Source organism: Furipterus horrens, unplaced genomic scaffold (assembly GCF_987537825.1).
Source record: "Furipterus horrens unplaced genomic scaffold, mFurHor1.1.pri manual_scaffold_6, whole genome shotgun sequence".
In the NCBI taxonomy this organism is placed as follows: domain Eukaryota; kingdom Metazoa; phylum Chordata; class Mammalia; order Chiroptera; family Furipteridae; genus Furipterus; species Furipterus horrens.
The window spans coordinates 193,454,131-193,594,873 of NW_028327176.1; the positions used below are offsets into that span (position 1 = coordinate 193,454,131).

Below are 140,743 nucleotides of genomic sequence, written 5' to 3' on the forward strand. Positions count from 1 at the left end.
ACTGGAGGGGGGAGGGAGGGGTGTTAATCCCCTTGGGGAGCAATGCTGGGGTCCCCTGGGATGTGAAGCGTAGCTTCCTGGTGAAGGAAACAGGCCCTCCCCCCAGTTTATTAAGCTCAGTGTCTAGTCCCCTCTGCCCCTTTCCCATCGATAATTAGCTAATACTGACGGTAACACTCTCATGACAAAGTGAGTTCCCTGAACTGCCAAACAATTAAATACAATAAAATCATTAAATGCTGAATGTCAGTTAAACCCATCTTTCCTGACTTGGCTGAGCGGGCAGGTACGCAGCAGCCCTCAGTGGAGGAAAGATGACGCTTCCGGGGGACGGAGGCAGGTGGCCTGGCCGGGGCCTCGTGCAGCTGGGGGCCCAGGCGCTCGCACCACGGCTGCCATCCCACTCCTCCCGGGGCCGCGAGCCTCGTGCAGCAGCGGCCAGGCCACCGGCCTCCCACACAGGACCTGTGGCCGCGGCAGGAGTCCTCCCGTGCGACGCCGGGCAGGTGGCTGTGCTTCGCCACCCCCCCAACTTCTCGCTGAAGGTCCCAGCGGTCACCAAGGGAGGAGCAGGGTCCTCGTTCTGGTTAGTTCTAGTTCTATTTTGAACTCAGTCAGGGTTTTTTCCTGTTACAGTACAGTTGTCCGCATTTTCCCCCAGAACTCAGTCGGGTCTGCGTCACGCGTCGGAAGGCCTGTCGGTGGGTGTCTGCACCTGCAGAGTATTTCGACCTCCTGGTGGGGGAAGAGCGTCTTCCCGGGCGTTCTCGGATCTGCAGAGAAAGGCGGTTCGTCAGCCCACGCGGCCTCCCTGAAAACTCAGCTGGGCAGATGCCCATGACGGCGCGGGCGTCTGCATGAGACCCGCTGGGAACGCGGGTGGGTTAGGGAGCAGGTGCCGGTGACACACACACACACGCAAGCCTCCGTGGCGGGGCCCCTGGGCCAGCCAATCACAGCAGCCGACATCAGGCGACCGCTGGAAGTAATTATGTCACCGTCATTTAAACAGCTTATCCCACTGATTGGAGTCATTTTAGGTAACGTTATCATTAAACCATGACTCTAAACTTAGCTGAAAAGGCTAACGTTCCATTTCGGAGAGACCCACCTAAAACAAAGCCATTCATGAAAGTTAAAGACAGAGGACACCCCTCACCAGTGCCTTAGGAAGCGCCATTCACAGCGCAGGCATGACACAGGCCGCCTGAGACCGACTCTGACCCGAGTGAGAGCCCCGGCGGCCCAGTCTGTGCCGGCAGAGGTGCTGACGCTCTTTTCCAACTGGCGGCAGGAGAGTCTCCCTCTGGCACCGATGGCGAGAACCTTCTAGTCCCGGGACCAGCGGCCGTCGGGTATGCTTCTGCCAGACCGCGGCAGGGTCTCGGCCTTCTCTGGCGTCCACCTTCCAAACTTAAAGCAAAAAAAAGGCTTCGATTATCAGACGCCGTGGATCGTTACCGTCTTAAAACGCACAAGGACGGCAGCCCGTGGGCCTTCGGGGCTCATCTGTCTCCTACCCCCCAGAAGCACGTGCAGACATGGTCAGCGGCACCCATGGGTGCTGTGTCCTGGGGCCTGGCTGCTGGTGGGGGTGGCATCGTGTGACAAGGACCCAGGGCCCAGGGACCCATCGGGGACCAGGGGCTGCTGCCCTTTGTTTCAGAGGCTGGAGAAGGCGGAGAATTTAGGATCTTTAAGAATGTGAACCCAAGCCCATCTGCCCCGCCGATGTAGAAAGCTGGCCCCAGGATCTTATAAAATGCTGACGGCTGTTTTGTTTGCAGCATATTTTTGGGCTTTTGTGGTTTTCCTTTCTATTTCCCTGGATGTTTTAACAGAAATTTGGAAGCAAACCTATAAGGAAACGAATACTAGCCAGATGCAGCCTTAAACTAAAAGTACTAATTAGTATTTCAAGAGCACTTGAGGGTCTTGGTCATTAAAGTGATGCCATGACAAATGGTCAGCGCAGCAAACAGCCAAGCCTTCCCCTCCATGTCCACCACGTCCCTGTCACATCCATGAGGCACTGGTCACCCCGGACGCTGAGGCGGACTTTGTGGGATTCAAAGGAGCTGAGGTTTATTTTGCCAGCGCCGCTGCACCCATGAGGGGCGCCACTGCGTGACGGGCTATCTGGGACGCGTGATGGCGTGGCGGCACGGGCGGGGGGCTCACACATCTGTGTCGCTTGGAGACAGTGCTCCCAGGTCAGCATGCGAGGCCGACACCCCTCCTATGTGGCGAGTCACCACCAGCAGCCAGAGGTGTGGCCGAGTCCTGCTGAGAGATAGCCGGCCAGCAGAGCCGCCCCGGTGCTGTGGGCACCAGACCAGGCACCGGGCCCACCGCCACAGGAGGGCAGCGAGAGTCCTGTGCGGGTGGCCTGAACCTGCTCCTGGGGGGCCGGTGGACAGAGGCGCCACCAGCCTCCAGGACAGCAGGCCCCCCTCGTCCAGCCGCTGCCTTCCCCTCCCAACACCAAGGTCAGGGTTGAAAATCGTTTCAAGGGTTGATAGCGGCCGGGCCAGGGTGGTCCTAGCAGGAGCGCCTGGGCCAAGAGCCGCGTGTCACCCAGGGTGTGGGTCGCGGTCCCCGGGGCCGGGGGCTGGCCGTGCCGCTCACATGACCGGTAGCAAGGCTGCGGCACGGAAGTCCCGGTGCATTCCAAACACTGCAGCCAGCTCGGGTGTAACAAGCAGAACAGCCAGCCGCCCAGGGCGGCCAGCGTGCGGAGGCTCCGGGCCCGGGCAGCGGGGCCCACGCCTCAGACCCGGGCTCCGTCCAGCCCTCGGGCCCCAGCTCCGGTCTCACCTCCTCCGCACGGCCACAGCCCCTCGCGCGGCACCTCCCACACACGTGAAGCACCAGCAGAAGTTGCAGGAGGAGGGAAGAACGGGTGCCCACAGGACACCGGCGCCCGGCGGAGCCTCTGCTCTGCCAGGCGTTCCAAAGGGGCCGGCGGAGCTTCCTCCCGTTTGGGAAAACGGTGTAAGTACTTGGCAGACACCCGCTTTGGGCCTTTTTATTTGACGACACGCTATGAAGCACAGGACCCGTGGTACTGCTATGCGCCCTCGCATGGCTTTTGGCGGAGGAATCGCCGCATTTCCCTGGCGTCCTGCTTAGGAGGAAGCGCGCAGCTTTCGCTCGGCCCTAGGGCAGCGGGTCCCCGGCGTCAGCCCCGGAGGTCTGGCCACAGCGGGGCTTATGCTCGTGGAAGACAGGCACCTACGTCTCAGCAGTGGAAACTCTGGGTTTTCAGCTTTGCACATATCTGGGCCCCGCAAAATGGTTCCGTTCCTGACGACCTCAGCCAAGTCTCTTAAGAGCAGTTCCTGCTCCTACACACATAAAACCGCCCACGAAGCTCACTGGGGCTTAGTAACCTGTGTTGTCGGTGGCTGTGAAAGTCCACGTCGGCTCTGCCTCGTTGCCGGCGCCATAACCCAGGAGAGGGGAGAGAACGCCACGTGTGCCCACCGCTGTACCCACAGCGCCTACACGGTGCCTGGAAAGGGGGATGCTCAGCGGTCCTGAAAACTAAGTGACAGCTGAGTAACTGTCCACAGCTCTGAATTCTCTCCTCTGATTAAAATAAGCATCAACAGACAAATATTACCTTCCGGGGGAAAAAGCCCGCAGCAGCTGAGCGCCCAGCTGACGGCACAGCTGGAGGTCTGCCCGCCCTGCCGCTGCCACGCGCTGAGGCCTGTGTGGGGGCGGGAACGTCAGCCCCGGCTCCAGCCGCTGCACTGCAGCCCCGGGGGTTTGCTCAGGAGCGAAGCTGATGTCAGGTCGCAGCGGCTCCGTCCGGCTGTGGCCACTGTCCACTCAGAGCTGCGCCGCAGGAGCGGCCAGAGCCTGCAGACCAGGCGGCCGCCGGGCATCCATCCATCCCTCGGGGTCTGCAGGGCTCCTGCTCTAAGAACCTGCAGTCAACCTCGGCATCTTTATTTTCAAAATCGTATTTTTCTTAGAATAGCTGGAGAATGCGTTTGCTTTCCTCGCAGTGAAATCACCGCCGAGGATGACACGGACCAGCAAAGGACACTGGAGCCCGGGCGGAGCCCCAGTGCGGTGGCCGTGCGGATGTGAGGCCTGCCCCGCAGCCCCCACCGCCAGTCTGAGCCCCAGCGGTTCTGCCACCAGGGGGCAAACCCCGATGACATGCTCCCGGGCGGCCACCGTGCACTCGGGACCCTGAACTGGACAAGATAGACCTCAGGTCTGCTGGAGAGAAAGTGCATAGGTCGCTGACAAGAGAGCTGGAGGGGGTTCCGCGGTGTCAGCCGGGAACCCCAAGTCCAGTCCCTGGGAACCGGGCTGACTGTCTACGGTCCAACAGTTGCCGACACGTGTCCCCGGGAGACCACTGGGTCATCACAAATTGTACCCACTTGTACTGGTACAAAAAGGTGGGACATTCACTGTAAGAATGAGACATGATCCGTGACACGCAGCAGAGCCGGGCCTCACCGCACGGGGCTGCTCCCGCCCCCCCTCCCAGGCCAGACACAGATGCGCCACAGCTCCAGCCTCAGGCCCCAACTTCCGGGGCAAAGGACCCCACAGGCCTCCTGAGGTCACATGTCCACGCTCACCCCACCAGCTGTGCCGGGGGGGGGGCTGTGCTGCGTCAGCAGGGACCCCCCATGATTCAGATGGGAGCACCGGGGCCGACTCAGCCCAGAGATGCTCCCGGAAACGGCGCCATGTGGGGAGAGGGCGAGACGGCATCTCCTGCTGCAGGGGGACCTTTACAATTGGGCTTTAAGTGTGTTTTTGCCTTTTTAATGGCCGTTTTCTTCCCCCCAGGAAGTCAGCGTGATCAGGACGGACACATCTAACAACAGGCGTGTATGGGAATCATTATCCAAAATAGTTAAAGCAGCCATTCCAAAAATGTTCTCTGTCCTTGACCCATATTGTCCACTTTTGTGCTTCGGTCCAGCCCATTCTGAACGATCAGAAGTTAAGCTGCTGTGAGACACGGATGCACTTGCTGAGGGGCGACTGGAGGCTGGCTGGGCCATCCAACGCCATAGCAGCTACGGCCCACGGCAGCCGGATTCTGGAATGTGCGGGCAGGTGCCATTGGGGTCCGCGACCCAAACAGAACGGAGAAGGAGCAGCTCATGTCCCCGGGGCGAGGGTGGCAGCCTGAGCCGCTCAGGTGCCCTGCAGAAACGGAGGCGCGTGCCAGCCAGCGGCCCCCGTCCAGCCCCAGGTGGCCCGAAGCCAGTGAGCAGTCACTGCAGCAGGCGAGGCGGGTGGAGATGGAGGTCAGGCCAGGGAGGAAGTAAAACAGGACAGTGGAGCGGCCACATCGAAAACCGTCAGGTCAGCAACGTGGGGAGGAACCACGCATCTGCGGAGCCCGGGCGGGGCCCTGAACTCGGGGCAGGTGTGTGGCTTCGGGGCCTGACCTTCGGCCCCGGCACGGTCAGGGTGGGCCTCCGGCTTCCGCCCCCACCTGCGGCCCCCGACTCTGTCGTCTGCTCCCCTCGGCACCGACGGCCTGGAGGCCCGAAAGGCTCTGCGCGGCGGCACCATGTTGTTGCTGCTACTTTGTTACAAAGCCACTTTCCGTTTACAGAAGAGAATACGGGGATCCCTCCCTTACCGCGGGCGTCACGTTCCAGACCCCGCCCGCCATCGGTGAGGATCCGCAAAGTGGGAGCCTTACACTTACTTTAGTATTTATATATATTTTAGGGCTTTATAAACCCTTCCCACACACTTATAAACCGTTCTCAGTCCCTTATTAACCGTTCCCACACTTTTATAAACACTACATTCTTAAACATACTTTACCCTCTTAAACCTACATACCTTTGACAACATACGTATACAGGACCGCAAAATCCCGCGACACAGCGAAAAATCTGCGATAAATAAATATATTTTTTTAAATCCCGCGATACAGTGGGGCTGCACTAAGTGACCCGCGCTACAGAGAGGGACGGCTGTGTTCACTTTTAAATTTAAACAAGCACTAGCAGTCCCCGCCTCGGACGAACAGCCGCCTGTCAGGGCGCAGCAGCCACGCCAGGCTGGCGGCCACTGTTGGGATGTGCAGGCGCAGGACAGGCGCGGCCCAGGGGGTGTCGGACGGGCAGCCAGGCCACGGGCTGGAGCCCGTCCCCGCGTGCCCAGGTGGAGCGGGTGGCCGGGTCTGCTGGCTGCTTGGAAGGGACACATCCTCCGGAGACGCTGCCAAAGGGGACACTCAAACACCCCCCCTGTCCTCTCACGGACAGAGCAGACCCCCCTTCCCCGTGCTGTCACCCCGGAATGTTCCGGCAGTTTGTCTCCGAGGCAAACTGTGCTTTCTACTCGAGGAGCTTGGCTGGGGACGCGAGCCACAGATGTTTTCTCTTGTTATTTGATTGCTATTCTTTTATTTCTTAGAATTTATTGTTGCAGAGGCCAGATTTTTGTGACCTGTTTTTAATTAGTTTTCTGTCACAATGCAAAAAAATTGTGTTCTCTTTAAATTTTTTGCTGGAATACATTTTACTCTAAATATTCTTGTATTAATTTTGGAGAATTTCCCCACTCACACATGGACAAGCACAGGCACATACAAACACACGATTGCACCCACGTGTACACATGCAAGAACAACACATGCTCACAGCATGCACACGTTCGCCCACATGGACACATTCACACATGTATGCACATGCACTGTTGCAAATGCAGCACACACATAAACACATCTATGCAAACATGTGTACACTCGTGCATGCACATACACACATGTAATATGCTCACAAGCATGCACACATGCACCCACATACACATATGCACCTTGAAAACGCAGTGCATGTTCTGAACCTGTGTGCACACATGTGAACACACATGTGCGCATACATGTGCGCGCTCGTGTGCATCGTGTGCATGCACACACCTCTCCTCTCTGGCACCGGCCCCCCGTCCGGCTTAGCACCGGCACCTGCCCCTCACACCCTCCCTGGCCGGTCCCTTCTGCCCGCCATCCCGTCTGCAAGAGCAGCACCAGCGGCACCGCGTCAGCCGCTGGCTTCCACGTGGCCACCCGGGGGTGCACGGCCCCCCGCTGGTGTTAGAAAACAGGGCAGTGTCAGTTTTATTTCTGACTTTCCTTTTATTATTTAGCCCCATTTACATCTGTGTATTTCTCTGTTTTTAGCAGACATATCTTATGTTTTTTTTAAGAATTTAAAGAGGTTTCTGAAAATAATTTTCCACATTTTGGAGAACATTGAAATCCTACTCTCCTTCTGACCTTAAATATTTCAGGGGTAAAAATACTTTACATTTTTATTATTTTATGATAGGCTCCAAATAACACAGTTTTTGTTCCCTCGTTTCTTCATAAACAGCACATTTTTTAAAAAACACATCATCACAGCAAGGACATGAGTTTCTGTCTGTCTCTGTCCGTTGCTATAACGATTAAAATCTTTGTTCAAACGTAAGAGGAGGGAGAGAAAGGTGCACACTGAGCCATCTTCACGACTCCTGGCTCACTTCCCACTCCGACCGCAGGACCCACCCCCCGTGTTGTCCCCCAGTCCACACCTCTCAGGACACGGTTCCCTGTGGTTTATATCAGCTTATTTCCTACTGTTTGTAGCAGTGTGTTAAGAAATTTTCAGAAGCCCTGGACGGGCGGCGCAGTGCGTGGGAGTCTCGGCCGATGCGCCAAGGCTGTGGTTCGATCCCCGGTGGGGGCACATACGAGGACCAGCCAGGGGAGCATCAGTAAGTGGAACAAGTCCACGCTCTGGCCTCTCTCCCTCCCTTCCTGTCTCTCAAGTTAGTAAATTTCAGAAGAAAGGGGCCCGAGGCTTCCAGCTCGGAGTGCCGCTGCCTCTGTGGGAAAACGTCCACCCAAGCCCGAGAGGCTTCCTGGCGCCATGGGTCTTTTCGTGTCTGTGTGGGACTCTGGGGTGTGGTGCCAGTCCTCCCGGGGCACCCCCAAGACACAGCCGGGCTTCCGTCTCCAGCCCTCACCCACAGCTGGGACGAGGGTGCCCGCCCCTGGCCAGGCCCTGCGGCCACTCCCTGACACCAGCCACATGGACTCCGCCGTCTCCCCGCCGCCCGGGCGCCTGAGTGGAGTGATAGCGATGGAGACCCCGGACGTTGAAAACAGCAGCGGTCACTTCTGCTACCGACCCTCCCGTCAGAATGCAAGACTGCGGGGAGGCAGGGACCCCCAGGGACAGCAGCCACCACCCAGCCCCGTGGCCGGGCCCAGCAGTGAGCACACGGGGCACAAGGCAGGAGCGCGCTTCCTGCCGTTTTTCGGATGCAACGGCTGGGAAATGAAACCGGGTCTCCCACGCCGGGGACCGAAGCCTCCTCGGGCTCTCCTCGGCTTCTCCCCACGCCCCCAGGCTCCATCACCAGCGGGGGGGTCATGCTGTCTGCTGGCTGAGGTCCTCGCCATCGAGCATTTGTCTTCATTTGCATTTGCTGTGACACTGGAAACCAAGGCTGCCCGGAGCCTGCGGTGCACGCCTGAGTGCACCTCCGAATTACATGTCTTTCTAAAGAATAAACATCATTGGAACTACATGTATAAATCGGGCACATGTTGGTTCTACGAAGAACTCAAAGCAACAGTGAGTCTTATTTCATTCATTCACACGTGCGCACAAACGTATAAAACTCCCAAGTGTGACGAGGGCGTATTTGCCTTCGGGCCCCTCAGACCCTCTGCTGGGTTACAAACAGGGAAGAGCATGCTTGGACTTCTCCTGAGACACAATCTGCACCACAATCACAACTGCCCCCTGCCCCCAAATTACAACCATATCACGGCACAGAGAGAAACATGTGTCTGAACTTGTGGCGACTGCACCGGACGGTGTCTCTGCTGCACACGTCCCTTGGCGTGAGCTTCAGCAGGAGTGGCTGTGAGGGACGCCCCCCTTCCCTGTGTTTTCCACCAGACAGTGCAGGCTGCGCGTCCACGACACACTGACCGCTGACGTCCCCCCACAAAGATGAGGAGACGATATTTAGAAACGTTCAGAGCACTTCCAAAGGTGGCCGGGCGGGGACATGGTGGACCTTAGACTTGATCCCAAGGGCCCCGACTCCAGAGCTTGCTCCTGGCTCGTGATGACCAGCTTCCTCTGTCGGGACCCTGGGAGCAGGTACCTGATCGGTACTTGTAGACTCAGCTAACATGTTCATGAAAGTTTAAATGAGTGCATGGGCCTAGATTTATTTAAAATCTTAAACTGTGGTGTGTTCTTTTCCTTCGGAAGGTTCTGATCCAAATCAATGGCACCCACAGAACAAGGCTGCTTTGTTCTTTGCCTCGGGGGCTGCAGGAAGGGCAGCCGCTGGGCGCGTACACGCTGATGTGCCCGGAGGCAGCCCTCAGCCCGTCCAGCTGCGAACTTGGCCGAGGACGAGGCTGCCCGTCACCTCCTAAGACTTCTGCGGCTGGAGCACGGCCAGCGCTTGCTGAATTATGGCCTGGAAAAATCTGCTCTTAGGCTTTTTCCATGTGGTTAGCTGAGGGGCTCTGGGCTCCAGCTTCAGGAAGGCCGGCCCGTCTCCCCTGGCGCTTTCAAAATGTGGATAAAGTGGAAAATTTTTTGCTGCCTTGGAACGTCTCAGCAGAGAGAATGGAAGACACGGCCCTTGTGCTGGGGCGCCGCGCACGGTCACCTCGGACCGCGGCGTGCAGTCGGGGGTTACGTCTGCCACCTGACCGTGTAAACACAGGAATGTCTGTCCATTTCTTCACTGATATTTTGGGTAAAATATCTGCCCCCCATTACTATCGTCATAGCCACGTCTCTGCATGTTGAGGAGAAATAAGTAGAAAAAGTGAATTAGATCTCCCCCTGCTGAGAAACAGAAGAGAGCTGGCCGTGGTTAAGGGGCTGTGACAGAGGCCATGACCGCCACCCCGGCCTTGGGACGGAGGCCGGTGGAGCCCTGGCAGCCCATGTCAGGCACGCGGCCCTCCCGCTGCTGCCTCGCAGCTCAGTGACGTCTGGAAGCCACGGATGAGATCCGAGGACCGTGGCCAACTGCTCTGTGAACAGTCAGGGTTGACACAGATTTCATCCTTTTCGTGGCTTTCCAGCCCCACGGAGACCTGGCAGGGCGGCTGGAAACGGTCCTTAAAGTCCCCACTTCGGCACCATTTTGCTTTGCTTCGCCTACCTTCTGGCCGCTGCAAGATAACTTTATTCCCCCGGAGGCCGCGGCAGCCTGTTTCGCCCACGGGACTGGAGAGGTGGGCGCGGGCGCCGGGCCGGCTCTGCCTCGGTTTTATCGTTAGCGCCTCGCCGAGACCCACGCTGCCCAGAGCTGCCGTCCGCGGCCGGTTCCCACGGTCGCCTCGCCAGACGTGGGGGCAGATGGGGAACCGTGAAGGTCGGCGCGGTGGGAAACGAACCTCTACCACATACTTACGTTTTTGCAAGAGACATGCTTCAAAACCAGAGCCTATTTTCTAGGGAACTTGGGAGCTAGGCTAGAGCCTGAGTGGGAGAGAACGTGAACTTGTACTTTCCCTCCACCCATCTTAGGACATTTTGTTCAAACTATATTTATTTTTATATCCCACGTGCTTTCTAGAAGCAGGCATGTTGGTCCCGGAAAGGTGAGCACCCATCACGGGAGACAGCTGGGCCCGTACAGGCAGCATTCGCCCCGAACTGACTGGCCACATGCACCAGCCAGGGACCGAGCTCCACGGGACCCGGCTTTTGAAGGGGTGTCCGCTTTGTTCGGGGGTCATGGACATGCGCTGTCGTTCCCCCAGAGAAGATGTGAGAAACACTCACAATAAAACACTGGGACACAGGACATGAGCAGCAAAGCGAGGCGTTTATTCTCGAGTCTGCAGAGCCGGGCGCACAGCCAGCCAGGGGCATGAGCACGGACAAAAAGGAGCTGGCTGTCTTTATCCTAAAGCAAGTAAACCACCCCTCCCTCCCCCTCCTTCTCCTTCCGTTTCTCCACGCTGGACACTCCGAAGGTACAATCTAACGCAATTAACTAAGTTAACTAACTGAGGGTGGTCTGGTTATAGGTCTGTCCCCAGCTCTTCTGTCTTGTTTGCTGGGCTGTCTGGCTACATGTTCCCATCTCCTGGAGTTTGGTGATGACCGTCTCCCCAACTCTGATCTCAGATGTCCTCTGTCCCCAGAAGCGTTTGTGCTGAGCTGGGGAACGCCCCGTCCTGACTTGTAAATATGCTGACACTGTTCACTCCGGCCCGGAGGCCCTCTGATCACATCTGTCCTTTGCTGCCGGTTACTTCCCGCCGGTTGGGGAGTCACCAGTGTCCCTGCCCCTGACAAAGGGAACTGGCTTCTAATATGATTCACCTCCAAGTACAAAGACGGTGCCAACATTTTAGAAGATATTCTTTAGTAAGTTTCCTTCTGTTCGTACTCTGCCGAGTAGCTTTACTGTGGTGGGCGCGGCTTCTTGCACATCAGTTCACCTAAACAAGATCTTGGAAACGCATTTGTTGCAGCTAAAAAGTAGGATGAGTAAAATTTATGCCTGTCACACCTCCATGTCGAGAAGCTAGAAAAGAAAATCTATCAAACTGAGGAAAAGACGAGGGAGCTGGTGAGCTGAAGAGCGGAAGCCGAGGCCCTGGACGTGCGCCCGGCGGTAGGTGCCGTGGTCAGCGATGACCCGAGGCCCTGCCGGGACTGACCACTGACGTGTCGATGACCCAACTGCGGACTTCGTGGCTAATCCCAGGATGTTTGTGCTCAAATCTAATAAAGAAACAGAAGGAAGGATTCCAGATATTGGGAAACCTTGTAAATGAGCACATGTTTTAGTGGCGCTATAACTCACGGCACATCAAAGTCTGGAAACAGAAGCAGTGACTGAAGAACCAGGGAAAAGGGAAACCGGATTAATAGCCCAGTCGCTGAAACAGGGAAAAGTGAAGACGGAACTGAAATCGGAAATGCAGGCTATGTGGCCTTTTTGACGGAAAGGAGGCTTTCCGCGCGGCTGTGAGTGTCGCCGTTAGCTGCTCTCTCAGCGCCCATTCCGCCCCGCGTCCTGTGCCCCTCGCGCAGGATCTGGTATTTCGTTTTATTCTTAAATCCTTCGAAGGGCCCCTGGAGGGGTGGCCAAGCGTCCAGCCACCCCTTCTGCAGTTTGGTGACCAATCTGAAGAAACCGTCCTTCCTTTCAGCACCTCTGACTTCTCCCCGTGTGAGCGAGGCCGATGGAATGTTAGTGGTCTTCAAAAGCATGAGTGACAGCCGGTGAGGTCAAGCCCTTAAGTGACACGCAGACCAGGCCACATCACCACTTTGTTCCAGGCTGCAAAGGACTTCGGCTTTGAGGACCTGCAGCAACTGCCCAGCCCGCTGTGCGTGCGTGAGCGTGCCGCACGTCAGGGTTTACAGGCACTGGCGCTGGTGACCGGTGCAGAGCTGTCCCCCGCGCAAAGGAAGGACGTACAGGGCTCTGCGTCACTGAGGAGCCACCCGGCCCCCGAGACGACAGTGGAGCCCGGGGACCTCACTGCTGCCGCTTCTCTCCCGCAGAGTCTGCCCCAGGGGTGTGTGGGAAAGGTTCCCATGGAAGCAGATACAGTGTGATTACCATTTATTAACGAAGATATAAAACATGCTCGGTGCTATTAATTCTCTTGGCTTGTCTCCACCTTTCACCTAACATAACCCTTTGATATAAATGATGGTCCCTCTTCACTTGTTTTTTATAAATGACATCTGGAAAATAAAGTTCATGAAACTGGAGTATCAGTACATGAATCATCCCACATTAATTAACATGGCGGTTTTCTGCCTGAAGCATTTTAGGTCATTTTTGTTCATGATAAGAAATACTCAGAGAAGTCACGCTTTCTAAAGAAAACTTAACCCCTGACCTCAGTGCAGCGATTGGCTGAAGTAGCTCAAAGGTGCCTGTCGTGCGTCTGCTGCCTCCGACACAGCAGGACGCGCCGGCGTGTGGCCTGCGGACAGACAGACGCCCCAGAGCGCCCCGCCAGCGGCAGCAGGGGCACCCGTGTCAGGCACGTGCCGACGCTCGCCGGGACAGACCGCCCCCCGGTCACAGATCAGGCCTCGACACACCTCAGGCTAAATCCCTCCAAGTGTCTTTTCCAACCTCAGGCGCACACCTAAAGGGAAATGGGGAAACTCACGAAAAGATAAAAATGCAACTCCACACTCCTGAACGACTATTTAACCAAAAAATTGAAAGGGAAATTACAAAATATCTTGAAACAAATAAAAATGAATATGAAACATACCACACCATATGAGATTCAGCAGCAGAAGCAGTTCTAAGATGGCATTTTATAATTATAAATGTCTGAATTAAAACCAAGAAATATCTCAAATAAATACCTAACTTTATACCTCAGGTCACTGGCACTAGGACACACTAAGTCCAAACTTAGCAGGAGGCAGGAAGCAAGAACGAGCAGAAACAGATGAAACAGATGGAAAAACATCAACACACAGTAACTAAGAGAGTTTTTTGAAAACATAAACAAAATTGACAATCCCTTAGCAAGGCTAACCAAGGAAAAAAGAGAGAAGTCTCAACTTTCAAAAAATCACAATTGAAAGAGGAGAAATTACAATCGATGCCACAGAAATAAAGAATATCTTAAGGGACATCATGAACAATTATGTTACCATGAATTACCCAACTGAGGAGCAACAGATATATTTCTGTAAACTTACAACCTACCAAGACTGGATCACACAGAAATAGAAACCCTGAAATGAGGAGAACAAATCAGCAATCAGAAACCTTCCAGGAAAGAAAAACCCAGAGCTACACGGCTTCACAGATGAACCCTATGAATATTTAAAGAACTAACAGCAATTCTTCTTAACCTTTTCCAAAAATAGAATAAGAGGACACAGTTCCAAACCCATATTACCCTGATACAAAAGCCAGACATGACTGCACCTGGAAAGAAAACACAGGCCACCGTCTCTCGTGAACGTGGAAGTAAGAGTTCTCAGCGAACGTCAGCAAACCAGGTTCAGCAGCACGTGAAAAGCATCCCACAGCGCGCCCGGGTGGAGCTCATTCTGGGATGCGAGGACAGGTCCACACTCACAGACCGATAAGAGGGATGTAACGTATACACAGAACGGAACCCCATTATCATCTCAGTCGCTGCAGAGAATGCATCTGACAAAATCCAATACCCTTTCACGATGGAAACCTTACCCCGACATCGTAAAGCCCACGTGTGAAAAAGCCACAGCCGACTTCACACTCAACAGTAGAAACTAAAGGTTTTTAAGATCCAGAGCAAGGCCAGGGTGCCCACCCTCATCTCTGCTATTAACGTGGTACCAGAAGTTGTCACCAGAGCAATTAGGCGTGAAAAAGAAATAAAAGGCATCCAGACCAGAAAGAAAGAAGTCAAATGATCTGTGTTTGCAAATGACATGATCATAACATAGAAAACTCTAAAACTCCACACAGAAATACACTCTTACGATAAATAAATTCAGTAAAGTCACAGGAAACAAAATCAACGTGAGAAAATCAGTTGCGTTTCTATACACCAATAACGAATTATCTGAAGAGGAAATTAAGAAAACAGTCCTGTTAATGATGGCTTCAAGAAGAACACAATACTCAGAATTCAGCTTAACCAAGGAGATGAAAGATTTGTACACCGGAACTGTAAAATGCTGACAGAAGAAATTAAAGCAGACACAAATAATGGACATGCATCCCATGTCTAAGAGTTTATATTATTAAAAATACCCATACAATCCAAAGTTACCACAGGTTGAATACAATGTCTACCAAAATTCCAGTTAGTATTTTTTTACAGAAAAAGAAAAAATAACCCTAAGATTCACAGAGACCCACAGGGCCCTGAGTAGCTACAGCAACGCTGAGCAGGTGGGACCAAGTGGAGGGCATCCAGCTTCCTGAGTTCAAAATACACGAGGAAGGTACAGTCCCCCGAAGAGTGCGGTCCTGTCAGGTCGTCCACCCTGGGGGCACGCAGCGGAAGCCCAGGAGCGACCCAGGCACGCGGGGCCCACGGGCGGTCAGCCAAGGTGCCAACGACACCCAGCGAGGGATCACTCTGCAATGAACGGCGTTGGGAAACGGGGTGTCCCCATGCAGAGGACCCAGATTTTGCACCACACACAAAACAACTCAGAGTAAGCCTTCCGTCTGACGTGTGCGCCGTGACTATTTCCCCCCGTTCTGCAGGCTGCTGACTGGTTCTCCTGATGCTGTTTTTGAAGCGTAAGATATATTTTTCTCCATTAGGAGATAAAAATAATCAACGTGGTCATTCTAAAGAAATTGTTAAGTATAGTATCTTTTAAAACAATCACAGCAAAATTCATGGATTTATTCTGCATCTTCAGAGGAAAAGTGTTGTTTTATTTATTTCTCAGTGGAAGAGAAAGCAATATGGTTTCACTTAGGATGGCTTCTATTTTCGTATTTCTCATCCATCAGAAATGTGTGCACGTCACCAGGGCTGACGCACCGCACACGGAATGGGATCTGACAGGCCTGGGCACTTCCGTCACACCATCGTGCGTGTGGGTCTCCAGGTTTGAGAGCAATGTTTCCAGTTTTTGGTGGAAAAGTTACAGTGTTTTCTTGTAAGTTACAGAAAAGGCACTTTCTGGAACCAGAAGACTGTGTGACATGCTGTGAAGGTCGTAGGTTGGGAGAAGGCAGCAGCCAGAGGGCAGCGTCTGCTCACCGAGGGCACGTGCTCAGGAGACGCCGGACGGGCCGGTGACAGCTTGGCTGGGCGCGTCCGGGAGCACGTGGTGCAAAGCCCCAGCCTGGAGGGCGAGGCCCGTCAGCCGAGGGTGAGGTCGGCGGTCCCAGAGTGGGCGCTGCCTTCCCCGCGCTGTGCACGTCAGAGAGAAAAGGCAAGGGGGCATCCTGCCTGCCTGGGAGGGCTCTTCCTGTCCTTCCTGCCAACAGCCACTCTGCTCCCCAGACAGCTCACGACCATTTTAATACAAAGTGACCCAACTCGGGGCTTCTCTCCACAAGCAGCTGCCAGTGCAGCTCAAACACTGGGTGGCAGCAGCCCTCTGAGGCCCCCAGCTCGCATCCCAGTCCTCCAGCACGGCTCCAGGCTGGTCTCCAAGTCCACCCAACACGCCTCGTCCAGAGGCGACAGTGGAGGAGCCGCTGGCTCTCGTGACGACGGGAGTGAGTTCAGCGCCAAGGGCGGAGCACGCCACCGATGGGAACCACACCAGGCTGCTGGGCTCCGGGAGCCCGGGTCCCACAGCACCCACTGAGGAAGGGTGTCGCTGACCCCATGGTCTGAGACCCAGCAGGGGTGAGTGTTCGCATGAAGGATGTAAATTCACTGTTAATGCAACTTCAGAAGTCTGTTGTGGCCAAGTTCCCTGTTGGCCATAAAAAGAAGTCTCCCTGACCTCCCTGGGGCACGTCCGTCCCCAGGGCTCCAGGTCGGGGACACACACCTCTGCTACCCTGGCCAGGGGTCCCTCTGCCCCCTTGGCCCATCCCCACTCTTCCCTTGGAAGCCCTCAGTTTTCTCGACATTAACGTCAAACCCGCCCGTGTGTCTGGTCATGCTCATCACGTGTCTCCGTGACACGAGCGGCTTCTCTCCACTAGGCCCTGGCTCTTTGTTTTCTTGTGAGCCTCACACGCCAGGAAAAGACGGGCACTGAACCGCAGCAGTTCGTGTTCTAAGCCCGTCGGAAAACTCCACTAAACCACACACATGAAGACGGATTTAGAGACGGGGGTCAGTCAGCGGGAAGACATTCATGGTTGAGGTCTCGCATCCCAGGTGACTCGGAACCTCACTACGGACAAGCCCACCCCCTCAGCTGCTCAACGGAGGGGCGTCCCCACGGGACCTGGGCTGGGACCGTCTCCACCACGCCCGCACACCCACGGACCCGCTCCTCTGTGTCCACAGCCTCGGCACGCGCGGGGACATGTCCCAGACCCCCAGGGGGTGCCTGAGTCCACGGAGCACACAGTCCCTACACGTGCGCGTTTCCCCACACACGCATGTCGACGGTACAGTTCAGTCTATCAGGCACGGTGAGAAGCAATCACTAATAGTGAAACAGAGCAACGACAGCGATGTCCTGTGATAAAAGCTTTGTGAATGTGCCCCCCACCCCAGTATCTTTTATATTTTTCAGCCCAAAACTGCTCCCGAGTCTGTGTCACTCGCCTGTTTCAGGGGCCCCGTGGCAAAGGCCGTCGCCGGGGCTGTGGTGCCTGCACGGAACGCCACTGCCAACCAAAGCCACCCCTCTCCGCGTCTCCCACCCGAAAGGCCGTGCGCTTCCCTCCTGACTCAGCACTTGTTACGCGCGGCGGCGGCGGTGACTTCTGCGGTGTGACGTGCGATAGCAACCCTGGCACCAAATGCTTTTCCTTCTTCAGATTTCACGGGTGGAGGATGCGTCCCGACCACAGACCTCCGCAGCCTCGGCGCATGACTCTTTCTTTCCTTCAGGAGTCAAGGATGTTCTCCTCCTTCAAGGAAGCACCTCCTGGCCTCTCTCCGTCCCGTCTGCTCTGCAGCATCACCACCATGAGCTCCGGGGCCATGAGGGCAGCTGGGACTCAAGTACCGCGACCCCACGGCAGGCCATCTAATAATTCAGACACTTACCAGGTGCCTCACAGGCCAGGAGAGTCTGCCGTGTGGGGACGCTGGACAAGGGAGGAGCCCCGGCCCAGGGAGGCACCCTGAGGTCGCACCACACTGTCCAGAATGGCGTGCGATTCAAACTTACGAACTGCCCATTCCTGGAGTTTTCCACTTGGTGCCTCTGGGACACGGCCGCCCGAGAGTCACTGAGGCCGCAGGACATGAAACTGTAGGTGAGGGTCACCTGCCACACCATGACACTGTCAACAGAAGCAAATTAAAACCCAGTGGGAGCAACAGAGACATAAGTTATGGGATAAGTTATTTTTAATGAGGGTATCAGACAAAGTAGGTGCTGAAGACAAGAGTCGAGAGTGGAAAGACAGGAGGGAGGGGAGGCAGGATTTTATATATATATATCGGCGGCGGCGGCGGCGGCAGCCGTCCGTCTCGAGAGACGATGGTGTAGCTTCTTAAGAGTCTATCTGCACCGCCAAGAATGGCTGTGCAGTCCGACTCGGGAGTGACACGGTATCTGTCTCCTCCCGTGTTGAATCGACATCTTGCGATGACGCTGGAGTGTCCTCTCCAGTGAAGCTGAAGCTACAGAGCCTGGGCAGGGTGATATGGAGGGTCTGCTGTTGCCCATGCAGCAGACCCCCCCTCTCTTCGCAGCTGAAGGGTCCAAGGGAAAGACGGAGTCAATACAGCTTGGCTTCAGGTGCGCCGCAGGAGTTGCCGGTGTTGACTACAACGTCAAACCGGCTTAGGGACTCCAGCTCCGGATTTTCTGTCGGGGTTTACTCCCTTAGCCTTTCCCCTGAAGAGGTATGCCGCAAGGCAGCGGAGGTTTTTTGGAGTCAGAGTTTTCCTTCTCTGATGTGCCCTGACTGGAAGATCGAACCAGCGACACTTAGCTCGCAGGCCGACGCTCAATCCACTGAGCCAAACCAGCCAGGGTAGGAATTGATTATATTCATGTAAAAAACAGAGAGGTGGGAGCCTACTAAGTTACATTAAAAAGAAAGAAAGAAAGAGAGAAAGAAAAAACTTACGAAGGGCCATTGTGAATTAAATGTATCTAACCAATTGTTTTCTATCAAAGTTTATATTTTCCCATCTCTCTTTACAGTTTGCACTTGTTTATTTTCATTAAAATTCTTACAGTGCTTTTTAAATTAATTTGAGAGAGTGTAATCACTGAAAAATTCAGTGGAATAATTAAGGCAATTTTAATACATCAACATTTGCTATTTGGCAAGTGCAGCAGGGGAAAGTAAAATACTTATATATATATATATGTAACATCTATACTCCTCATATACGTGTGTGTGTATATAATATATATATTCCTCTTTGGAAAACTATATTTTGCCATTTTAGTAAGTCAAACACAGTTGAACATTGGTGATTTTATATGGTTCAATCTAATAATATCGACACCAAGATACCCGCCCGATATCTAAGAAAGACGGCCAGTCCGTCCCGCACGGTCCGCTCCCAGGTGGGCGGGTCTGCAGGAGTCTGCAGGCTGCACAAACTGCGTCCTTCTCCACGTGACGATCATTGGCAAACCACTGATAAAAGCACCTTGCCTGTCCCAGAGCCCGAAACATGGAGTCACTTCCACTTAAGCTACCGAATAGGAAGGAGCTCCACCTCTGAAAAGAACGCCTTTAAGCAGGGTGTCCAAGACACACATGAATCGCTGGACCCAGAAGTCGCTCAGGCGCCCGCAGCGAGGCGTGGGTGGACCGCGACAGCAGTCCTGCTTTGCTGTCTGCAGAGTGCCGTGTGCTGAGGCTGGGCAGGCCCAGGACACGTGCCACGGAGTATGAGTCACGGTGTCGGCCCAGTGCCCAGCAGGATCCGACGGGCCGTCTAACTGGACACGCCGCGGCGGCTGCAGAGCTGGGTCTCCCCGCTTTTCCCACGGGCAGCCCGGCCTCCGGCACTCACTCGGCCTCCGCTCGCTGCCCGCGGCAGGTGGCCGACCTGAAGCTGGCCCCTCGCAGGAGGCTGCACCGAGCCCCTGTCTGCCCACCTGTAAAATGGAGGCTGTGCACCCACACGCTTACAGGGGATCAGGAAGAGGACCTGGGTGGCCTCAGTCACAGACTGAACGGCGGTTTTGAAGCCCCTGGTGGTGGTCGGCACGTTTTCCCACAGTCCTCCCTGCCCAGACTCTCCGTCCGCCTCGCCTCCCCACCCCCGGCTTTCCCCAGCCCGGCCTCCTCACGCACCCCATGGGGTCCTTGTTCTCTCACCGAGGGGGCCCCTACCCCTGCAGTCCCTGCACGCACACCAGGGCGTGCGGCCTTCCTCTGTCTGACCTGCGCCCTCATGAGCACCGTGCCGCCCGGGTCCCCACACCGCCAGCAGGCCCGGCAGGCCCAGGGCCCAGCTCGCTCTCCCCTCCGCGCCTCTGTCCCGGGCCAAGGACTGTCGGGAAGCCGGGGGCAGAGTTCCCTCCCATGTGCCCTGAGAGGCTGGGTCCTGCAGCCCGGCTACGTCCGTGAATTCTGTATGTGAGGAGAGTGCCTTGACATGGGTGTCCCCAGGTGAGGGTTTGTCACCACGCTGCCTGTGACACAGCCTTGTCTCGTACTTGGAAAGTGAATATCATAATAAACACACCAAACTCATGGAATTATTACAGAAACAAGACAATGAAGTGAAAAAAAAGTGAAAATGATAAGTTCTACATAAATACACTTATATTCCTTGTATTTAATGAAAGTAAAAACTGATTTTTTACATGATAGTACACCTGCTCATTGCATGAAAACATGTAACAGCCTTAAAACGCTGATAACACGTGAGCCTCGCCCATCATCCCTGCAGCACACAGACCACTGTGGACCCCATGACACCGACACCCGTGCCACGTGGGCCTGTGCGGAGCGTCCCATCGCTGCGCACCCACCCAAGCGCGGCTCCACCCGGAACTGTGTGCCCTCAGCGGCAGGAGCCCCGAGCCTGCCGCCCGCCCCACCGGCCCCTTCTCCCCGCCCGTCCGTCCACTGCTTCTCAGCGACTCCTCGTGGGTGGGCTTGGCACAGCTTTCGTGCGAACTCAGCAGCTTTTCCGAATGTATTTTGTCCTCCGTGTTCCCTGGTGAAGCCCTCTGGTATTTATATATAGGAGGTTTTTAAAGATATCACTTCGCTATTATTATTTACATTAAATATATATGTGTCTCTAAGATATTAGCTATTGTCCCTTACATTAAATAATATTTAATTTTTTTATGAAAGCCATATTTAACATAACTGGAATTGTGACTTACTTTGGAGAAAACCTATATGAAAATAAAGGCAATATACACAGAAGAAACATTCATCATGAAAGCCGTCACAGGCCCGGCATACTAAGACCAACACAGCGCTGGCACACCGCCGGGAAGAAGTAAAACCGTGCAGCCACGGTGGGAAACGGCACGGGGGCTCCTCGGAACTAGAAAACCACCTCGGGTCACACAGCAGCCCCACGCGGGTCCGCGTCTGAACGACGGGGAGCAGGGCAGAAGCGGCAGCCGCCCTCCCACGGTCACAGCAGCGGCGTCACCGAGCGCCCACGGAGGGAGTGACGCGCAAACAGCGAGCGTGAGTCAGCCCGGAAGAGGAAGGCAGCGCCGACCCCGCCGCGGCCCGGGCGAAGCTGAGGGCCCTGCACCAGGGGAGGCGAGCCCTCACGGGGGACTGTCTGGGGCCAGCCTGGGGGAGGGGCGCGGGCTTCCTGGGGACGGGAGGGTCCCCGAGAGGGCGGCGGCTGCACGGCAGGTGAGTGGAGTTAACGTGATCAGGTGGTAACTGTGTTACGTGTGTTTTGCTGCTATTGAGAATTACATTTTAAAATAAAAAATTAAATGATGTAACTGAAATTAAGAACGTTAAATAAGCATCTATGGGATTCCTTGCCCTAAACCTGCTCTATTTACCCATTTTAACTAGTTTAAAGTAGTATAGTTCCTATACTGGGTAAAAACGTTTGGCTAACTCTGAATCTTATAAAAATGAGAATGAACTGTTCTAAGTTTTGCTTCCGACAAAGTGTAAGAAGCGCACTTACGGTCAACACGTGAAGATTCCAGTGAGAAACCCAGGGACCCAGTCTGATGTCTCTCAGGGGTGGGGAGACCGCAGGCTGCGTCCTGAGAGATGGGAGTGGAGAGTGGGGGGCGGGGGGACGGAAGCCCCCATCCCAGTTTCCCAGATGGAACGGACACCCCTGGGTCTCCCTGGGTGACCCCAGGCTCCCCTCAGAGGCCCCGACACAGTGGAACCCAGGCCAGGCTGTTGGGCAGGATCAGGAATTGTTCTGAGAGCATCCCTACCCCCCAGGACCCTGGAAAGACACTGGGTGCTGGGACCTCCCAAGGCAGAGGCACAGGGGGGTCCCTGGCATCTGAACAGGCAGCCAGCACCACGGGGGACAGAGGCCCCAGGCAGAGCCGCGCGCACAGGCAGGGCCCCCCACCGTGCGCCCACTGCAGGGGCTTCAGTCATTCCTTGTAAGGAATTCCAGTCGTCCCCTAAGGGCCCCACTAAGGCCTGTAAACATTTGCCAATGTCTGCTGCTGGCATTAAGTACCTGGCTCTTCGAGGCTCTTCTCTTGCAGAGGACCTGGCCTTTTTGCAGAGCTGTCTGTCCTGCAGAGAATCCGGCTAAGCAGCCGACTACGACTGAAGATAACCCCGTAAACCTCGTTCCTGTTGCTGCCAGATGTCACAGACACACCCACCTGCAGCTGCCCCACCCCCACTTCCTGCCGGGGTCATTTTCCCGCCGAAGGAGAAGACCCTATGTAAACCCTGCCCTGAACCCCATCCGGGGTCGGCGCCATTTTGGAGACTCGGTCTCGGCCCGGCTGCCAGCAATAAAGCCTTTGCTCTCCTCAGCCTCTGTCCCCGGGGGGTTTACTCTCGCTGCACCTGCCATGACACCCCGCCCCCGAGGGAGCCTCTCACAGTCCCAGGCGTGCACCAAGCACGAGGTTACTTTTATCGAAGCACATCCTGCTTGACATTCACCACGTCCACATGAGGCTGCTGCCAGGGGTCCCCTCAAGGTGCAGGACACAGACACGTGTGGCACAGATGCCGTGACGCCTCAGGAGACGGACCCCGAGCCCCGCGGCCCCGCCGTCCTCGTGCCGGTGGCCCAGGCTCCGCACAGGTCGGCGGTCACTTGGCTACGAACAGCTGCAGTTTGCCATCCAAGGTGGCCGTGGCGAGCTGGGGGAGAAACGACGCAGGCGTGAGCTCCCGGGCGCCGCCGGTGCTGGGACGCCAGCAGGAGCGCGAGCTGCCGGGCCCACTGTCCTGGTCGGCCGTTTTCTAGGACACTGAGCAGAGCGCAAGAACAGCCTGCAGGGAGTGTCAGGCTCAGCTGACCTGAGCCGCACCCCCAGGGAGCTGAGGGGCAAATCCCAGCACCCAGGCTGGTCCTCGGTGCTGGGCCTCCACGGGCCTACGTCCCCGCTCCGCCCACCTGCCCACCCGGCTGCCCAGGACACCCCGCCACCATGGCTTCCCATCCTCCCACTCCCTGCTGGGGCCACGCAGAGCAGACCCCTGGTCTACCACCAGCCCGTCATCCCAGTGAGGCAGGAGGACCAAGTTCAGGGCCAGCGAGCCCTTTGCCCCAGGCCCTCAGGAGCTCAGGGCCACAACCTCAGTTAGGGCTCCACGAGGACGGGGGCGGGGACACTACTCAGTCACGGCACCAGGAGGGAAGCCAGTCTGCCCTCTGCACCTCCTCAGAGGCACCGTCCAACTCCAATCAGCCTCTGACCTTGGCCAGGGGACTCGAGTGCCCGGCACGGACCCCAGACCAGCATGCGGGGACTTGGCCAAGAGCCTCGAGGAGCCTGGAGACCGGACTGTGCCCGGGGCCGAGATGCAGAGTCAGTACCCTGGAAGGGGCCCGCGGGGAGCCTGGGCTCTGCCGGGCGCGGCAGTTTGTCGTGCTTTGTCCTGGACCAGGCTTCTCAGCAGCATCGGGATCTGGGAGCTGAACTGTGAGTCCCAGCCCCCGGCCGAGTCTGAGCAGGGTCCTGGCTGCACACCTGCTCTGTCGGCATGGGTACAGATGCACCAGTATTGACACAGACACACAGACATAGACACAGAAAGACAGACACAGACGGGCACAGACACAGACACAGACGCAGACAGACAGACACACAGGCACAGACAGACACGGACAGATGGACACACATAGAGAGGGAAACAGACACAGACACACAGGCACACAGACACAGACAGACGGACACACAGACATAAAGACAGAAACAGAGACACAGAGACACAGAGACAGAGACACAGGCCCAGAGAGTGCTGTGTAGAGGCAGATGCCGACACGGATGCATCTGTCCTACACTAGATGAGACCTGTCGGACCATTAAAAGCAGCGCAGAGAAGCATCTAGAACTTCTACCACCCGGTGACAATTTTAAACGCTGATGTATTTCAGAGGGGGCACCATGAATCCAGACTGGAGCGCAGGCCTGGTTCTAGTCTGGTCTGCTGTACAATGTGGGGACGTCACTTAAGGTGCGGGTCTTCTTCCTCAGTGTGGGCAAAACTGCCTAACAAACCGGGGTAAAATCACCTGTCAGGAGCTGCAAGGGCTGTCAGAACCATTCACAGGAAGCTCCCCGCAAACGTGGGCTCATGATGGAACCAAGGGGGACAGGTGGGTGCAGCTACACGGGGTGTGTGCGGCTTCAGACAGAGCCACAGCCCCCATAACCCCGAGAGGGGCCACGTGATGTTCACAGCGTGTTTCAGAACAGAGACTATTTGCGGGGCGGGGGTGGGGGGGCGGGAGGAGGGGCTGAGGTCTCATTTCAAAGAAAAGGCTGAAGAAAACAAAGCCAGACTTCACGCTGGAGCAAAGCTGTGCTCATCTGCAAGGCCAAACGTGATTTTACACCCACGGACCTGTCGCTCTCAGCTCAGTATGTCCTTCCTTGGACGGGACCAGGGACGGCAGTGACACAGGACGTGCATCCGGGGTGTGAACAAGCGAGGCCGGTGTTGCTGCTCTAAGTCCCTCGGTCTGCAGGACACAGTACAGCCCTCCCACCTAGGACACTAATGACCTTCCTCAGAGCAAGTCTTAGAACAGCACAAGACGGCACTCAGACAGCCGTGGCTCTACTTCCAACTCCTGAACCAGTGAGAAAGGGAAAACCAGCTGTCAGGAGAACGGACACCTCAGCCCTCAGTCCCAGGCACTGTGTCAGGACTGGCCCAGGAGCCTGACCTTGACCATCAGCTTCCCGGCCCGCAGAATAGACGCCGCGCGTCCCGGGTGTGTGTCTGGCCATGGAGGGAAGGCAGCAGGGGTGGGCGGCCAGCGTGGCATGACCCACGGGGCCACAGGAAGACAGTGAAAGAGCTTTAAGTGAGACTTTTTTAGAAAGAGAGGGACTTGAAACAAGTCCTTTGGAGCCTGGGGATGAGACACAAGCCGGCACGGGGCAAGGGTGTGCTGGCAAACTCTCTGCAGGGAGGACGGACGAGGGGCTGGGGAGGCTCAGCAAAGGCCCACGCAGAGCTGCTTGGACCCGCGGGGCAGAGGGGCGTCTTAGCACATGGCCGCTGGGCCACTGGGGCGCAGAGGAGCAAACGCGGACCTGGGAGTCCCAAAGCCAAAGCCAGAGGCGTGGCTGTCACGAGGATGTGCTTGTCAGCGCCCGTGAAGTATGTTTTCCTTATTCTCCTTTCTCTTTAGAGACCATGTGGTTCTAATTCTCTGGTCCAGATGGTCAGAAAAAAAAACAAAACAAACAAAACAAACAGCAAGCAGAGCTCTTCGACCACTCAGGCCGCGAGGCTTCAGCTTCAGCCACGGCTTCCTCCGTTTCCGTTTCCAGGCGCGGCCCAAGGGAGTAAAGGTTCCGTTTCCTGATGCTCCTGTGGTCCCCATGCAGTGGGAGGTCCCCAGCGAGACCAGAGGCTCAGACAAGCCGAGGAGCAGAAACGGTCCCGCTCCCATCAGAGTGAACGTCCACGCCAGCCGGAGCAGCTGCAGCGCAGGGCGGTGGGGCACGCCAGGCCCGCAACCCGGGGCTCTGCAGGGCGCGTCGCTAGGGGCAGGGCGCGGGCCAGGACAGGAGGCCGGGGATGCACCGGGAGCAGGGAGGGGAGCGGTGAGACCCCCCTCGCTCTGCCTGGAGCACGGCCCTGCTTCCTGTTTCTCAGGAGGGCGGGGAGGGGGTGGCTTCCCTGGCCACAGAGACACAGAAGATGGGGCCTGGGGCCTCGCAGGGACGGGGGTCGGGCCAAGGAACCTGAAGACCACGGCAGAGTCACATGTGCGAGCCCCGATGCCCAGGGAGACAGGGCTATCTCAGCTGGGGGTGAGGAAGTGACGCCCAGGTCCCTGCTCAGAGGCTGTGTGTCAAATCCCGTCACGTGATGCAAGCGTGCAAGTCACACAGCGAACAACGGGAAACGTGGTCTCGGCTGACGACGCCCCCGGAGCGCCCAGCAGCGTGAGCCTCAGCCACCAGGGCACAGACCCAGGCCTGACCAGACCGGCTGGAACAGGCAGAGACAGGACAGGAGAGGACAGCGCCCCAGGGAAGAACGGGAGGAGCGGAAGGAGCCAACACGAGACCGGAAATGAGGAGTCAGTCCTCACGGCCGTGCGGTCGGTCAGCGACGAGCTGACCAGGAGCGGAAAACGGGCAGGAGGACACCGCCCAGAACTCAAGAGTGGAAGGAGGCAGAAGGTGAAGGGCAGGTCAGACAGCAGAGCCAAACCCTGACGCGACGGTTCTAGAAGCAGAGAACAGTGAGACGGGGGCAGAGGGAGCACGTGGAGCAGTGAGAGCTCGTGGCCTTTGAGGGGCAGAGTGGGTCCCAGGGAGAGAAGCAGGGGACCCACGCCCAGCCTTCCAGGGCGTGTCCAGAACCACACACACGGGAGCCCCGCGCCCTTGGGGAGCCTTCGGAGTCCCTGCCACCTCGGAGGGGTCCCAGGTAAACACGGTGCCAGCCCCGCTCTGAGATCTGGGGTCAGGGCTGCGGGCGGAGACCCTGAACAGGTGACTGAGGGGCAGCAGCAAGACGGTCCAGCGCTGCAAGGGACTCATTTTTCAGGTTTAAGATTTCCTGTGAGTTACTGACCATTAACTTTGTCACAGAGGCCTTGGTGGAAAATAAACCTTTAATTCTGGTGAAAATAAACGGACCGCATCTTTGTTTCCTGTCTTATACTTCTCAGGTTTTGTTTGCGAGGCCTTCCCAAAGCACAGATCACGACTCTATTCTTCTATCATTTTTTCCTACTTCTGGTTTTACCTTTGTGTTCACAGGCAGATCATCAGATACGAGCATGCTTAAACAGAGACACGGTTCGATTTTCCCTCAGTACAGAAAGCCGCTTCTCCTACACACTGCAGCAAATGGCCCCCCTTTCCCCACTGTTTTGTGTGCCGTGTTTAATGCGTGTTAAGTCCCAAATACACGCTGGTCCTCTCTGCCTTCTCTAGCGTGTTCCTCAGGCTCTATTTTAGCTCTTTAATCAATGCCACATAATTTTTATTCCTTCGATTTTGAAGTATTTATTTAACAGAGGAGCTATGAAGTTACATTAGCCCTTCTACCAATCTTTCTCTTTTTTCAACATAGGTTTTTTGGAATAAGTTTATTGAGCCTTACGAGAATTTTGACTGAACGCACGAAGTTTGTAGTTAGTGAAGACTCGTCACCCTTGTCAGGCTGCGGCAGACTCCTCGGCTCCTGCTCGGGGCCGCTCACTCCGGCTCGAATGTTTTCTCCACGTTCTGTTTTTCTCAGTTAAGCTCCTAGATACTTTCAAGTCTTGTTTGCCACTATGAACTAAATCTTATTTTTATTTTAACTTCAGTTAGTTATTATTGGTGTGTTTATTATCGAACTGGATTTTGCCTTCCAGTGAAATGAATCATACCATCTGCAAACAATGAGTTTTTTCTCTTCCAATGAACCTTAAGTTTAAAAAAATAATATTTTCCACCACACTGGACAAAGGGATTGCGGATAATCGGAGTTGGCAAAAGATTATTCAAAATGAGTCAGGTCCAAAATCCTGTTTGGGACAAAATAAGACTTTCTGAGCCATTAAGAACTGCGAGCAATGGGGTTCACATCTCAGGTTAAGGGAGACGGACTTGAACATAATGCTGCCCTTGAATAATTAAGAACATGTGTCACGCACCAGCTATTATAAAACTCGAGGGGTCTGAAGGCCCCACGCATGGAGAAGGCTGCTGTTGGAGATCCCACCCCTTATCTGGCTAGGATGCAGCAATTCTGAAACACAATTAATAACCATCTGTGGGTAACAACTCGGCTCCCAGCTCTAACGGTGATGAAGGCCACACGCAAAATCAGCCACGTGTTTATTCTGGGCTGGAAACCCCAGAACCTACTCTCGTTTCCCACGCCTGTCGCCTGGGAGCTCTGACGACACAGAGGGCCAAGTTGGCGAGGACCGTCCTGGGGGCCACCCTCCCCCCCATGGGCACGGAGCCCCTCTCTTTTCATGGAGCGCACCTCCCCAGGGACGGGGCGGACAGCTCTGCCAATGGCCACTTCCTCTCAGGTGAAGACTGTTCGGGGCTTCACACGCCCCTTCCTTCTGTGAGGGGCGGCTGAGCTCTCAGGCCCAGGGCCACAGAGCCCAAAGGGCGCCCAGGCTGCTGCGTGCGGCCAGCCCCATCTTCCAGCTGTGTCGGCTCAGCAACTGTCCCGACTCACCTGCCTCGACGTCCGCACCCATTCCATGGGGCGAACAGTAGCACCCACACCTGGGCACGGGTCTGTGAACTAAGGTGGGTCAAACAGACCAGCTGTGAGAACGGGGCCTGGCAGATCGTAACCACTGTCCTGTGATAACATAGATACCACCATCCGCTACGACTGGGAATATGCCCCCTGTCCCGTGATTTGAATGTGAAATCGGGAGCCCCAGACCCACCTGTAGGCTCCATGGGCACACGACAGGCCAGGAAAGGAAGCGTGTCCGCGCACGGAGCAGGGACAGCGGCCACGGGTGAGGTGGCACCGCACTCCCTGGGGCTTTAGCCCTGCATCCCCCTGGTCTGACCTCTCGGCTCCACCTACGTGGACACCCCGCTCAGGGCCTGCGTCTGCCTGAGTCCTGGGGGGGCGATGGAGCCACGGGAGTGGGAGGCCCAGAGCAGCTAACAGGCAAGCAGACGGCGCCGTAACTGTCGCTCCGTGAAGCCCCACTTTTCCTGCCCAGATCTGGCCTAAGACGCGACGCCTGCGTTTCGGCCGCGGGGCCATCCCCAGGCCTCGTCACCCAGCTCTGCAGGGGCTGCCGCAGTGGGACCTGGTCCTGCAGCTAAAGGGGAGTCGGGGGCTGGGAGGCGTCTCGGTGCCGGTAGCACTTCCTGCATCTCCCTTGGTCAAATCCTTCACAGCGTCTCAGTGTCCGCTTCTGTGGACACGTGACATGCAGTTAGGCCCCATGACATCAGAGGCGAGGGCAGCCTCAGGAGAAGCCCGGCTGGTGCTGTGCCCTGGTGCAGGGCAGGACGGGGCTAAGATGCGTCAGTGCCGCCAAGGAGGCACCTGTGTTCACCGCACGCGCCGCGGAGCGATGGCCGGGGGGGGGTGGGGGTGGGGCGCCATGTTGCATCGTTCCCCTGGCTGGAGGCCGGGGCCTGGGAGCAGACCGCTGAGGGGCCGACCCTGCTCCGGCTGGATCTGAGGCGCCGCAGACTCCGCCCTGCAAGACGCTGCCCAGCTGCCTTCCTGACCCAGACGTGACCCAGACTCTGGGGACCCGGGTCCATTGTCCCCGATGCTGTTGTGTGACGCTACTGCTGATGGTTCCCGAGCGGCAGTGAGGTCGCTGCGCTGTCGTAGACTCGGACTGCACCAGCGTCACCGAAGCCGAGCGAGCGCAGAGGCACGTCTGCCGGCTCCTGCTCTTCCTCGGTGCCGGCGTCAGTTGTCGGGCTGGTGGCTGTCCGGGCGGGCTGGCGTCTGTGACAAAGGGGGGCTCAGGGGAAGCCTACAGAGCAGACACTCACAAGGCGAGAGCGTCGCCCGCGAAGGTCCTGACCCTCCCACGGAGGCAGAGATGCCGGGCCGGCGTGAAGGCGCAGAGCTGGACGAGGGCCCGCAGCGCCTCCTATGTGGGCGTCCGTGCTGACTCCCCGGGACTGGGCTGCGTGGAGGCCCCTCCGCTGCAGACCCTCAGCAGGGCCTCAGGCTGACAGAGGCGGAGAGGAAAAGGTTTACTTTGGAGGAAAAGCCTGAAACTGATTCACATTTGGAAACGGTCGCTTCGTGGGCCAACGTGGCCAAGAGGCAGGAGACCACGCCGCCATTTCCCGTTTCGGCCGGACAGCCCCCACCTGGTTGCCCGGGTTCTGGAAGAGAAACGTGGCGTTGACGGTGATGGGCCTCCTCGGAGCCCGGGCGTCTCCAGCCTCGATCTGAGCACCAGGCCTCCACGTTGGCCGCACCCGACCCTCGCCCCCTGAAGCGGAGCCGTGGCGGGCCCCACTCCACGGGGCTGGCCCAGAGTTTCCAGGCCGGGCTGAGCAGCAGAGCTGAAATCGCTCCAGATGGTTCCAGCATGCAGCCAAGGCTGAGCGCGCCAAGGATCTCAATTCTATAATTTCATTACTCCTCAAAGCTCTCTAATCCAGGATAAATATTTCCACTTCGTTGAAAGTTGCTGATCCAACATGTGGAAGCGTTTTGTGGTCGGGCTCTGGCTTCTCCCGCCAGGGCTTCCAGTAATTCAACGTCACCCGCTCCGTCCTCACGGTGTTTCTGTCCAGGTGGACGTCCCGGTGACTCAGAGCCGACTGACCTGGAGACCCAGGATGTGCTCCCCACGGAACGTTCCGTGCGCAGGAGCTGGAGGACGTTCCAGAGCACGTGTCACCAACAGAATCCAGCAACAGCGGCCTCCCTGCCGAGTGAAACCAGAACTGGCCGCTCTGCCCTTGAGAACTGACCACTGAGGCACAGTGGGGGCACGGGACGAACTCCACAGGCCACAGCCCAGTGCGCCAGGGGCGGTGCTCGCTGTCAGAGGCGGGTGCGGGTGCGTGGGAATGCCGGGCTGGGGGGCTCGGCCTCCGTGGTCCCGCAGCAGCTTCTGCCCTAGAAGGACGGACTCGCCTGCCCAGCCAGTTGACCACCAGAGCCCCAGCCGCCCCTGGTCCTGAGCCAGGAGGGCACGGCGATGGGTGCCTGAGGGAGCACATCCCTCCCTGGGTGGCGGCAGGACCGCCCCCCAGGACCTGGCTGTACGAGTGGAGGAGACAGACGGCAGGCAAGACCCCCGAGGCACACGTCCAGTGGCACTTACTCCTGTGACCACTGAGTCCTGAAATGGAGGCTCACACCACGCCCGGGACTGGGGCCCATTGCCACACACCTCCCTGGGCACCTGCTGCTTCCTGTCGCTGCCACGACTCATGTTCCCAAACTGAGGGGCTCGAAACACCAGCTCATCCCTGCCAGTCAGTCCAGGGGTCTCACTGCACCACAACATGGCATCAGGAGGGCTACTTCCCGCCTTAGACTGACCTCAATCCCAGGCCGTGGTCCCTCCTCCACCTGATGCCCCCGGATGCCTCTGGATCCCCCACCACCACCACCCCGAGGACCCTTGTGAGTCTACTGGGCCACCTGCACGATGCAGAATCATCTCTGTCCAAGATCCAGCGACGAGGACCTTCACCCTATCTGCCCCGACCCCTGTGCCCTGTGAGGTCATGTGTTCACGGACACCTGTGCGGCCACGGTCAGGCCCGTTCTCGGGGAGGAGCTACGGATGGAGTAGAAAGAGGTGACTTGGGTCAAACCATCAATACCTGGGCTATAGGCAGCAAAACCCCACTTCTGGCAGGTACCCCCGAAATACTGTGAACACAGCGTAGGCCCATCAACAATCAGACCCAATGATCATCACATGCCCTGGGCTTCCTGAGAACACAGGGGCTAACCCACTGCCCCGCTAGTCAAAGGTCTGGAGCCCCAAGAGGCAACCTGGTGCTCAGAGCAACAGGCTCACTCTGCCGGGGATGTAGCTGGTGTGGTGGAGGCTGCGATGCTGCCACTGCAGAGGCTGTCCTCGGAGCGGCCCGACGTCCGTGTTCTCTGTGTTAACTGCACCATAGAGGCTGTCCTCGGAGCACCCCAACGTCCGTGTTCTCTGCGTTAACTGCACCGTAGAGGCTGTCCTCGGAGCGCCCCGACGTCCGTGTTCTCTGCGTCAACCGTGCACCGCAGAGGCTGTCCTCGGAGCGCCCCGACGTCCGTGTTCTCTGTGTTAACTGCACCGCAGAGGCTGTCCTCGGAGCGCCCCGACGTCCGTGTTCTCTGCGTCAACCGTGCACCGCAGAGACTGTCCTCGGAGCACCCCAACGTCCGTGTTCTCTGCGTCAACCGTGCACCGCAGAGGCTGTCCTCAGAGCGGCCCGACGTCCGTGTTCTCTGCGTCAACCGTGCACCGCAGAGGCTGTCCTCGGAGCGCCCCGACGTCCATGTTCTCTGCGTCAACCGTGCACCGCAGAGGCTGTCCTCGGAGCGCCCCGACGTCCGTGTTCTCTGTGTTAACTGCACCGTAGAGGCTGTCCTCGGAGCGCCCCGACGTCCGTGTTCTCTGCGTCAACCGTGCACCGCAGAGGCTGTCCTCGGAGCACCCCAACGTCCGTGTTCTCTGCGTCAACCGTGCACCGCAGAGGCTGTCCTCAGAGCGGCCCGACGTCCGTGTTCTCTGTGTTAACTGCACCGCAGAGGCTGTCCTCAGAGCGGCCCGACGTCCGTGTTCTCTGCATCAACCGTGCACCGCAGAGGCTGTCCTCGGAGCGCCCCGACGTCCGTGTTCTCTGTGTTAACTGCACCGCAGAGGCTGTCCTCGGAGCGCCCCGACGTCCGTGTTCTCTGCGTCAACCGTGCACCGCAGAGGCTGTCCTCGGAGCACCCCAACGTCCGTGTTCTCTGCGTCAACCGTGCACCGCAGAGGCTGTCCTCGGAGCGCCCCGACGTCCATGTTCTTTGCGTCAACCGTGCACCGCAGAGGCTGTCCTCGGAGCGCCCCGACGTCCGTGTTCTCTGTGTTAACTGCACCGCAGAGGCTGTCCTCAGAGCGGCCCGACGTCCGTGTTCTCTGTTCTAACCGCGCTTTCCCTTTAGCAGAGCAAACAGCACCCGTCAGAGTCCGTGGAAACTTCCGGGAGGCAGAGCCGGGGTTCGCACGAGTAATAATCACAAACCAGGCTGCCAAGCACCTGCGCATGCCACCCATCCACACGCCCTCAGTGCTGGGAGGGGTCAGAAAACAAAGTCCGGGTTCTTGTGGGTACAACGTCCCATGACATCTGGATTCAGTCTCCAAATCCTGCCAAGGGCCCAAGAAACTGAAACGTTGGCCAAATGAGCAGCCGTGACCGGTCAGGAAAGAAAGGTCGTGGTTCCAGGATTAAAGAGCAGCAGGCCCACTGATGCATCTCAACGAATGAAAACGTGGTCCTTTAGGCAAAACAAGTTAAAATGGGGTAGTTCAGGCGAAAGAGGAGCAAATGCGGCAGCACAGGTTAGCTGGACGCCTACAGTCACTGTCTTCCGCGTGTGGTGCTCACACACGCCCCAGCACGCGTGCCAGCAGTCATGTCGTCAGCGCGCACACTTTGGACCAGGAGCCAGACAGGGCGCCGCGCGGGTCTCTCTGCACCCCCCCTGCGTGATCAGGACTCCACCCGTGAACTGGGTGTGATGAAAACTATCTTTTTCACTAAGGAGCGTGGACTTTACAATGTTACTATGTAGCATAGTATCGTCGTCGGCAGCCGTCTGTCTCGAGAGACGATGGTGTAGCTTCTTAAGAGTCTATCTGCACCGCCGAGAATGGCTGTGCAGTCCGACTCGGGAGTGACACGGTATCTGTCTCCTCCCGTGTTGAATCGACATCTTGCGATGACGCTGGAGTGTCCTCTCCAGTGAAGCTGAAGCTACAGAGCCTGGGCAGGGTGATATGGAGGGTCTGCTGTTGCCCATGCAGCAGACCCCCCCTCTCTTCGCAGCTGAAGGGTCCAAGGGAAAGACGGAGTCGATACAGCTTGGCTTCAGGTGCGCTGCAGGGATTGCCGGTGTTGACTACAACGTCAAACCGCCTTAGGGACTCCGGCTCCGGATTTTCTGTCGGGGTTTACTCCCTTAGCCTTTCCCCTGAAGAGGTATGCCGCAAGGCAGCGGAGGTTTTTTGGAGTCAGAGTTTTCCTTCTCTGATGTGCCCTGACTGGAAGATCGAACCAGCGACACTTAGCTCGCAGGCCGACGCTCAATCCACTGAGCTAAACCAGCCAGGGCAATATGTAGCATAGTAACTGTGCGGTAAGAGCATCTATGTACCAATCAGAGTTATTCAAACAACACTGTGGACATTCTAACGATACGAAATACCACCTGACTGAACATTAAATCTAGGATTTTAAAGAGAAAATCAAAATATTATAAGTTCTGCAAATACGATTCTTTCCATTTCACGGTTGATTTTCCAAATTCTTCTCTGGGTCTCCGACTTGTATCCGTAACGACTTATTTCAGGATAAGATGAGCACAATGCGGACACGTGGCTTCCAACCGCAGCCTCTTCCCCACTCCTGTCCTTTCCGACCCAATCACTGGAAGGGGGAGGTGGGCAGGGGGCAGGGTGTGTCTCACAGTGGGGGAGGGGGCGGGAGCACCACACCGCTGTATCAGCAGGTGCATGGCCTCTGTGGGCAGCGGAGAGCAAGCCCCTCGGGGAGACCGGCCCCGCAGGCCGCCCACACGCCCCGTCTGGGTGGGTGACTGCCTGGAGAACCGTGGGCGGCCAGTAGAGGCTCCCACGTCCCTCTCCCAGCACGGGCGTCCCATCCTCCTCCGGGGCCGACAGCAAAGCCCACCCGCAGTCTCTGTGCCACCCCTCCAGAGCCTGCCACCCACCGCGTGAGCGCGTCGGCTCAGCACCGCCCCCAAACCGCAGGAGCTGCTGGTGACCGTCAGTTCCTAATGGTTGGAAAAGCTGGGAAATACTGTGTGAACTGCGAAAATGACACGAAGTTCAGGCCCAACGCTCACGGGACAGTTGTCACAGAGCACAATCAAGGCCAGGCCGCACGCCCACACAGTACGGGGCTGGAGGGGGGGGTGCCGGCCGGCTGTGACCGGGTCACAGGGGGCGCCCTCACGGCATCCCATGGCGCCAGCCAAAAGCACTGCAGCCTCTTGTTGTCTGCACACCAGAGACGTGGGGAGCAGGGGAGCCACAGTGTGTCTATCGCAGGCCCAAACTGCGCAGCGCGTCACTAACACTCTGAGGACCAAGAGCTCTAATTCTTCAGTCTCCCACAATTAAAATTCATTTTTACAAAAACTAGTCATGGCATGTGGCTTCTGCCTCTCCAGTTGCACCGTGTCCCTGGAATAAAGTCAGCAGGGGCCTCCCTCTGCACCTGCCAGCCACAGGGGGTCAGAGCTCCCACCTCGCCCCTGCGGGAGGGAGAGGCCGGCACTGGCTGCTGGGTTTCCGTGAGCATCATCTTCAGCGAGGCGGCAAGTTCAGAGACAGGCACTGCCCAGCAGCGGGCATGTGCAGCCGGGACATGTTCCCTGCCCCCCGCACGTCCCCTCCAGCCAGCACCCAGCCTGGGCCAGGGCCCGGCACCCCAGCCACCACAGAAGGCAGGGTGAGCACACAGCCTGGGAAAAATGACCTGAAGGATCATGGCTGATCTCTGCAAGCGCCTGTTCAAATCCAGGGGCGTCACCTGCAATTCACGACATAAGGGAAACTAATAAGCCAGTGAGGAAGCGGGTGGTATGAAATCTGCCGGATTCAGAGAAATCCAGGTCCATCCTCCCGCTGCTCTGCCAAGTGTGCCTTTCAGCCAAGGAAGCAGAGCTAGGGTGTCACCTGTTTTGCCTGCTCTGATGCAGAGAAGAGGGTGGGGGAAGGGGCCCCACTAAGAGGGGAGCACCGCCTCTCCAGGCCCAGAAACCTCACTGCCAGGGACCCACCTGTGCCTCCTTCCTGTGGGCGAGGGTCCGACCCAGCCCCGCAGCTCGCGATGCCCGTTCTTCCCGGCGCACACAGCCGCCCGAGACGCCAAAGCAGCGCACTCTCAATGCTGACGTGCCTGGGCTGGAACGCGGAGGCTCGCCCTCTACACGTGAAAACCCCCAGTTACGGCCCTGATGTCCTGCGCGCCAGGTTTTTACGATACAGAAGCTTGAGTTGGGCATTTTGTTCTGTAGACACAACGGTGGACACCAGGTATCAGGTGCCTGAGTGACCTAACAGGACAGGAAATGCCAAACAGGAAGGCGCACATTCTCAGGTTTACTCCTGTTTCAGAAACGTTAGTGAAAGGGTCACATCTCTCTCCCACTCACACAAATACGGCCCTAAATCAGAGACTTTTAATCATATGGGGAGCACCTTATTGAGGAAGTACTGCTGTTACCCAGAGACCTTTCTGATAACCACTATCAGACAAAAGGCAAAACTCCTGGACGCTCAGCATGGGATTAATGTGTCACCACACCTCAGGCTCAGGCTCGTATCACCCAAAGGGTGAAACAAGGACTCGCTGGACTGCCCACCCACAGAGGACCGAGGAGCTACATCGGTCAACACCGATGGGAGCCCCGTGTAAACGACGGGACAAGCTTCACGCGTTCTTTCAGCTGCCAGGATAAGAGGAAGGAAAATTGTGTGCCGGGCACGAGAACATGCCGTGCAATTCAATAGCCCAGTCTTAGCCAGAAAGCGCTGCTCACACAACAGCGTCACGGGTCCCTTAGTCTGACCTGCGCGGCGGCAGCGGCAGACAGACATGCGATGACAGCGTTCTCTGAATCCCAGCTACAGGCTTAAAGGAACAAAATGAAATCAATGTTCCCAAATCCTCATTATTTAACATTTTTATACCTTCTATAAAAAAGTCTTCCTCTGCATTTTAATACAAGACCACTCGCTTTCTGCACGATCGCTCTGTGGCCCATGTCAGGTTCTCTTACTCTCCTCTAATAGAAGTTTCTTTAAATTCCTGGTCCTTCTCCGCACAAATTCTTTCCATGAGAACGTGCAAGTCCTCCCCTTACTTTGCACGTGTTTCCTCACTTTCGTCCCTCGGTGTTAACTAGCGTTTGTTAGTCCCACCTGTTTGTTCACAGATAGTTCCAGTTTCCTGTAGTTCAGCTGAGCAAACGTACACCCGCGCGGAGTGACAAGTGCTGCCACCGTAAAAGAAACAGTCAGGACTTTCCTTTCTCCCCAAGAGCTATTTCCTAGGTTTGTGTCCCCGCACAATGAAAACGGGCACGAACCTTAAATACTACGAAGCTTCCCCCAAACGAAGTCTGACACACACAGTATCAGACTTACGGGGACAGAGGGGCCCCACTGACGCGGGGAGACTGGACCCGAGGGGCAGACGGGTTGACGGCCCCCCGGCGACGGTGTCCGTGTGTCCTGAGTCTGAGGGCCACCCCGGCGACGGTGTCCGTGTGTCCTGAGTCTGTGGGAGGCGGCGCCGGAGCCCGTCTCATGCACGCAAGCCTGGAAGACAGAACCGACAGGTGTTCTGTGTCGGAGAACCACGAGCTGGCGACCTGCTCTGCAACGACGACGTCTACCCAGCGCCGATCGGGTGTCACAGCCGCACCCCAATGCCGCACAAAACACGCGAGTCGCGGGAGTGGATTTACGCTTTTCCTCTTAGACCTTCTGTTAATGAACTTGTGTTAATACAAGAGCTGTCAGCACCTGCTCGCGTCTGACGACTAAGGAGGGAGCACAGGTCTGTATGCCCCCCGCTTGGGGGACCGTCACCGGCGCCGCGTCAACGCCCATCGGAGCCCCCGCGTCAGAGCGCCGTGAGGAAGTGTTTTCCTCAGTGCGAACAGCGCGACTGCGCCGCGGCGCCAGCGGGAGACGGCCGGGCTCGGCCACAGCCCCTCACCTGGGACCGCCCGGCTTCAGGCGGAAGGAAACAAGGGCTCACAGCGCCCGGGGAGCGGGCTTATATGCACAGCAGTCCCCACCCCCCGCCCCTGATTGGCCCGTCCTCATGCAAATGAGGGTGCCAAATCCCCACAGTTCGATTGGCCCAAAAGGCACTGTCCTGATTGGTCAAAATAGGGCCACTGGGATTGGTCAGAGCCGCACAGCTCTGATTGGACGGGAAAGCCCCAGCCCTATTGGCCGGAATAGGATCCCGGTGACTCCTCTGTAAGGGCTCCGCCGGCGGGACCGCTGCAGACAGTCAGCTCGGTGCGGGCTGCTCCCTGAGTGCAGGTTGTATGAGGCGCCCAGAGCACCGACAGGTGCTAGGCTTTGTGTTTTGTTCGGTTATTTTTTAATTTTGTGTCTCAATTAGCCACCAAGAGCCCTTCTTTGTAGGTATTTTCTTTCTTGGGCTTGACAGACCTCCCTGGAAGTCCTAAACTGAGTGGGAAAGTGATACAGTGTCCTGCACTTACCGCAGGTATGACATTCCAGCCCCGCTGCCCCCGCGACAGGTGAGAGTCCGCGAAGTGGGAGCCTTACACTTACTTTAGTATTTACATATATTCTAAGGCTTTATAAACCCTTCCCGCACGCTTATAAACCGTTCCCAGTCCCTTATTAACCTCTCCCACTCCCTTATTAACCTTTTCACACTTTTATAAACACTACTTATGTTCTCAAACATATTCTACACTTTTAAACCTACGTAACTTTAACATACGTGTACAGTACCGCAAAATCCTGTGATATAGCGAAAAATCCGCAATAAATAATTAAGTATAATATTTTTTTAAATCCCACGATACAGTGAGGCCGCGCTAAGTGACCCGCGCTATAGAGACGGACTGCTGTAGTATATTGTCCTTTCCATAAACCTGCAAGAGAACTTCCTAGTGATCAGCTTGAAATTTGAGCAATTTAAATATTTAAAATTTTTATTTAACTATTAATTAAGTTTTAAAAAGACACACATTCATCCTAGCTGGTGTGGCTCAGTGGATTGAGCACCAGCCTGTGAACCAAAGAGTCCCTGGTTCGATTCCCAGTCGGGGCTCAGGCCTGGGTTGCAGCCAGGTCCCCAGCTGGGGGCGCACCAGAGGCAACACGTCGATGTTTCTCTCCCTCTCTTTCCCCCTCTCTTCCCCTCTGTCTAAAATAAATAAAATATTTAAAAATAAATTAAAATTTTAAGTCTATTTCATTTTGTTTTATATCTTTAAACCAATAAATTAATAGAATTTTTCTATCTATGTGGAGAATGCTTTTTGGTTTTTATTTTATTACCAATTTATTATCTCATAATGGAGAGAGAATACTGTTTTTTTGTTCTTATTTTAATCTACGGAGCTTTTCTCTGACCTCGTGTTCGATGTGCATGAGAAAGGAAGGTAAAGGATACGTTACTGATTACGTGACCCAGGCTTTTAGGGGTTGAACTTTGCCCCGTCTGACCTCAGGATCACATAGTCTCGCTCTGCGGTCATCTCCCTGACGAACACTCGCCCACCTCTCTCTAACCCTCCCCAGCACCCCGGCCCAGGCCGCCTCCTGCATCCGACAGAGACTCGGACTTCGTGCCTGTAAAACGCACTGTGAGAGTCTCGTCCCCACAGGTGAGCGCGTCCTGCCTGCACCAGCGGGTGTGACAGAGCTGTGGGCCTCAGTCCCAGCCATCGGTTCACTTCTGATTCCACAGAACAGAAACCGAGAAGCTTCCATTGTATGGTCTGGGTCAGTCCCGCTTGCTTATGTATTTCTTTGGCACTTAAAAAGCACTGCATTCGTGTTTCAGTAACCACCTTTTACTAAAATCTTTATATAAAACTCTTAACCCGAGACACTGTGTCTGCTCCCTACTCCGCCCAATACTGAGATTTTCTCATCTATTTCCTTTCCTCTACCATCCAGTCTGTCATTACAGTCATCTTAATAATGATATTCTTGAATAAATCTGAGTTTCCAATTCAGACGTCAGCTGCACGTGACAGCTTCCATGATTCTCTACGAGAAAGTCCAGGGACTCACTCTGCTTTCTGGAAAACAGTAACAGACACAACGTTCACAAAGGGTGTGGGTGCCACCAACCCCGCCTTTTAGTTTGTCGACAGTTGAATGTATTTGTTGCTCGCCTTGAACCTTTTGTTAAAACTTCTTCAATCTCACCTGGGTTTTCAAGTGTTTTTCTTCAAGAATGAACCAAGGCCACGCTATTCATTCGGTTTGGGCGTGTTCAGCATAGGGTGCCTGGTTTTATACTTAAAGGGCAACATCTGGATATGAAAGTCGTTGACAGAGATGTTCTCTTTCAGAATATGTTAAATATGTTCCTCTCGATGTCTTCTAACATGAAACAATGGTTTAGAGAGACTGAACGCTAACTGACAGCCCTTCCTTTATAAGTGCTTGAAGATTTGAACAAAAAGTTGCTTTGTTGGCATTGGGGTTTTTTTTAATGATTATAGTCAAATAGATCTGTTAACCTATTTACTATGTTTTGGTGCTGACCAGTGTGTGTGAATTCTCCTAGGTGCCTTTTCAATATAAAGATTTAAGCAATTTCTGAAAAACTATTTTTGAATTACAAATTTAAATATTACTTATGTTCTTGCTTTAAAAAACAGTCTTCAGGGACTCCGTACGCACAGCCGAGCCTCTCCTGCCAGGCCCCGTGGGCTGCCCCGTCATCGCTCTGTCCGTGCGGGGGTGCATTTACTGGTTGGTCCCTGCTCTGCTGCACTCGCTCACATCTGCTCTGTGTTCTGAAACCCGTTTTCTCACGCTCTCCTAACTTGGCCAGTTTTCACCCCACAGAGCCTGCTGTCCAGCAATTTCGTTTCTGAGCTCGTGTTTCTGCCTCAGCTGCTCTGTCCAAGTCTGTTTTCTTAATTTAGTTCAGCTCATTTGTAAACACATCGTGAGTTTCCATCTGCCTAGAAAACACACGTTCCTGGTGAGGTCTCATCTTCCGCGAGGATGTTTCTTGGGCACCCTCATCCTCTTGAACGACAGAAAAGACTGTCACACACACAGTCTGTGTGACACCATGGACTGGAAATGGGACACACAGGAGAAGAGATGGGGCTAGACGGCAAGTTGGAGACGCGTTGTGAAGATTCTCGGACGCCACACAAAAGGCGCGCGGTTCCCATTCCACGTCGTGTTGCAGAACCAGCAGGTGTTCTGGGCAGAAAAGCAGCGTCATCAGCCGCGGTGAGTTCCCGCCACTGGGGAGATCTTCCCTGTGACTGAGCACGTCGCTCTCATCGTCGACTTCGTCACAACACTTTTGCTTTAGAGAAGCCGCTGCTGGGAGCAGACGGGGTCCGAGTCACGACAGTTTCTGCACAGACTGCGCTGCTGTTATTAGCGGCCCCCCCTCATCCGTGGGGATGCTTCAGGCCCTCGAGTCCACGCACAGCCACGTGTTCCCACGTCAGCTTCACCTGCCGTCTTCCTGCTTCTCATGGTTTTGTATCTTAATTTTAATTATATTTTCAAGTTGCACTCACATATGTTGACTTAAAAAATGGGGATCAAAAATTTCAAGAAAATTCAGTGTCCGCAGTTGACTTCCACTGGCCCCTGCGAGGACAAACCCACACTCCAGCTGTCCCGTGTGCGGGTAGCATTCAAGCCTTCGAGCACATACGGATTTTATATGCTACCTGAAAACCAGGAAGTTATTGTACATGATAAGACGTAACAAAAGACAAGTTAATTGGATACATGGGTGGATTTAAACTGGCAAGAGAGTTTGGGGCACAGTGGTGCCAGCACACTTTTTATTCAAAATTGCAAAAATAAAATAAAAAGTGTATCCAATATGGTGGCAAGTAGTTCATATTGTCAAATAAATGTTACTTATTTTAATATTTTTAGTTGCTTTAATAAATTCACAAATTATTAATTAGCTGCATGGTAATCAACTTTTAGAATAATGTAATTGTTTTCTTTGAAAACACCGCAACTACCTCATTTAGCGACGAACTCAAGTATTATCGAGCAGAGGACTAAGATGTCCGTGGAACACAGCTGGTTATGAACTAGTAAAATTTTGAATAACTTTTCCTATTTAAGAGTTTCATAAAATAGTTTTCAATATTCTCAAATTCAATTCTTTCCAGTTAAACTGAGTAAGAAAGATATTTTAGAAAGTAAAACTGACTCTCAATTAAATTGTAAAGTGATTATTTCCAAGTGAACATCACGATTTCCTCGAATTTCTGGAAACTTCTGTATGTCTTTTTTGCTGCTATAATAACCCATGTAGACTGGCAGTGAGTTGCAGGGTCTCCCCCGAAGTGATGCACCCAAGTCCTACCCCCAGCACCCGCCAGGGCACCCCTATTTGGAAACAGCATCTCTGCAGGTTCAGTTATGTTGAGGGTCCAAGGATCATCGTGGCTGCGGGTGTCCAGAGAGCAGGGTCCTCATCACAGAAAGAAGAGAGAGACCGAGACCCGTGTGGGGACAGAGAGGAGCCTGCAGGGGAAGCCCCACGCCCAGGACGCCGGGACCCGCTGCCACCAGCAGGAGTGGAAGAGGTGGGGGCCGGGCCCCCCCCAAACCCTGGAGGGGCCCATCCCCCCGGCACCTGGACATCAGACTCCAGCCTCCGGCGGCGGGAGGATCCATTTCTGTTGTTCACGCTGCCAGGGTCGTGGTCCCTTGGGACAGCAGCCCGAGGGACATGTTAAGGACAGGTGGACAAAATAAATCAGCCCCGGCTCCAAACCTGCCCCCGCTGCGTGTTGTTTCACCCGCTATGTCGCTGCCTGAGCAGCACGGAGCACTCAGGGGACAGCCTGTGCGACAGCGCGGGGAACGGACGGCAGGGGGAACGGACGACGGGCGTGGCAAGTCCCGAGCGTCACGGAAAACACCCGACGGCCCCTCATGGCCCGCACGCTCCTGCGGGGGAAACACTACTTGTGTGTGTGACTTACTCCTGAGCTCTAGTGAACGTGCACCCACGTCACACAGCCCCCCGGGGGCACATCTGGGGTCACCTACGTGTCTGTCCTCGGCCCCGCTGGCCACAAACTGCCCGCAAGGGCTGAAGGCCACGCCACACGGGTAGCAGCGGCTGGGGTGGCCCTCGAATCGGCGCTCACACCTGCGAGAAAAGACAGGAGACATCAGGGGGTAAAGGAATTCTTTCATTTTTAACACGTGTTCGGATAAAGACACAGACCTGCTGCTTTCCTTCACACGTTCGGACAAACCAGTAAGAACATCTTCAGTGAGGACGGCAAACCCTCAGCAGGGCGCTTCATTTCTCAGACGGGACCAAACTAACACTAATGACGCTTTTCCTAGATGAAGACTGCTAAGTGACAAACACATTCTGGAGATCGTTGGAAATACAAAAACCCTTTAAAATGAAATCATTTAAATCAATGACTCAAAACCTTTTGGGAGATTCAACACTCCGTTGAGGCAGGGTAAGTTTTTCAGTCAACTATTTATCAAGTGCTGTAGAAGATTAGTTTATTGTTTAAAAAAAAAACCTGCCAGGGAATTAATGCTGGTTTTATTGAGAAAAATTGCCACCACCCTTGGGGACAGCCGGAGTCTTCCCAGCCTGCCCCAGCCCCAGCGGTGCTCCCCGGGCCGACGGTGCTGCCCAAGGTGCCCTGGGGTGGCTGTGTCCCCTCCACCCAGAACAGGGTGTTGTCTGAGGGTACAGCACCCGACTGCCCCTCTGGCCCTTGACGCTTGGGCCACAGCCCCACGCAGGGCGGAGGAAAGGCCAGCAGCGGTCATTTACCACCCCCCACGCACGTGGCCTTTTCTGTGTGTGCATCAGACTCTTCTCAGACAGGCCAGTGTGGACCGACTCACCCCCGCCTTGTCGTGTCTGGAAAAGGAGCTCAGACGCGTCCGCTGCCTATGAGAACGCGGGGCTCCGTGCACACAGTCAGGAACGGGTTTCCGGGGCCCCAGCCCCGCCCCCAGCTGCCGCAGGCCAGGCCGGCCAGGCCTCACCTCAGGGTCCGCAGGTCCCACGGGCGGATCCCGTCCCCAAAGGCTGTCGTTACAAAAGGATTGTAAGCCGGAGGCTGCGGGGTCATAAATGCCGACCCCTGTAACGCAGAGGAAGAAGCCGCGGTGTGAGCCCCAAAGGCCGTATTAACGGTCACTGTGCTGCTGCTGCAGCAGAAGCTTCTCTTCCTATTTATAACAATTTCATAACTGGGCTCAAAACCTCCTCCCTATGAATAATCACTAACGGTACATTCTGACCCTGAGGCTTAGCGATGTCTTTTTCTCTGTATGCAAAGCCACAGAATGTTACAAAAGTACAAACGGAAAAAGATCACAAGGCTCAGATGTTAGTACTTCAAATTGATTTTCAAAGTACAGCGCATGACCCATATTCGATGACCTGCTGACCGCCAGGCCCTGAGACCCCGCGGGTCACCCTGAGCACTGACCCCGGGCATTCCTCCGACCGGTCCCCTGGCCTCGGGCAGGCTCTCGCCCTATGCCACTGTCTCAGATGCACGACGTGACCTGAACTGAACGGCAATCCGTCTGCAGAGCCGTGTGGCTAAAACCCGATTTAACTGTCTTACGCGTCATGACGATGCCCTTCTTTCCTCTGTGTCAAGAATTTCTGAAATTGTAGGGTAAACGGAATGAAGCCTCTCCATGGCACTTACGCCTAAATGCACCCCTGCCCAGAAGGGACTCTCCTTCACAGACAGGAAGCAAAGGCTTCCCTGAACTCAGCAGCAGTGACAACCTCACACACACGTGGGACCCTAACTCTGCGGCAGACGGCACCCTGCACACTGGCTTCTCGCCCTCCGCTCAGGCCTGCGGCGTACACACAGCTTCACGCCCATTTTCAGGTGAGAAGCATTGTGCACGCCACTGAGGCGGGCACAGCCTGCTGGTCCCAGCTGGGACCGTCTGCGATGGCCCGGTGACCCCTGAGGTGACACACAGCACGCAGACAGGGTCCACGATGTCGGAGACCAGGCCCTGAGTACAGGAAGGATGAGACAGGGACCTTGTTCAGCGGACAGATGGACGGGGGGAGCCGTGGCCTCGCCCGACAGCAGGGCGCGTCTCTGGAAGCTGAACCGGAACCTGAACAGCGCGGAGCGACGCCCACGGCCAGAGCCTTCCCTGGGCTCCGACAGTCTTAGCCTCGACCGAGTCTTTACGGCTTTGGCGTGAACACCAAAAGGACAGAAAGAACAGAACAAGCTAAAGGGAAATAAAATCAGTACTTACACAGCAGTGCTCACAGGTCAGTTTCCACACAGAAAAATGATGGCAGCAAAGACGAAGGGACTGAGCAAAACGAACACATGTGTACATAACACCCAGACACGGACACAGGGCGGGGAGGCCAGAGGAAGGCCGCGGGGCGGGCGGCAGCGGGCGGCGCAGGAAACGGGGACCGAAGGAGACTCTGCCCGGGCGGCGGCGCGCGGTGCCCATGCAGGGGACGCACTGTTGGCTTGTGCGCGTGAAGCCTGTGTGGTTTTGCAAACCAACGTGACCCAGTAAGTTCAATGAAAGACAAGAAAAATGACAACGGGGAGGGGGACGGCTGTCTGACAGGGGGCACCTCGAAAAGAGCCAGGCGCCCTGAATGCAGAAATCAGGAGACCAAAGGGATCTGTCCTCACCACTCATCACACATTAGAGACCAGAGGTGACAGGTGGCAGAAGCGTGGTAGGGAATGTGTTGAAACGTAACATTTATCTTCGTGACAGAGCTCTTTTCACCTGAGAACAACGTCCGGGCTTCTCAGTGACCTCTCGCTGCCGTGCACTCACCACAGACTCCGACTCTGGAAGAACTGATCAGACACCCGACGACAGAACGTCTCACGATGGCTGGGTGTGGGGAAGCTGTATCTCTGCATAGCTTATACGTGGCATTTTGAGAGCACGTTAAACACTTCCAAATGCCATTTGTCGCACTTTTACACCCCAAACCCATGTGCTGACTCGTCGCCCCCAAAACTCCATGCCCTGTGAGTTTATACCCGATTTCCTACACCAATGCCTGCGTCCTTTCTCTCTGTGGCGACGGGGTGGGGGGCGTGGCTCAAACCAGCAACACCGACGGAGCGGGTCCCTGGCACAGACCACCGTTCTGCGGCCCCGAGGCGCTGACACCCCAAATGCACCGGTGCCCGCCGGCCAGGCGAGCCTGCCGGGTCCTCCGTCAGAGCACCAGCCGCAGTGAAGAGAGCCGGGGTCAGTTGTGCGGAGACGGAGGGGCTGGGCTGCGGGTGGTGAGCGCGGACCGTGATACACAGAATGTGCACCTGAAACCCCCGTGTTATTAACCTCCGTCACCCCAACGCATTCAGCAAAAAGGCTGCTGATCCGCACCTTATGGAGGTATACTTGAATTTTTAAAAAATCATAATACCTAAAAAATAAGAGGGGCATTAGGCTAATAATCATTTTAAGTATTAGACTCAATTTTCAAATTCATTTAAAACCTAGAAACATGTAAGGTCTGACTGATAATCTCCACCCCAGTCCCAACGGGTCTCGCTGTGAAACCCACCGCAGGAGACCCAGCTCTCGAATTCGGAGCAGAGGGCCCGTTCCTGCCGCAAGCGCCGGCTGAGTCTGCGCCTTCCCCGCCTCCCGGGGACAGGTCCCGTGGCCTGACCCACGCTGTGTTCCCGAAGGCTGCTTCTAGGGGCCTCGTGAAGAAGTTACAACATGCTTCAAAGAGATTCCTTCACTCATCTGGGGACCTACCGCACAGTGTTTAAAATATCCGTGTTCTGTTTTTATACAAGACGATTCCTTATAAATAAAGCAAGCAAAATAATCTTTTCTTCAACAACTCTCTCCAAACTGATAGTTTCTGTATATAAACCAGAAAAACCTTCCCGTATCAGAGTCTGAAATGTCCTCATTCACGAGCCTCCGAGCGTATAAGGACGAGGAAGAGCCAAGACCCCATCCAAGACCACAGAGGCCCCGCCGGGGCGTGGACGACACCCGCCCCACAGCTTCCCCGGCCCCGTCCCAGCCTCCATCCCAGGCCAGACCCCGGCCTGGGCTGACTCACCCCCTCCCCATGACGGTCTGCACAGCCGTCCCACCCGACGGCCCACAGGGACCTGAACCCGCAGCCCCAGGCCTGCTCCCGCCGCGCCTGAGAAGGCCCCTCGGCCAGTGCCTGCACGCCCCCTCCCGTGCCCACCCTCGCTTCCCCGCCCACACAGGTGACCCAACAGGCACGTCAGGGACACCCGGAACAACGCACTCAAGCTGCGGAGAGCAGTCTTTTCACCAACATAGTGAGACTTCACTTTAAAAAATGAGACCCTTGAATCGCAACAAGATCTCAGAAGGCATTAGAAAGTAAACCCCGAATCTGGAAAGCCATCCCAAATATATCACAATTCAAAACTGTAGCTGCAGTCCAACCGCAGGTTTGCTCAGTCTCTGGAAAGCCGTTTTGAATAACAAAGTATCTTTGGAACTAACCTGTGAGACCATGAATTCATCTAAATACTCTTCTCCTCCAACCCTGAGCCTTAACCTCTGCCGCGGGTAACTGCAAACCGTTTCTCTACGAAAACGGGGTGCTATACCGGACGCACAGAAGCTGCGGACGCACGGAGGCCGCTCCGCACCCGAGGCCCGTGGGCCGGCGCCCCCGTCCGGTCAGTGTGAGACACCCAGGCCCTCGTCAGGATCCAAGCGGGAACATGTGCCTAGTGAAGTCGAAACGGGCCCTTAGAGTAATCAAAGACCAAGAGAGAAACACGAACACCCAGCACACTGTGCAGGTATCTTCTCAGGTCAGACAGCGAGGCGGGAATAACCTAACGACCAACAAGAATTCACATTCCAGTCGGTGGCAAACGTGTACGATTGCATCGCACGTTTGTATCAGTTAAACGCTACAAACTTTACAAACGGTGCGCAGTCCCAAACACTCACTGTATTCTGACAGATTTGGTGGACAGGCCGGGAGTGGGCTCCGGCGATCACGGCCGCACTGTGGCCAGCGTTGAGGTCGAAGACTTCCACGGCGCGGTTGCGGCTGCCAGCCAGCGTGAGGTCTGCGGGCTCGTCAGGGAACGTTCTCAAGCCCCGTGCACTCGGGGGGCAGCGGCCACAGCCTCGGAAGCACCCAGAGGTCCCGGCCCCCGGGCCCCACGCCCCAGGCCAGCCCTGCACCTCCGGCAGCCGATGGGAGGCTGGGGGGCCGCCCAGGACAGTGGGGAGCCCCCGGGGTCGAGCGGACTCCCGCTGACAGCTAAGTGGGTGTGAGAGGCGCAGCAGACACACCGCGGGCGGGCGTGAGCGTGGGCAAGTGGGCGCCAGGCTCCAAGGCGGGCCTGAGACAGGCGTCGATGGCAGAGCCGCGCGGCCCAGGGCCCCACTGCACGAGCGAGCAGAGGACATGTCACCAGTGCGTGTGATCAACTGCAGGGACTTGGTACAAGGGCAATTCACGAACTTAGGGTCATGTCCCACCAGAACTACCCAACGGCCAACCTTTAGCCCAAAACACTAAAAAGCATACACGGCAGAAGAAATACACCAAAGTACTAAAAGTCCACCTTGCGGACAGCGTCCTGGGCTTGGTGACAAACCAACACTAACACCGAACGAGGCAGAAACCGCCCTTCAAGGTTACGATGACCAGAGTGACACGTTCCTGCTGGGTGGTTGTTCGTTCCGTTTTTAGCAGAAGGTTCTAGAATAGAAACACATATCTAATAGAAGATACTGGAACCTTCTAGCCCTCACGCCAGTGCTTATGAAATTTCAACAGCAGAACTCTTCAAAGGAACATGAATTAGGCCTTTGAATACATTAGATTGTTATAAAATAAACTCCTGAAGATTAATTCTTGCCTCTAAGTATATTTAAATCAAGGCTTTTTAACTAAAAGGGATGCTGTTGGCCATCAAAACTCAAAAAATTAAGGTTTTGGACTCGGTCTGAGACTCCCCGAGCAGCAGCTGCCCCGAGCCTTCCCCGCCGGCGGGTGGGGGGCAGGCGACGGCTCAGGCTGGGGCAGGGGCCGAGCAGGCCACTGCACAAGGCTCCGCGTCACTCTGTGCGGTTCCCGAAGCGACGGAGCAGCCACGGCAGGTTAGGCCACCCGCTTGCCACACGTCAGAGGCTCTGTGGCATCGGTCTCTCCCTTTGAGAACTGCTCACTGCTCAGATGCATTGGGGACGTTCATCAGAATTAACTAATCAGAGCCTGCGAGTGCCCAGCGCCCGGCGACGCCCGGCTGGAGCTCAGGCCGGAAGGATACAGGAGTAAAAGCCGTTGGCGGCCGACAGGCTGGTGACCGCCGCGGCGTCCGCCGTGGGGAGCCTGAGGACGGGGCGGCACCGGCTCCTCTGCTTGTATCTGGAAAAAAGGCGCAGACAGTCAGCGTCTCCGCTTTTGTCACGGGAGCGAAGCTTCGACCTGTAAAACATTCCCATCAAAGTCGCTTTCATTTCACCGAATAACCCTGTTCTATAACTGTGGGCGAGTGTGAGCTCCCTTAACCTCACTTCACAAAACTTCATGAAAAGATGTCGCTATTTACAGCCAAAAATCTTCTCTGCTGTCCATGAGAAAGCAGACTTTTCTCCTAATTCTAAAGTCATCGTGTATACGTAAGGAGACATCCAATCAGTAATAAATGATTTGCATTTCCACTTACACATAATTTCTTAATATTTCCTAAAGGTTTAATAAACACGTGGTCTTAACCCTGACAATGACCACACAGAGCGCGAGAAGTCAGCCATCCGTGAGGGCGTGGCGGGGGGTGGGGGGGGCGCAGTTGGGGGAAGGCCCACGGGGGTGCGCTCTGGGCGCTAGCAGGTGACAGCAGGTGAGGGCAGAGCCGCTGGGCGCTCCGTGAGGATGAGCCAGGCCGTCACCTGCACCTTCCACGGGCAGGACATGCAGCACGGGCAGCAGGCGGGGCCCGCAAGGAGCTACAGCAGCAAACACGAAACAGCTCTGAGGGCCAGGGAGGGGAGGGGACACTGCTTAAGTCACGATTTCAACCAGTTGCAGCTGAATTCATTCCAGCGCAACACCAAGTATGGAGCAGGTTGTGGGCCGGAGCACCTGGCCGTGAGTGGGGCTGCGGGCCGTGGGCCCCCACAGTGGGTCTGCTGATGGCCAGAGGTGAGCGGAGCCACGGAGAACGGGAGGGCTCATAGCGGCGCACCTTCAGTAAAATGCCACAGGGAAGGACAAAGGCAGACCGAGGCCACCAGTCCCGCCCCCACCTGGGGGAAGGGCGGCCGGGGGGTAGGTGCCTGTGGCCTGCTTGGTGGTGGGGACAGTCCTGCACGGGGAGCCTCAGGGTTTGAGAAGCTAGTGGTCGCTCCCAGCCGAGGCCAGTACTGGGGGGTGAAGAGGCTGCGGACACCGCGCCCAGCCCTGCCGGGACTGCAAAGGACACTGACTCGGCGCCCGCCAGCCCCTCGGGGTCGAGAGGCCTTGCCGACATGGTCACACGTAGCTCGCTGGTGAGACGCCACTTCCTGCAACTACGGAAAAAAGAGGCTCAGGGGACAGGCCAGCGACCTCGTCATCTCGTCCCTGCGCGCATCCACGTGGTGCTTGAGTAGCAGCAGCTCCGGGCCGGCCGCCGACAGCAGGAAGGAGTCGAGGTAGTAAAACTGGCCGGCCCGCACGGGCGTCGCGAACACGTCCTTGCCCTGCAGTGGGGGGATGTGGCAGCATCACCATCCTGTGACCGAGCCTCGTGCAGGGGACCCGCTGCTCTAACAGGGACACCGCGTCAGGGCACCAAGCATCAGCTTGCACTACAGGGGCTCCTGGTCAACCAAGTCACGGCTTCCGCTCCTGCTTCCTGACTGCGCCTGAGACGCTACAGGGTTCCACTCTCCTGCCGTGAGTGCTGGCAGGTCTGGGCATCGAAAACGTGAAAATGAAAGACACTTAAACTTGGCAGCAAAGACACAAACTACCAAGGATTTCATTAAAGCCAAAATCCTAAACAGGTTTAAACAGTCGGTGTGAGGCGCCCACGCTCACGCCGCTCAGCCCACACGTGTGGTGTTAACACCCCTAAACAAGGTCCCCTCGTAGCTGCTGCCCCCCAACCCTGGAGCCTGAGCCCGCCCTGTGCCCCCGGGCTCGTTCCCCGGCGTCCGACCCCTTACAGTGAGACGCACACGCACAAGAAGGTGGCGCGTGGGGGCCCGGGTCCCAGTATACCCGCCCCCACAGTCATCTCCCGCCTCTCGTTCCCCAGACGCTCCCCAGTGACCTCCTCTACGTGCCCTGAAACGAAGGCCACTTCCTCCTCGTGACACGCCCTGGGCCATTATTGTTACCTCTCATACATCCATCTGTTCCAGTATCTTAGTGTTAAGTTTTGCCACTTGGAGACCATAACGAATGCAAGGCATAGCTGACTACACGTGTGTGCATGTTACATACGTGTGCCCCTCACGCATGGACACACATGCACATGTACGCTGGGGAACGCCTGCATCACTAACTTCCAGTGCATTGAAGCAGACGCCTGGCGGCCCCATTTCCTGGCCTCCCAGCTGCAGAGCAAGCCCGGTCACAGCCACAGCCACCCGACTATCCCGGGGTCACAGGACTGGTCCCGGGGGGGTTGGCAGAAGTTACCAGACACAGGACGGGCTCTCTCCTGCGAACAGACCACAGCCTCAGGGTCCCGTCCTGGGAGGCAGACAGCAGCCACCGGCCATCGTGGCTCCAGTCCAAGGTGCTCACAGCCCCGTCATGACCTGGTGGGGGAAAGGCGGGATGGAGGGACAGGGGTCACAGTGACGGTGACGCCCGTGGGACCAAGGCCCACAGAGGCGATAACTCCGCTGTGAGGCTCCATGTGGTTTCTGAAGAACATGTTTCCAAAATCCACATTTTTAAAAAATATGACATTAAAAATCATGTGTGCATCTGAGAGTGTGTTTTAAAAGAATCTTATAAAATGTAGAAAATTATAAAACGTCACTTTAAAGAACTGTTTTCTTGGGACGTTGAAGGAAGCGTCAGCAGGACTGACTGAGCGTGTTCACGTGAGACCTGGTGGCCGCGAAGAGTGTGATGCGCTTTACCCAGGACGTCAGTCCCCAGGCGCCCAGGCACGCCGGCACGCGTCACACCGTGGGACCCCCACGCCAGCCGGAAGTTTCCTGCACAGACCCCACAGCTTCCAGACACACAGGAGCACAGGCGGAGCGGTCAGGGGACGGGGAGAGGGTGGCGAGCTCCGTCTCCCTCTGCTGGCTTCTCGCTCCCCATCGACACGCTGTAAGAGGCTCCTGTGACCATGTGGGACTCGCTTTCCTGGCCACCACACCAGCCAACTGCGTGTGAGGGTGTCCAGTGACGGGAAGGCCGTGCCCCTTAAACATACAGAGGCGGCCCAGCCACGGAAACAGCGCGTCCTGACGGGGACGACGGCAGCACCAGCCCCAGCACCCGGCTCCGAGCCCTTTGTGATGGCAGCTGCGGCGAAAGAGCCACTGTGGCGGCACGTGCACTGCCCTGACCCGTGCGGCGGCCACGTGCCCATCACATACACACTCACCGACGACGGTGCAGTGCTTCACACCGTCTCCCACCCACACGTGTCCAGGAGCCAGAAGGACCGACGGAACACGCAGCTCTGTAAGAAGGGCCGCGTGGCAGCTCTGGGACCCGCAGGGGACACGGAGGCCCTCGGTGTGGCTCTGCTGCCCTCTGCTGGCCGTGTCCCAGAATGTGGGTCATCGCGGCGGCTGATATGACTGCCCTGCACTTGTCCTTGCCTGAGGCCCTGCGACCCAGGCCGAGGTGCCCAGAGGTCCCAGTGCTGCTGCCCGCGTGGCCCACGGCAGCAAAGCACCCGCCGTCCAGCGGCCGGAGCCCCTCCGCCCCGGGCTCGGGTCCCAGCAGCCTGCGGCAAGAGGACAGCAGGCAGGGTGAGAGGCAGAGTCCCGACCAGGGACTGAGGACCAGGAAGCAAGCCACTCCGAGCTTCACTTCCCCCTTTCACGAGCATTAGTTTTTCTGTAATTCCATAATCTTTCCTGAAACTTTAACTAGATGGGCCGCAGCCCTGTCCCTGTGCGGGGACCCAGGCCTGCCGCAGACAGCGGCACTCGGGGGAGAAGGGGCTGAACTCCGAGCAGAAACAGAAGGCCCGTTACTGAGCTGGTGGCTCTCAAACCGCACAGCTGTGCCCTCAGGCGCTGAGCTAGGGAGGGAATTTTAATTTAGCATCTGGTTTTCACCACTATCAAAACACCCAAAAGATATGTATTTGCCTTCGATCGTGACAGATAAAAGCAGCTCTTCGTCTGCTTTCTGGGAGTTGAGAAGCACCAGACACATTTCCAAGGTTGCAACTCGCGACTGTGATTTTCCCAAAACAGGTGGGTAGTGAGGACTCTTCCCCAAAACAGAAACCGGGCCCGTGTCTCACAGCTGGGTTTCAGCGTCACTGTGTTCCCTAAGTTCCGCAGAAGCTCTTCTCCCAACGATCAGATTCCTCAAGAAATGCCCAGAGCGCGCGGTTACCCGCCGTGCCGACGGCTGAGCAGCAGAGCAAGGCGCACGGAGCCCCGGCGTCCAGGGGCTCAGCCAGGGCACCACGACCGGCCCAGAACCAGGACGCTGTGCACTGTGCGCGGACACCGAGCGAGGGCGGCACTGGGCCACCTTCCGAGGACGTCCCCCTGGACAGGGAGCCGCAGGCCTGGGAAAGCCAGTGCGGGCGCCTGGGGACACACTGGGGCACTTGTCCCCATGGGTGTGGCCCCCAGCCCCCCTAGGCGCACGGCCCCTGCTCCTCCCCAGCACCCCCTCCCTAGCCCAAGACCCCGTGGGCTGTCGCCGCTGGTCCCAGTATCTACCACAGGGGCTTGGGAGCAGCGTTGGGAACTGGAGGCAGAGGGCAGAGGGCATGGGCAGGGCAGAGTCCATTCTGGGCAGGAAGCTGGTGCAGCAACCGGCAGACGTGGCCACCCTGGTCACAGACCCACCAAGTGACGGCAATGAGCCAGCTGCGCTACAGGAGCGTCTGCGGGCCGGCCCTGCGCCTCTCACGGCGCATTTCAATTGCACGTCCACAGACTCCCCCTCACTCCGCACCCCCAGCCCAGCCTGCAGCACTTCCGCCTGACCAGAGGCGCCAGGGACGCCCTCTCCCGGGAGCAGGGCTCCGCAGGGTCCGCTTTGTTCAATCTCCCTGTTGTGACTTACTGATAGATTAGATGTGAAGAATGAGCAAGAAAGAAAGGATCAAGTCTGGCTACTCAGTTTTGGGTTTGAGCAATTTAGGTGATGGGGGAAGAGTGGGAGAGGAACATATTTGGGTATTTATACTCTTTTTTAGAACTCCAGACTCCCAGGAAAGTGAATCTCTTTGGTCCAAAATGTGATATTAGGTGGTTCTCTTAGAAGAGGAAGTAGGTAGGGAGGAAATGATGAGCACTGACTTTTTTTACCCTCTTGTGTTCACTGCCTAAGACTGGAGGACGGGAAACATACCAAGCCTTTGTTAGGTGTTGAAATGTTCAGGTGTCCTGGTAACTGGTGTTAAAATAAAATATTTTCATTGCAAAATAGAACATCAGTGAAAGAGTGTATGGCTTGATGAAATGCTGTAAGGTAGACACCGTTGTAATCACCAATCAGGTTAAGAAATAGAACTTTGCCACCATCCGTAGCAGGCCCTTCTGAGTTCTCCATCCCAGTCACAGTCGTCTTTTCCCATAAGGAACCATTATCCCAGCTGACTCTTATAGTAATAACCTAAATGTGCATTACTACGCACTCTAGATTAGTCTTGCTGATTAAAAAGTAGTCTCTATATGAGTTGTCACCGTTAATCTTTAGGCTAGTCCTCTATTCCTTTTCTTGTTGAAGAACCCTGGCTGTTTGAATTGTTTCCCAGTTTCCCACTGCCTGGACTTGACTCATTGCTTACTCAAGACGTAGTTCAACATGTTCCTTTCTCCTCTGTAATTCTTGCAGATGCCTAGTGGATCCAGAGAATAGATCAGACTCAAGTTTGATCCCTTGGGCATTGTTATAGGTGGTGTTTGGCAAGACTATACAAGCTACTTTGTGTCTAGTTGTCTCTCTTTTTAGGGATGTTGGTAACTCTTCGTGGTTAGTGCTTATTTTTTGCCATTTCATTGGATTTTGCTAAATGGTGGATTCTAAATACATTGTTTTGTTTTTATTTATTAGTTAGAATGTTTATATAAAGAGTGACTTCCTCATCTTGTTTGGTTACCCAGTGAAGGAAAAAACTCGATAAATGTTTGATTCTTTCCCTTTACCCATTTTCAAGATAATGAATCAGTTTCCTATTTTCTTCCAAAGGGGACCAATTTTTTTTTTTTTAATGCCATTATGAGCTGTTGGATTTAAATGCATTTGATGGATTTTAATCCATTGCAGATACTGTTGCTGAAACTCAGAGTGTCCCATCTTTGGTCAGTGGGAGTCTCTTGAGAAGACAACATGACTAGTGGTAGCTTCCTTGCTGTCTTCTGTGATAAGATAGGCAGGGCTCATCTTGTCCATTTTCTGCCCCAGATCTGGAATGCACTATTTCTCTTAAGAAGTCCTACTTTCTTTTAGTGAGAAATGGTATTTCAAGACCCTAACCTGGGCACTAACGTTGTGTTCACCATTTTTATTTTTTAAAAGTATTTTTATTTTATTTTATTTTTTTCATCACCATTTATCCCTTCATATCCTCTTCCACCTCCACCTACCCCCACTTCCTTGTGTTATTTTTAAATAGCATTTTATTCATAGATAGGGGAACGGACTCTTTTTTTTTTTCAAATTATAGACTATTTTATCAAAAAATGGGATGGCACTGGCAGTTTTGAGTTTCTTTCCCTGGATAACACCTCCACATAAATTTATGATTCTTAAGTTTGAGTCAGACATATGGGCAAGTTTTGTGGTAGAGACTATTTAGTGTTGACTGTTATCTTCAAGTTCTCCCTCTCTTACTCTGGTTACGTTTGCTGTTATCCTAATATCCAGCCTCACTTCTTTCTCACTGCTAAATGTTTCAGGTGACCTAGTTTCTTCGTTTCTTAAATGAAAAAAGATATAGAAAATAAAAGAATCTAAGACAAATGACACCACTAGTGATAAGATCAGATTTCAGGCCCACCCCCCCTGCACTTTTTTTTTTTAAGGTAGAATTCTTAGCCTGCTTGTCTTGCATAGATAAAAATATTTGTTATCTGTGGCTCTGACTGGTTTGGCTCAGCGGGTTGGGCATTGTCCTGCAGACCGAAAGGATTCCCAGTCAGGGCACATGCCTGGGTTGCAGACCAGGTCCCTGGTTGGGGGCATGGGAGAGGCAACAGTCGATGCTTTTCTTGCACATGGATGTTTCTCTCCCTCTCTTTCTCCCTCATTTACCCTCTCTGTAAAAATAAATAAATAAGATCTTAAAAATATATATATATATATCTACAAATAATTCAAGAGCATCTTGAGGCTGCTTTATAAATTTAACTCTGACTATAGTATGATGAATTGCAAAATGAAGCACATCTATATTAAATGCTATATGTTAGCCTTTTTTGTTAAATTTTATTGTGCTTTAAATAAATAAAATGAGGCATTTGTCTCTGTGACCTAGTTGGTAATTTACATTTGTCAGTGAGTCACATAACTTTTCTTTTTAGAATTAGTTTTGGTATAATTACTTACTGTATTAAAAGACCTTAGTCTGCACTGCTAAGTTTAGTCTGTCATTTTGCATTGAAATAGCAACCAGTAACCATTTTTCAACGATCATCTATTCAAACACTTCTAATAATTAGTGAAATGTTGATCATAGAAAGTGGTTGGAGAGAAATGATTGCTGTGAATAAAATTTGTAGTTTATGTAATTCCTAAGAATTATAAGAAACCAATGTCCAACTGAGCAGAATTCCATAAAATTCCAGTGGAAATAATGAACTCTTGAGAAGAAAGTATTTTAGTGATTCTTCTTTTCCTGGTTGATTGAGGTTTCCATTTATGCTCTTGATTCTCATTATATACTTTTAAGATTATTTTCTCTCTTTTTTTTTTTTCTAGTAGAAAAGAATTCAAGTACCCAGATCTCAGAACTTTATTAGTCAGCTTTAATTAATATTCTGCGAGCTAAGTGTGGTTCAATCTTCCAGTCAGGGCACATCAGAGAAGGAAAACTCTGACTCCAAAAAACCTCCGCTGCCTTGCGGCATACCTCTTCAGGGGAAAGGCTAGGGGAGTAAACCCCGACAGAAAATCCGGAGCCGGAGTCCCTAAGGCGGTTTGACGTTGTAGTCAACACCGGCAACTCCTGCGGCGCACCTGAACCCAAGCTGTATTGACTCCGTCTTTCCCTTGGACCCTTCAGCTGCGAAGAGAGGGGGGGTCTGCTGCATGGGCAACAGCAGACCCTCCATATCACCCTGCCCAGGCTCTGTAGCTTCAGCTTCACTGGAGAGGACACTCCAGCGTCATCGCAAGATGTCGATTCAACACGGGAGGAGACAGATACCGTGTCACTCCCGAGTCGGACTGCACAGCCATTCTCGGCGGTGCAGATAGACTCTTAAGAAGCTACACCATCGTCTCTCGAGACGGACGGCTGCCAACGACGATATGTGCATGTGTGCCATGGATATGTATGCCATATGCATGTGTGAGCGTGTGTGGGTGTACTGTGTGTGTGCTCCATACCCTTTTGCATGTTTATGTAGTGTAGATTGCTATATGTGCATTCCCATGTGTGCATGTGTGCTATATGTGAGAATTGTGTTGTGCGCACATGTGTGTGCAGGTGTGTGGACGCACAGCATGCATAGGTATGCATGCACTGTGAGTGTACATGTGTGTGTAGGTTGCCACTGACTTTCCATGGCCACCTGACACCAGCCCCCTCAACCGCACGACCTGCTCCTGGCTCCTTAGATAGGCTGCGCTCTTCACGCCCAGGCCCAAGTGCCCCAGACCCATCTACCTAAAACACGCCCCAGCCCAGCGCCATGCCCCCCCAGCTCCTGTCAGCCCAGCTCCAGGGACACTTCCGGGACTGCCCCGCGTGGATGTGGCTGCCGTGGCCCCCATCACCACCCGCTCTCCACTGTGCCCCCCATGGTGCCCAACCACTGATCAACCGTGTGGCCCCCCGTCTGTAAGGAGAGAACATTTCAACTTGCCCACATGTTTTCAGAGTCCCACAGAAACCACAGGTTTCCCAGTAAGACAATGCAGAAGGTGAAACCCACTGAGCGTGAAATACCAAGTTCGCACACGGCCACAGTCCGTGGCCAGAACAGCCTGGTACGGCTCCCACGCAGGACGCCCGGCTCTGCAGTTGGTCTCCAGGTCACAGGTCAAACGGGATCCCAGACCCCTTATGCTACCAAGTGCGTCCAAGGGTCAGCGGCGGCCTTTGTCCAGTTTTCACATCTGTTCCCAGCTCACGCTTACCTTGGAGCATGCGCTGCCTGCACTCATCCAGCTGCCACATGACAACACGGTCTTGGGACGCAGAGCAGACCAGAGGCGGGTGCCCGGTGCTGCCGAACGCCACGGCGGTGACTGGCTCAAGGTGTCCTCGCAGGACCAGGAGCTACAAACCCACAGCAGTGTCACAGAGCGGAGGGGACAAACACAATAAAGGAACAACAACAACATAACCTCAAACCCAAGGAGTTAAATGGGGCGAGTTCCTCCAACACGTCGCTGTCACATGCTCGTGTTACAGCCCCGTGCGCCACTCCGTGACGCCCGCCCTGCGCTCACACCGCAGGTGACGCACACCAGCGACACAATCCGCGCCCCTCGGCCCCGCATCCACTCGTCAACTACACAGACGCCCCCACCCCACCCCCCTCGAGCCAGGAGAAGCAGCAACAGCTGCATGAACACCGGGGCCCAGGAAGGGCGCGACCCCCGAGCCCGGCCTCGGGTCTGCCCGACCCTCAGGTTCCTATTTCTGGAGACGCGGTTTTTTCTCTCTGATTCTGGCATCTCCCATTGTGTTTGCACAGTTCTATTGTACGTACTTATTTTAATATTTCCCTGTTAGAAAACCCCTTAGATTAGTAGATTAATTTGTAACTGGCTAGAAGCACTAGCCGGAGCCGCAGCAGCAGTGGGGACGCGTGGCCTCTCCTCCAGGACCCGTGTCTGTCTGCAGGTCTGGGACTGCCGCGCGGGGTCCTCCGTGTACAGCTCGCCGCTGCTCACAGGTAACCGTTCCCGTCCGCTCCACAGATCGGGAGATGATATTTGCAAACACATGTCTGATAGAGGCCTACCTCCCAAAGTATATAAAGCACTCCTAACAGAACAAGGAGACAACAACCTGGACCAAAGACCGTAACAGCCACCTCGTCAAAGACAATAAGAACACACAGTAGCGGCCAGTAAGCACAGAAGGGGATGCTCTGCCCACATCGCACTGTCAGGAAAACGCAGGCGGAAGCAGCAGCGAGACGCCTCTGCGCACCTGTGGGACGGCCTGCACCGGGAGCCCGGCGGCGCCGCAGGCCGCAGTGGGTGGGCAGCAGCAGGGCCCCCGTCCGCTGCCAGGGGAGCAAGGCCTGGCACGGCCCCTCGGGGAGACCGTTGCCGGTTTCTTAGACAACGACACACTCTTCCCGTGCGACCCAGCAATCACGCGCTGCAGGATTCACCCGAAGGAGCTGGAATTTGTCTACACAAAGCCTCACACACTGGTGTTTACAGCAACTGTATTCACGCCCAAACTTGCAAACAATAAGGTAATCTCCTTGGACAGATGGATGAACCCTGTACATCCAGAAAATAGGGTACTATTCGGCACTGAAAAGAAATGAACTATCAAGCCATGGAAAGACACAGAGGAGCCTCCCGTGCAGGTGACTAAGTGAGAGAAGCCCGTCTGGAAAGATGCCATATTGTAAGGTTCCGGCTCCGGGACATCCTGGAAAAGGCAAAGCCACGGCGACGGGGGAAGACCAGCAGGTGCCCGGATGGTTCAGGGCTATGGAGGGGTGACGAGGAGCTTCAGGGCAGCGAGCGTGCTCTCCGCGGCGCTGCAATGGGGGACACAGGGCGTTCCGCACTTGTCCAGACCCACAGGGCGGCCACCACCAAGAGGAACCGAAGGCGACCTGAGGACTACGGGCGACGGTGGCCGTCAGTGCGGGTTCCTCACCAGTGGGGGCAGGGACCATGGGCAGCTGTGTTCACGTGGGAGCGAGGGGTGCGTGAGAAATCTCTGTGCCGCCTCTCCGTTGTGCTGTAAGCCTAAAACTGCTCTTCAAAAAAAATACAAAAAAAGGTAAAAAGTAGACAAAAAGAAGAAAAGAGGAGCCAGAATTTCAAAGCAACGAATACTGTCAGGTATAAAGAACGTCACTTCACGATATTAGTGAAGACATTGCATCAAGAGGACATAAAACACTAGACATCTCCATGCTCCCTAATGCAGTTTCGTAACACAAGGACCCACAGTGACGAGAGGGACACCGACAAGGTCACGTTCAGTCACAGGTGGAGCGTGTCTCCCTCCTCTGCGGCTGGAACAAGCGGACATGAAGCCAGCGAGAGGGCCCCAGACGTGGAGAGCAGGACAGACCGACCTGACCGACAGACACTAAGAAGCCGAGGCCCGCGGGTGTCTGTGGCACCTGCACTTGCAGCAGCGCAGAAGGAACCTGGTGTCCTCCAGCAGAACAACAAGGAAGCCCTTGCGGTGTGTTCCTGCAATGCAGTGTTACTCGGTGATAAAAAAGAATAAACTTCTGACAGAGGCAACAATATAAATGTGTCAAAACAACGATTCTGAATGAAAGAAGCCAGACAGAAAGAGTCAATACTGTCTGATTCCATTTACATAAAATCTAGAAAATGCTAACCAATGCAAAAGCTTTTACGTAGAATACATAAAAAAGGCCTTCAAATCAACAGGAAAAAGGTATTCCAGTAGAAAATGGTCATTAAATGGACAAGGAGGTGTTAAATGTCGTTCATCAGCCGGAAGTTATAAATCACAATTAAGTGGCACCAGGCCCTCCAGAAGGGCTGAACTTGAAAGGACCGCGTTGGGTGAGGCTGTGGCCGGGCTGGACACCCACGCGCCACTGGGGGGCAGACTGGAGCCCCGCCGGGGAAGCCTCCGCAGCGTTGCTTGGTGAACGAAATGTGTGGGCCCGTGACTCGCAGCTGGGCGCACATGTGACAGCCATCAAGCTGTGGGACCGGGACAGACGTGGCGACAGCAGAGTGGGTGCAGTGGGGTCACTGCATACGAGGGACCGCTGCGTGCAGTGAGGACGCATGTGGGAGGATCTCGTGAGCACAGCGGCGCACACGGGAGCTAGCACGCAAGAACACGTAACGCGTGTCCCACACACACAGAGTGCGAGCACGAGCAGCTCTGACCTCCGGGGCTACGAGTCAGCAGTGGCCCCTTTGGGGAGGAGAGACGGGGACCCCGAGCGACAGATGGTGGCCACCCAGCTGAGGGCACCTGGCATCCAGGACACAGTGTCCCGAGCGTTACCGGTCCTCCACAGAGGCGAGAGAGACCAGGCTGAAGACCTGAACACGGGCCTGAGCCCCAGGAGAGCAGCCACAACGCACACCTGCCTCGTGAACGGCGAACAGTCTCCACTGTGAGCAAAGTGACGGCCAGTAAGACCGAAGGGTCCAGAAAGATGCCACAGTGAGCAGTCCGGGCTCCTACGGGCTAGACTCATCATCGTCAAACTCCTGAAGCCCAGAGTGAACACAGAAGTTATTCAAATACCAAAACGTGTTGTAGAATTTACTTTTTTGTTTTATAAAATGAAATGTTTTTATTGAGTATGCAAATAATTGGTCATGAGCCATTCTAAAAAGTTAACGTCTTTAAAACTCTGCTTACTGTAAAAGATTCTGCAATAAACATAATGAACTTCCTTCAACGTGTTAATATTAAAAATTATATAATTTCAATTTGTGTTAAGATGAACCTATTCTTGCTCGTGTTCTTACTGAAGAGTTTTGTTAATGAAGTGGTTCCCGACAGTTCACTTTATAAAAATCGAGTTAATATAACGCTCCTGTGTTCCTGTTTCCCTCGTTGTTGGCCGAATCCACGGAGGGTGCGTCATCCCCACGGCCCCGGGGGGACGCAGAGGGACGCGGCTCTCCGGTCACCCGTGTACCTGGCCAGGAGGGTCCACGTGGCTCCAGACGCAGAGGTCGCGGCCGTGCACGGGGAAGGCGCAGAGCGGGGCCCGGCAGGCCAGCGGCACCGGCTGGGCACAGGGCGAGGATGCCGCCAGGCGCTTCTCCGTCACTATGTCACTCGCGGAGAAAGGCTGCGGTTCTTCCATCTCAATCTGAAAACACAGGACAGGACAAGACAATGGCCACAGGGGTGACGGTCTGTTCCGCCTGGGCACTTACTAAAGGGAGGCACACGGGGCGCACGGACCCTCCTCCTCCCCCCCTCCCAAAAGAAGGAAAAGCCGTGGACCCACGGGAGGTCCCCGGTCACCGCGCACCTGGGCGGCCTGCGCAGACCTGCCCACGTGGGTGCTCGCACGGTCCCCACCACTGCTGGGAGACAGGGCGCAGCCGGCAGGGTGCACGGGACAGGAGTGGGCCCCACTCCCTGGGTCCCCTCACAAGGACGCTCCGCACACCATACACGCAACGACAGCCCAGCCCTGGTCCGGGCTCCGCTGGCCGCGCTGCGCCTCTGCGGCCCCTGAGCGCGGAGCCGGGAGCGTGAACAGTAGGAGGTGAGCAGGGGCCTGTGAGTCCACCGGGCGGGCGGGGCAGCTGCAGTCACAGAGCCTAAGCCTGTGCCCAGGCCGGTCAAACAAAGACACAATAAAAGCATGTGCGGAACATGTGAAAGCACATTCTTCTCCAGCGTGGTGTTCCCAGTTTTTTTTCACAATTGCCATGACCGAGCGGTGAGCATCACATTTTAAAAGAGATGGTTTCAAAGCTCCTACGATTTGCTTTACAGGTTCCCATCTCAGGGACGGGCGACAGGGTCCCGGGCGCAGGCGCCGGTTCGCTGTGGCCCTTCCCACTGCCTCATGGAAGCACCAGGCGCCTTGGCACATGAAGGGCCACATCCAAATCCTATTGTCTTCCACGGTTTTAGGAATCCACACATCAACTTGTGAGTAAATATTGTCTTATTTCTTTAACATACACCATCTTAACCACTCTGCAATTCCTATGGAATTTAGCACAATAATTTGAAAACAATAGTGCATTATTTCTGTACCAACTTACAGTTTACAGGTCACTTCCACAGATATTAACACTTCTGAAAATCAATAAACATATCATATCCTTTCATGCTCACAGTGCACCTTTAACATTGCTACTTTTTCTGTTTAACAGGTGACAACAGAGCCACAGGTCCGTCAGTGACCACAGTGGTCAGTGGCATCACCCGCCCAGACTCACACCCCTGCCTCTGCCTCGGGCACCCCACAGCTGCACAGGACAGGGGTCCCTGCGTCGCCCTGGCTCCTGGGCTCTAAGGCAGCACCCCCCACAAGGGCAGCATGCTGCGGGGGAGGGCAAGGGTCACAGTCACAGATGCGCTGGCATCACTGCCCTGCCACCCGCTGCCGGCGTGGTGCCCGGCCACCATGCCAGAGCAGCCCCAGGAGGGAAGCCACCACAAAATTCAGGGAGAGGGCTCTGCCACCACCTGGCCCTGCTCCCTGGCCCCAGCTGCAACCCCTTTACCTCCTGGTGTGTTAAAATCAAGCTACTTCTGTGGGCAGAAGTTCTGCAGGCCCTTACACACCTGGCCCACAGAACCCTCCCATATGTGATCCTGTCTTCTCCCCCACCCATTGGCTAAATGTGAAGGATCCACAGGGCCTAAGGAAGAGGGAACCACAAGATGAAGAGCCTCCACGTCCCAGCTCGGGAAACCTGCCTCCGCTGTGTCTGACTTCAGCAGCCACAGGGACTGACTGTGGGAGAGACAACACGCCGCTCCCGTCGGGGGTCTGCTGCAGCACTGGCCCAGCCTCGCTGCTGTGAACGGTTTAGCTTTATTACTGACAAAACGGCACAGCGCAGAACATTTACAGATGCAGAGGGGAGAATTAGCCTGGCCCTGTAGGCCTCCTCTTCTGGCTGTGCCTCTCCAGGGTCAGCCAGGCAAGAGGCCAGTGCGCACGTGCAGAGGAGCAGGCCTGAGCGGCAGCACTCGGGTCAGGTTTCAGTGAGATGCTCGTGCGGCGAGGACCACGTAAGTACGACAGGAAGAGGCGGCAGCGAGCAGCTGCCAGAGAGCACTGGCTCACAGCTGCGTCAGAAAGCAGGACCAGACAGCGGTCCCAGGTGACTGCAGACTGTCCACTGAAGACCCTTCTACTGATACAGAAGCAGCACATGGAAACTACAAATTTAGAACATCCGAACTAGGAAAAACCAGTTATTCTCTACTGTTCAAGTGCTGCCACTGGCAAAGACTGTGCAGCGCCTTCTAAGCTTTCCCTGTGTAGATATGTGTGCATGCACACAAATTAGTTATGCACATACATGTTTGGTGTGTGCACACAAGTTAAGTGTGTTTTAGGTGCATGTGCATGTTATGTGTGTGCATGTGTGTGTTGGATGTATGTGTGCATGTTATGTGTGGGTGTGTGCATGTGTTAGATATGTGTGCGTGTTAGATTTGTGTTGTTGGGTGTTGCATGTGTTGTGTTGTGTGCATGTGCTAGATGTTAGATGTATGTGCATGTACTAGATATGCATGCGTTGTGTTGTGTGCATATTAGATCTTTGCATGTGTGTTGGGTGTGTGTGTGCATGCCTGTTAGGTGTTGCCAGGTGTGTATACATGCATGTTTGTTTTTAGGAAGAGAACATTGCTCCCGTCTGATTAGAGTCAAATCTTCCTCTTTCAGTAGCTAAGCAAGCCAGAAATGTGGGTCTCACTCTTGAGTTAGGAAACAATAAGGCTGTTCCCCAACGTGTTGAACTTCTATAGTAAAATGATAAATGACACCATAATTAAAGTATCCTCGACAATTTACTTTGTAGCAAAAGAATGTATAAAGTTCTCCACATTTGCCAGAACAGGTCAGAGGTTCCACTTCCAGCTACGCTGGGGACAGAGCTCCTGATGACAGCGACGTGGAAACGGTGCCAAGTCATACTCAGCAGTCATGTCTTCGAGTCCTTCCCCAAATTATTGCATATTTTAAAAGATACCACTACTCTTTATATTTTGCTGCTTTAATTTTTAAAAAATCAAGACCCTCTTTCTGTTGGTTTGGCTGAGGAAAGCCTGACTTTACAGCCTCAGTCCTCAAACCACGAGTTCTGCACTTTCGTGCCCCGTGGCTTGTCAGGGGAGCATAAGTCGTGAGCTACGGACGAGAGTCACGACGCTGACGTTGCACGTTCAGTTCTTTTCTCGGTGATGTTCCAGGCGGATGTGCTCCGTTAACAGGGGAGTGAGGGGCCGTCACACTCCGGGGCGCAGGTTCAGGGGGCACACACCTGCGACCACATCCTTCCTGCAGGAGCCACCTCCACCGTTAGCCGAAGGCCAGCGTCCCCGGATACAGCTTCTCCCAACTTCAGGCAATCAACCCTCCTAAGGCCGCCATGCCACCTTCACACCCGCCACGAGTGACTGCAAAGGGCCGTGGTTCAGTGTTCAGCCCCGCGCACCGCCTCCCTAGCGTCGCGACCAAGCCGCCCGTTCTATCGCCCTGGGGTCACCGCACGTCTTGTATTCACACTCCACCCGTGTCCACCAAAGGGACTGCGCGGGTCCTGAGCCAGACACAGGAACTGAAACCAGCACAATCGGGTGACAATCGCACGTCAGCTTCCATCGGGGAGTCTCGTTCGGTGGCCAGTAGAGGTCCCTGAACACCAATTCCACATAAACCCAGTAAGTCCTGACCGTAAACACACCACCAGTCGGAAGACGCTCTGGAAGCGCCGTACCGTGTTCCTGAGAACACAGACCCGGTGACAGGTGCCCGGAGGACGGCGCCTCAGCGCACCTGTCGCTCGCTGCCCTGGGGACCCGCCTGGCCCGGCGCGGAGTCCGCGGCATGGACGCTCAGTCGCGGTGCGCACGGGACAGGTGTCAGGTGTCCGTACCACGGGCCCTCGGCACCCCCGTCTCTCACCTGGGGAGCCGCACCTGGGACGCTGAATCCAGCGGAGCCCTCCAAGAGCACCGGGCTCGCGCCCCGCCCCCTGCCCGTTGCCTCGGTTACAACGCGCGCCGCGTGGCGACACGCCCCTTTCCTTATTCTCGCGAGAGCCCGGGTACGCATCACTTCCGGAGGGCCTTCACTGCCGAGCCTTCACCCTACTTCCGGTTGTCTCATTTCCAGGCACCGCCTCACTTCCGGCTACCCCGGCTGCGGACCCAGCACGGAACGGCGGTGCATCCCGGGCAGAAGCCGACCCGCCCCCCGGCCGCCCGCGCCCCCGCCTGCCTCGCCGTCGCGCCCGCGCTGGGCCGGCCCCTCCGCCCCTCCCGCGTCCGCCGAGGTCTCCCGGGAACGCCGCCGCCGCCGAGGCTTCGACGGGCGGCCGGGCGCCCCCGATGTGGCTTCTCTGCAGGGCGAGCGGTTGAGGCCCCGCGCCGTGCGCCGCCCGCCATGACCGCCGCCCGGCAGGGCGCCCTCCTGCTGCTGCTGCTGCTGCTGCTGCCGGCGGCGCGCGCGGAGGCCTGGGGCGGCGCCGCGGAGGACGAGGACGTGCCGGCCGAGTGGGTGCTGCTGCACGCGGTGCAGGGCCGGGTGCGCGCCGGCAACTACAGCTACCTGCGGCTGAGCCACGAGGGCCGCGTCGTGCTGGCCGTGCGCAGCGTGCGCGGGGACGCGGACCTGTACGTGTCGGACCGCACGCTGCACCCGAGCTTCGACGACTACGAGCTGCAGGCCGCCTCGTGCGGCCGCGACGTGGTGGCGGTGCCCGCGCACTTCCAGCGCCCCGTGGGCATCGGCGTCTACGGGCACCCGTCGCACCGCGACAGCGAGTTCGAGATGAAGGTGTACCTGGACCCCGCGGCGCCGCGGCCCCCGCTCGGCGACGGCGACCCCTCAGACTCGGACCCCGCGCGCGCGGCCGGCCCCGAGGAGGCGGCGCAGGAGGAGGAGTCCGTGCTCTGGACCGTGCTCATCGGCCTCCTGAAGCTGGTCCTCGAGATCCTCTTCTGACGGGCGGACGGCGACCGTGACCCCGTGCGGGACCCGCCGGACACGCGCCTCCCCTCGTCGGGGGCGGGAAATGAAGCCATGCAGCGTTGTTACCTCAGTTTCCCGGGGCGGAGGAGCGCAGGCTCGGCGCTCGGCTCCCGGCGCAGACCGCACTTCCTGTCCAAGGGGTGCGTCCAATAAAGTGTCTGAACCCCTTTCTGATTAGCTTGTCGGTGACTAGAAAGAACGGTCGCAGCGACTTGGGTTTGCAGCAAAGGAGCCTGCCCTGCGGGCGCACCGATCGGACGGGGACGCCGTCCCTTCCCCCGTTGGTGAGGCCACGGGGAGCCGGGGACGCCGCTGCCCCCACCCCTGCAGGGCCGGCCCAGGGCGGGGACCCGCGTCCCCTGGCTCCCTAGTTACTAAATGCAGCTGTTAGGGCGCCGCCGGAGGCCGGAAACGAGAGATTGGGGACATAATGAGGCCGGGGGGCGGCTATTTCACACGGAGTTGTGTGACCCTTCCACTGCACCTCTGAGCCCAGGTACAAAGATCAAAACCTTCTGGAAGATGCACTGTTCCTGCTTCTCTGCCTGAAATTGGTTCCAAAGGTCAGTAAGTAGCTTGTTACAAAAATAAGTCACGTTGCAGATGCTAATAAGCACATAGGTATTTCAAAAATCTTTTATTGGCACAAAAATGAGAATTGCAAATAAGCTGGCACCAAGTAATTCACTGAAATGCACATTACGGCCCTGGGGTCATAAACTACTTTATCCCTCTTTGCTGCTTTTCCCCCTTCGGCCCCCTTTCCGGGGCGTGGGGGGGGCTCGCTGACAACAGTCACAAATCCAGCGACCTAGGAGAGAAACCGTTAGTTACTACGCGGTGAGGCTTATTTAGGACTGAATTCCACCCGTCCAGCTCTCCTTCCCTGTTACCGCTAATGACAGTCCTCCGGACTGGTGGTGGGCAGGGCAAGACCGAGACCCTTCATTTAAGGAGGAAAACACAAGCGGGAGGTGGTCTGCGTCACCAGGGCCACGTGAGACCCTGGCGGGGGCACCGAACAAAACAATGCTATGCAAGGCCTCGGACCTTGAAAAATTACCGCCCTTCCTGAAACTCAAACACTGCCACGCTCACAGGGATCAGTGACCCAGAGGGTAACATAAACCCTGTTTCCAGCCCTCTGCTCTGCTCTCTGGCAGGGTGTCAGCATCCTCTCCTGGGCCACACCCCGCGCAGCAGGTGACCTGCTGCCCCGGACCGGACCTGCAGGACTGCAGACCTTCCGACTTTACGCTGCTTGCTTCCTAGTGGTTCCCAGGAAATGCAGTTCTAGGCATTATTTTATAAAGCGTTATATACAGTGTTAACTGTGCAAGTAAGTTCTGAAATCACACAACTACATGTGTAATTTTCCGTCCAGCTACGGCTCTATTCCTCCATTTTGTGTTCACTCTACAGCTGCCTGACTTGCCGGCTGCCTCAATGGGCAGAGGTCCGGTTTAGGGCGCACACAGGCACAGCCCTCACTTTGTTAAGCTGTGTGTGAGCTGGATGCTGTTGCTGGAGCTATTTCAGCAGAAGAACAGCTGTAGAGCTGAGCTCTACTTCCAAACTCAGACTAGGCAGCCGGCCCGGCCCAGCCCTACAGTCAGGAGGCAGAGGCTGAAGAGCAGGTGGACGTGGCGCAAGCGACCGCAGCACAGGTCCCGCGCGTCCCTCTCCCCTCGGAGGAGCGGCCCTCGGCCTGTGGTCTTTACCTGGTGGGAGAGCCCCGAGGCCCACACAGAAGGTGTGGTAGCCCCTGTCACACACATCACAGAACATCATCTCCTCTTCGTGGTGGGGCTGGCCACACACGATGCAGGTCTTACACTCCATGCATTGCCATGGGTAGGTCTTAATCATGGCAACGAGCTCCATGGTCATGTCCAGGCAAGACGGGTGGCCTAAACCAAAACCAGCGTTAGTAGGAGGCACCAAGTCACACGGGCACTTGCAACTTAGCATGGCACACTAGCTTTCATTTCTCAAGGACGGCCACAACGCTGAACCGCCAGAGAGAAAAACGGAGTCGAGGAAACCGCATGGCCTCAATCCACGCCTTACCGGCTGCCCTATACACTCGGGAGCTCCTCGGCGCACGCCGAGCTGAGCGCCGACAGAGGGCAGTTAGAGCGGCAGGGGCCGCGTGGGTACTCACCGCTGCGGCCGCACTGGGCGCAGTGTATCAGTGCCTCGGCCTTCCCTCTCCTGTTGGACTCCTTACCCTTCAGACAGATCCCACAGAGGGCACTGGGAACGGCCTTGGGCTGGAAGGGCAGAAGAGGGCTATAAATTGGTGCCAGAAGAACTTACTGCGGAGTCAGGGGGACTTGTTACTGTACTGCCCGATCTTTACTTTGGGGAAGTGGCTCGTGAGGACCTTCTCACAGGATATAACTTGGTTCTGCTTTCAACGTACAGCGGCCTGTAAGCCTTAGGTTGCATTTTAACGTTCTTTCAGCAGTTACCCCGTGTCGGGGTTCCGGGCCAGCACCCCCACACCCCACACGGAGTGAGATCTGTGTAAGGAACAGAGGGCGCCTAAGCACAACACCAAGCGCACTGATTGGAAGAGACCCCAATTAGGCTCATTAAGAAAGAGGACAGTCGTAAGCAGCTTATATCCTGGTTTTGTTTAAACTGTGATGTTCTGCAAAGTTGTAAAACTAGATCCACCAACTCTACGTTACGAAATCAAAGCTTCGACATTCTTAACTGAAAGATGGCCTTGTGCAGAGACCGTCACGTGCATAAACATTTGTGGGGAACCGAGGTGGGAAGCTGTCCCCTTTGTCACAAGTAACGGGGAGAAAACAGGAAGCAGGAGGAGTGTGAGTGGGGCCAGGGCTCGTATGCGCATACGGAGAGAGCCTTCCAGACAGAATTCCCCCATTTGTGTCCTGCTCCAGCCTGGCCAGACGCCCTTTATCCCCTTCCTGAGTGACTGAGCCAGAGAGGCCTGGGGCAGCGCGGCCGTGAAACGTCTCACTGCCGCCTCCGACACCCCTGGGCCTAAACGATTTGTTCTTAATTCCTTAAGCGTCTTTACTTTTTAAATCGTCTTTCTTTGCAAAAGATGACAGAGGCATTCAAAAATAATTTTTGGCTTATTTATTTTAAAAAGTCAACCTTTTACATAAATATAATAAAAACAGTAACTCTAAACAATCACAAATGTCTCTACAAAATAATAAATATCATGGAAGTCAAAAACATACATGTAAAACTGATGTGGACTAACCTATGTCTCCTGTGTGTGCATCTTTCTACCCTGCTCCCCAGCAAGAGGCCGGGTCACGTGCTCAGCCTCTGGGTCTGGAGCACAGCCACCTCCGCTGTCACCGCGACACTAGGCGTGCGCCTCCCTCTGTCTCCTCTACCACAGTAAGAACAGCCTGGAAGTGCACGTCGAGGACCCGAGTCCTGGCTAAGGTACAGCAGATCCGCAAATGCCTTCCTACGCAGCAGAAAGCCACCCCCAATCCACTAAGCTAAGAAATACCTTTTGGTGACATCGCCTGTCTCAGAAGTGAAAGGTGTTTATGTAACACGTGTAGTTTAAGTCAGACTCTGGCGTACTACGTGCTCTTGTGTCTCCCACTGAGATCAGGAAAGCAACCACACGATACTAAACTCTAAGAACTCATAGGAGACCCTTTATGAAAGTCAAAAGGAATAAAACACAAGGCTAGTCCTTCACATTCTAGATCAATTCAAGTTCCACAATCGTCAAAATATACAGGAAACACCTGTGATAAAAGGGACACCAAGAAAATTCTGGGTTTAACTTCTAAACTTAAAATCATGTTTCGTTAAACCACCTACAATTTTCCTGACCCAATATTCTTCATCTTGATGAAAACGGAGCAGCAGGGGCGGAGGGACAGGGAGAAAGGGGGAGGGGGAGGCGGAGGGGGGGGGAGCACACAACCGCGCATCCAGCACCTACTGCTAGATAAAAATGCTTTGTTCCTTCACGTCTCAGCGCCCAGCAAGAAGAAGCCCCTGTCCACGCCAGGACTCCACCCGGCGAAAGCCAGCCTCAGGTACTGCGGACCTGGGGGGTGGGGGGACAGGAAGTGTGTGCAGAGCCCGAGGCGTGTCTCACGGGGACAGTCGAGTCTGCTTTAGTGGCCGGAACGACGCCGTTCCGCTGCAGACAAGAAGTGAAGTACTCACCCCAGCAGTTCTCAGCATCTCAAACAGAAGCTCACAGCACACTTACTGCCCCGCTCACAAAGCCACCGAAGATACGTGAGACTCTCGTGGCAGCGCAAACGCAGCACAGACCGTAACCGCGCGCCTGCCGCGCGGGCCTGGGCCCCAGGTCGGGTTCATGTAACCCGAGCACTGACCGCGAGTCACAGGCGAGCGCGGGTGAGTCCCACTCAGTGAGACGTCAGATACGCTACCGCGCACCTCCCGACTTTGAAACATTTCTACCTACGACCTTCAGCTTCAGGCTCCCTAACGTGCAGGCACATCTCGGCATAGTAATACTCTTCATAGAGGTCGGCTGTGAATAACACGTCCCCGCTTACGCATCCAGCCTAAGCCCCGGCCGCCCCAGACTGAGCGGGAGCGACCGCGTTCAGCACAGAGACTGGGACCGTCTGCGGGACACCAGGGCCCCGCGAGTCGCCTGCGGGGCCTTCCTTCCGCAGCGAGCCCGCGACAGGACAGAAGTCCTCCCCCTCTGGCCGCCACCACGGCCCCCACCTCCGCACCCCCTCCCGTCCACAGCGGCCGTCTCACCCCGGCCACAGCCAGCGCGCGCAGCCAGGCCCCGGTCAGACCTGCAGCCCACGTGCAACACACCAGGCAAACTTCCCAGAATTTAATCTTTGGAGTTCATCTGCTTTTAATTATTAAGCATGAACATAAATCTTTAGTTAAAAAATTGGATAAGCTACGTATGCGAAAGCAGAACGAACCACAGCCGCAGCCCTAACGCCCCGGAAGCCAGCCTGAGTGACACTTCAGGCGGAAGACGTGAGCATTTCGGTCACATGCGCGAGGGCGTTTTCTAAGCATGGACGCACCGAGGCGCCCTGTCACTTCGGGGACGGGAAGGGGGCGTGCACTGCTGGAAGGGCCCCTGGCCCTCCCTTACCCACGGCACCAGCTCCCGCACCAACACGCGTGCGCGGTGCCGCCCTCACACACGTCCGTGACCACAACAGAAAGCACGCCCGACACCTGCCAGACCCCACACCGTCTCCTCTGCTATTTTCAGCCAAAACATACAGGTGGGCAGCCACTGCCACCCCATGTGATGGCCCTCAACCATCCCTGGGGGGGGGCGGGGGGGGGGACACCGGGAGGAAACCGTGACGATGACGATGCTGCTGCGGAGCACCCCTGGACTCCGAGAGCCGCCCGACCAAAAGCTCAGATCGCCGACCGAGCCAGCACCTCACGCAGCGGGGAGCCGCCGGCCATCTGCAGAGGCTCGGCCACAGAATCCCACAGCGGGATCGGACGGGTGACCAGTTCCAACCAGATTTAGCCGAATTTGGCAAGCGGATCACAGACCCCGAGACTAAGCCCAGACCCTCCTTCCTCGGCGAGGGGCCCCCAGCGGCACAGCCTGACCTCCAGCACATCCAGCGTGTTCAGAATGCCCGGTAACTGGGACCTTTCCTCCAGGGAAACAAAGTACCAAGTTCTGCCTATAAAATGACTTTTAAAAAGCCCATACTTGCCTGGTTATTAATTAAAAGAAAAAGATTCGCTTATAAAATGTACACGTACAGAAAACAGAGGTCGACCGCAGCCACAGTGACAGAGCCACCAGGAGACAGAGCCAGCGGGAAGAAGCTGCCAGGGCACAGCCAGAGGAGCGGGGGCGCGGCAGGCGGGAGCTCCGCGGCTCGGAAACTCAAAGGCAAACGTTTCGGGGAGAGAGCTGGTCAGGAAGGAAGCTCGGTCAGGGGCTTTTTTCTTCTACCTTGTACCCAGGAACTGACTTGGACAGTACAGAGCGCTTGGCAGCGTCCTTCCTGGGCGTGGCGGCTTTTTCCTTGGACCTCTGTCTCCCCTGGAAGGGCTCCTCCGGGCCCTCGGGAAGGCCGTCGCCCTCGGACACGTTGCCGGAGGAGCTGTCCTGCGGGTCAAAGGCACAAACAGTCCTGGGAATTCATGCAGGTTTCGGCCTGAACTGTGAAAACTACAGACAATATTCAAAAACACCTTTAAAGTTCCATCAGCTTACAAATAAGAAGGTAATTCTAAACATAAGATAACTGCTTCTAGTGGAGGCTGGACAGATGAAGGAAAACCCTGCACCTGTCCCACGGCACGTGACAGCGCGGTCCTCTGACCGGGTCTGCGGGAGCCGCACAGCCTCCCCGGGACACAGGACCACACAGCGATGCTGTGTCACACGGGACGGGCTTGCTTTACACAGGAACAGTGCTTGAAAGTGAGCTTTTAGATGCACACGGGTATCCTGCTGAGGAACACGGGTCACTGAACAAACCTGCCCAGCACACGCTCGGGTCTTCCTGCAGGTGATGCAGGGCCTGCCCGGGTTGTGGAGCAGAGGACCCGTTTCACACGCTCAAAACGCAGGCGCTCACAATCGGATCACTGGAGTCTCTTTTTAACTTAAACTCTTCTAATTAAAGCGAGAAGTGCAATGTTCGTGTAAGTGATGAAGACTGTACATTAAAGCACCGGGTTATCCACAACCCCCCGGTCAGCACTCTGAGACAGCTGCCGGGAACGCCAGGGTGCCCGTTTCTTCTTGCAGTGCACATGTGCACACGTGCTGACACGGGATTCAGCCCCCGTGCATGTGTGTGCACGTGCAGTCAGCCCCAGTGCACATCTGCACACGTGTAGACACCAGATTTGCCCGCAGTGCACATGTGCACACGCAGACACCGGATTCACCCGCAGTGCACATGTGCACACATGCAGACACTGGCTCACCTGCTGGGCACATCTGCACACATGCAGACACCAGATTCACCAGATTCACCCCACCCACCCATGTACCCTCACTTCTAAAGCACAAAAACGAATTACGTTGTGTGCATGTTTTGAATGTTTTAATATTTTTGAGTGTTATGTGCATTTTATCAGTTAAACATTTTTGAACTGAGTTCCTACCACGTAAGTATAATACACCCCCCACTGTGGGCATCAGACTTATTTCCAGTTTCGACCAAGGAAAAGTACTGCTAACGTTCCAAAGAACACTGTTTTCTAGGTGAATTCTGTCAGCACCCAACAGGCCCTTGGCCCAGCTGTCGGCGGATCTGCGAGGCCCGTCGGGGGAAGTCCTAAGTCTCGGCTTCAGCTGTGGAGCACCCCCTGGAAATGCTGGGTCACCGATCCCCCGCCAGTCGCCTGCGTCAGCCCCCACCGGACGACAGCGCCCGTTACCAGCATGACAGCGTCCCATTTAAGACGACACGTACTGTCATTAACTATGTCCTAGAAGCTGCGGACGGCCCAGCAGTGGCTGCACACAGTCAGGGTCAGGCCACCGTGGAGAAGCGCCGAGCGAGGGCCCGTTGCCGGGTGCGCAGAGCTGACAGAACCAGGGCCACCACGGCCACCGTCTGCCCCCTTCCCCCCACCAAGCACAGCGGCCCCGAATGACCCGCCCCTGCGTGCTGCCGCCAACAAGTCACCAGGAAAACCGACCAGCACCGCACGTGACCGAGGGTGCCTGGAATCTGGCTCAGGCGGCGGGGCCCGTGAAGGTGCCCCCGCACGAGGGGCCGCGTGCTAGCTGTGGGCCCGCGCTCGGCCCGGCTGAGTGGCCCGTGGCGACAACAGGGGCGGCTCTAGGTGTGAGTGCGGCGAGGTCACGCGCAGCCCGTCCGCACCAACGCACCCCGCCAACCCCCTTCTCAGTGAGAGCTTCCCGGGAAGGCACGCAGGAAAGCAGCAAGCAGGGCCCGAAGGGAGGGGGACGAGGCTCTTACCGACGTGCCTTTGCTTCTCCTTTTCTCGTCGCCGCGACTGTCATCGGCATCATCCGAGTCGCCGTCGCTGTCGAGGGCGGGCAGCTCGGGGTCCAGCGGGGGCTCGTACAGCGCCGTGTTCAGCGGCAGGTACCGCAGCTCGTCCGGGGAGTACCTGCGGCCAGAGTCACGCTCAGCCCCCATGTCGGCCAGCGTGGACGGCCGGCCTTTCGGCCACGAGAACAGCCTCCACCTCAGTGAACCCTGGACCCTTGTGATAAGGACCAGAGGCAACACAGCACTTCCTTCTGAGACCGGATAAGAAGCCTAGACATTCGTGCACCAGACTGGAAAGGGTAGAACACGCATACGACTCTTCACTGGCAAGGGAGGACGGCTCTCTCGCCTTTGCCCTCAACCAAATAACACAAACAAAATGAAAGTGTCGGCAACGAGCCCCGCCCGTGGCCCACGGCGCTCTCACCGCTGCGCACCCAATGGCGGCGGGGGATGCAACCGACCAGCCAGCACGGGTGGGGCCCGGCGGGGCCGGAACTGGACGTCAGTTCAGAAACAACCTTCAGCACCACGTCACGTGAGCCGCCCTGGGAAGCACGTGTTCTAGGAGACGGACGCGGGGCTGAGCCCGCAGCAGCCGCTGACCTTAGGCCCACAGGGCCCTGGGGCCTTCGCCGGGGCAGGGGCTGGCCCGGCGGCTCACTCCACACAGACGTCACTGCCAGAGCAGCCGGGGTCGGTGCACTGGCACCTCGCGTTTAATTAGCAAACCCAAAAATTAGAAAAATTAAAACTTACTGACCCATGATTTAAATTTGACTTTCTAATAGTATATCCTACAGTCTATTTTAAATAGTCTGGAAAACAAATTCTCTCTGCTCGCCGCTGGTGGTGTGGGGAGAGGGCGCAGCCGGGTGACAGGCCCTGCAGGAGCCCCTGCTCCCCCCAACTTGCTCTGCACGGGACTCAGGGGGCGTCTGTAGGGACACGGACTGGAGCCCGCAGGTCTGGGGCTGCACCCGCCAACCCAGGGCCGCGGGCGGGGACCACACTCTGGGTCACGAGGTGCTAGAACCTCCGCCACCCGCTTGCAGACACACAAAGGCTGGGCAGGAAGACAGGCAGTTGGGACTCGGTCAGCATATTCTCCATCAGTGAGGTCCATGCCCTGCCCTGGCTGGCGTGGCTCAGTGGACTGAGCGCTGGTGTGCAAGCGGAGAGGTTGCTGGTTTGATTCCCAGTCAGGGCACATGCCTGGGCTGTGGGCCAGGTCCCCGGGTGGAGGCGCGCAAGAGGCAACCACATGGAAGTTTCTCTCCCTCTCTTCCTCACTCCCTTTCCCTCTCTCTAAATAAAACCTTTAAAAAATAAAATCTTTAAAAAAACATTGTCCATGTCCTGGCTGAAGGGAGCTCCTCTCTGCAGCCCCCAGGAGAGAGTCCTGGCTCAAACCCCTGCCTCTCACAGAGACATCTGCGGAGCCAGAACCTTCCAGAAGGCCGCCACAGAGGGCCCTGAGGTCCCCCTGCCCCAGCCAACGTGAAAACCCAGTGAAGCCACTGCATACCTTTTGTAATATTCCTGGAACTGTCCGGGGATGAGGGCCACCGGGTAGGAACTGACCTTGGTCCGCTCGGTCGGTAACACTTTGTACTTCCCTTGAGGCACCTGAATGACCTGGGTGGACACGCAGAGGAACACAGACTGACCCCACGCGAGGAATCGGGGCTTTAGGAGAATCATCTCACCACACTCCTCCCCGAAGACACTAAAACCAGGAGAGCCACGCAGAGCCACCACCCAAGGGCCCAAGGAAAGGCAGTGTCCTCCCACTTAAAGACTGTGACCTCTGACATCGGCAAGTCACACTTAACGCCTCTGCAGCTCAGCTTCCCTCTGTGCACCCGACTCAGGGCTCATCTCAAACGCACACGGCGGTGAGGTTGGTGACCCGGCGTGGACGTCCCTTACAACCACCCTCGCACCCAGAGGCGTCAGTCACACACACACGTCAGCTGAGCACGGTCAGGCCCTCCTTAGTAGCAGCATCTCAGGTCCCAGGGGGAAAGGGCCCCGGCAGGCAGCAGCGCACGCCAGCGGCGGCATCCCTACGTGCGTCTGCAGGTCGAAGTACGCTCTCCTCTCCTCCATGCGCTCCCGGTTTAAGTTGCTGTTGAACTCGGCGGCTTTCTTCGCGGCTTTCTTGATGTACTCGGGCACTTTGCTGGCTTCCACCTTCTGCGTGTTCTGTTGCTGCATTTGCTGAAACCAAAGCATCCCGGCTGTAAGTCCCACACACCGTCACAAAATGCTGCCATCCCCGTGCCTGAGGAAAGATGCTCTCCGCCTCCACACTCACAGAATACTCTTTGTAGTGGTCTGTGATTCGCTGGCGCTCTTTCTCTTGTAGAATAACAGAATACTCAGCGTGTTTGGCTGGATACTCTTTAATCATTAAGTCAATCACTTCATCACTGCGCAGCGCTGTTAAACCTGTTTCAGACCCAAGAAAAGGTAAAGGAAACTAATTAAGGCTAAACAAACAAACCCACTTTTTAAAATTTGCTTTGCCTTCAGACTACTCTGCACTTACCCTAACCCTAACTATTTTCCATCAATCAAAGCAAAATGTTTTAATACATTTGAAAGTAATAAAAAGAAATTCACAATATAAAGTCAAACAAAAAACAAGTTATCAAAGTTGCAAAGGCAGAGAAATCAATTTCTCAACCAAATGTTTCTCTTATAAGATTGTATGTCCTACAAACATAGATCCCGTTACCAGAAACAACTGCTAATGACTAAGCCTAGTAACTGGTGGAAATAACATCAAATAGCAGATAAAAAAAAAAAGCTTCAATATCTCAGTTATTATCATCACACTGGACATACTGAGCTCCACCAAAGCCTTAGCACATAAACACCAGTCACACAGGCAGTTTCTGAAACTCACAGTAGCAGGGTCTTCACAACTGCTGAAATACATCCCCAGGGTTTATATTAAAAAGTAGCCATGCTGCATTAAAATCTTTGTGAAAGGGGAGTTACAGATAAAGCACGCTATTCGGAACTAAAAACGGAACAAACTTTGCCTTTTAAGAGAAAAGGCCCGCTGCCTTTAACAAGCCCTGTACACACATGGCACAGACACACACGCCGGGCCAGCACAGGGCGCAGACACACACACCGGGCCAGCACGGGGCGCAGACACACACGCCGGGCCAGCACGGGGCGCAGACACACACGCCGGGTCAGCACGGGGCACAGACACACACGCCGGGCCAACACGTGGCCGTCACTGGGAAGTGGGGGCGTTGTACCCTTCTTTGTATGATAACAGTAATCAAAGATAAAGTGCACACTTGAGCATTAAAATAAGTCAATCTATTCTGTTCATTCTGGAAGAAGACCCCCTCCAGGGCCACCTCCCAGGCGCCTGGCCGCCTTACCCAGGGTGCACTGGGTCTCCGTGATGACATTGAGCTCCCTCAGGTAGAGCTTCTCCTTGTGAGACAGGTCCCGGCGTTCTAAATCTCCAAAGGGAAACAACGCAGGGCTGTTCAAAACAGTCGTTTGCATCTGTGACACGATGTCTTTTAAAACTTTCCAAAGCTAAAATAACTTTGTTATTAAAAAGTTAACACCTTCAAGGACTTTAAAAAGTACTTCATGTTACATATGCCAAGTATTATTAAATAATATACAAAAGATCTTACAAATTCAAGAAATAAAAGTTAAAACGAACTTAAAAAGAGTAATTCCCAGCAAGAAAGTAACAGAGCGGAAGACGGCAAAGCAACTGAAGGGCAGCCTCTCCTGAATGCAGATCCGGCCGGCGCAGCCACCCCGCCGCTCAGGGCGCGGATCAGTGGGAGAGAATCCACGTCCCTGGTTCTGTCGCTATAAAATGATTTTTTCTAAAAGTCTCCCCAGGATATGTATCGTCCTCATTTTGCTTTTAAATGTTTGAGGCAAAAGAACAAACTGACGGAGAGAGAGAGACGCTGGCTGACAGAAGCGCGCGAACCAGCCACCAGAGAGGGTGACGTGTAAACAGTCCACATGCAAACATCCACAGGTGGACAAGCCGCACAAAAGGAGACAGTCACGCGCGAGACCTCGCCTGTCACACGCGCTGAGACTCGGTACCTGGATACTTCCGTTTGAAGGAGGTCACGCCCAGGTACTCGCTGACTTGCTCCTGAAGCATGTAGTACTCTCCCGTCTCATCCGGGGGCCACTTGTACTCGATCAGGTTTTCTGCCGGGTAGTAGCTAAAGCTGGACACAGAAGGACACGTCAGGCCTTGCATGTGGCTTCTACTGAACGGGAACATTTTTAAGGGCTCTGGAAAATGGTTTCACTTATTTGAGTTCTCAGTCAGTCTCGGGTCACTTTGCAACACAATGACGCTCCCCAGATCTCCTGTGCTGCCCGAGGGAAGCACAGAGCAGGTCCACGCAGAGGAGCAACCAGCGGGAAGCCCCCGCGCAAAGGACGACGGAAATGCCATTTTCCATGTACCGTGAAGAACCAGGAATCACAAGTGTGGAAACAAAGGCATTTCTAAGCTTAAGGGACCTTTAAGGCCCAAACAGGGTGGTGACACTGGTTTTCAATTCTTTCTCGTGGGCGTGACACCGACAGCCGCTGTTTCATCCACCCAAGGTGTCGAGTGGACCACAAGCGGCTGAGAAAGCAGAACTCGGACAACCTGTTTCTCACGCCCTAACTGTTGGTGCTCACGGATTCCATAAACCCAGAAACAGAGAGCGGGCCTGGCGCGAGGGCCGCAGAGCGTCGTCGGCCGTGCCGTCCTGGACAGCAGACCACAGGTTTCTGGACCCGGGCAGAGTCAACCTCTAAATGTCATCAAGGGTGATAGAGGCATCTGCCCAATGAAAATAACGAACCAAAACCCAGTTTTCTGAGAGATAGGGCTGGGAAACTGGACATTCAAAGGCAAAACTATGAGACTGGACCCTTCCACCTCATATCACATACAAAAATTAATTCAAAAATGGACCAAAAACCTAAATATAACAACTAAAACTAGCAAAGTCTTAGAAGTACACGTAGGAGGTAAACCTGCATGACCTCAGATACGGCAATGGATTTTAAATAACACTAAAAACACAAGCCAACAAAAAGAAAACAGAACGAGGAATTCAGCAAAATTTTAAAACTTGTGCATGAAAGGACATAATCAACAGAATGAAATGACAACCCACAGAATGAGAAAATATTTGCAAATCATGCATCTATAAGGGATTAATGCCCAGCATATATTTTTTAAAAATTCCTACAACTCAAAAACAAAAAAAAATAAGCAACCCAATTTGAAAATGGGCAAAAATCTTGAGTAAACATTTCTCCGATGAAAATACACAAGTGGCCAATAAGCACGTGAAAAGATGCCCAGCATCCGTAGGCATTATGAAAGTTCAAACCAAAATCACAAGATTGGCTATTAGAGGGGAAAAACACAACACAGGAAGTCACTCTGCGCCCTGAGGAAGAAGATGCCTACTAAGCGGAGGCTCCTGGTGGCTAACAGCACTGACGTAAAAAGCAAACACACACAGAGCCTGGCAGGCATTTCACGCGAACTGCTGTTCGGGGCCCGGCTGCCCCAAACTGCCGCCTGCACCTGTTCCTGCCCGCGGAGCCCTTACAGAGGAGTCACTGGAATCCTAGTTCAGCCAATAGGGTTGAGGCTTTCTGCACCCAATCAGACCTGCCCACCTATTAGTCCCTGCTAGAGCAGCTCCATTTTGACCAATCAGGACAGTGCCTTTTGAACCAATCAAACTGAGAGGATTGGCGTCCTTATTTGCATGACGGACCAATCAGGGACTAGGGGCGGGGACTTCTGTCTAAGTAAGCCCGCCCCCCCAGGGGAGGAATGCACTTGCCCTTTGCACTGAAGACTTGCCCTGCGGAGTGTTTCCCCAACTGATGTTTCCGCAGACGACAGTGGAGAGAGGGGCCTGGCCCTGCCACGCAGGAGCTGAGTGTCCTTCACCGAATCACAAATTGACACCAACAACCTTTGGCTGACAGACTGACGGCGGGCGGCTGGAAACTGTACACTTAGTGGGGATGTAGAATTACCATCTCTGACAATTCCACGCCTAGGTGTGTACCCAACGGAATATAAGACAGGAGAGCTCTGGACAGACATGTATGTGCCGAGATTCACAGCAGCATGACTTACACCGCCCGGAAGGGGAAACAACCCAAGTGTCCATCGGCAGGTGAGCGGACCAGCAAAACACGCACCGCCATACAACGGAGTACAGTCCGGCCTTAGAGACCCTAATACACGCTACTACCTGGATGGGCTTTGAAGAAGCACAACAAATGTGTCTAATTCCACGGGTACGAGCCGCCTGACACAGGCACCTCTGAAGGACAGCAGGGTGGCGGCTGCCAGGGGCTGGGGAGGGGAAGCGGGACTTCTCCGTGCGCGACGGCTGTGGCGTGTCTCGTCAGCAGTGGGAACGCTCTGGGCGTGGGTGGTGGTGATGGTTCTGCAACACTATGAATGTAATTAATGCCGCGGAACTAGACCCTCAAACTTCGGTAAAATGGTGAGTTTTAAGTGTAGTTTACCAATTTTTTTTCAAATTTTAATTGCAGTGGGAAGAAAAGCAACTTTGGTGTCATACACGTTTGGTGTAAAACATGACAAAACTATTCTACAGTTTCTGTAACACCCTTGCCAGGGTTGGGGGGAAGGGAGGGGAGAACTGACGCAGAGAAAAGCAGCACAAAAACGTCCTTCAGCCATAAAGCGACGGCACCTGAGATCCTGACTGGATGTCTCACAGCTCCTGGAACTGTCTCCCGAGCCCATGCGCCTCCTTTTGGGTGGCTGGGTCCCATCATTGGAATTATCTTCATTATCATCCTGTGCGTTTGAAAGATTTAAAAAACAGTAAGAGAATACTAAGGAAAGAAGGTATGTTCCCAGACTTGTTAAAAGGCTCATCATAAACACTTTCTAAGGGCTACTGTTTGTACACAGGTTAACTTTCTATTGTAATTTTAAATAAGGACCAAGAATGTGGCATAGGAAAATGTGGAAAAAACTAAAAACTGATTTTCAATAAAATTAAAGTTAAAAATAAACTTTCAATTAACTTATAAATCTTTTAGTTTCTTACCAATCAAGGTTACAACTGAGGTTAAATGCTTTCTACTTTAAAGAAACACATAAAATTGCTGTAACACTGCAATTTTAAAAGTTAAAGCAAACCTTCCCCAGCTAAGAAAAAAAAATATGTAGATCATTTAGCGTTTAACTAAAAGAGAAGCTTAAAAAATAAAATTAGGTGACATTATCCATTGTGACCATAATATCATGGCTGTAAGTTGGACCATCACATTAAGAGCATAAATGAGGAATCAAACGTTAGGAAATCCATTTATTCACATATTAGCTAAGGATTAATGAGTGGAAGGATTAAAAAATACTTCTAAAAAAATAAATCAAGTTAATGTAGCTTTCTGAGACTAATTATTTTGTGAAATACCATGGTCCTCTTGCTACATTTTAAAAGTAAAGGAACCCTGTAGGAGAACACGGAGCACTAGTAAGGTGTCCGGGCAGGGTCGCCAGAGCTGCTGCCAGGACCTTCCTGGGCACGGGCCTCCGCCAGCCGCATGCTCATCCTGTGAGCCATTCCTTATCTGTAAAACTGAGACCCTCCTAGTGCCTGTATTATGTAGCCTGTGCAAGGGTTACATCAGTTAATACGTGGGAAGCACTTGAAAGCAAGGTCTAACAAAAAATCCATGCCCGTTGGAAAGTCAGTTAATATGATTATGATAATAATTCGAGTCTCAAATGGCTCCAGCTATAAAGACTTGACTCAGATTCTTTCCTGAACAGTAAAACATACAGAATATTCTCCTTTTCAGTTCCTATAAAACAAGAATTCGGTTAGAGCTCTGAATATTCCTATTAAGGCAAGCAACCAGGTAGATGAAGAACAATCTAAATCTATTCTTCAAAAACTTACATTTAACACTATCACAATTGAAACATTTCATATTGAGTACTTAAAACATAACTCCTTTTAAGCCTTCAAATATCACTTTTTGTTTTACTTGTTTCTGGGATTTTAAGGACTTTTGTCAATTTGCTTATATTTCCATTGACTAAAAAATGGACACTCAAAAAAACAAAAGTTAAATGTGCAATGTCCTCAAAAAGCTGAAACCACAAATGTGTACGTAGCGCTTTGAACTCGCTATAACAGAGTCTAGACAAGTGCATTCTGACATCAGCTATAACGACTTTCCCTGCTATTTGGCGGAATATGACTAAATTACAACAATTTGCTCATAACCTTGACGCTGGCACTGAAGCCCGCCTGTCAGGGCTACCACCTCCGTATCAGACGGGAGTCGGGGGCCCCCACCTTCGGACTCAGGGGGTCCGGGCGCATCTCAAGCTGCCCGCGAGGCTCTGCGCGTGCACAGCGCGCGCGCCGGGCCGGGGTCACCGCGAGCCCCTGACCTTCAGGAACGGACCTCGCCCGCAGCTCGGGACACAAGAGCTCCCGCGGGGGCGCCTGGCTCCACGGCAACGAAAGCCGCCCCCGCGGTCCCCGCTGCCACCAGACTTCCGGGCGGAGACGCTCCCCGAGGGTTCCGGTCCCGTCGCCTCCCGATCCGCTCCAGCGCCGACCTCCCGGCCCCCGGCACAACCAGCCTGAACGCCAGACGCGCTGCTCACCCGCACTTCCCTCCGCTCGCCTCTGACTTAGAAAACTACTCCCGGGCCCCTCCCGAAAGCAGCACGAACTGCAGTACGTAAGGGCCGCTGACAGGACCGGACGGCTGCGGGGCGTCGGGACTGAGCCCCTCACTGCACCCCATCTCCCCGCACTTGGGCACAAGGTTCAGGAGGGGCGCAGACGCCGCAGAAACGCAGTCGGACCCGCAGGCGAGTCCGCGCGCGGGCGCGTCCCGAGTCCGCGCGCCCGCGGCCTCCGGAAATGAGCTCCGGATCCGTTCCGACGCACACGGCGCCGGAAAACGGGGGCCCGCGACGCTTCAGGTCTGCGGTCCGCCCCCGGCGGCGGCGGCGGAGGGCGGGCGGCAGGTGGCGGGGCCGGGGTCCCCTCCGTCCGCTTCCGCCCCCCCCCCCCCCACGCGCCGACCCCTCGCCTCGAGCGCGGCCCCTCCCGAGCCCCCACCGGCCGCCGTTGGCCGCCTCCTCACCTTCGGGGACTGCGCTCCGGGGGTGGCCGGGTCGCTGTCGCAGGGCCGCGGGGATAGCGCCGTCCCGGGCCCGGCCGCCGCCGCCATCAATCCGAGCGCCCCGCGCCGCCGCCTCCGCCGTCGCCGCCGCCTCGTCCCGGCTGCCGCCGCCGCCGCCGCCACCGCCGCGCGGGCCGCCCGCCGCCCCGGCCCCGCCCCCTCCGCCCGCCCGCCGCCGCCCGGGGGCCGGCCCCTCCCGCCGCGCGCCCCGCGGGCCGCCAGCGCCGCCGCCGCCACCGCCATGGCCGCCGCCAGCGCCGCCCGCCGCCCGCAGCCCGCCGGGCCGGCTCCGCTCCGCTCCCGCTCGGCCCCGCTCGGCCCGCGCTCCCCGCGCCGCCCCTCCGGCCGCCCGGCAGCCGCTCCGCCCAGGGCTGCCGCCGCCCGCCGCTCCCGCAGCCCGCGCTCCTGCGCAGCGCACACCCCGCCGCCGGCCGCGCTCCCCGCGACGCGCCGCCCCACCTCCCGCCGCGCCCCCCGCCCGGCCCCGCCCCCGCCCCGCGCCCCCGGCCCGGCCCCGCCGCACGTCAGCCCCGGGGTCTCCTCCCCTCCCGCCCCCCGCCCGCCCTCCCCTCGGCTCTGGGCCGGGCGCCTCCTGCGCTGGCCCTCGTGGCCCCGGTTCTCACGGCCGCCCCCGGCCCGCCTTTGTTCTCCCCTGGCGGGCCGGCCCGCTGCCCCGAAGCCCCTGCCCTGCAGTGTGGACGCGCCGCATCCGCCGCAGCGGGTGCGCAAACCGGACGTGTCTGCAGCTGAAATGCGCTCGTCTCCTGCGAGTCGGGGCTGCAGCGTGGTCTGTGCAGCAGCTGCCGGGACAGGGACCGCCGGCCAGCGGGACAGGACAGGCAGCAGCCCGGGGGCGCTGCGGGGGCCTCCTGAGCCGATCAGCCTGGGGGACACAGCAGAGGGCACAGGACTCTGGGGGCCCACGCTGATGTGTGGGTTCTGGCTCCACGCTTCCCCCAGCCTTGACAAATCATTGACCCTCTTCTCTCATCTGCAAAGTGGGCAAAGTCCCTGCATCTTCAGGATCGCTGTAGCGGGCAGCGTCCATGGTTGGCCCATGAAAGGCATCAAGAAAATGGGAGCTGTTTTATTGGACCTGAATTTGTTATGAATCCAACTTTTTAGGCTGCACTTAGTCACTTCTGGGGCTTCATTAAAGAAAAACAGCTCAGGACCTGAGCCTCAACCGTGGCACACGGCTGTGGTGACAAGGGTGCCAGGAATCCGATCAGGCCGTCCTTGCAGCACACATGTCGTCACACTAGAATGTCCACGGCTCGTCCCGGGACAACCTAAGACTTCAGTACGACTTCCCTTCCATGCATTATGTTTGCTTACACTCTGCAGAAAAGTCTGGAAGCACAGAATAAAGGGACAGCTGCCAGCCCGTGACGCTAGTGCCAATGGCCCATCCGACCCTTTCTGACCGCCACCCGAACCGGGTTGGATGCAGCATCGCCGAGGACTTAAGGCTCACACGCCGCGCCGAGTGGAGGCTGCTTTCTCCGTCAGACCGGACCCCCGTTTCCCTGCCACGACCCTGCCGTTGGTACCCATTCAGCACCAGCAGGACCCCGATCCGGGGCGCAGCGGCACCGCTCAGTCACCGCACGGCGCTGTGGGGAGCGACTAACACTAAGCAGCCACTGTGACCCCGGCGTCACGAGGCTCCGCTTCCTGGTCACAGGGTGCCTGGGGTGTTTCGTCTTGGGGGTTTCAGCCCCTGCCAGGAGCACTGTCTTCCGCGGAGAGAGTGCCCAGAGCCTGACGAGCCTCCGCCAGGCCCCTCCTGGGTCTGTCCTCATGCAGACGAGGACCCCAATCCTCGGTTTGCTTGGCTTGTTGTTATTTTTTCTAGACCAAGGTAGCGACTGATGGCTCCTGCTTTGAAGACTCTGGGCCACAACTGTCACATCTACGCTGTGTCATGTGGGCCTGTTGGTCTTGGGTCACCCAAGTCACTATTACACCAGTGAAAAGGAAACCCCCCCTTCCCACCATCCCGTCTACACACTGTCCAGCTCACAGGCGTCTTCACGGCAGGAGTCTGACGCCACGTTTCAAGTTCTGAATCGGGCGCCCCTCCCTCTACTGCACTCGGCCCCACTGGGCTTTGCAGATGCAGTTTTCTTCCACAGTGAGCACGACCTGCCCCCAGCAACAGGACGAAGGCTTGCTGAAGGCGCAGGTGATGGTCGGCATTTTTTAGCAATAAAGCATTTCTTAATTAAGGTCAGTACATTGGTTGGTTGTTTTTTGGACATAATGCTATTGCACAGTTAATAGACTTGAGTGTAAATATAACTTTTCTATGCACTGAGAAGCCAAAAATGCATGGGCCTTGCTTAACTGCCATTGCAGCACCTGCTTTATTGCGGTGGTCTGCGGCCAGACCTGCAGTATCTCCGAGGTCTGCCTGTACAGTGAGTGCTGCTTAAAGATGGGGACACGTTCTGAGAAACACGTCATTAGGCAGCTTTACTGTACACACATCAGCGTGCACGGGGTGTGGCCCACTGCACACCAGGCGACGTGGTGCAGCCCAGGGCTCCTAGTCTACATGCCAGGACCACATGGGACTGTGCTGACTACTGAGGGTAGCTGCCATGTGACACTGCCTACCACATCGTGGGCTGACGACCGGCGCTTCTGGCCCCCCTGTAGCCTTTTGGGACCCAAAGCACTGTCAGGCAGGGCACGACTGTGTAACCATGAAAGTCACATGTGTGAGTGTCACAGGCATTATTGGTCATCTCCCCCAAGCCTACCCCTTGCTTCTCAGTGACAGTGTGTCCACTCCCTCCATATGGCTGAGTGCTGCGGGGAAGGCTCCGGCTCCAGCCCGGGGGTGAATGTCCAGTCTAGTTATGGGGGCGCAACTGCAGCCTGTCAACTCACACAAGTGTGCACACAGCCTGTGGGGAGTCGAGGACAGAAAGAACCTGGGTCCTCAACCAAACGCCTGGGAAAGACAGTTCCTCTTTAAGAAAAACAATTATACTAGGTTTTTGGATCTGGCATCTAAAAAGAGCCTGACAAACACAAAGGCCACACATCTGTGAGCACGGCTGGGGAATGGGGCATTCGTTAGGCAAGTGTTACCCATATTAACATTTTCTTTAGAGCTTGGTCATTCCTTTCTAAAGAATGCATGCAATATATTAAAATATCACTCAAAAGACATATGGCTTTAGACGTTTTCCAAAATTTATCTTCACATTTGAGACTTTATAAGGTTGTGTCATAATTTCCTATAGTCAACTCTAATTTTCTTAAATCTAAATAATTTTCCCATATTATAACCAACTATAAACATTCATATATTCACATATCAATATACCTTTTATATTTTGAGGTAATAAGAATATTAATAAATATTATAACTGGAGGTATGAAGGTAAAAATACCCAGCTTTTGCTTGTTAAAAGAATACAATATACAATTAAGACACTTCAATTGGAGATAAAAAAATACGGCTAATCAGAACTACGGAGACTTACAAATCTATAAGTCCCATGTATTTGAGAAGCTGAGAAGGGAACATCATTTAGAACACGTTATTCACAATAGAGAGCAAATACCAAGGCCAACGCCACATAGGTTTCCGTTTCATGTTTCGCTGCCACCCAGCTGTCCCACGCAACGTCCCAGATCCATCGGCTGGCAACCTGGAGACATTTTTAAAAATTAAGCTTAGCTTAAATGTGTTAGGAAGTAATTTTCGAGCCTAGATAAGTTTGATTATTTTAAAGATGCATCAATATGTTGGAAAGCTGCATTTAGCAAGTGCTCTGTCCTGAAGAGACTTGGTAGTGACGCTTCCCGGGTCCAGCTGGCCGCTGTCTGACACAGACGTCTGGGGATGGGGCAGGGCGTCTGTAATTTGGGTCTAGCAGCTCTGCACGCGGTGCTGCTCTGCTGTGGTCCAGTCCATCCTAAGGAGTCCCCCTTCCCACCCGGAGAAGTGCTGACTGAAAACCTGTCAGGACCTTGTCTGGCAACGAAGCAGCAGCACTGAGGACGTCCTGACGCCTGTGCTCTGCTCATGGAGCGGCCGTGGTCTGACTGCAGCCAGTGTCTGTGGTGGGTCTACAACAGCCACAGGTCACTTCTGGCCTCTCCCATCAGGAGGTGGGATCTGGTTCCCGCTTTGGACATCGGCCGGCATTGGGACTTGCTCTGAGCAAGAGTGTGGCACTGTGCAGCTGCCAAGCCAGGCCTCTGAGGTCTTCTGCTCGCACCCTGCAGGAACGCGGTAAGGAGACCCCCATGTGCCGAAGGCCATCTGTCCACAGGGCGGTGGCTCCCGTGCAGGGCAGCCCAGTGCCCAGCCAGCAGCCAGCAACACCCACCAGACACATGGCTGCAGCCACCTAGGACCTCCGGGCCCAGCTGTCACACGATGGCTGCAAGCGCCTTCAGCGAGTCCCTCAGAAAAGACAAAGTGCTCCCCCAGGCTGAGCTGACCCCCCGAGTGACAAGCTCCTGAACCCGGGGGCCTGCTGCTCTGTGACCTTGCCCCCCACTGCCTGCCCTCCCTGGGCATCCATGCACACCCTGCTCAGCCCTGCCCCGCCACTGTGTCCCCGTTTCCTCTCCCAGGAGCTCCCCCAGCTCCCTGCACAGCTGGTTTCTCCTTGCCCTCCGGTCACCAGGGGCCTCCACAGCCTCCGCAGTCCCATTGGGTCGCTCTGTCCTGGTGCTCACATTGCCACCTTAATGTCCTCTGCAGAGCACTAATCGTCATCTGAATGGGACTCTGCTCCCTGCTGGGGGGCCAGCAGCCCCCTGCCTGCCCAGGCCCCTCCCCCAGGACTTCCGCTGCAGCCCTCTCCTCAGGGAGCCTCGGCAGGCTGGCCCCAACTGGACATAGTCACCATAAGCTCATTAGAAATGTGCACAGCCTCGTGGGCTTCCATTTTTATCGGTAAATAGTAATAATCCTGCTGTTCACTGGGGACTCGGTGCTGGAGAAGATGTGAAAGACGTTAATACAGGTAGTCTCGCTTCGTCCTCCGCATCGCACGAGCAGGCAGGCTTGATCAGCCCGGCTACGGGTGGAAAACTGCAGACCGCAGCGGCCTGCTGCCGCCGAGACCTCGGCCAAGCCAGCCGGACGCCCAAGCCTGGGCTCCTGCACGTCGGCACTGCTCCCTTTCCTCACTCCAGGCTGCGCCGCTTCATCCCCCTGCTGGAGTGAGAACCCTGAGAATCGCGGTCCACGCCTGCAATTCTCTGCCGTCTCCTTAGTGATACCTAACACCCATTAATGCCTAAAATAGTTACTGCTTAATTACTAAATGGCATTAGATCGTCAAAACAGTGAGGACTAAGAAGCAGGCTATCTATGGCCTCAAAGACGTCATAGCCCATGTGACAAGACTGAGACACGCCACGTCACCTACAGGCTGGACCTTATCATTCTAATCAATAGATGTGGATCAATGGGGTACTTACATTTATTGCCTGGCCAGTCTTTTGAATAAATAATATCTTTGTAATGAACTTATAACGCTGATACCCAAATTCTTTGACCGCTAACAAGATGCAGTCTGCTAATTCAAGCGACAGATGAGAGAAGGCTTTATCATCATATTTGACATCTTTAAGACTTTCCTTTAAAAAAAGTTTTCAAAAATTAATTTTATAACCAAATATTTTCTAAATATTCAAGTAAAAAACATGTATCTAAGTAATACATATAACTCTTTAGCCAAATAATATTAAATGGATGTTATGCTTACCAATTTATTTCAGTAACAATTTTGAAAAACACTTTATTTTGGTTTTTAACTATGTTCCATTATTCTTCATTAAACTGTAAGTTTCCCTTCATTAGATTACTCTTATCTAACAACTGGGGAGACACAGGGAATTTTAAAAGAAAGCTTCTGGGAATTCTTAGGTAGATGAAATAAATCATTAAAAATATATTTATTTATTAAAATTCAGATTGGGATTTTCCTGACGCAGGGATTCTTAGACCCAAAGCCGCATTTGGTTATTCTTGCCTTGCTCGGTCTCCTCAAATTCAAGTCCACTTCTGTCCAGCCTCTCCCGGTGGCTTCCCACTCAACTGATCTTTCTGTGGCCTCCAAGAGAACCCCAAGGAAACCAAGGTTTCTCCCCGCAGGTGCTGATGGCGGCTGTGCGGCCAGGGCACACAGGTGTGGGCAGAGCACAGCAGACCTGGGCCACCTAGCAAGCAGACCACATGTGACTCTGAACAAGTGACATGTACCAATGAAAATCCATCAATGTTCTGGCTTCTGAGTGACAACAGATGGACTCCTAGCTAATTCTACTGGCGTGTAAAACCTAAGAAATAGCGCTTTTTTGTTTTCGTTCCCTTCTAGAGTGCTACAGGATCTAGAAGCACTAATGTCCCTCAGGCACTTGGCTGTGGCTCTGTTTTGAACACTTAGCAATACCCACTCTTCTGAATCTGCCTAACATATCCCAGGCTTTATCTACCTAAGGGCTCTTTAAAAAAAAAAAAAGGTTTAAATATGTTTATTGGTTTTAGAGAGGGAGGGAAACATTGATGCGAGAGAGAAAATGAGCTGGTTGCCTCCCACATGTACCTTACTGGGGACTGAGCCCACAACCTAGGAATGTGCCCTGACCAGGAATCAAACCCCCAGCTTTTTGGTGTCCAGGTCGACAGTCCCTGCAAGCGGCCCTAGCCAGGGTCCTAAGGGTTCATTTTTAAATAAGTAGTGAGCATTTCCTAGAGGAAAACGCCCACAAGCTCCACCAGTATGTACTATTTCTGTGTCTAGAATGACGTTCAGTGCTCCCTGAACTCAAGGGGAAAGCCCTTGGCCTCTCTAAGACCCCTGGCCACCCACCTGCATACCCAGTAAACTGCCCCAGGGCCTGTCATGCCCAGCAAAATTCTGTAAATTATCATCTGTAAGTACAATGTGAAGTCCTGCTATGTGCAGTAAGTTTGAAATCAGGCTACATGGTAGGGCTGAGGGGGAGACACACCCAATGTACCATCTCACACATGTGCTTGCAATTAATATTTAGATCAGAGAAGACAGTATTTTATTGGATTAAATTGAGTTGAATTTCTTTATTTCCTGAGGCCATAAGCCGTAATACCCTTGCCAAATATCATCTGACAGTTACTAGTTCAGTTTAGAGATGCATCTATGTCTCTGAGAGTGAAGGGAAATTGGAGGGTCACCTAACTGCCCCTCTTTATTAATAAGTTAACTCCTTTAAAGAATTAAAGAGCTATTCATCATGTATACAAACTAAACTCACCCAGGCTCTGTCTGCAATAAGTAGCTCACAGCAGTCGTTACTGAAGGAGTGCATCTTGTAGATCGGAGGGGTGATTTTAAAGCAAGGGCCACTTCCACAGTGGGACTAGGCTGGGTGGTGGGCCAAAGGGAGTTTGGTTGTCAGAAATTTCCGGGTGGCTGGTACCCCCAGCTGGAGACCACAGATGAAGAGGGGATTCAGAAAAGGTGGCCCCTCAAGCAAACTTCCCGTGATTAAAAAACTGTAACTTGGTCCTTTATCAGGAAAGATGGTGAAGGGAATTCTTTCCATCTGAACAATGTCGCCTTCAAATACCCAAACGAGTGTACTTAACATTGGTATTAACATTAGGACTGCAGTGTGTTTAGTAAAACTGAGCTTTTTGAATGAGCGTGGAATCACATGCTTGAGTGTCAAATCACTGTCTTAAGTGAACACTATACCCCAGTCAGTTTAAAGAGCCCCCGATGGCCAGGCGGGGCCGGGCCTGTTCTGAGGATGGCTCAGCACCGTCAGGGACCAATTCTCACTCACACACAGTCAACATGTTCTTTGTTACTCATTCCTCCAGTTACCGGAGAAACGTGGAACCAGAGGGATAATTTATGGATCATTAAGAGCTAAATTAAATCACAAAAGCCTGTTCCATTTAATGTACTTCACAGCATCAACGTGAAGATTATCGACTACAAAGTCCTTCCCTGTGTTCAGAGATAAGTGCTATGAAGAGCCAGCCTGGACAGCTGTACTGCCGCACAGCGGGATGTGGTTTGTCGGCCCCCAAAGCTAAGATTCTGCTTCCCTATCTGTCTGTCAACCTACCTTTAGGATCTGCTGGACTTTAGTTTCTACTGACTGAGCCTGGAACTTTCTCAAGGGCTCCATTCTGTACGAGTTAGCAAACTTCAGCTTGGCCAGGGCGCTCTTCCACTCCTTGCCCAGGTCAGCGAGGGAGTCGTCGAATGGAGGCTCAACGTACTGCACCTCATGAGACGATTCTCTCAGCCTTTCTCTTAAAATCTGTGCATACTGGAAGAGACAGGCAGGGAGATGGCTGTGTAAACCGTAAAATAAAATTTTAGATGGAAGAACCCTAGTGGAATGGGGCAGAGCCGACACAAAGCCTGGAAGTCCATCCACTCTAACACACTTGTCTGAGCAGGTGGTCGTTAAACCCCAGGCTGACTGACTCAGCCCCTGCTGTCAGTCTGGTGTAAAAAAAAAAGGAATATCTCGCTGGCCACCACATACCTATTACCTGTAAAGACAAATACACGCAGACACAAATTTACACGCATATATTTAGAATAGCCCCAGAAGATGCAAACAAACTAGAAAATAGTGTCCTCCCAGGAGGGCCCGAGTGGCTAGGGGACAGGTGTGTAAGGTGAACCTTTCACGCTCTTTACCCTGAGGTTATAAAAATATTCATCGTCTCCTTATAATTTCAATTATTTTACTTTTATTTATTTATCTTTGAATAAATAGCACAGTCATTTAGGTAACGCTTTCCTCAGTATGAAGTTGAAAAGATACGTGTATTGATTTGGTATGTACATCGTTCAATGCTTTTTGACATCCAACATTCACTCCGGGACAGCCAACGCTCTCTCAGGAAATGTTTACTGAGAGCCTGATGTGGTCGCGATACCTGCTCTCCGGGCCGCATCACGGCTTTGTTCCAACAGCCAGGAGTCCGCCGTGGCCCTCGGATTTACTGCTCCCCGAGGACCCGCGTTCGCAGCGGGCCCGTGCCGGCGGGGGAGGGCTGGGGCAGCAACAGGGCTCGCAGGGCTGTGAACCGGTGGGTCTGAATGGCGGTGACCGAGGTAAGTACAGGGAGATGACCTGGCAGAAACTGGCTGGGAGGGGCCAACTTGGGCTGGGTTTTCCGAGCAGGCCTCTCTGAAGGGAGGCCGGAGGGAGCCCTAGAAGGAGCAGACCTGGGAAGGGCAGGCCTCACAGCAGGAACTGGAGGGGCCCTAAGAACAGACGTGAGGCCCGTGTGTCTGGAGCATCTGCATTGAGACAATGAGGCTGGCAAGGCGGCCGAGGAGCAGAGCGCGGGGACGGCGCAGGGTCCGGGAGGAGTCTGGGCTTCCTTCTCAGAACGGCGGGAGCCGGTGAGTGGTGTTCTAAGGACCAAGCCGGTGAGTGGCATTATACTCTCGGCTTCAAGACTGTGCCGGATGCCGGGCGGTGGACAGATTACAGGGCAATCAGGGCCAGAAGGTGAGAACATCACACACTCTACAAATGTTAACTAAATGGCTTCATAACCTTAAAATAGCTTTTCTAACCAGGAGTGTGTTTTACTTCTGAATTCATCTAAGAACTTTTTGCTTCTAAGTAATTTTTGTTACACTACTCACTTTTTTCAATTTATTATTTTGATGCTCCCTTTACAGTGATTTTCAAAGACATTTTATATTTTTTGGAGTTGTTTCTAATATAGAACCACTGTTAAAATTTTATTAATTTTAATGTTTATTACCTCTTGATTTTTCTAACTAAATATTAGTTCTACATATTGGGCTAGCCAAAAAGTCCGTTTTATCTGTAATATAAAAAGCACATTTTTCATTTTCACCAGTAACTTTGCTGATTTGGATATTCTGAGTATGTTGGCTGTCTCCTGCTACTGGCTTCTAATGAGTAGAGGCCAGGGGGCTGCTAAATCTCTTCCATTGCATAAAACAGCTACAGAACACAGAATTATTTGGTCAAAATGTCAATAGTACCAAGAAACTTCACAAACCAGTTCTGACACGTTTGATCAGTCACAGCGCCTTCTCCATACACTGCACAAATCATTTTTTGCATTTCAGTTGTTTTTACCTTTCTTAAAAAAAACAAAGTATAAAATGCTGTAAATGCTGCATATTTTCTTCCATCTTCAATATTAAAATGGCTTTTCACAAAAATTCACCGATTTTGATGGTGTTTTTTAATTGCACATATATGACAGTTGTCATAATATAATCTAACAAAATTGTTTGAAATTAAGTTAAAGACAACTAAACACTACTAGAGCCATCATACAGAAAAAAAAAGAACTTTTTGGCCAACCCAATATTTGTGTCTTCAATTTCTTTCATCAACGCCATAGTTCTCAGTGTATGGGTCTTTCATCTCCTTGGTTAAAGTTATTCTTAGATATTTATCCTTTTGATTTTTTTTCATTTTTTACTTTTTAACGTTTTTAAATTATATTTTATTGATTATACTATTACAGTTCCAGTTTCCTTCCCTTCACCACTGGTTTTTTGTTTCACTTAGCATAGCCTTCACTTCTTCTCTTGCGTGTCTGCCATACTCAAGCATGTCAGGTCTGTGAGCATCTTTATCACCAGTGTTTTGAATTCTGCGTCTGTTAACTTGGCTATATCCTCATCTGTTAAGTTGGCTATCTCCTCATCGCTTAGCTCTCCCACTGGAACCTTGATCCGTTCCCCCTTTTGGGCCATACTTCTGTGTTTCTCAACTTGACTGGCTCCTGCGTTTGCCTGTGTCTTAGGTAGAGCTGTTGCACCTGTTACCATGTAAGGGGTGGAACCCTCAGTATTTGTCAGGGCAGGGCAACCTGTTCCACCAAGTTGTGGTGCTGTATGTTGGGGAAGGGTCTGAGAGGGAACAATGCCGCTTGCTCAGCACTCATTCCTTTTCCAGGCACTTCTTCCACTTCCGCATTGGCCTGGCGCCCCTCTAGCTGCCCTGGTGGTCATTCCCAGAGTGGGTGAGTCTGCAGACGTTCTAGGACCTTAGGGGCCCTTTAAACAAGCGGACTCTGCTGAGAGATCAGCAGTTTCTGCCTCCGCCCCAACCCCCACTGGTTTGCACAGTCAGAGCAATAAGGCTTGATATACCCCAGCGCTGGGACCATGAGCTGCGAGGTCAGGAGCTGGGAGTGCTCCCCATGTGTCCCTCCTGACTCCTTAAAATGTGTGACTGTGCTTTCCGCCAGCCTGCCACTGCCACCACCACACTGCGTCCTCTCCGCCCGGCTCCGCCCCTCCTACCTGTCTGGGTGTTTTTTCTTTATATCTTTGTTTGCTGGACTTCCATGCAGCTCGATTTTCTGAAACTTATGGTTGTCTCTAGTTTTGAGGTAGTTGTGTTCCTTCTTAGTTGTGGAAGGAGACGCAGTGTGTCTATCTAGGCCTCCATCTTGGCTGGAAGCCATCTTTCAGAAATTTAAAGATAACAATGTTGTCTGCCTTGCATTTTCTTTCTGATGAGAAGTCTAGTCATTTCATCTTTGCTCTCCTGTACTTAATTTTTTTTTTTCTATTTGCTTTTACAGTTTTGAATCACTGATTTTAAGTGGAATTTTGTTTCTTTTGCTTGAAGTTCAATGAGCTGCTTGGATTTGGTGGGTTATAGTTTTCATCAATTTGGCAATTCCTCATCCATTAAATCTTCCAAGTATTTTTTGTCTTTCCTCTTTATTCACTTGGGAACTCAAAATATAAGAATAAAATTTGTGCCTGAAATTTTCCCATATCTCATTTAACATATCCTATTTTTTTTCAGGTTTTATCATTTCCATTTCTAAATTCACTAATCCTTTGTCCGCAGTGTCAAATCTGCTGTTAATTCCTTTATCATTTTACAACTCTGACATCAGATTTCTCATCTGTAGCAGTTTGGATTTAACACACTCAATCTTTTCTCCACATGCTTGAATATACAGGTTGTAATAATGTTTTATAATATAATTAAGTGGGTGCTTTAAGAAAGCTAATGTAATACAATAACTTTTAAAATAACATTATTGTCCTTTTATAGTAATTTCATCTTTTATCTTTTCTGGGTGCATTTACTGATTATTTTTTGTCTTCATTTTGGATTGTATTTTCCTGCTTTTTGCTAAGTCTGTTAGTATTTAGTTGTGACAGCAGACACCGAATTTTACTTTATTTGCTGCATATTTTGGTGCTTGTCTAAGTATTCTTGAACTTTCACTTAGAATGCAGTGACCTGGACACAGTTTCATCCTCTCGAAGCTTGCTTTGTAGCTTTGACGGGCCAGGCCAGAGAAGCCTTTTAAGCCGAGGGCGGTTCTTCACCACCTGCTGAGGTGAGACACTTGGCGCCCTAACCTGTACCCTGTGACTTACGTGGCTTCCCACTCCGCCAGGTGGCAGCACGAGTTAAGTTCGTGTGAGTCAGAGGGTTTCCCTCCTGCTCCTGTGGGTGGTTCCTTCCCAGATGCGCTGGTCAGGGTGCCGGGGCCTGGGGAACGGCCTCCGCAGGGGTCAGGGGCGCGGTCTGCCGCCGCGCCCCGCGTGTTCGCGCCCCCGGCCGACCTGGCTGCCCTCAGAGACGGCCGCCCTCTTGCCTCACATTCGCCCAACGGAAGCAACTGCTTCGTGCGTTTTGTCATCTTCAGTGGCTTCTTGCAGGAGCCCTTCCTTCGCCAGACATAGACCCGCTGCTCTGGTCGCCTGTCAGGCTGCTCTGTGTTTTCATCCGAGGAGGGAGGCACCGCCACCACCCACACCACGTAACAAGACCCTCACGGTTCCTGCTGAGAGCCTGCTCTCCCCGGGGTGGTCCCCGCGCGCTGCCCTCCCTGCTGCAGAGCCGGCACCGCAGCGCCGCCGCCGGAGCCTGGGCCGCCCCGGCCACCCGAGAGCACTGTCGCCCGCCACGGTTCCGCGTCCTCGCCCGCGTCCTCGCGACGGCGGGTGCCCCGGGCGGGGAGAGAAGCCGTCGCCGACGAGAGGGCCGGAGCGCTGGGGGCTCGGCAGCGCCCCCGCCGTTCTGCGTCCTCGGAAACGCTGTCCTCCTGTGAAGCGTCAGCACGGAACAAGCTCGATTCCAACCGCGGCTGCCGGACCGCGGCCGCGCACGGGGCCTGGCGTCGGACCCAGGAAAATCGGACACTTTCCCCCGACGTCAGGCGCGCGCGACCGGACGCGACGCCGCCCTCGGACAGCGATGGCGCCCGGGCCGGGGTCCGCGCTGCGTGCCCTGGAGTCGCGCGCGTCTCCGCACAGCACTCACGCCCGCAGGGGGCCGGACCGTGCCGGCCGGGCGTCAGGGGAGGCCTGGGGGGCCCGCGTGGCCTGCCTCCCGGCCGGGCAGCCCGCCGCCCACGCACTCACGGACTCCCTCTCGAACATGCTAGGCCTCCTCTCCTTCCGAGGCACCACCGCGGGCTGCGGCACGGCCTGGTTCGAGGGCGCCTTCGCGCCTGGGCCCCGCTTCTCCATCGCGCCCTCGGCCGCCACACGCCCAGCAGCCGGCGTCCCCCGCCCTCTAACGATGCCCCGCCTCCGCGAGAGCGCAAGTCTCGCGCCTGCGCCGTGCCGGCCGGAAGAGCGGCCTGGAGGGGGCGGGGCGGGGCCTGCGTCATCTCGCGGCGCCGACAGCTGGGCCCCGGAAGTCACTGAGGGAGAGGGTGCGGGGGCGGTCGCCGTGTTCCCCTTCGCGCGCTGCGGGCGGGTGGGCCTCGGCAGGGACCGCCCGGATCCTGGAGAGCTGTGGCGGAGGCGGGTGGGCCGCGACCGGCGCTGACCCCACGGCGCAGCCGCATCCCCAGTTTGTCCCGGACCCCGGTCTTTGCCCGTTGGGTCCCGGTATAAGAGTTCGTGTAAGGGCCACGCGGGGGCGGGGTGCCGGGCGCGGGCGCCGCCTGGTCGTTGCGGGAACCTGGAGCTGTTCGCCCGCGGCGGGCGGGCGCCTTGCCTGGTGCTTCTTCCCCCGCGTCCTAGACGGCCCTGCGGCCCCCGGCGGCACAGTGAAGTCGCCCTTGACCCTTTCAGGCCGTGGTGGCCACAGAACAAGGCCCGGCCCGCCGCCTGGCAGCAGACGGGTCCTCGGCGGCTGCCTCCCGGGAGGGCTCGACTCCTGTCCGTCCCCACGGGTCGCGTGGCGGCCCCTCCCGCCGGCTTCGGCGGTGTCTGTGCCCGCGGCGCTGGCAGGCGATGACACTGGCGGCGTCTGCAGGTACAAGTGGGGCGCGGACATCTCCGGCAACGCTTTCGAGGCAAGAGGTGCGGATTCTGAGAATGAATTCACGTGTCGGCCTTCGGGGTCCGACGTGGGATGTTCGCAACGGCCCACGCGCACTGCAGACCCGCGGGGCTCGGCCTACGGGGGGCGGGGGGGGGCGCCCCGCACTGCCTGCCGCCTGCCCTGCGGTCAGCGAACCTCCGCAGCTCCGCAGCCGCCGGGCCTGTGGGCGCTGGTGGGCGGCCGCCTGCGAGAGAGAACAGCGAGGGCGGCCAGGAGCGGGGTGACACGGAGCGGGGCGGGGACTCGCCGGCCAGCACCACCGAGGGAGCCGCCCGGCACCGCTCAGTCCAGCCCAGCAGGTGCGCCAGGCGACCTTGGCGTAAAGTGGGGTCAGTGTGGGGACTTCAGGGTAATTTACTCCTTCGCGGAAAGGCAGCGTGGGCTGCTGCTTTTTCCGTTCTAGGTCGCTGTGCCTGATCTGCTTTTCCATTCTTCTTTTTAAAAAATTGCTTATTTTGATAACTTTGGGAGAGTAAAGGAATGATGATGGGAATAACACGCTATCTATAAAACACTGATCCTTTGCAAACTCATGCGTCCGAAATATTAAGATTAATAAAATTTAAACCTTTAAACAGTTATTTGAAAGTATTTACATAAATTATCTTCAATTACTATTGAATCACAGTATTTTAACCATACAGATCTCTTAATATCCACAAAGTGTTAACAGTAGGTATACCTGAGTCTATTCTGTACTTAGGATAGAATATTCTTGTGTTAGGTGTATAGTTAATTCTTTTTCCTCCTTGTGAAACACATCCTTTCTGTTCTGTATTTCAGATCGTACCGGAGGATCCTCTCTCCCCCTCGGTGTATGATATACTCTGCAAACTCAGATTCGAACTCAGAGAAAACGTGACACCGATGGCACTGTCCCTCGGGATGGGGAGTGTGCTGGAGGACAATCCTGGAGCATGTGACTCACCCAGGACCAGACCTGCCTGTTCTCCACACCCCAGACGTCTGCCAATGCTTGCCCTTTAAAACGTCCTGACCTGTGGAATTCCCCTTCTAACTATTGCATGTTTTGGGTTAGAAGATACCACTAAACTGGCCTAACTCCAAAGAGAAAAGGAATTGGCATGAAAAGAGAAGGATGCCACACGCAGGAGGGAGAGGCCGAAGGCAGGGAGGGTCGGCGGGGCTGCGGCAGCACGGACCTCGGCTCCAGGCCAGCAGTCCAGGCGGAAGAGGGTAGAAAATACAAGTCGTGAGTGAGGCGTGAAATGTCCAGTAACACAGTACACAATTATTTTCAGTGTCTTCCACCCATTTTGCACATTTAACAATAGTTACAGCAATGACAAATAACTGCGCTCCGGCCAGCAGTCCTGTTCCTCCTGTAAGGCTGGCACACCCCAGGCGGGAGGGTGTGTGCAGGGCTTCTCCTTGCAGCGTTATTTGTAACGGCCAGATGTCCGGCACTAGGGATCGCCTAAGAATACCATGAAAACCTCAGAGGAATATTATGCAACAGTGAATAAGAGTGCGGAGGCCCAGCTTTCTGCTACCAGCATCTCCGAGCCATATTGCTGAGAGAAGAAATGAGGACCCCGTATTTGCATTGGCTTTTATGTGTGTAAATATTTCTAAAGGTACACGAGGAGTTAATAACAGCAGCTGCTCTGGGAAGGAGAATTTAGTGTCCAGGAGGGAGACTCACCCAGGCTGCTCAGTCTTCCCAGTCGGGCCCCAAGTAGTGGGATGCAGGGAGAACGGGGTTCCCAAGAGTCCTGCCTGAGGTGGCAAGGTGCAGGGAGAACGGGGTTCCCGCAGGGATTTAGCCGGGTTCTTTGCGGCTGTGCAGCCTTGAACTGAGTCGGCTCGGGGCTCGGCCGGTCTGTGCACTCCGCGCCTTCCACGTGCCAGGCAGGGGCCCGTCGCTCTCTTCCTCTGCTGAGAAGGATAACCAAGTAGCTTCTCTGTTTTCCAAAAGGGACCCCTGACCTGTCAGGAGCGCCCTCGTGTAAGAGGTCACTGCAGCCGCAGGGAGGTCAGCACCCCTGAACTTCCAGAAGGACCGGCAGGTCAGCCGCTGCACCGTCACTGCACCTTCCCTGCAGTTCGTCGGTGAGGGTGTCGAGGCAGGGCGGAAGGTCACGTGTCGGGAAGAAGACAGCCGGATCGCCCTTGCTCAGCTGTGAAAGAGCAGAGCTTATTTTTAAATGTAATTAACTGTTAATCGTCTTCTGCTGTGTTTACCTGATTTACAGTGTGTGTCCATGAGAACACATAATTGTGAACTGATTGGGTGTGTGCGTGTGTTCTCTATAGCAAATAAGTCAGTATTAATCTAATTAAAATAATTTAACCGTTTCTTAGGAACACGTTTGTATGGAAAGTTACAAATCCTTGAAGAACCCAAAAGTATGAAACAGGATTAACTGAATGTAATGGGAAGTGTTACAGATGTCTCATATTGGTAGGCTGCAATATTTGTATCAAGAAACTAATTTTTTGTTAAAATTTAGGTTACAATGTTTGTTGCTGATATTTTAATCTTTTTCAGAGGAGACATGTAATAATTATTAAGTTTAAAAGTTCAAACAAGGTAGAAAAAATGAGTGTAAAAGTGAATGTCATTACGAATTCAGCTTAAAGCACACAGGAGTGAGCTCAGTCGGTGGCGGACAGTGGGTTCAATATCGAACGTTGCCCCCAACAGTGTCCTCCACCGGCCCCCCCGCCAAGTGGCAGTCTGGGGCTCTGAGATCCGGGTACCATGCGTGTGGTGTGCTTTACAGGCGGAGCTGCTGCCGCAGAGGCAACCCCATGGTGTGGCTGCAGGGTCTGTCTGCGTGCGTGGCCGTGGCCGCGAGTTCGGTGTCCGGGCCAGCTCGCCATCGGCTCCTGCAGACTCGGGCCTCGTGTCTCGTCGGCTTTCAGCGGTGTGGGTGGCGGGCAGCTCGGGACGTGATTAGCGTGAATGTGGGCATGATGCTGTGTCTCCCGAGAGGACAGCGAGCTCAGAGGCGTGCGGGGGGCCAGTGCTGCTGGTCGGTCCTTGATTCCAGTCCGCCCAGCGCTCTCCACCTCTGCACCCCTGACACTCTGAGCTGGGTGGTCCTCTCGCAGAGGCAGCGGCTCCAGGGCCACCCAGTGCCTGTGCGTGAGGCCGTGTGCCCCTTGGTCCGCAGGGCAGGGGGCACGTTTGTTAGCTTGTGGCCTCTCGGGTGATGTGAGGCTTGGTTTCTTGGGTAAGGGGAGTGGCCCCGGACTTCTTCCCTACAAAGGACCCCGACTTGTAATTAGTAGCTGCTGCATGGGAAGTGACTTTGAACCCTGCAGACTCTCTCCCCCGGCAGCCTTTCTTCCCTCCTTCAGCTCCCTTTGCTAAATCTCACCTGGACTCGTGCTGGTACGAATAAAACGACACTGTTTTGCTACGTCTTCTGTGTTTATTGTGATTTTTATCTGAAGAGGGGGTACTTTCTGGCTGTACTCAGCACATTAACTGTGGTGCTTCACGTGTGGTGAGGTGGGGGCTGTGGGGGGACAGGGACCCTTGACCTGCTTCCCGTGAGTCATCCCCGAAGGGCCGTTGGAGGGAGCGCATCCCAGTCCACATCAGCTTGTTGACAGTACTCACTGTGCACCTGGACTCTGCTGTCACCGCGGCACAGAGGTCAGCAGTGCCCACCCTCCTGCAGGCCAAGCCACCATTCGTCCCTGCCGGGTGTGGGGTCAGGTCCGCCTGCAGGGACACAGGACGTGGGAAGGACCAGGTTACGGGGACTCACACAGTCATCACCCAGAGCCACACTCCAGTGTCTGGGCTGGTGGCCTGCTCACCCGCGTCCCCATCAGCTCTCACCGCCACAAGGACAATGATCCTGGGCTTCCACCCTCTCTCTGCCCCCCGGACACGGCAACTGAATGGGCCCACCAACCACATGGGGGGGGGTGTCTAGAAACAGTGAGCTGGGCAGCGGGGGTGCTCTGGCCTTCAGAACAGATTCTAGACTGGCAACAGCTGGGAGGTGGGGCAGGCCAGGGGGCCTGGTGGGTGAGATCGGCACCCAGTACAGCGAGAAGGAAGCACCTGGAGGGAGAGCAGGAGACACAGCGGCTGCACTCAGCGCTGCCTCCGCCCTCTGCCTTTCCGAGTCCTGGGCAGCATCTCAGGGCCCCCTTGTTGGGTGAGTCCTCTCAACGGGCCCTGAGGGTCCGGCCACGCGCAGCCCCCAGACGCCGCCGCTGGGGAGCCAGTGAGGGGCCAGCGGGACCGTGCAGGAGGCCAGGGCACGAGGCTGGGCCCTGGGCACGCACGCCCACCCTGAGAGCCTGGCTCCCCACGGAGGCCTCACCGCTGGAGTTTTCTGGTCGGTGGGATGGAGAGCTCTGCCCTGGTGAGGCAGAGACAAGGCCGGGGCCCCCGGCTGCGCCCGGCGGACGGGCCGCAGGCTCCATCTGCCGACTAGTGACGCCCCTGGCAGCTCCTGTCTGGTTTGGCGTCTCGGCGAGGAGGTGCTGCGGGGCCTGGCGCCTGCATTTTCTCGGGCGAGCCACGGGGCGGCGCCCTCTGGTAAGGCACCAAAATGGGACGGCGCGCTCCGCCCGTGACCGAGATGAAAGCCGGCCGCGGGGAGCGCGCTGGGGCCACCAGGGCAGGGACCGGCACTCTCACTCCGCTGCTGGGCGGCGACGGCTGCACCGTGGATTGAGTCGTTCATCGATGAGAGACAGGAACCGTCTACAGCATTGCTGGGCTCGGAGGGAAGGCCGGTCTCAGGAACAGGCTGTCGGGAGCTGTCCCTGGAGAGACCCAGCGGGCTGGTGCCACACGCCCTGTCCTGTGCAGACCTCGCCACGCAGCTCAGAGAGTGGGCGCACGGGGAGGCCTGTGTTTGCAGGGGTGTCAGTGGTTTCTGCAGAGGAGAAGGCCCCGGGCAGGTGTGCTGTCAAAGTCTTGGGGCCACGTGTCCTCAGCAGGCGCAGGGCGGGGCCGCGGCCCGGTGTCACCGCGAACCTGCTGGCCACACAGAGCACACAGGACACAGGGAGCAGGGGCGGCTGTGGCTGGTCTGTGTCACTGCACGTGATTCTTATAAAAAGAGTCCCTCCATGTCCCCTGAGGCCACGCCCCTCTGCCACTGCCATTCCAAGCAGGAACCTTGGAGAAAGTCGCGTGAGTGTGAGCTGACTCGAGGCCGGGACAGCAGGTGTAAGAAAACCCCACCTTTGTCAGTCCTTCCCGGATGAGGGCAGGACGTCCTTCAACACGTCATTTATTTACGTTAAAAATATTTTAGGGCAACTTCAAAAAGCCAGTCACCAAACAGGCCTGCACCAGGGATCAGTCTGCGGAGCCGGCAGGCAGACTTACCACCGATAGCAACGCCGCTGTCGCATGTGAGCTCGCTGAGTTTCCAAGGGCATTGCAGCCTGTCATTCGTCTCTGTGACCCCCCAGGAGGCAGACAGTGGCACCGGCTCCACTGATGCACAGGGAGGCTGAGGCGCAGGACCTGCTCGTCATCCCCCGCCCCAGGGACAGAGGAGAAGCCGGGTGTTGGCTTGGCCCTCACGGGCGTTCTCACCTGGGCGGGGACACCGTGCTGGGCAGTGGCTCCTGGCAGGCACCATGCCCTGGGCTGCACTTCAGCGGCCACATCGCTTCCCTCTGAACCTCACAAGGACCCCACTGACGCTGTCCTTTGTAGGCTGGTAATTCCGACACATGTTGTCCTAAAAGCACACCCCAGTATCAACCCCGGGAAGGAGGCGGTGTTTCCATTTGCCGGGTCAGAGTGCGGGTCGGAGACAAGGTGGCCCCAGCACCGCAGTGCGGGAGGCTCTCCCAGCCCATCTGCGTTCACCTGCGGTGGGTCCAGAGCCTGGATGGAAAGCGAGTCTGTGCGTTGCCACTTGGGGTTTTCACTTCCGTTCAGCCCGCCTGCGTTTGCGCTGTTTTATTTGAGAGACGCCTGAAAGCTTAGAGTCTTCCTCCTGCCCGCCCACAGCATGCGTGCTGAAATGCAGCCCATGACTAAATCTGTTCCCCAAACCCCTCCTCTGGGATACGCTGACCCCCCCACTCCCCATTCTTAAGGCAAAACGTGGCTTCAAAGTCAAGACCCCGCGGAGTTCCCCTTTGCGTGGACGCCTGTGGCCTGGCCCGGCACTGGGAGCCCGGGGCCTCGCTGGGCTCAGCGCCCCAAGTTTCCACACCCTTCTCCGCCTTCCCGATGCTGGTTGATAATTCTGTTTTCTCTGGCTTGGGTGAAAGTTATGTAATAAGTGGACATAATTAATCAGAAAATAAATGCTTCCCTCTGGGCAGGACATTGCGGTGGACGCTGAAGGATCCCAGGGTGTCTGAAGTTTTCTGGGAGGACAGACACCGCAGAGGAGCCAGGCAGTCACCATGGACAGAGGGCAGTGGCAGCCAGAGAGTCCGACAGAGGCCATCGCAGGGCCTGGGCCTGGGCCTGGGCTGGTGGGGGGTCGAGCTGATATGTCTGGGAGCCGCCTCCCGGACCCCTGTTCCTCCCCCACGACCAGGACCAGGCTCTCGACGCCAGCGCAGATTAGGCCCTGGAGCCTGCGCCTGAGAAGAGGGGCGAGGACAGAGCCCTGGGGAGGACGGGCCTGTGAGAGGGGCGGCCCTGGGGGTGGAAGGGACAGGATGTGGGATGAGGCCTGAGGAAGGCCGAGGCCTCCAGGGGCGCTGGTCTGGGAAGGTGGTGCTGGGTGAGAGGAGGCAGGAACCGCAGACAGTCCCACCCCCCGCCCCCGCACCACCCCCCCCCCGCACCCCTCCGCCCCTGGGGGTCGAAGGGGAAGGCAGTGAGGACACCTGGGGAGGAAGTGCGGTGGGAAAAGGTGCCCGGAGCCGGCAGAGGGAGGGCCCGGGTGCAGAGGGCGGCGGGCAGCTCCCTAGGCTCCGCCGGCAGGAAGAGAGGTGAAGAAATGTACATGAAGTAGCGAAACTGACAAAATTGGAAGAGTTGATTTTCGGGACTCAAGGGGCCAGGGGAGGGGACCGGGGCGTGGACGGACCTAAGGGCTCGGCTGTGGGAGAACAGAAGCTCGGCCTGGGGCGCGGGCCGCTCTCCTCTGCACCTCGCAGCCCTGTCGTCTCCCCACAGGGCAGCGTCCACCCGCTGGGTCCGCTCCTGGCCCTCCCTGAGGAACAGGACATTCCGTCCCTCACAAATGGGGAGATGCTGGCGTGGCCAGTTTGAGTGGGGCCTCATGCTCAGGCACAGGGCTGCCGGGCCAGCGCAGGGGGTGGGCAGCCCATTTGCCTCGTGGTGTTGACCCATCAGGGGACAAACAGGAAGGTGTGATCGCGGACACCTGGACGGGGCCCTGGAGGTGCAGCATCCAGCCGGCAGAAGCAAATGGCGGTGATGCCGTACCTTTAAAGCTCGGTCGTGTCCAGATGGCTGCTGGACCACCCAGACGCACCCCTGGGTCTCTGTTCACACATCCTGGGGTCCCACCCCTCCCCGAGGCCTTCCTCCTGCTCCTCTGCCCTGAGGAGGAGTCCCAGCGGGCGCCCCAGCTTTCTGCCCCATCTAATGGGCCCAGGCAAAGTCCTGCAGCCTCCAGGAGCCTTGGCCTGCGGCGTCCGCTCCTGCAGAGACCCAGTCATCCCTCCTGAGCATCACCTGCCAGGCTGCACCTGTCAGTACCAGGTCTGCATCCTGGGTGCACTTCCCCTTCCACAGGCCCAGTGTGTCCCTTGAACATCACGCTTTCTGCCACTGCAAAGTTTTCGGAGGGTCCCCTCACCTCTGCCCACCTCCATGGGTTCCAGGTGGACACTGCCATCCAGAGCCTGTGAAGCAGCCGCCAACTCTCTCAGTCCCCATCCCCCGGGCATCTTCCGGGTGGCCCTCAGAACTCACTCCCCACCCCCACCTGTTCCACAACCTACCTGACGTCAGGCCCGGCGTCCTTAGGGTCACCGCAGAAGAGGCCGTGGCCTGGCTGCGTGGTGAGCACACGTCTGCTCAGACACTGGTCATGCCCTCGTGGGGGGAAGGGCAGTCCTCTTGCCCTTAGGCTCACCTGCATCTCTTTGTATTTTCTTTTCACTGGATTATCTAGTGAAAGTGTTGCCCATTTGGCTATGAAATTGCTGATCTTTGTCTTCCAATTAATTGCTGGGGGCTCTGTCCACATTAAGGGTACAGGTTATGATAGTGAAATATACCTTTTTCTTATTGTCTGTCTTGATTTATAAATATGCTGGTGGTAGGTTTTTTTGTGCAGAAGCTTTGTTATGTAGTTTAATCTATGAATTCTTTCATTGCATTTGGACTCTCAGTTTAATTAAAAGTCTTCCCTTGACTACAAAGTTACAGAAGAATTTGCTCGTGGTTTCCATTAGTACTTTCATGATTTTATTTTTAACATTTAAATAATTGACTTATTTGGAATGGATTTTGATGTGCAGTGTGAGCTGTGGGTGCAGCTCTCACTGTTTGTTTGGCTGGACAGCGACCCCCTTGCCCTGATGCCGTCTGCCCAGTCACTGTTTTCCTGCTCCCCTGAGGTGCACCTCATGATACACGGGCTCCCCACGCCCGTCTGCTGTCCTGAGGGTCTGTCCCTGAGCCAGCAGGGCAGCGTGGTGACCAGGTCTGCTGCGCGGCTTAGGAGCGAGCGGGCCCCTCCCTCTCCCACGCTCCTCGCAGGATTCTCTGTCTATTCCTGTCCCCTCTGCTCTGGACGTCCGGAGTCAGACTGTCTCATCCTCGCCCCATAATAAAAATGAAAACAAACACAGAGATGCAGAGAAACCTGGGTTTTTATTATTTTTATTGAGAGTGAATTGATTTGTAAAACAAGTTGGAGAAATTAACATTCTAGTTATTGAGTCTTCCTAATGAATGACATTGTTTCCACGGATTCTGTTTTCTTACAGGAACCTTTGAGGGTATTTAAGATTGCGTCTCCTACAGCCCTTAACTCTGGTTCACCCCTCGGTCCTTCATCTTTGTCTTGGGCCAATTAAATGGGGGTACTGTCTTCTATCACGTTTTCTAAAGCTATTGGTTTCTCTCTCAATTTCATACCCTGATATCTCATTAAATTCTTTTATTATTTGTAGGTTTTCACTTGTTTTTGTCTTTGGGCCTGTATCTTGCCATGTTAAGAAAATATTTATCTAACCTTATTTTATTGAAGTTTATAATGCTGAATTTCATCACTTTCTCAGCTTCTGTGAAAATGATTCTATTTTTTTAAATCCTTGGATCTGTTGAAAGATAAAACAAATTACAAACACCTATAAGCAGCTTTTTAGACCAGCCTCCCAGAAGTTGTGGTATTTTGTTTGACCTCTAACTGTGCGGCCACGTGGCTCAGCCCAGGTCTCCCCAGCGACCTCTGGGCTTCCTTCCACGCCCGGAGCTCAGCAGCTCCTTGAACACGTCTGACAAAATATTGTAGTAGAATAACGGAGAGCTAGTGCGGTTGTGCCGCTGTTAGAAAAAGCTTACTTTGTTCCTCCGAATTTGAAAGATGATGTGCTTTTTAAGTGCAGACAGCAACGCACAGGGGCCGTGGCTGCGGGTGTGGGTGGGCGGAGGCGGGCGTGGAGGCGGGGAGATGGAAGAGCTAGATTGTCAGGAAGTTTAAATGGACGTGGCGCACACTTTTTTAGCCCATCAGAAAATGAAATAAGAAATGAGCAGGCAGGTGAGGAGGAAACCCACATCCACATCCACATCCACAGACGTCTGCAGTCGGGACACACCTGCCCTCGCTGGTTTCCACGGCAACGGCAGGAGACGGGGCTGAGGAGTCACCAGAGTCCATGTTGTTCCCAACGGCCTCGTTCCCCTTTCAGCTCTGTAGTCGTGTCATGACTTGGGGGCGACGGGGACTCTCCCTCCAAGGCAGGGAGCAGCTCTCCTGAAGGGAAGCAGACACTCCTCTCCCTGTTTCTCTCCCGGCGCCTCCGGAGGCACCTGGAGCCCATCGCTGGGGCTGCCCCTCTGTGTCCCCAGCATCCAGGTTTCGATGCTACGTGAGTCATGGAGGGGCCTTGAAGTGGCCTGCAGATGCTGACTCCTGGGTTGTGGACTCATCTCCTCTGCAGAGAAGCGGCAATGAACACCTCACCTGGGGAGGGACGGGGGTACCACACTGAGGGCTGCTGATCTGGGGTCAGTCACTGCCCAGGCCCCTGCCCCCACCCCCCTGGGACAGGCTGTGTGTCCAGGACCCGCTGCTTGGCCTCGGGGCCCCAGGCTCCGCGCCTTCAGAACCGGTGCGAGCGCTGGGGGTCGTTCACTCGTTCCCACGCTCCCACCCTGCGAGGGCATCACACGGACGTGGCCTGAGCCCAGCCTCACCGCCTGGCCTTCGGAAGGGACCGGGGCCTGCGTCCGTCTGTCTGCTCCGCACAGGTGCGGCCACTTGCGCTCAGGCCCGCACACAGCGCCCACCGGGGTCCTGCACGGCTCCTCCCACAGTCACAGGACCCAGCCCCGGCGGGCAGGCGGAGGGCATGCGGGACCGAGGGGGTGAGCGGGACCACGAGCCAATGAGGTGCGGGGTGCGGCTGCTGGGGCTGGAGCGTAGGCTGTGGGGCCCCAGGCTGGGCCGGGCCCGGGCGGGCGGGAGAGCTTCCTTCCAGGCAGACAAGGACCTCGCTGACCTCGAACCAGGTCGGACACATCTGGAGGTTTCAGAGTCGGTCAGCAAGTGGTGGCCGCCAGGCTCCGGTAGCAGGAGCAGAATCCTGTCCCCCGCCCTCTGAGCGCTGTCCTGTGCCAGGACGCTGAGTCACAGTCAGCGAGCGTCACGCCCGGCTGGGGTCTGAAACACGGTCAGACACGGACGCGCACCACATCTCCCGGCCACGCAGTCAGCCGTGAGCTCTCGTTTCCACCTTCCCTTCACGGGGCCCCAGCCGCACGATGCAGGGTCCCTGTCCTGCGGGCAGGGAGGGGTGCTCACGCGGGGCCAGGCCAGGAGGGACCCAGAGAGCACTTTCCTGCCGGGGACTAACCCTGGGGCCACAGGTCCTCCACCGTTACTTGCTGGGTCGGTCGCTGAGAGGCCCCATCCGGAGGGGCAGCTCCCACCTGTGCCCGGGAACAAAGGCGGGATTAGCTCCCAATGGTCAGCCAGCGAGGCCGGCGCTGGGATCAGGGTCCTGCCTGCTTCCAGGGAGCCAGAGGCCACTCCTGCCCAGGGTGCATGTCCAGGTCCCTGAGTGGGTGTGACAGAGAGACCTTTAAAAATGGCCTGGGTCAGTGTGCTAACCTCACAGCAGAGGCCGCCCTTGGCATTGGGGACGCTGGGCTGTCTGGGTTGCTCGGGGAGAGGGGCTTTGGGGCACTGCCACAGGCTGACTGAGGGGGGCGGTGGGACTTGGCAAGAGCCACGGAAAGGAAGTCTGGGGCTCAGACCCGATGTCCAGACCTGGCTCCAGAGGCCAAGTTCACTGATCTGATCCTTCTGCGGCCCGCACGTGGCTGATGCTTGTTTGACATCAGTGCTTAAGTGACTCCCCAGGCACTCTGATGTGACACCAGGCATTTGGGGCCCCAGGCTGACCCTTGCCCTCTGAGCCCTCAGCTGACCCGTTAGGCTTTGTCCCTGGGTGACCAGCGGGGGCCCTGCATCTGCCCGGATGTGCAGCAGCTCCTCTGCCTGCCGTCCTGCCTGTGATTCCAGAACCTCCTTCCCTGGTGGGCGTGTCCTGTGTGCGTCCCCTCACACCAGGGAGGCACGCCCGTCAGTGACGTTGGTGTGGTTAGGATCTGGAAGTCTGGGCTTCAACGTGAAACCTCATGAATTAACCATGAACTCTTCAAATTTAAAAATATTTGGAGGCCAAATAAAGCCCCTGTTTGGGCCAAACCACTCCGCTTGCCCTTCCCCCAGGCGTGCCCAGCTCCCGGCCTCTGAGTAGGAAACAGCCACTTCCCAGCACAGAGACTGTGAGCACGCAGGTCAGGGAGCTGACAGGCCAGGCTGGACGATGGGAGGAAGGATGGGGACTCAGGAGCCACGGGCCGTGGAAGGAGTGGCCAGCTCTGCTCACCCTCTGAGGGCAGAGGACGGGCGCCGGGCATCACCGATGGCTCAGCCAGGGTCGCGTGTGGACAGGGGCCTGGAGGGCTGGATTGAGTTCTGTAGTGGACACGGGGGGCAGCAGGTGGAACCTGGGGTGAGGATAAGGGAAACCAAGTAATCAAGATGCAACATTGGGTGGATCTGGATTTGGTTACGTGACCGAAAGGGCTTCAGGAGCCGTGGGGGAGACGCCCAAGTGGAAAAGCTGCAGGTCCCAGGGCAGAGGACAGGGACGTGCCCCTGGAACCCAGCTCCAGGCCTGAGGGTGGGGGGCAGGAGGGGCCATCCCGAGGGGCTGTGTTGGAGTGACCACGTGGTCACCGCAAATGCTGCAATCCATGTCCTCGTGGGCAGGGACGGAGCGGACATTCCGGGTCAGACAAGGGTGCCCCACAGACATTTTCTTGAACAAGAAGAACTTCAGGGGAATTTTTACTTCACTACAGTTTAGATTTTCCAGTTGCAGCGTCCTCAGCGAGTCTGTCCGAAGGGAACTTTCCCTCACCTTCCTCTCGGCTGGGTTGCCTTTCTCGCTGCTCTGCGGATGTCGGAGCCGCGTGCAGCGCTCTCACCTGGCGTTTGAGTTAGAATCACCAGTCCCCGGGGCAGCCCCTCCCCCGAGTGCAGAGGGAGCTCCGCAGGCCAGGGTGTCAGGCCCGGGAGCCGGGAGCCCCGGTGCAGGCCTCTCACTGCCCTTGGCCTCGTCGCACTTTTACGCACCAGTGGTTTGCGGCACCGAGCGACTCTGCCGGCAGCGTCTTCCGAAAGCAGGCGCTCACTCCTGCCCGCGTCACATTTTGGTAATTCTTCAATATTTCAGACGTTTTGATTGCATTTGCTATGATCACCTGCGGTCAGCAATCTTGGATGTTACAGTGGTAATTGCTTCGTGTGCCCACGGCCCCGCTGACCAGTCCCCCCCGCCTGCCTCCCTCTCCCCAGCGTCCCTGGTCCCTGAGACAGAACAATATTGCCATCAGGCCAGTTAATAACAACCCGGCAACAGCCCCTGAGTGTTCAAGTGAAGAAAAGGATTGCTCGTCTCTCACGTGAACCCCAAGGCTAGAGGTGACTCACGTAGCGAGTTGGGCGGCTGGCAGCGGGGACAGGCTCCAGCGTGACCCTTAACCGGGGACCACCGTGGCCACAGTCCGTGGGCAAGTCCTCAAAAGAAGTGAAAATGCTTCCCAGGGAGCACTCGAGTGACGAGAGGGAAGCAGCCGTCCTGTCGAGGGGCAGAAAGTGTCTGTGGTCCTGATCGAAGGTCACACCAGCCACCACGCGCCCCTGCGCCGGAGCCTGACCCAGAGCCAGGCCCTGACGCGCTCCGACGCTGGGAAGGCTGAGAGGTGAGGAGGCTGCGGAAGGGACGCGTGAAGCCTGTGCACACCTGTCAGCAGGTGGTGATTCGATCATTATGTGCCCAACCCACAGGCTGCCCCCGACACCGGTGCGTGCCAGTGCGTGGGGCAGCCAACGCCCACTCCAGGGGCCACTTCTCCTGGAAAGATCCCCGAGGCTCGGGAGCAGTACCCAGGGGATCGAGTGTCTAAAGTCATTGCGATGAAAAGGAGACAGAGACTCATGCAGCAGCCAGACCTCTGTGGACACTGAGGCCCTGCCAGGCGTGGCGGGGCAGAGAAGGCCGAGCGCAGGGGGCCGGCGGGGACCATCGCTGCTCACGTCACACAGCACCCCGTCCACACGTGCCCTGTGCTGGGAGCACAGCTGGGACTCTGTCTCCCCTCAATGGTCTCCTGCCCAAAAGCTGAGTCCGTGGTAAACACCCAATAGTCAAAGTAAGGGAACCTGAATGAGGGGGGCAGGGGGATGCCCCAACTTCCCCAGTGACGCCTCCTGGCTGCTGGCCCTTCCTAGTCGATGTCCCCTCCATGTTAGGCGTCCACGCTGAGTCTTTCTATCTCGTAAGGAGTTTGGAAACAAGACCTCCGTAGCTGATGCCTGTTCCTCCACGGGCCCCGCCCCCCAGCACCGAGTTCCCCGCTGGACAACGGCACTGGCCGCCTCGGGTCCTGGCTGGTGGCGGGGCCCTGCCCTCCAGCCCGCGCTGCACCGGCTCGCTCAGGGGTGGGAACACCTGCCCGGCTGGAGCTCGGCCCCAGGTGCGACCATGGGCCCGAGCCGCGCTGCCTCCTTGCTGCGGCCCCACCTCCCAGACGGCTCCTGCCCAAAGCCATTCTGTGCATGCGGGGTCTTGATCAGTCCCTTCTCCACGTTTTCATAGGCAGCAAGTGGACCGTGTTCCCCCAGAGTCACCTCAGCTCAGAGGGGAGCAGGCACAGTCACTAAGGGACCCGGGCAAGTGTCTGAACTTCTGCCGATGCTGAAGGGTGTTGGGGAGGCCTTCTTTCCGGCCGCTGGCCCTCGCTCTGGCTCCACAGTCCCCCAGACCGTGCTTTTCCAGGGCTGCTTCGCTGAGGACGCAAAATCACACCCATCGCTGTGGCCCAAGGAACCCTGCAGCTCTCGGGGGCCAGGAGGGTCGGGGCGGGTATTTCTGGGAGAAAATGGGCGGCAAGGGGCCCAACTGATGAGGAGCAAAACTGAGGACCTTGCCTTCGTGGTGGATCTGCAGTGGCCCCAACAAGTCAAGCAGGTACAGGTGTTAAGAAAGGGGGCGAGGCGCCGTGGGGGGGGGGGGTTAGGGTGCTGGGGGGGGGGCTGCATTTGCATTCCCCACAATCACAGCAAACCCCACATGTGTGGCTCATCTCTGGTCCAATCCACAAGCTTTGAAGGCGGGCGTTTGGGCCTGCAGACACTTGTCCAGTGCAGTGTAGTTTAGTTTGTTTCTGCATAAAGGGGGGAGGGGAGAGAGCAGCACCCCTGGGGGAGAGAGGAAGGAAGTGCAGGGGGTCTCGAGGAAGAGGGGAGGTCCTGGGTTTAACATCACACCTGGGAGGCCCCATGGAGGCCTGATCTCCTGTGGAAAGCAGGTCCCTCTCCTGTCCCTGGGAGGCTTCCCTTGGGTCTCACGTTCCCCTTTAGCAAAAAATTGGTGCCACTTCCAGGGAAGGAAGTTCTGTGATGTCACCAGCACGTGGGCACCGGGGAGTGGGGCTTTCTGGCTGTTTTCAATAGTTTTGCTGTTAATTGAAATTCCGCTCATGGATGTTCCCCCGACCGCACCCCCTCATCCCACATGCTCCCACAGGGCCACGGTCACCGCTGTCAGCAGCAGGTGTTTAGCCGTGAACGGTGCCCCTGCGGGCAGACTCCAGCGTCGCCCGTGCACTGACTCAGAACAACCTGCCTGCAGCCAGCTGCAGCGCCTGCCTGGCAGACACGGGAACCGAGGCACAGAGGAGCCGAGTCCCTGCAGGCCCCGTGAGGTCAGGGCCCGTGGTCGGACCTGCAGACTCTGTGTCTGTGACATTGGGGAGGGTGACGCAGGCGTGCCCTTGTGGCAGAATCGAGGGCCACCTCTCAGCCACAGGGAAGCTTGGGACGTAGCCTCACATTTAGAACTGAAAACAGGCGGTGGAGTGACTGGCGTGACACAAACCCTGTGCATGTGGGGCTCAGGGAGGGGCCAGGTCCCACCCGGGAGCGCGTGTGCGGGCAGGATGGACAGATGCGCCTTCTGCTGCATCCTCTGAGCACTGACAGACCAGGGACTGGAGGCCGGGGCTCCGTCTGTCCCTGTTGGATGTGCTCGGGGGGCACCACCACCTGGTTCTGTGTGTGACAGAGCACCTGCGTGCTCGGCTGGACAAGGGGTGCCGCAAACGAGGTCCTGGAGGACCCCGGGCTCACCAAGGTAAGGACCGGGGAAGGAAGGTCAGTTCCGGGCTGGATCTCAGGCATGGGGGCCACCAAGTGCTCACCAGAGATGTGAGGGTTCCGAGCCTGGCGGCCGATTCCCGTGCCGGGGTCCCTCCTCCAGGGCCAGGGCCGCAGGTCCCACGGGAGCTGCCAGGCCCGCTGGAGAGCCCCCCACACGCAGGGCCCCGGGGTCCTTGACTTGCCCACCCGCTGGGTAGGGGCACATTTTACTCTGGAGAACAAACGTTAGATGACCCGTCTGCGGCACGTGGTCGAGCTCAGCAGGGCGGCCTCTTGGTCCGCGCCTGTGGTGACGTCGCTGGCAGATGAGGGTGTGAGATTCACCTGAGCCAACTCCTCTCCCGGCGCCCAGGCCGCCGGTTCTCTCGGCAGCTCCGCGAAAGGCCCAGACGCTGCCAGGAGTCCCGCCCTCGAGCAGTTTCATTGCGCGGCCGCGGGCAGGAGTTGCATCCCCTCTCCGCCCTCCGTGACCCCGGGGACATTCGCAGCTGCTGCTGCCTCAGCGCTGGACCTCTGTGGGCCAGGCGGCAGGCATCTCAGCGTCGTGGTCAGCGCCCACCGGGCAGAAAGGGGCAGGTGGCTGCGCCTCCATAGACCACCCACGGCCCCCTGTGTCGGGGTGCTGCAGGGGGGCCTCCATGCCTCTCTCCCAGGGGGGCTCCTTCTCATGGTTGTGCACCCAGGGCCTCGCCGAACGGGTGCACTCACTCTGCCGCATAGAGAGCCCATGTCGTGGCAGAGGAAGGGCTTCATAAAGCACAGGTCGTGCTGGGTGCTGAGTGAGACCACGAGGCTCACGCACCCCTGGGCCCCTGCTTCCTGGCCCGGCCCACTGCTCCAAAAGTCAGTGACTGAAGTGGCACCTCGGGGTCAAGGGGACAGGAAGCGAGGGAGCTGGGGAACTGGAGTGAAGACAGGCCACTCAGCACCAGCCGCAGCTCAGGGCTGTGCACGGCCTGAGTGGGACTCTGCCCAGCCCAGACACCCCAGCCTCTGCCCGCTCAGCACCCACTCTGCCCTTCACACCCTTCATGGCTCAGCAGGAGGAGGCAGCAGAGAGCAACCTGGCACAGCCCCGCAGCCTGCACGCCTGGCCCCGCACGCTACCCTGCACGCAGCACACACGCCCATGCTGCACCATACACGCCTCGCACATCATGCCATGACACAGAGCCGCGCCACACACCACGGCACGCTGGGAGGGAGCGGCGGCCGTCCACGCAGCTGCAGGAGGAAACAAATGTTTGTTTGGACAGTTTACATCCGCTGCTCCGCGCTGCTCCTTCAGACCGGATAAAAGAGAACCCTGTGTAATGTACACAGAGGCCCTGTTACAGGCGTGATCTTAAAATATTTATACCACATGCAAACAACGCCGAGGAATTCCCCACAGGCCATATATTGACTTATAAACATGGGGCCATTATGTCGCGTCTCTCTCGGTTATATATGACAAGTTAAGGCTTCCAGGGGAGGGCGGGCTGAAGGCCGCGCTTGCAAGATCAAGACTTTTATACACAGCGCGCCGCAGGGCTTCCTGCACACCAGGCCGGGGGGCGGACGCGTTCCGCTGTCCATCCCGGAGGCGCCAGAGGCACAGACTTCAGGGACCGAGGGCCCCAGTGCAGCTGGACACGCAGCCCCTCAGCCTCGCGTGGGTGGCAGCCACATCCTGCCCTGTGTCCGCGGCGGCCGACTCTCCGAGCAGGCGGGGCTGCAGTCTCCCCACCCCGATCGGTGTGTCCCCTGCCACCGTTGGTGTCCCTCGTGACGTCCCGCTTCCCCGCAGGAGAGGTGGCCCCGCCACGCCAGGCCAGCGCGGCACCCTCAGCCCCGCAAACCCCCAGCCCTGGCGGCCTGAAGCATGAAAAGGAAGCGCATGAAGCTCGGCTCCTTCCCACAGAAAGGTCTGGACGTGTCTGAAGCACACATTTCACTTTAATATCATTCACTTCTGGGAATGAAAAATAGGCCCAACAAGCCCAGGGACAAAAGCGAACGGCTTCCAACTCCCCAGTGCGACATCAGGGGGTCTGGCCTGCGCCGCATGCCCCCTGGGGTCTCGGGTTCTGGGCAGCAGGGTCTAGGCGACCTGATTAATTCTCAGGGTGAGGCCGGTCTGAGCTGCCACACAGGAGGTCCTGGAAGAATGTGCGCTGGTGACAGTGACGTGTCCTGGTGAGTAGCAGGGGGCGCAGGAGAGGTGCCCGTGTGTGTGAAGGCAGCGGGACCGAAACCTCCTGTGACACTCGGGCCCTCGATGCTGCTCACCGAGCACAAGGACCCCGGCCTTGTCCCCGCGGGGGAGGGGCCGCTGCGGGGCAGGTGGCAGCCTCGCCCTGCAGGCCTCCGGTCATTTCCTGAGGTCCCAGTGCAGCCAGCGGGAGCACACGCCGCCCCATGTCTCTGGCCATCACTCACGGGACCGGCGGCGCTGCAGTGGCCACACCACCGCCTGGCGGGGCCGCGCGCGTCTGCCCCCAAGCACAGCTCAGCGACCCCCCGGAGGAGGCGACACCGGCCCCACAGGATCATTTACGCGGCGGAAATTGGCCAAGGCCAGGAATCGAGGCTCTTCCCTCTGTTTGAAGAGCAGGTGTTGAATATTTACCGGCTCATCTCTGCTCCCAGCCATGCGTCTCATCGGCCAGCGAGCCATGGCCCTACCCGGCCACCCACTGCATCCGGCCAGCACGGTGCGGCGCATCTGTCTGCAGCCGCTGGGGCCAGGCACCGGCCGGCACACACGTGGGACTCTGCGCGCCGACCCCGACCCAGCTCTGCGTGTGTTTTCTCCCCGGACTTACAGCTGCCTCGTTCACACCAGACGGACACAAACGCTTAGTGACTTTTCTCTGTGGCGTCACCGCAGCGCCATCAGCTGACATGTCATGAGCATATTTCTCGTTATTCTCATTCAGCTTCCCACCCGGAGCGGCTTCTCAGATCAGATCACACAACTGCACGCACAAGCCCGCCCTCCCTCGCCTCTGCTTTTCTGCCGAGCGTGACAGCTGGTGGAGGGCGGCGTGTGAGCACCAGCCGCCGGCACCTCTGTCCCCAGCTTCACAGTCTCTGTCACCCGGGAGCCCCCAGCCCACTGAGGGGACGGACAAGAGGACCCATGGGCCCAGAAGACAAGACCACGGTCCTGAGCGGTTTGTTCCAACATCTGGGCTGCCCTGCCTGTGGGCCCGCAGGGTTGGAAACAGCGAAATCAGCATCCTGCCCCCCCGCACCGGGGCTGTAAACGCACAGAGAAACTGAAAGCGCGTGAGACCATGGGGACCCCATGATGAAACTGAGAAACCATCAAAGTCAATGGAAACCGATGACCATTGTCCTGCTGGGGTGTCCTGGGCTGTTGACGGTGCACCGTACAAAGCTACACGCACACAGACGTCACAAATTCTGATACATTTGCAAAAACTGCTGTTTAAAAAAATCAAGGTTTTCATGTATTTATGTCCTACGGACATTAATAATCTAATTAGGATCCAAAATGTAATTGCTTTTATAAAGTCCAAATTTGAATGAAGTTCAACAAATAAATTAAATGTAAAGAAACAAATTTTTTAACATATTCTGTTTTAAAGTATGTATTTCTTCTAAATATTCAAATGATATAAAAATAGAAGAAATACAAGTTAGTTAATTATATTTAATTATTATCAAGTTTTGATTCAAATTTATTTAATAAAGCTACGCTTTAATTTTTTAATTTAACTAAACTGAATATCTTATAAAAATAAAGCTTCGTAACGCCCAGAGCTGTCCACGCAGCGTCTGAGCTGCCCCTGGAGCCGGAACCTCAGCGCGAGCCGCGTGGGCTGTCCCGCCCTCCTCGCAGCCGAGCACGTGGCTGGTCCCTCAGCGCGCCGCTCGGAGCCACGCGTGAGTTGGGAGGGGAGACAGGTCCCCGGTGCCGCCGGCGGCCCCGGAAGACCAGCCAGATGCAGTGACTGGGCTTTGCTTTCTCCTAAGTCTTCCTGCTGCTTCGCCAGGGCTTCTCCTGAGGGCTCTGGCGGAGATGGAGGTTTTTTCCGAAATCTCATTGTCGACAAGGTGTACGCTTTGGAAAAGTCCAATTAAGACAGGTTTCTAGGAAAAATGAAACAAAAAACAAAGACACACCAAAGGTGAGCCCCATGTTGATGGCTGCCTTCCACAAAAACCCCTCTCCGTCCCTGGGCTTGTCTGTGTTGTAGGCCGGGGACAGTGACCGCCCTGGGGCCAGCATGGCCCCTCGATTCCAGGCAGCCTGGCCCGGAGCACGCTCGCTGGGGACAGGTGTCAGGCCTGGGGCGTCCGGAGCCGGTGACAAGGCCCAGGCTCTCAGCACAGCGTCCTCGGGTGCGCAGCACAGGTGCGTCCCCTGAGTGTGACCTCAGCCCCCGTGAGTGCCCATCAAGCGAGGTGCCCCTGCCCCTCTGTAAACCTCGGCCGCTGGCCCTCCCTTTGTTCCAAAAAGGCTCATTTTCTGCTTAAGTGAACTAGAAAGCCGCTGGGCTGCTTGTCCCTGAAGAACACTAACAGACGGAGTGGGACCAAAAACGAGCCTCGCAGAGCAGGTCCAGGGATGGCAGCCAGGCTGCCCACCCGGGCTGGCCTCGGCTAGGGGCCCTGATTGCAGGGGACAGACCCGGGTGTCGGCTTGGTTTCTCGAGGCCAGAAGGGGCTGTGCTCAGAGCTGCCTCTCTCATCGAGAGGAAACTCTCCCTCTGGCTGGGCTGTCCCGCCTCTGTCCCCCTTCCGTCCCCGGTGGCTCGGTGGCTCGGATCACTGCAAGCTGGCCTGTTGTTCTCCTTCACCCCGCTGTTTCCTGTGTGGAAGGGAGGTGATGCGGGAGTGCCGGGGGCTCTGGTGGGGGCCGCGTGCTGACGGCGTGCCCCCCACGCGTGTGGCGGAGGGAGAGCCAGCACAAGGCACCCGCTAGGTCGGCTTCTTCCCTCCCTCTTTCCCAGGTTACAGACGGACACGCCGCTCTGTGAAATAACCTCTGATTAGTTACAACTGCACCCTGGCTGGTTTGGCTCAGTGGATTGAGCGTCGGCCTGCGAGCTAAGTGTCACTGGTTCGATCTTCCAGTCAGGGCACATCAGAGAAGGAAAACTCTGACTCCAAAAAACCTCCGCTGCCTTGCGGCATACCTCTTCAGGGGAAAGGCTAAGGGAGTAAACCCCGACAGAAAATCCGGAGCCGGAGTCCCTAAGGCGGTTTGACGTTGTAGTCAACACCGGCAACTCCTGCGGCGCACCTGAAGCCAAGCTGTATCGACTCCGTCTTTCCCTTGGACCCTTCAGCTGCGAAGAGAGGGGGGGTCTGCTGCATGGGCAACAGCAGACCCTCCATATCACCCTGCCCAGGCTCTGTAGCTTCAGCTTCACTGGAGAGGACACTCCAGCGTCATCGCAAGATGTCGATTCAACACGGGAGGAGACAGATACCGTGTCACTCCCGAGTCAGACGCACAACCATTCTCGGCGGTGCAGATAGACTCTTAAGAAGCTACACCATCGTCTCTCGAGACGGACGGCTGCCGACGACGACGACGACAAGTTACAACTGCAAACACCTCTTGGTTCTCCCATCTGCAGACGTGTGTGGACGGCACGTGCTGTCCTGCATCCCCTGTGCCTGGCTCTGGGGACGTGGTGGCAAATAGGAAAAGGTCCATTGGAGCGAATCCCGAGTCCAGCGGACCAGGCAGACTCTGGGGCAGAGGAAGAAGCTACCCCCCTGCCTGGAGCTGGAGCCGCAGGACATCCCAGCAGTGTGGCCTTGTGTGGGCACGGAGCGCAGCCGCCCTGAGGCCGGACCCAGGGGCCCTCTGCCTCCTTGCCCTCGGGGCTGGGCAAGGCATCTGCGTGGGGAGACCCGAGGCAGCATTGGGGTGGGAAGCAGTGGGCGGGGAGGGGGGGAGCAGGAAAGCCGCTCCCAACGTGGGGTTAAGGAGCCAAAACGCGCAAACGCGCAACCGCGCTTCTGGAAGCTGTGTTCCCTGGTGTTTTCACGGGTGAATGAAGTACATGCCCCTAGTCAGAAAGGATGTCCGTAGGAAGCTAGACTGTCCCCTGCTTTAGATGAATGATGTGTTTCACAGAGCTCAGAAGTGTGTCCAGCCTGCCTGCCATAAATCCTTCCCTGCTGCGGCCGGGGTGGGAGCGGCGTGGGTGCCCTCCGCGCGGCCCCTGGGTGGCACGGCCAGCGATGTTTGAAACGCCTCCACCCTGCTAAGCAGAAACAGATGTTGGAACAGCAGAGCTGAGCAGAAGGCATTCTTCAAACGGTAGATTAAAACATCTGTCAGGACGGCCTGCGGGGCAGGCCCACAGCTGGGCCTGCCAGTCACAGAGCGTCCAGGCCTGGCGGGTGGGCCGAGGGCTGTGTGGGGACAGTGGTGCTCTGTCCTCAGAGTCACTCTTGGCTTCCCATCAGGATTCACAGCATCCTGTCCCATGTCCCACCGGCCTGTCCCATGTCCCCCTGGCCTGTCCCATGTCCCCCTGGCCTGTCCCATGTCCCCCTGGCCTGTCCCATGTCCCCCTGGCCTGTCCCATGTCCCACCGGCCTGTCCCATGTCCCCCTGGCCTGTCCCATGTCCCCCTGGCCTGTCCCATGTCCCGCTGGCCTGTCCCATGTCCTCCTGGCCTGTCCCATGTCCCGCTGGCCTGTCCCATGTCCCCCTGGCCTGTCCCATGTCCCCCTGGCCTGTCCCATGTCCCCCTGGCCTGTCCCATGTCCCGCTGGCCTTCCTTGGGACTTCCTTGAAAACAATCTCCTTCTCTCCTCAGTGCCTGGACGCAGGGCCCCCTGGCTGCTCCCTGTGCCCCTGGTCTTGTGTGGGACCTCGGGGCCCTCCTCCTCTGGGACCTCTGCTCAGCACGTGACCGGGACGTGTCTGGCGGCTGCTCGGGCCGCTCCTCACACAAGTGGCCTTGGCCTGGTCACGCAAGGTGCTGATCTCTTAGAACCACAAGAGGGGACAGCCTGGTCCCTGCTGTGACCCGCGGGGGGTATGGACAGGGTCAGAGAGTGCAGGGGCCACCCCTTGTGCTGGGGGTCCCGGCTGACCAGCAGGGGATTTCTAAAGCTGCAGGTTCTGAAAAGCAGTTTCTGCAGCTGCACCGGCTCCGGGCCCGGCTGTGGGGGTGGAGGAGAAGTACAGTCACACTGGGCAGAAATGGCCACTGGAGGTCAGGGCCAACCACCCTTCACCCCAGGGACCCACCCCCCTGGACACAACCCCAGGGACCCACCCCTGGGACCCACCCCACGGCCCATGCACTTTCCGTCAGCAGCTTGCTGAGTAAGGACAGGATGGGTGGGGACCCTGGGACACACGGTCCCCTCCTCAGCAGAAACGCCTAAAATGTGTGTGTCTGTTAGCAGCACCAGCCAATTTGCAATTTATCTTGGTTTTCACCCAAACGGGCTGCCAACCAAGACAAACACGCTTTGATGTAATCAGCAAATGACTCAGGCCGTTTGCACGGTGGCTTCTGTGCTGAGGGAACAAAGAGGACAGACCTTGGCCACGTGCCAACGGAAAAGTGTGCGTCTGCCCTGCAGGGTGACCCTGGTCCACAGGTGACCTCAGCCGGCCGCACAGCCCTGCCCGGGGCAGGGATGCCATCGAGCCCCCTGACCTGGGCTCTGCATTTCTAACCACCAGTAGTTCATTGTGGGCTTGGTCAGATCACACCGGCTTCACGGGACCACTCCACAGGCACCACACGCACCCGCAGGGAGCCCATGGGCAGGCGCAGTCCTCGTTCTGGGATTACGCTGCCCTCGGTGACCCTTCTTAAACCCGTTATTTCACAGGGAGGTCTAATGCCTCCGTTCTCGCTTTCTGACGTGTTCCTAGGAAGAGAAAGGGCTCCCTGTGGACGCGCGAGGGCCATGGGGCCTGGCTCACGTCCAGGAGGGCCCAGGACACAGGCCACGGGCAACATGTCCATGTCACAGGCTCCTCGTGCCGTTGCAGACGTGACAAGACCTACACCAGTTGACCAGGAACCAATTCTTAAGCGAGGGAAACGTACAGGAAACGTTACATAACACGACGCTGTCTTTTAAACAAGGATACAGATACTCTGTACAAGCCATTCCATGCACACGCATGCATGTGCACACGTGGAATGGCGTGTGACTCCTCAGGGTGCGAGTCTGGAGCAGAGGAGCAGGGAGTGTTTTGAAACAAGTCCGTGGCCGTGACCGCACGTGGCCAACAGGGCGCGCCTGCTGCACAGAACCACGTGCACGTGGACGGACGTGGCATGATGGTCACCAGCCATGAACTGCTGCCCCAGGGTTCGGTGCCTGGTGATTTTCCTTCTCTTTTACACCTGAGACTTTTTATACAAACACAGCATTTTAAAATTACCTATTAGGCAAAGAGCCAGCACTGAGGCCACTCGGCTGGGGAAGCAGCAGCCTGCAGCGTGGTGGGGTTTCGAGGCCGGCCTGTCCCGGACACGCCCTTGTGGTGCAGCCACGGCGGTGTCCCTGCCTCCACTGTCCAGACCGCGGCGGAGCCCACACCAGGGGGGACAGAGTGACCACCGCCTCGGGCTCGGCTTCACGGGCGGGTGGCGCGTGCAACGGGTGTCGGCACTGCTTCCCGGCAGCAGGGACGAGGCCGAAGCATTTCAGGAAGTCACCCTGAGTCATCGCTGACCGAATGTGCGACAGGACAGGCCATGTCCCTCTTTCCTGCGGGCGCCACGGTGCCCCGTTCCACTGACACCTCACCGGCTGGGCCCAGGAGTAGCTGCTGTGCATGGGAAGCATTTTCCTGCCTCATCTGCCACGTACCTGGGAGTGTTTGACCCGCTGCCTCCTTCACCCCCTGAAATGCTTACATCGCCGCTTCTTGCATGACAGGGTGAGGCTGCTGCTGTGTTCTGTCGGGCGTCCGCGGGTGTTGTAATTCTTTACAATGTCACGTCCTGTGTACCATGCACTGATTAGCATTGAAAGCACCCACTGAACACCTAGCAAAATGAAGCATCGTTTCATCCCGATGATGGTAAGCAAGGACGCCCGGCAGTTCATTTCATTACCGATGTGCTCAGTAGGCTGAGGAAACCTCTTAGCCTGTTGGAGACGTCATTGCTTAATACTTATTCCAAGTCAGAGCATCGGTGGCTGATGCTGTTACATCGGTGGGTGGGCTTCGGGTCCGATCAGTGGGGGGCCACAGGCCCCCGTGGTGGCCGTGCTGAGGTCCGTCTGGCTCAGCCATGCGTGCATCACAGTGCCCCTGGGCATACAGGTGCAGCCGGCCCGGGGGGTTGGGGGGGCTGCGTGCACTGCCCTCTCCTGCTGTCGCCGCTGGAATAGACCACGCTCCGTGCCGTTGTCCAGACGCTGGGGGTGAGTTCTCCTCCGCCTGAGACCCAGGCGGAGAGGGAGACGGGCGGGCTGGGGTTCAGTTGGAGGCCCCGCGTTCCTCCTGGCCTGCCTGCCCTTCCCTTCTGAGGTCCAGGGTTTTCACTGCAACTGCCTCGTTCCCAAATGTCGGCCACAAACCGCCATGTCCCCCACACAGGGCTGAGAAGGCACATTGTCGGCAGGAAAACGGCCGCGTTTCTCCACGTGTGTCAGACTCTGTGCTGTCTGGTTGACATGGAGCTGCACGCCTGCATGTGCAGTGTCCCGCCCTCGTCACCTCGTGCTGACCTCCTGGGAGGACCTCTGCCGCTGGGACCGCAACCGCAGTTGGTCCGGCGGGCATCAGCCAGGCCAGGCCGTGTGTGCGGGGAGGCCTGCAGACCAACAGCCTCGGAGACAGGCCTGGCCCGAGAATCGCACCGGGACCAGGCGCGGGCAGCGGCTGCAGGCCCCGGCGAGCCCTCTGCAAAGCGCGGGCGTGGCAACCAGGCCACAGCTCATGAAAATCCAGTCCCGGAACAGGAAAGTCTTCAAAAAACAAATAACACAAAACCCAGGAATGAAATTGCATCTCTCTACACGTAAACAGCAATGACGGGACATGCGCGGTGTTCGTTCTGCGGGCTGGCCACGCAGCGCAGGCGGCGGCCCCTCACGTCACCACAGTCGCGCCGAGTTATTTTAAATTCTCATCAGGACAGTCGGGATCATGGTGCAGATGCAGAGCCCTCAGACGAGATAAAAGGGGAAAGCGGCAAAAAAGTAAGATGGAGCAAGAGGATGAAAAGGAAGTTCTGTGTGTGCAAGCATGTGTTTGTGTGTGATGTGTGCACATGTGTCCATGCTGTGCAACCAGGTGTGCCCCTGTGTGTCCAAGCACATGCATGTGTGGCTGTGTCGGCATGTGTGCAACATGTTCTTTGTGCGTGCATGTGTTTTGTGTATGGGCGTGTGTTCTCATGTGCCTGTGCCTGTGTGCGCACATGTGTGCTCATACTGTGCGCTTCTGTGTGTGCTCACGTGTGTGCATGTGCTGTGTGCTTGCGTGTGGGCATGTGTGCTTGCGTGTGAATGTGTGCTGTGCGCCTGTGTGTGCGTGTGCCCCTGATAAGTAGGCCACACCAGAACCTGTCTACAGGCCAGCAGGGCTTGTCTGGCTCATGTCCGGGGCGGGGCAGACATGGCGGGCAGGGCTCTGTGCATCCCCACGGGCTGGAGCAGGTGCAGCCTGCAGCTCACCTGGTTGCCGTGTCGGCTTCAGGCTGTATCACCAGGGCACAGAACTCAGACAAAACCCCAACCATCAGATGTCACAGGGTAGAGGCTCCAGGCCCAGTGGGAACTAACCCGCTGCCATCTGCAGTCTTCAAGGCCCTTTCTCACTCATCTGCTGTCTTCTCCGTCACCGAGAGGCAGGTGTGACTGCGTGAGGGTAAGGGATTGTCACAGTGGAGGTAACCTGGGCTTCTGAGGGAGGTCAGTCTGGATGGGACCTCACATGACAGGGAACACAACTCTCTGGGTCAGTGAAGGGACATCTACCTGACCAGGCTGTTGGCTGTTTCCAGAAGATTCTATGGCCAGAGTCTGACCTCTGATGATCACTAGCTCCTTGTCCCTTGGCCAGCAAGTGGCAGCGTGGTGGCCTGGACTCACACACCCTCCTTGCTGTCCTGGTTGGTCACTGAAGTGGGACAACACCGAGACAGACCCTGTGGATTCTGATGAAAATGCAGCCTCTGTCCTGGGCAGGGCAGCCAACCACGGAGACAGCACATGGCACGGTGGGCCATTGGACCCAGCAGGTGTCTAGTCAACTGGGAATCCCAGGGGAGGTCATGGTGCGTCGCGACCTGAGACAAGTGGAACCAACAGTCGGAGACGTGCCGAGGGCTGGAGAAGTTTCTAGACACCAGGTCGTGTGTGTGCGTGAAGACCGGGAGTGCATAAGTGAAGAGCATGTACAGGTGTGTGCATTTGTGCGCATATGCACATGTGTGTGCCTGGCGTATGCATGTGCACACCTGTACACATCAACCTACGTTCTGTAAGGGCTGTTTCTGTGTTTGTGTGCGGTGCGTGTCACGGCCGTTGAGTTGGCGTCTGCCACCTGGAGTCCTCACTGAGCTTCTAAAAGGGCGGATCCCTTTGCTCCGCTCCTGCCTCTCCGGGACTTGGCCTTGTGAGAGCTCAGAGGGCCGGGGAGCACAGACCCAGGCTGGGCGACCCCAGCACAGCACGTGGCAGCCACTCCTCACGGCGGGCCCCGCCCGGCTAGGGCGGCCATTTGGACGAAGGTGGTGTTTCTCCTCCTTGCCTCCTGGTTGAGCCAGGACGTGACTTCTTACCCTTTTGTCCCACAACGCCAGCTCACTGTGTGCAGTTCTGAACCGAATTGCATCATTTCCTGGTTCACAGAGGATGAGTTTGGAATTTTAAAATGGTAAGTTTGGCTTTGGTATCTAAACGTTGACTACAGGGCAAACATTTATTGTTATGGTTGGAATTCCCCGATTACCAAGACGAGAACAGTGCCAAGAAAACACATTTAAAAAACGCCAACACTTTCCCTGCCCGTAAGATCCAGGATGGGACGTTCCAACATTAAAACCTGAGGGTCGCTGTATCAGGTCCTGCTGCAAGTGACTGGCCTGCAGGGACTGGAACTCGTGACTCTTTTCTGTCCGTTACTCTGTGTCCTGCCTTTGTCATCATGACCTTTATCTTGGCCTGCAGGCCACACCCTGGTGGCCACTGAAAAGCCACACCTGCCCCTCCAGTACTCACAGAGCACGAGGGCAAGTGTGTGCACAGGTCGCCTGTCGCGTGTCCCTGCCTTTGAACCAGCTGCCTTTCACGTGGTTTGTGGCAGGTCCTCACGCCCGGTGGGCGGACACCTGCTCGCCACTGTGAGCCGTGCCTCGCAGGCAGGTGGCAGCTGGCGGTGCAGGGACGCGCCTCGCTCGTCTGTATGCTCGTCGCCCGCCGGGTGCCCAGTCACGGGGCCGCCCAGGCGATTCGGCAGATTAGCACCTGTCTCCACTGCGTCCTCGGTGGGAGAGGAACTCGCTCACCCGGGGCACCGCTGTCTGCCCCGGACTTTAGGGCCAACAAGCGCATTCGGAGCACGTGCCCTGTGTGGCTGCACTGCCCACATGCAGACATGGCGACGCGGGGCGTGGTTTCATCGACCTCACAGTCCCAGGAGGGACGTGTCAGGTGGGGAAGCGAAGGGAGAGGCCAGGTGTCGCAGCCACCATCTCCTCCCGACCGGGGAGGAGGAGCAGACCTCGGGTGGGGGAGAGCCTCCGATTTCACGGGTCACTCTTCCGGCCAGTGCTCTGCTGCAGCCTCAAATTTATGGCCCTGTGAAAGGCTCCCTCTCCTGGGAACCGTCCCTCAGTCTCAGAGGAAGTGGGACAAATAGCCTGTGTGCACCCGGAAGCACTGGGCCGCAGGGACGTGCCAGCCACGGGCTGTGCTGCCCCCGCCGTCTGCTAAGCGGCTCCCGGGGGTGCGGTCAGCGCCCCCAGACAGAGCATCCCAGACACTCGGAGGCTCAGCCTGCGAGACCCCCAGCTGCTACCTGCCAGTAGGACCTTCACTGGTGAACTCGTCACACCTTTAAGACAGGGCGTCGCGGTAACCAGACTCAGGCGATGACCATTCTCAGTATTTACAAACATCCAGTCATACTGGGAACTCGTGTGTTACTGGTCAGTTATGCCCCCGTTAAAAATAATAAATAAATGCAAAGAAGAGACAGGATGGTGGCCGAGAGCAAAAGGCGGCTGCAAATCCCTCGGCCGCCAGCTCCGGCGCTGGGGGTGCTGGGAGGGAGTGGGCCGCTGGGGTCCCCAGTGAGGCCTGTAGGGGAGAAAGCTGGGGCTTTACAGGAAGTGCCAGCAGGGCCCCTGGCACACATGAGGCACCCTGGGGAAGGCAGCACCAGCCAGTCCTGCCAGTGGGGTGCTGGGCAGACAGGACAGGCAGGCACAGGAGTGGTTCCGGGACCCAGCGCTGCTACAGTTTTCTGCAAGGGCCGCGGAAACCAGCAGGTGCAGAGCTGTGCACAGCGAGGGGGGCAGTGGCGACTGCTGGCACCTGGCACCCCGTCTGAGCCCGGCCCTGTCAGAGCACGCGCAAGGCAGGAAGCCACAGCCCCCCTGCAGAGGGATAACCGGGGCTCAGAGCGTTCCTGCCCTGAGCCAGCGCTCGGGAGGTGCAGAGTTCAGGTCTGAAGGAGGTGACGGGCCCGGGGGCTCCCCACGTCCGCCCGCCTGCCCACAAGCGCCCCGGTCCCAGCTGCTTTGGCAAGGAGGCAGCTCCAGGGGCGTCCCGTCCGTGCTTCCCTTGCGCTGGGACAGTGGTGGGGGAGCGGGGGCGAGGGGGCGGCAGGAAGGAGGGGGGCAGGCAGTGTGGGAGGCTACGCCGGGGCCCAGGAAGTTTATTTTACAGCTAATTTTTACACGTTTGTTTAATCTGTCACCAAGGGTCATCGGTCAGGCTGTGCTCCTGTCCTGCAGTGCCCGTTCCCAGCCACGGCTGCCTGGGAAGGAGGAACAAAGCCCTCTCCAGAGGCTCAGCGAGCAGGAAGTGCTCCCAGGACACAGGCGGGCGCCCAGTGGGAAGTCACTCTGGGCCCTCGGTGGCTCTTCTGCTCCGTGGCTGGTCCCTGAGCTGGGCCCCCTGCCCAGCCGCATGCTCGCCGGGATTTGATTCTGGTCAGTTGACATGGAGGGGAGCCAAACTTTTACATCACGTTACATTTTAATTTCTCCAAAGACATTCGTGCTTATTTTCAAATCCTTTGAGAGGCGTTCACAGCCTTTGTCGCTCTGCGGAGCCTCACGTCCCTGTCCCAGCACAGACCACGCACCGCGCAGGGCTCCAGAGCTTTCACTGAAGCAGAGGGAGGCCCCCCACTCACGGAGCTGCACCCACATCTGGTTTGACAGCTTTTTTACACACTCACTTTTTAAAAGTCATTCCAAAATCCATGGTGGAGGTGCTAGTTACCGGGGCTGTGTGACAGCATCACAGACGTGGGGCCTGAAGCAGCTCACGCCACCACCTCCCAGGTCTGGGCATCAGGTCAGGTCACGGCCCAGCTGGGTCATGGGCAGGGGGTCGCCGGGACTGAGCTCTCGTGTGGAGGCTCGTGCTGCGCTGGGCAGAGCTCCGCCTGGAGGGGCAGCGGGGTGATGGCTTGGGCTCCGGCAGGCGCGTGGCCAGAGCCGGCGCTCGGTCCCTCACATGGGCTGCCAATCCCGGCTGATTTAATTGACGCCAACAAATAAGAGAATATCTTGGCAAGATAGAAATTACAATTTTGCGTGATGTAGTCCCAAGGGGACATCGTCCCTTTGCCAGGGATGAGTCACAGGTAAGCACCCCATCCCAGGGCACAAGGGGCATTTTCACATCCTTGCTGCATGCGTGTGAGGTGGTGTAGTTGTCTTCACACGTGCCTCTCGGGCAGGTGACAGATGCAGCTTTAGGCCACGATGGGAGGTCAGGCTGGAGGAGTGGGGGAGGGGCTGCCTCTCAGCTGCTGCGTCGCGTTTAGGCAGCGAAGGGCCTTTCCGCCCACCTCCTGGGCCAGCGGCCCGGCTCTCGTCTGACTGTTGGGAGGAAAGCCAGAGGCTCCCACCTGCACGGGGCAGGGGAAGCTGCCGTCTTCACCCTCAGCCACAGCGGTCGGGGAATTTTCGGCTGTGGCCACAGGCATCAGGGTCACGTTCTGACACCTGGTTTATTTAGGCTCAGCCCCCTGGGTCCCAAACTACAGGAATTGTTCAAACCTCCCTTGTGATGATTCTTGACAGTTAATGGCAGCAACACCGACTGGGAAATCCCGGCTTCCTCCTGCCTCCGCCACGCTTCCCCGGGAAACCGGTGTTAATAAACAGTTCCCCCGCGAGGGACCCTCACTGTCTAATTCACTAGCCCCGTGGGCTGTGGTCATGTTGAACCCGCACTAAGTGGACGTGCGGGAGGGAAAGCAGTTCTTCAGCAAGTTCTTGTTCGTCACGTTTGTGCGTGAAGGGTAAAGAAGCAGCCGGCAGGTGCAGCTCAGACCCGCAGGGACCTTCCGCTGGGCTCCGGGGTGAGGGGCCCACCCTTCAGGAGGGCCAGCGGGCGTCCCAGCGGCCACACTCCCCTTTCCGCCTTCGCGTGCACCTCACTTCATGGCGGAAAGCCCGCTGGGTCCCTTTCCGCAGCCCGGGGTCTCTCCAGCACTTCCCTGGTCCGTTCCGCCTCTGCTGTCAGCGGCGTCCTGAGAAGGGAGGAGGGAGCTGACTCCCAGGTCTCTTTGGGGACCGGGCCCAGGGGGCAAGTGCCACTGCCCGAGACGGTGAACGCAGGGATCGGAGCCAGTTTAGGGTGACAGATGATGAGCTCGTTTCTGCAGGGTGGGACCTGGGAGAGGAAAGGTGGGTCGTGGCCAACACAAAGGGGTGCCCAGGAGGAAGGACGGTCACAGGGAGGACGGGGGCCACCGCGAGGAGGGACGGCCAGCTGTGGCGACTGTCAGTGGGGGCTGTGCTCCACCGGGCCACCACACTGTGCCAGCAGAGCCCTTGGTTTAGCGAGATCAGACTTCACAAGGAAATCTCTGTTGTCCGGGCGCTGGCACCGCGCTGTGTCCCCGGAGCCCGTAGGGCAAAGCCCTGGCACCTCGGGCAACGGCATTGGAGACGGGGCTTTGGGGCACTTGGTGCTTTAGTGCCTCAGGCAGAGAACACCAGAGGCTCCGTCTCTGGAACGACAGAAATGACCTTGTCCTGGCGGCCAGGCTGGCCGGGACGTGGCCTCTCATCAGCCTGGAGGAGAGCGGGATCTCCCAACAAGACAATGTGCCGACCCATAGAGAGCAAGTCGCAGCCGCTGTGTGTGTGGTGGCCGAGGGACAGAGGACAGAGGACAGAGGACAGAGGACAGCAGACGGTGGGCGGCGGGCGGCAGCAGGGCCAGCGGGGCAGCAGGCAGGCGGGGCCCACTTCATCGCCGCCCGTCTGGGGATCAGGCTGTGCCCTCCGGCAAAAGGTCTGACCATCCTGACCATGTGTGTCCGGGCAAAGCGCTCTCATAGCTGCTGCTGCCCCTCAGCCCCCGATGGTCCGTCTACGACAGGCGCTGTCCCTGGCACCTCCTTGCATCGCTGTGACCTGTAGACACCACACACAGCTCCCACGGGAAGGGACACTCGTTTCCTGCTGAAGGGAAGTCCGCTGGGTATGGTGACCCAGGGGTGGCCTTAGAAATGGCCATCATCATCACAAATCCTGAAGGAGTGGGCACTGTTTTAGAGCAGTGAACCCAAGAGAACCGCGGGACGTGGATTATTAAGTGCATTCAGTCACACTGCACATGACGCAGTGACCCCAGACACAGTCACCGTAACCATGAATTCCCGACACATCTGAGCTCCAGAAGGGTCGTTCCAAAGCTGGTTTTTCCTTGTTTCTGCAGCGCAGACACCGAGGGGTGTATGTGGATGACACCTGGAAGGGCTGCAGACATCAGGGACGAGAGGGGGACGGAGGGGACTGTCCTCGGCTTTAGCCGGGAAGTCCCGTCGGCAGACGCACGGCGTCTGGGGGCTCCTCTGCTGAGCTGGCGTTGCTTTGTTGATGCAGGTAAAGCCCCATCAGCTCTAGCGAGGCAGAGGGGCCGGGCCAGGGCCTGAGGCCTAGTAGGCTGCCAGACCCTGTGCCGACGGGTTGGAGGGTGGGGCGCGTCCATGGCCTCGTGGGCCAATGGGCCCCTGGCTTGCCCCTCATGGGGTGCCCTCTCAGGGCCACCACCGTCTCCCAGACAGAAGGGCCAAAGGGAGGCAGCCCGCCCAGCATGGCTCCACTGGCCCCTCCATGGCCGCCCCTCCCGCGGAGCAGCGGACCTGCCAGAGGATGCAGTGCAGGGAGTTTATGGAGCGGGAAGGGAGGACAGGATGTGGGACTTCCCGAATGACCGGCCAGGTGGTTGCCTTCCTGGAGCCTGGCCCTCCCAGGCCAGCCCCTGGGTGCCGAGCAAGAGGGAGGGCCGGCAGCCCTGCTCACCAGCTCTGCCACCCCACACAGCTGCTTTCCGGTTAATGAGGATCAACCAGCCAGGGACAGAGGAGCCTAGATGCTCAGAAAGTGCCCCCCTCCGCCCCGAGCCAGAAATTCCACGCAACTGCCAGTGCCCTCAGACTGGGTCGCAGCTTCTGTGAATGGAGCCCCCCATGCCCCCCGCCCCTCCTCTCGACAGGAGCACAGCGTGCTCGCAGCCCAGAGCCCCTGCCACGCCTTTGGACACACAGATCCCCCCACGGGCCCTACACACTCGTTCCGCAGCCCCCTCCCCGCCCTCAGGAGCAGAGCCGCTCCCAGGCCTGGGCGCACGTGACCACCACAGAAAGACGGACACCCTGGCCAGCTCGGGAGTGCACCTGTCACTCAGGAGGTGACAGGCTCCCTGGGAGTCCTTGGGAAATGCAGGGTGTCCGCGTGCAAACAGTGCGGACCCGCCTCACCACAGCTGGGCGCAGCAGACAGGACGTGAGGACAGGCGGGGGGTGGACGCCACGGCTGCACCCGGCTGGTCGCAAGCGGAGCCAGACAGAGAGGGACAAGAGGGTGCTGCCCCCCCCCAGGGTGGGTCACCCACCTGGGGGCTCCCCAGCAGTGGAGACGGCCTTGCCCCTGTCCCGTCCTGCGGATTCGTCTTCATTTGTTCAACGCCCACAGCCCCTGACATTTGGCCCCGAGAACACGTGCGGCCCCGCGGGACCTGCTCCGGCATCATGAGCTTGCTCCTGGCCCCTGGCTCTGCCTCCCCAGTGCCGTCCCGGCCTGTGTCACAGCCGCAGGCATTGGGACGTGGGACGCGTTCCAGACAAATGTCCTCTGGGTGGGCGGGTGGCCCTGCACCCAGGCTCTGTCTTCATTCATTCTCCAGATTACACAGATGGGGAAACCGAGGGAGGAAGTAAGAAGCATCCAGGCCACACAACTCCCTTCCTGCCACGCTCCTCAGGAAGGTGTCCCTGTTACCCAGGAGTCAGCGGAGAGAGCAGGCTCTGCACTTTCCAAGGTCCCTGCACCCGGACCCTCATCAGCTCCCTCTAGTGACCCGGCTCCCCACTCACGGAGGTGGGGCCCCTCGGAAAGCACCCACACTTGTGCAGAATGGAGTGGCAGGCTCCTCTCTGCAGCCCTGAGCCGTAGGTCCCTGCCAGCCAGGACATGGCCTGCCCTCGGGCCCAATGCTGAGTCTTTGTCTGCACAGGGACCTGGGACCTGCCCAGATGTGTTTCTTGGGACCAGCAAGAGCAGCCTGAGGTTAGGTTCTTCACAGACCACAAGGCAGGTCCCAGAGGCACCCCCATATTGTAGGGGGAAATGCAAGGCATTGGCAGGCCGGTGCATGCGGAAGGCCCGTGGCACACACGTCGGGTGGCAGGGGAGCAGGCAAGCAGCGAAGCTCCAGGCCCAGCCCCCACGTCCAGGGAGGCCAGGGCTGGGCGTCCCAGGGGCACATCCTCCAGACGCACACCCTTGACAACCAGGCAGTTCTCCGGGTGAGGTGGAGGTGCTGGGCGGCGGGTGGGCTGTCCTCAGTGCCCCATGGCCAGCGAGCAGATGCATGGCATGTGCCAGGCGCCAGGAGGTGCGCCCCTGCCTCCAGTTTGCCCCCCACCCTTAGCCCCTTCTGAGCGGCCTCTGAGGTGATAAAGTCTTTTCCAAAGTAGGTCACAGAGAGTGAGAACACTGCAAGGCCACAGAGCCAGCCTGGGGAGTGCCCGGCGTGGCGCACAGTGGGTCCACGTGCACCTCAGGTGTCCACAGAGGCAGCAGGCGTGTTCTGACACCTGCATCCCCGCTGTGACCTGGCGAGGTCACTTGTGGCTCACCCAGGGGCAGCCACACTTGTGTCACTCGGTGGTCACCGCTCCGCATGCTCAGCCAGCACGGCCGGGCTCACCCATCCCGCGTCTCAGGGGTCACAGGGACCCGACCCAGGCATGTCTGGTCTCGGCGTTCGCAGCGGTCGGCAGAGCAGACAACAGAGACACTCGAGCTCCGGGCAGGGCCCGCCTGCGCTGCCCTGGTGCCGGCTCCCTGGCGCTGGCCCTGCAGTCGTGTGGCTGCAGGAGGGGCACCTGCGGTCCTCCGTGGCGGCGGGCCCACGGGACCTGGACAACGCATTTCTTCCCTTTAAAAGCCGAGTGTGCTGGGCTGAGGGGGGTGGGGCCTGGGCAGCCCACGGCCGGGTATGTCCTGACCCACGTTCCTGGGGTTCCGAGCGCCGCCCCTGGGGAGCAGCGCGCGGCCTCAAGCACAACAGAAACCGAAGTGTGGAGAGTTCTGGGTGCAGCCTCGCCCCTTGCGGGCCGCGCGCAGGAGAAAGGCCGCCCCTTCCCGTTCCCCAGCGCTGGCCGGCCTGTCTCCAGTGCGTTGCTCTGATCTCCAAGGAAGCCCCTTCCCCCGCCAGCCCCAGTGCCCAGCCCGTCCTCCGTGTGGTCTGGGGGCCCCGGGGCACCTGCTCTGACCCGACCTGGACCCCACCCCTGACGAGTGTGCCTCCACCCAGTGACGCGTGTGCTCCTGGGGCATGGGCTCCGCACTTTCCTCTCAGGAGCTGCCCCCCCAGTGCCTTCATTTCTGTGCTTCCCATTCTCAGCACGTCCCAGAGCCACGGGCCTGCTCGGCCGGGTCGGCGCCCCGCAGCTCTGCCTGAGCATCTGAGGAGGCCGTCCCCATGGGTGTGACGTGCCAGCCGGGGCGGAGGGGCCAGCGGTGCTGCCATCCGCACCGTTTTTGTCACAACTTAGGGAAGAGCCAGCCACGGCAACGTCGGAGCAAAGGCCGTTCCTGGCTTCCTTCTGCAACCGTTGCCCACGTGTGCCTGACCCCCACAGCACGTGTGTGCGGAGGCAGGGGTGACCTGCCCCAGGACCTAAGACCGGGCAAGTGGAATTTCAAGACCAGTACCCAGAGGTTTCCAAAGCCCTCACTGTGACCTGTTCTTCTCTGGTCCAGGAGAGCGATGCCCGTGCCCGTGAAGGAGGGAAGATGGCCACCCCGTGGGACCCTGGCCACCATCCCGAGCCTTGCAGATGGGATCCCGTGGACTGGGGCACCTTTCCGATGCACCTGCAAGCACTGGCGCTCTAGCTTCACTCCCTTGGTCGTCGCGGAGAAGGGAGACAGACTCCTGCTCGGTGCTGAGACCGGCACAGCCCCGTCCTGTGTGCACTGGGGTCCCAGTGCCCTGATCTGTGCGAGAGGGCCCCCCAGCCCCTGATGTGCACACACTTAATGCTGCTGGTGTCAAGTGTCACTGTGCTCCGCACTTTATCTGTTCTTTTATCTCATTTAATCCTGTTTGCCGAAGAGAAATAAAGGAAGCTGCCCAGTGTGGCCCTTTCCCCCACTGCCGGGACGAAGCGCCCCAGGCGGCTGCAGCAGCAGCAGGTCCTCCTCTCGGAGGCTGGGGTCCGAGGCCGGGTGTGGGCAGAGCCTGCCTGGCCTCCTGCTCTCCCGGGGGGTCCGGGCTGCTGTGTGGAGTCCGCCCACCTCACTGGCCCCGGGCCTCAGGGAGCAGGACAGGCGGCTGGAGATTGCTTTTCCAGACGCGTCTACCTGAGTTGTTTTCCCAAAAGAAACCCCCTCAAAAAAACAGCCAGGCAGGCATTGGGGGGAGGCGGCGCAGGGGAAGCAGGAAGTAGGTGGAGGCCACAGGGTGTGACCCTGAGGCGGCCCCTGAAGGCGAGGACCCTGCCGGGAGACAGCGGGGTGTCTGCAAATCACTGCCCCGTGATGACACAAAGGGCCTCGTAAATGTCAGCACCGAGCCTCGTGGGGAAGCGGGGCCGGGCCACGGGCGGAGGCTGATTTACAGCCTGGGCTGAACCGGGCACGGCTTTCTGCGGGATGGCCTTGACGCCCTGGTGGCACGGGGAACGGCGCGCAGGGCTTTGGGAGTGCACAGTGAGCGGGCAGGGGGAGACACGAGTGACAAGCCCTCTTTCCACGTAGAAGTTTGTTGTTCGGAGCAGTGGAGCCGGACTGCAGGGGGAGGGGCGACAGAGGTCTCAAGGGACCGAGGGAAGAGAGGAGACCAGGCGGCGGGGGATGCCAATGGACTTCCCTGCAGCCGAAATGGAAATTGCCTAGATTTTATTTTCTTCCAAAGGAGCATGAGCTGTGCTTTGGGAAATGAGCCCGTCACTGCCGCCTCCTCCAGTCACGGGGTGCATCCCCCGGGCAGGGTGTATGTCCCCTCGTCAAGGGCTCCCCCTGCACGGCCGCCCGCGCACATTCTGTCCCACCATTTGCTTTTCCCATCACGCCCAGAAGACGGGGAGCACCACAGAGGGAAAGACCGCGCTGCAGCCCTAAAACAAAGCTCTTCTCAACGGATGATGCTGGAAAGAAACTTTAAACCTCATGCGAGGAGCCAGACACTGCTCTCTGGGGTGAACTCGAGTTGGGGTAAAACCTGGGAAAGTCTGGGTGTGGATTGTTTCTATGCTGAAGAGACAAGCTTTCTCAAACAGTAGCCATCCTGAACGTCCCTGGAGGCCTCCGGAGCTCTGTCACAGTGGGGCTCCCCGCCTCTAGTGGCTTTGGAGACGTCCCCGAGGGAAAGCTGTCAGGTGAAACTGGGACAATGTGCTCCTATTCCATGCCTCATCAAGATGGGAAAAGAAATTAGTGGGCGGTCTTGGCACTTTGCTTTCTGGTCACCCATGCCGTGGTCCGGTCATTCCATCACCTGGTCCCTGAAGTCCCTCCACCCCGCACACCTCTCCGAAGGCGCATCGTGGGAGTGGCCAGGCTGTCACCTAGAGCGAGAGTGAGCCACGCAGTTTCACAACCATTTCCAACTTTCAAGTAAACTTAAAAAAATAATTTAGACTTCCGGCCAAGATGGAGGCCTAGACAGACACGCTGCGTCTCCCTCCACAACTAAGAAGGAACACAACTACCTCAGAACTAGAGACAACCAGAAGTTCCAGAAAATCGAGCTGCATGGAAGTCCAGCAAACAAAGATATAAAGAAGAAACACTCACCCAGACAGGCAGGAGGGGCGGAGAGGACGCAGTGTGGTGGCGGCAGCAGCGGCAGCAGCAGCAGGAAGGCACAGTCACACATTTTAAACAGTCAGGAGGGACACCTGGGGAGCGTTCCCAGCCCCTCACCAGACCCCGAAGCTCATGGTCCCAGCGCTGCGGAAAATCAAGCCTCATTGCTTCTGACTGTGCAGACCAGTGGGGGTTGGGGTGGAGGCAGAAACTGCTGGTCTCTCAGCAGAGTCCACCTCTTTAAGGGCCCCCACAGTTCTAGAATGTCCACAGACCCATCCACTCTGGGAACGATGGCCAGGGCAGCAGCTAGAGGGGCGCCAGTCCCATACGGAAGTGGGAGAAGTGCCTGGAAAAGGGGCGAGTGCTGAGCAAGCCACACTGTTCCCTCTCAGACCCCTCCCCCACCACAGCGCCACAACCTGGTGAAACCGGTCACCCTGTAGTGACAATACCTAAAGCTCCACCCACTATAACGTAAGAGGTGCGACAGCCCTTGCCCAAGTCACAGAGGCAAACCGGGGAAGATGAGGAGACAGAGAAGTACGACCCAGAAGCGGGGGCAGATCAAAGTCCCAGTGGAACAACCAAGCAGTGAGCAGACAGCACGCCTAACGGAAGGGGAGAGACAGCCTGACAGATGCAGTCTGAGGCCTGGTGATGAGGATGCTCACAGCTCTGACAGCAGAGATTACACAGGACGGGGAGAGAATGAGGGCTGTCCTGGCTGAAACGAAGGAAAATCCATATGAATCAAGTGGTGAAGGAAAGGAAACTACGGTTCAAATCAACAGATTGGAACCACGACAGAAGGAGGAAATGAGAATTAGAAAAAATGGGGAGAGGCTTAGAAACCTCTGGGACAACTCATAAGTGGGCCAACATCCGAATCATAGGTGTGCCGGAAGGTGAAGAGGGAGAGCAAGAAACTGAAAGCTTATGTGAAAGATAATGAAAACTTCCCAAATTTGGTGAAGGAAATAGACATACAAGTCCAGGAAGCACAGAGTCCCAAACAAGCTAGACCCAGGGAGGACCACGCCAAGACACATCATAATCAAAATGCCAAAGGTGAAAGATAGAGAGAGAACCTTAAAGGCAGCAAGAGAAAAGCAGAGAGTTTCCTACAAAGGGGAGCCTATAAAACTGTCAGCTGATTTCTCAAAGACACTTTGCAGGCAAGAAAGGACAGGCAAGCAGTATTCAAGGTGATGAAGACTACTCTACCCAGCAAAGTTATCATTTAGATGGAAGGGCAGATGAAGAGCTTCCCAGACAAGGTAAAGCTGAAGGAGCTCATCATCACCAAGCCATTATTATATGAAATGTCAAAGGGACTTACTTAAGGAAAAGATCAAAACTACGAACATTAAAATGAAAACAGAATCACAACTCTCAACAACAGAAGCTGGGAATGGAACAAAGGCAAACTAAGCAGACAACCAAACGAGGAGCAACAAAAGAAAAAAATGCATCAACTGTACTTCGCTAAAATGAAAAACCTTTTTATTTCTAAGGATACTCTCAAGAAAGTGAAAAGCAAACGCAGAAAATGGGAGAAAACATTTGCAAATTTACGTGCTAAGGGATTTGTATGTAAAATGTATAAAGATCTCATAATTAACCGATAAAAAGGCAAAAACCCTAATTACAAGATAGGCAAAGAATCTAAACAGCTCTCTCTCCAGAGAAGATACACAAGTGGCCGACAGCGTGTGAGAAGACCCTCCACGTCCCCCACCGTGAGGGCCGCGCCGGCCAGACCACCGCGAGAGCCCAGCTCTCAAGCACCAGAGCGGCTCAGTGACAATGGCCGACAATGGGAAGTGCGGACAAGGAGCTGGGGCAACCGAGGCCCTCACACACTGCCAGCGGAGACGCAAAATGGTGCAGCCCCTTGGGAGACGTTAGGCTGCTGCCTCGGACGGTCCACGTGCCGCCGTCACGTGACGCAGCAGCTCCGCTCCCAGCCGGCTCCCCACGGGAAACAGCAACATCTTCTACCCGAAACTGGCACAAGGGGGTTCACAGCAGGGCATTCACAACAGCCCCAAACTGGGAACCACCCAGGCGCCCATCGACAAAGGCGGTCTCTAACCAGACTCTACCCAAGGCCCTGCCTTCTGGCTTCTTTCTCTGTTCACTTCACATCGTCCAGTTGTAGCAAGAGTCCTGCTAAGTCGGTTTAGCCAGAACCCCACCCCCTTATCAGGTCACCTCAGTGTCTCATCAGGCAGCCCCGCCCCTGCCCCAGTGATGCTGCAGGCAAGTCCCAGAGGCTGCGCTGGCCAGAGACCCCTCGTCCACGTCTCCTCTTGGGTATCTCCTGTCCACTGAGCCCACCTGCTCCTCAGCTAGACTTCCCCCACCTTCCGGGTTATTGGGTGCTAAGCTCACATCTCCCCGCCAGGCGAGACTCTGCTGGGGTCCCGGCCAGTCTGCCTTCCGGATCTCCTCGCCCATCGTGGGTGGGGATAGCAGCAACACCCGCGCGGTGGGACGCTGTTCTGCAGGAAAAAGGCACCGGGTGGACCTCAGAAACGCTGAATAACGGGTCACAGGAGGCCACGTGTCATGTGATGATGCCACTGATACGAAGAGTTCAGAAGGGGCAGATGTATGGAGGCCCAGAGCACTGGACGGCTGCCAGGGCCGGGGCGGAGGGACGGGGAGTGAGGGCTCATGGGCGCAGGATCTCTTTCCAGAGGCGACAAGGCCTTTTCAATTAGATTGTGACAGCTGCACACTTTTTATGCAAAAACCACCAGTTTAAGTGGGTGAATTTTATGGCATGTAAATTACATCTCAATAAAGCTGTTAAAAAGCTCACTGAATAGTACTCGTTAAATTCAAAAATATTTATAGACAGGCATGTTTACAACTGTTTTTAAAAGAACACAAGCGTTTCACCAAATGCTGACGTGTGTTTTGCAAAGAGCGAGGCGCCCCAGGCAGGCTCAGGAGGTGCTGGTTAGGGCGTCTGGGGGCAGGGCGGCCACAGACTTTCCCAGAACAGGCTTGGGGTCCCCAAGGACCAGGAGACAGAGGGGCAGCCCCCTGCAGGCTCCCGGGCGAGAGGGGCCCTCTCCTGCCGGGGACGGATGGCGGGGGATCAGGACAAGAACAGGTTTGAGGGGCGCCAGGCGGGTTCAGGACGGAGCCAGGCCTCTGCTGTCCCGAGGGTCCCTGAGAGGCTCCGGAACAGCACGCAGGGCACGGGGTGAGCTGCTGGAGGCAGCTCAGAGAGATTTCTCCCCAAACCAAGGGGAAGACAACTGATGTCCTGTCTCCCGCTGACCCTTCCAGCCTGTAAGTCCGCTCCCCCCGGCCCAGGTGCGTCAGGGGGGCTGATCCGGGGCCGAGTCTGCAGGCCATGCTGCTGAGGTCCAACTCGGACGCCTGATGGGCGTGTGGACTCGCTCCCGGCCCCATTTCCTGGTCTGAGGCCCAGAAGAAGCAAAACGAGCGTGTGTCCCAATGTGAGGACACTGAACCATCTGCGTAAGAACCCAGGCTCGCCAGGCCGCGGCCCAGGAGGTGACATCCCTCCTATTACATAGATGTTTCCTTTCTCCACTTGCTAAGAGGTTCTCTGAAATTCCAGTGGACGGGGCGTCGTTCAGCTTCCAAAGGGCAGTGGACAGACTCGCCAGGACTCCGCTCGCTGGGGGCGTGGCAGCCCCGTCCTCGGCGGTCCAAGAGACCCTGTGGTGTGTCTCCCGGCAGGTCCTGAACCTGCCCGGCACCCAGGGCACGCAGACGCCTTCCCCAGGGGACGGCTGCCACACCTCTCAGCTGCTCCCATGGCTGTTCCCCACGTTGCTGCTGGACTAACCGGAGACCCCTCCGACCTCTGTCCGGCGTCCTGGGTGGCAGTGCTGGGACTCGGGCCTGGCCGCGGGCCACGCACTCGGTGCTGCTGCTTCTCAGATGAGCCCCAGCCCTCCTGGGCCTCGGGTCCTCCCTGAGGACAAGGGTGTTGACAGTGGCACCTCCTACCTC

General features: G+C 56.4%; 4 protein-coding genes across 7 annotated transcripts; 1 reads left to right on the forward strand and 3 right to left on the reverse strand.

Annotated features, from left to right (window-relative positions):
* Positions 1-29,486: 29,486 nt before the first annotated feature.
* WDR27 (WD repeat domain 27) lies at positions 29,487-62,026 on the reverse strand. The gene is given in 16 exon segments (XM_090280857.1): positions 29,487-29,655; positions 29,703-29,803; positions 30,030-30,154; positions 30,673-30,850; positions 30,998-31,169; positions 37,064-37,192; positions 37,194-37,237; positions 42,701-42,803; positions 43,676-43,773; positions 47,627-47,748; positions 48,961-49,058; positions 50,241-50,374; positions 51,321-51,451; positions 52,469-52,596; positions 58,079-58,287; positions 61,856-62,026. Coding segments are annotated over 16 exon segments (2,112 nt in total).
* A 4,234-nt stretch (positions 62,027-66,260) lies between these two features.
* Positions 66,261-66,868, forward strand: CUNH6orf120 (chromosome unknown C6orf120 homolog). The gene has a single exon (XM_090280718.1). The coding sequence runs from the start codon at positions 66,308-66,310 to the stop codon at positions 66,866-66,868; it is 561 nt and encodes a 186-aa protein (XP_090136844.1). The 5' UTR covers positions 66,261-66,307.
* Positions 66,869-67,515: 647 nt separating this feature from the next.
* PHF10 (PHD finger protein 10) lies at positions 67,516-84,354 on the reverse strand. Of its 4 annotated transcripts, none has more exons than XM_090280098.1 (12): positions 84,073-84,354; positions 81,645-81,751; positions 78,988-79,118; positions 78,288-78,371; positions 77,198-77,331; positions 76,951-77,100; positions 76,406-76,515; positions 74,842-74,995; positions 72,852-73,007; positions 69,060-69,168; positions 68,617-68,805; positions 67,516-67,706 (listed from the first exon to the last, which is right to left on the reverse strand). In XM_090280098.1, exons 1-12 carry the CDS (start codon positions 84,352-84,354, stop codon positions 67,621-67,623), a joined length of 1,692 nt encoding a protein of 563 aa, XP_090136224.1. In that variant the 3' UTR covers positions 67,516-67,620. The 4 variants fall into 4 exon arrangements, with proteins under 4 accessions (XP_090136224.1, XP_090136225.1, XP_090136228.1 ...); XM_090280099.1 differs by having other exon boundaries at positions 78,288-78,365; positions 84,073-84,211; XM_090280102.1 differs by lacking the exon at positions 84,073-84,354 and adding an exon at positions 83,585-83,847.
* Positions 84,355-87,413: 3,059 nt separating this feature from the next.
* Positions 87,414-97,901, reverse strand: DYNLT2 (dynein light chain Tctex-type 2). Its single transcript, XM_090280103.1, has 4 exons — positions 97,497-97,901; positions 92,209-92,415; positions 89,569-89,727; positions 87,414-87,779 (listed from the first exon to the last, which is right to left on the reverse strand). Exons 1-4 carry the CDS (start codon positions 97,602-97,604, stop codon positions 87,669-87,671), a joined length of 585 nt encoding a protein of 194 aa, XP_090136229.1. The 5' UTR covers positions 97,605-97,901; the 3' UTR covers positions 87,414-87,668.
* Positions 97,902-140,743: the final 42,842 nt, after the last annotated feature.

Bases quoted from the DNA above. Each gene is read 5' to 3' on its own strand.
- CUNH6orf120 (XM_090280718.1), top strand. From the start codon at position 66,308: ATGACCGCCGCCCGGCAGGGCGCCCTCCTGCTGCTGCTGCTGCTGCTG.
- PHF10 (XM_090280098.1), bottom strand. From the start codon at position 84,354: ATGGCGGTGGCGGCGGCGGCGCTGGCGGCCCGCGGGGCGCGCGGCGGG. The intron at 76,516-76,950 runs GTAGGGATGCCG...GTGTCCACCCAG, and splicing joins ACTTCGACCTGCAGACGCAC to GTCATTCAGGTGCCTCAAGG. The intron at 69,169-72,851 runs GTAGAAGAAAAA...CTGCCCTTCCAG, and splicing joins AGTCAGTTCCTGGGTACAAG to CCCAAGGCCGTTCCCAGTGC.
- DYNLT2 (XM_090280103.1), bottom strand. From the start codon at position 97,604: ATGGAGAAGCGGGGCCCAGGCGCGAAGGCGCCCTCGAACCAGGCCGTG. The intron at 89,728-92,208 runs GTAGGTTGACAG...CTTTTTTTAAAG, and splicing joins AAGTCCAGCAGATCCTAAAG to GAAAGTCTTAAAGATGTCAA. The intron at 87,780-89,568 runs GTAAGTACCCCA...AAATGTCTCCAG, and splicing joins AGACTGGCCAGGCAATAAAT to GTTGCCAGCCGATGGATCTG.